Below are 105,375 nucleotides of genomic sequence, written 5' to 3'. Positions count from 1 at the left end.
AAGGGGTACAGCAGGAGCTGATAAAGGGGTATGCCAGGAGTCTCTGGGAGAGAAAGCCAGAAGTAGTTTGGATGGGTATTAGACGGAACAAAGAGGTCAGAGATCTGTGGGGTCACTGTCCCACCCCCCAGCCCCACTGCCACCTGTCTGTAGTTGAGGCAGATCCTGCTTTTCTCTTGTGACAGAGCCAGCTTGACCTCATTTTCTGCCTTCAGGGCCAGTTTGCTTTTGACACTAATTGATGGACACTCAGGACCATTAATTTTGCTTCTCGTCCCCCTCCCCCCTTCCTAATACAAATGCAAACAGCGTGGGAATCCCCTTGCAGAGGAAGCAAAGATACGGCTTTAAGAGAAAGGGAAGGGAGGAAAAGGGCACTGACTCAGATTCTCCTACCATTGGCTGCCGGAGGGGATCCCACCTCAGGGATTGGCCCTGACAGAGTCCGCCTCCTCTTGTGATTGGCTCGACCGGGGCGATATAAGGCGGCCGTGCCAGCCTCCTTTTCATTTGGAGGGAGGCGAGCATCCCGGCTGCGTTTTTGTGCCGAGACGCACCTGGCGCAACCCTCTCCTCTCTGACTCTGAGTCCACGTCCCGCGGAGGCTACAGCCATGAAGGAGAGACGGGCCCCCCAGCCAGTCGTGGCCAGATGTAAGCTCGTTCTGGTGGGGGACGTGCAGTGCGGGAAGACGGCGATGTTACAGGTGTTAGCGAAGGACTGCTATCCCGAGGTGAGCGGCCCGCCCGCCGGCCAGCTTTTCTCCTTGCCTGCCCGTCTTCCTGTGGCTAGATTCCCACCTGCCGGGGGTGAGGGAGACCTAGCCACCCCCCCCCCCCAGCTTACCGCACGCCACCCTGCCCCATCCTCAGCAGCCCGGCTGGAGGACCGCCCTGCCTCAGCCTCCCCTGAGACCTGTTCCACTTCTGCCGCCCCGCTGGCTCCTCCTCACCTCTTCACCCATAGGCCCCGATCAGATACCCTCCTCCCTCCCTTTATCCCGGGGTCTACTCTCGGGAGAGGGAACTGGGGGCATCTGAGAGTCTGGGGTTTCTTCTTGACGTAATACCTGCCGGTCTCCTCATTCCCTCAGAGGTTCTGCGAGCCCATCTCCAGGCGGGCTTCTGCTGCCCTGCTGGTCTGACAGGCTTGTGGGAGAAGATAAAGAGCTAGCATTTCCTTGGGGCTCTAAAATCCGGAGACATACAAGTCTGGAGAGGAGAGAAATCTGTATGTTTGCCTCTCTGACCATCTAGGATTGGGGTGGGGGAGCGGGAAAGGAGGGGGCTTGTCCCCCATTGGAAGTCATTCAGATTTCTTTTTTCCATGGAGCAAAGTGCCTGTGCCTCGACACTGCCCTCCTCCCTGTCCCATGTGTCCCTCCTGCCGCAAGTAACCCCCTCCCCTCCCTTTCCTTCCCCTGCCCCTCATCTCCTGCCACTTTAGTATCTCATAGGATGAGTGGCTTCCTGTGTAGCCAGCACCAAACAGAGGGTTATGAAAGTAGGGGAGCCCAGGGTGTGACGAGCTCTTCTCTTTTCACAGACATATGTGCCCACTGTGTTTGAGAATTACACGGCCTGCTTGGAGACAGAGGAACAAAGGGTGGAGCTCAGTCTCTGGGACACCTCAGGTAAGACTGCTGGCCCCAGATGCCCCCTTCCCACCCCCACTGGTCTGTTACAGTTGCTGTCTTTAAGAAACTGTTTCCCTCTTTGCTGGGGAGGACTGTGTATGATGCTGGCTGGGAAGCTGACAGAAGGGGACCTGAAGATTCCCTTGGTTGGCATGTCCAGGGGTGCAGAGTGAATGAGCCCCAGAAGCCACTTCTCTGGGTCTAGCTCCTTCCTTCAGAGGGCTGGAATGGTGAGGTGAATGGACCCATGAATATAACTGGGGGGCAGTCAGGCGGGGCTTCTCCATTTCCAGCCCCTGCCCTCCGTGTCCTCCCACCCCCGCCTTTCTGCCCCATAGTCAAGCCAGATAAGAGGCAGGAGTCCGTGCTGCTGGAGGCAGTGGTGGTTGAGGCGGTGAGACAAGCCTGCTTTGGGGAAATACTGCTCCTGACTCAGTTTTCTCTCCTGCTTTCCGTCTTGGGCCACTGCTGTCTGCCTGCCGCAGCTCGGTTCCACTTGTCATACTGCTGCGGCTCAGGGATGAAGCGATGCATCATCGATGTTTTGGAGGGTGGGGGAGATGGCTTTAATGTGGGGCACAGTCTCGTTGTAGATAGTGTAGGGAGGGGGGTGGCTGTGACAGTCACCCCCTCCACCTCCACCCTACCATACTGGGCTGAGGTAGAAGATGCTGGGTCTTTCTGGAATGTAGAAAGCAATATTTTTCCTCTAGACCCTAAACCCTCAGTGCTAGGCTGTCCATTGCTTTGATTTTGATCCCTTCCCATTATCTCTTTTACCCCAGTTCTTTTTTAATAGACTGGGCTCCGAGTCATAATTAAGGACTAAAAGCCCAGAGTAACAGAAAGAAAATAAAATCCACCCTCCAAAAATGCACATTCAGGCTGAGTTCAAAGAGGATCTGTGTAAATCACTAGGGGTTTCCTGTTACATATAATAAATATGCCATCCTATTCCTCTAAGAGCTGTTGTTGTTCCCATGGTCTAATTTTTGAGGTCTGAAAAGATTGGGGGTAGGGGGGTAGATAAACAGAAAATGAGCCTTCCCCTTGCTTCCCCCCTCCCCCAAACAAAGCAAAACAGAAATTCTTCCACCTGGTATGCTTTCCTCTGATGCAGTTCCAGGGGTTGGGAGGCAGGGTTCTGGTTATCCTGGACTGTGCTATGCTGGCTGGATCCGACTGGAATGCAGCTCGGCTGCAGAATGTATGGGGTATCGGCTGCCCTACCCTGCCCACCTCCTGAGTCTTCCCAGAATCTTACTGCAGCTCATCTCTTTTTACTACCACTGCCCCAGAGTGCCCCCGCCCCACCCCCACGTCAGAATGCAGCCCTTGAATCCCAGTCCAGATAATGGAAAGTCAGCAAAGTGGTGTCTGTTCCTGGTGTCGCATCCCCACCCCCCAATTTCCGAAGGGATGCAGCCTATCAGTCATCCTCCAACTCCTTCTTTCAAATTAGGTGCCCACAAGGAAGGAAGAAGTGATGGCGGTGTCTGGGATGGGGCTTCCCAAAATCGGGGCCAGGGTTGAGCCTGTTCCCATTATTCACTTGCTGGTCTTAGGGGAGGGGGATTGCCTGGAGCCAGAATGGAGGCCTCCTCCCCTCCCCTCCCCCTTCCCCAGTGCTGCAGTGCTCCCTTTGCTCAGTGCTGGTGAGCTAAGACCCCACCTCCGACAGGGGATGGGGGCGGATTGCTGAAGGAGCAGATAGTTATTGCAACTCTTCTTTACTCTTTCTTTCTTTCCTTTTTTTTTTTTTTTTTTACAACCAAACCCCCACCCCAGCTTGGATTCCCCCCAGTTTCCATGGCGATTGCGGTGCAGGGAGAGGGGCTGCTTGCTATTCTGAGCACGGATTGTCTGGGTTCCAAATCTGCTACTGTTCCTTCCCCAGGGCGGGGGACAGGCTGAGCCCCTAGCGTTCTCCCATGCTGGGCCACCTGGGTCTGCAGCGCCCACTGCCCTCCCGGTGAAGGACCCTTCCTTGAGCCTCCAGATCCCTAGCTATGGGTGCTGCTCTCTTTGAAACTGCCTCCCTGAGATCTTGGGGGGATAGGGGCTGCAGTTTTTCACAGGCAGAAAGAATAAGGCACTGAATCCATGCTGTTCCTCCTCCCCTTTCAGCCTTCTAGAGTTCTGACCCCATGGCAAAGAAGCTAGGCAGCCAGTTATGTAACAGGCAGGTTTGTTTCTTCATTGGAGAGACCCTGGAGCAGAAGCAGGGAGCAGAGGTTGGGCAGCAGGCAGACTCTAGAAAAGACACCTGACCCAAGCGTAGTCTCTCTGCAGGGGTGGGAGCATCCCCCTCTGGGACTCATAAAACTGGCAGACCTGAAATTAAGCCCACGGTAGGAGACAGGGCCAGAATATAGTCTGTGCCCCTGCTTTTGTTTCCCCTTTTCCCTTTTTAAAGACTAAGGAAGATGATTTTTCTGTACTGCTTTCTGGCAGGTGTTCAGGTCCCAACATTTTAAGCTGCAGCCTATTCCCAGGGGACGTGGGTGGAGCCAGCTAACCTAGGGGTCAAGAACAGGATTCCCAGGGCTCATCGGGCTTAGGAAGGGCAAATGCTACAGCTCACCATCAGCTCTTTCTCCCACATACCAGGATCTCCCTACTATGACAACGTCCGTCCACTCTGCTACAGTGACTCGGACGCGGTGTTACTATGCTTTGATATCAGCCGCCCGGAGACAGTGGATAGTGCACTCAAGAAGGTGAGTGCAATTGGGCAGCCTCCAGCTCAGCTGGAAAATAGAAAGGAATCTCGGGAACCTTGCTGTCCAGTCCCCCTTCTGTAGCAGGAAGAAACTGAGGCCAGGGAAGGAAGTGATTTGCTGGAGACTGTACCCTTAGCTCCAGCTCTGGGACTAGAACCCAGACTCCCTCCCTCTCTGCCCCCTGCCCTTGCCATAGCCCGTACTGCTCTGCCAGAGGCCCAGCAAGGGAGGGTGGTGTTGAAGACGCTGAAAGTGAAGGATTGAGAGTCAGGACCTTTCCATGACGGAGTTTGAGGCTTAGATAGGGGGTATTTGCAGGGAGCTTCTGTTGCCTTTGATCCCAAGCCCACCAAGATGGGGCAAGCCATGCAGGTAGGAAATGCCTGGTCTGGGGGGCAAAGTCTGCCCATCCCAAAGAATCTCCCACCCTGTGGAAATAGTTTTCCAGAAGACTTTGGGATTATTATCTCCTTTCCTTGCGAAGAGACTGGTTGGCTTCCTCCCTGTTGCTCCTGGCTTTCTGGACCTGTGAAGCCCTTTCACTGAGTGGAGGGAGCAGAGCTACACCACACATGCTTGGTAGAGAGTGGGAGGAGATTTTGCCCCCCTGCTTCCTTTGGTGAACTGGGCTGTTGAATGGGGGCCAGGCTCTCAGGGTCAGCACTCCTGTGGCCCCAGAGTCCTCACCGGCAGGAAGATGATGTAATTAGTGCATTGGTGATGCTCTGTGACTCAGGGAGGGCTGGGCTGGTGATATGCTGGATGGCGTGTCTGATGTTGCCCGCTGGGCTTCTCCAGGTAGCTGTCAGCCACTGACTGTTCTTCCTTCTTCCCTCCCCACCTCCCCTCTCACATGGCTCTTCAGTGGAGAACGGAAATCTTAGATTATTGTCCTAGCACCCGTGTTTTGCTTATTGGCTGCAAGACAGACCTGCGAACAGACCTGAGCACACTGATGGAGCTGTCCCACCAGAAACAGGCACCTATCTCCTATGAGCAGGTGTGTGTGTGTGCGTGCGCGTACATGTACACATGCATGTGTTGGGGTGGGATGGGGTGCGGAAGGCTACAGACAAAGGACTTGAAATGTGGCCCTTGCTCAAGCTCTTACTTTGGCAAGGGAGGGCTGGTGTTCTGGGGAGCCATCTCTAATCAGCACACCAGTCATCTTGCTAGAGGTGGTAGGCAACTCTTTAACCCCGATTCATTCCATAGGTTGGCCGATGAGCCATTCCTGTGTGCGCTAGTCTTTTTCAGATTGTTTTTTGCTGACTGCCTGCCTTAGAATCACCAGATGTGCTTGTTAGAATTCCTGACTCCATACCTATCAAGTCACTCTAGGAGAAAGATACAGAAATTGCGTTTCTCATGAAATTCCTGTGTAATTTCTTTCACACGTGGGAGCGTAAGGCTCATTTCTTTTAAACCAGTGGTTCCTGTTAAGAGTCATCTGGGGAGCTCTTAAAAATATGAATGCCTACCCACAGAAATTCTGATTTGCTTGGTCTGGCATCAGGATTGTTCTAGAAGCGTTACAGGTGATAGTGAGGTGCACTTAGGCTTCCCCTTCAGAATATCATCAGCAGAGGGTGGTGGTGGGAGACTGGCCCTTGTCTCATCTGGAGGAGCCTGGGGGAGTACCATTAAGACAGAAGGCAGTGTCTCGGAGCCATCTGGGACAATAGCCTTGATGACCTCACCCCCTCCACAGGGCTGTGCAATAGCCAAGCAGCTGGGTGCAGAAATCTACCTGGAAGGCTCAGCTTTCACCTCAGAAAAGAGTATCCACAGCATCTTCCGGACGGCGTCCATGGTGTGTCTGAACAAGCCCAGCCCGGTGCCCCCAAAGAGCCCTGTCCGAAGCCTCTCCAAGCGACTGCTTCACCTCCCCAGTCGTTCCGAACTCATCTCGTCTACCTTCAAGAAGGAAAAGGCCAAAAGCTGTTCCATTATGTGAAGTGGGGGTTGGAGAAGGGAGGCAACCTCCCACTTCCTCCCTTGGGTTGCAGAGGCACGGGGGAGAGGGAGGATGGGACAATTTAGGACACTGGACATGCGTTTTTCAGATGGCCACGGTGAGGGCTTGGAAGGAGACAGGAACAGGACAAGGAAAGAGCCAGGCCCGGCTTGAGGACCTGACACAGAAAGAACCATCACACCCCAAGCCAGGCACTAGGTTGTGGTGGGGGTGGCTGCCCCAGTGTCCCCCCTGCTCCAGAGGAAGGAAAGGTGTGGGGGTGTGGGGGGCATGCTGGCCTCATGGGCTTGGGGGCCTTTAGGAGCCTCACCTTCAGCATCATGCCTCTTCCACACAGCGCTTCCATGTGGGCCAGGGGACGGGAGGGGTCCCCGAGCCCTTCCCTTCCCCTCTGAGGAAGCCGCACAGGAGTGGAGTGGGGAAGCCAAGAGGTGGCTCCCTTGGGAGCTGAGCCCTGGTGCTTCACAACTGAAAACCAGAAGGGCAGGAGCTGGTCAGAGCCAATGAGAAGGAAACCTCATCTTTGCATAGCCCATGCCTCATGGAGAGGTGACATCATACATTCATATGCTTCTCACCTAAGTCCCCAGGGTCCAAGGGAGAAGCCCCAGACCCCCTTCTCTTGCAGTGTGGGGGTGGTGGTGCTGCAGGGGGCAGGGCTGGGTGGGGGTCACCAGACTTCTTCTGCCCTTAGGGCAGTACAGCTGGCATTTGTTTTATAGACTCTTGTCTTTGGAATCGGGGGGAGGGGGGAGTGTTTCAATCTGTTCTATGTTCCGTGTTTAAAGAAGAAAAACCTATTTATTAATGAAAAATATAACACATACAAAGCAGTTGGCTCTGTTTTCTTCGTTTCTTTCTCCGTTCTCCTTGTTTGTTCTTTGCTCACAAGGAAGAAGCTATCCTGGGGTCCTTTCTGTGGGTCGCAGAGTGGCCGCCTCTACTGTTCCCCGGCGTCTCCAACAAGGGTTTCCCTTTCCTCCTCCTCGCTGTCTCACCCAAACCCTGCCCAAGTCCAATAAGCCAGGAAAGAGCTCTTTAGCCCCAGGTGGGGTTTCTCAACCTAGGAACGAATGACATTTTAGTCTAGGTCATGCCTTTGATGCTGGGGCCTGTCTTGTGCATTGGAGGATGTTTAGCATCATCCCTGGTCTCCACCTGCTAGATGTCAGTAGCAACCCTCTGCACCCCCCCCCCCATCACAATGTCTCCAAATACTGTTAAATATCCTCTGGGGGCAATATCAGTCCTGGTTGAGAAACACTGCCTTAGAGAATCTAGAGGAGAGAGACAAGCTTTGGTGAAATCCTCAGTAGACGATCCAAGTCACTGAAATTCCAACCCCTGCAGAACATGGGACGGACTGAAGCCATGGTTCAGGGGCAGTTCCTATGGTTCCAGTTTCCTACGAGTTGAAGGAGTGGTAACGTCTTTTGCTTTCTTGACCTCCCGGTTCCATTGCCTGTTGATGGCAGCTCAGGAGCCTTAACATCCCTTCCTTTCAGTTGCTTACAGCTCTTTTTTCCAAGTTTCACAGTGCGCTGGAAATAGTTACTATGTATTGAGCTCCTACTACATGCCCAGCACTGCTGAGAGCTTTACCTGGATTATCACACACAACTTTATAAATGATAATAGCTAACATTTGTTAAATGTTTATTATGGGTCAAGGGCACTTACGAGTTCTTTCTGTTAATTCTGTGCTAACCCTACGGTGTACTATCTACCTCCTTTTACTGATAAGGAAACTGAAGTTCAGAGAAGTTAGTTAATATGTCCAAGGTCACACGGTTAGAAAGTGATAGAACCCAGATACAAATCCAGCAGCTGGATTCCAGAATGTGCACTTTTTAAAAAAACTGTTATAATAGTCTGTGAGGCAAGAAATACTCCTATTTTATAAAAGAGGAAAGAGAAAAGTCAGAGATGCTGTATAACTTGCACAAGATCGTACTGCTAGTAAGTAATGGAGTCAGGATTCCGACTGGGTCTCAATGTTAACTATACTCCCATGGGCTCTATATTGTTAGCTGTGTTGTACCTAAACAGGAGATTCTACATATGGGCCAAACTCCAAACTCCCATCTCCAAAGACGCGTGTATGAAAGAACTACCAGGGGGACCTGGATAGCTCAGTGGGTTAAAGCTTCTGCCTTTAGCTCAGGTCATGATCTCAGAGTCCTGGGATCGAGCCCCACATCGGGCTCTCTGCTCAGCAGGGAGCCTGCTTCCCCTTCTCTCTCTCTACCTGCCTCTCCGCCTACATGAGATCTCTGTCAAATAAATAAATAAAATCTTAAAAAAAAAAAACAAACTACCAGGGTAGGTAGGACAAAGCATGTGAGTATCCTTGAAGCACAATGCTTACATGTGTCATGAGAAAGCTATGCACAAACACTAGGGGAACTCTGCCACTATGAACTTGAACAAACCTCACCACCTTTCCAGTTTCTCAGCTTACTTATCTGTAAAGAGTAGTACTAGCCTGGAAACGGGAAGAGCATGGATTCCAAAACGAAATGAACTTGGAGTTGAACCCTGGCTTCATTCTTGTAACTATGTTGCCGCTGAAGGCATAATTCAACAGTAAAATGATGTTAATACCCACATCATACTGTTACGAGAAATAAGTAAGCTAAATAATAAAAGTGTCCAGCATAGAGCTGGGCACCTCGAAGATTTCTCAGTAAATACTACAGCTGCCGCTCTTAAGGTCTACACCTTCAGTCTGATCGTTCAAGTTCCATTCTATGAGTGAAGAGCCCTCCAGTGTTCACTGCATGAGTTACATCGAGTAGATCTCAGATATCCTTTCCCCTCAGATCTTCCTCTGGGGTAAAAGTGGGCAAGTCAATGGCAGTAGAGTTCTAAGAGCCAAAGCCTGTCTCTCCCAGGGTTACTTTGGGCCATTGTGTGTGGTGTTTCAGGGGTTTAGGATTATTTAGGATTATTTGAGGCTCTATTTGAAGAGAACTGAACATACATTTAGAGAGAAAAGCCAGACCTACAGCCCCATGGTATTGAAACCAAAATGCTGATGATGGGAAAATGGGAAGGGAGAGGACATTAGACACCTCCCTGTATCTATCTAAACCATCCCAGAAGTTGCAAGGTTTGGCTTCTTTGGGGCCAGTGGGGCTGGTGAACTATGAACCATAAGACCAAAGAGAAACTACAATTTGGGATAGAGAAAACTCCGTGGATGACTTAAGAGGGGGGACTAGGAGGAAAAAAGAAGCAAACCTAGGAAGGTGGTCCAACAACTGGGTAGATTCCAAAGGGCAAGAAAATAAGGAAGCCAGGATCCTACTTGGAAAGTCGAGAAAACAGGTGCCACAGCCCAGGTGATACCATCCTTCTGGGAGGGCTCTGCAATCCACGTATGGGTTCATCTGGAGTTGGCATAATAACTAGGGGTTGTTCCTGCCTGGCCAACGTTGTTAAAACGTCCTCTTGAACTGGGGATAGTCCCACACGATGAATTGTCCCATCCTCATTGTGAAACACTAGGTTACTCCTGTAACCTAACCTTTATTTTGTCTACCCGTAAAATGGGGCTAATCTACCTCACCTTTTTTTTTTTTGTTGTTGTTGTTGTTGTAAAAACGCTCTTCCACACACGGTACACTATTTGTTGTTACTGTAGTTGTTAGTGAAGATTAAGCGCTATTGATAGCTCAGGAAGCCCTTAAATTCCGTCGTCGTAAGCCACAGGTCTGGGAGGACCAGCGCATTCCAAGGAAAACTGCGCGGAGAGAGAATCCTTGGCTGGAAGCAAACCCAAAGGTAACTCTCACTCCCGCAGAGTCAGATGTTTGGAGAACCACATTGCCCAGCAGACCCCTCGGCCCGGGACCGGCCCTCGCGCGGTGCATTGTGGTATTAGTAGTTCTCAGGCCCCCGATGTTGGCCCACGCTGCCTTACACCGGGAACTCGCCTTCCCAGCTTGCCTCGCGGCCGGGGAACGCATCTCGGCGACCAGGAAACGGGAAAGATGGCGACTGCTCGGAGACGTTGAGGCCGCGTTGGGCGGTTCAGACTCAGAGTGGTGAGTCCCGAGCGATGGAGGCGGTCCCCACGAGCTTGCAGAGAGGGCGAGAGTGGGGGCACGGCGGTGGCCCCTGCCTCCGGGACGAGGCGGGGAAGAACGCTTCAGGGTAGAGGCACGAGCCAGGAGAGCTCTGGCGGGCTGGAGCGAAGGGGCGCGGGCCCCAGGGCGGAGTGTTGGCTTCTGGGGACACAGGCCAGGTCCCTGGACGAAGTTAACGGGCCAGACTCTTGCCCATGAGCACACAGCACCTGTGATACCCTCCATTCGAGCTTATTCCTTCATGTTTCGAGTAGCCCTTGCTCCAGCCAAACTGGGACTTTGGCTTTTCTCCCAGAATCAGTCATGCTTTCCCGCCTCTGCGCTTCCTGTATTATTCTGTTGCTGGGAATGACTTTTCCGCACCCTCAATTACACGTCTTCAAATTCTACCTATACTTAAATGCTCAAGAGCCACTTCCTCCACAGATCTTTCCAAATCCTCTTTTGCAAATGAAAAGAAACTTGAATTTCTATAATACTTCATCTGAGCCTTTATCTTGGTAAGTGCCTCATACCCTCTATTGTTCTGTAACCTACCTTTGGACAGGATCTTCCTGATTTCCTTTTGTAACTCACCACAATATCTAGCACGGTGCCTTGCATATAGTAGATACTTGATAAATATTTAATTGGATGAGAAAGAGGATCTGCCCCTACCCTACAAGAACTGAGGAACTCAGAGACCTGGAGGTTTGCAAGGAAGGTTGCTGGGAAGTGATGATCAGGGTAAGCCTGGTTATCAGGCCCCTGTGATAAGTATAACCTATAATAAGAGTTGTCCATATTTATTTTTTCCTTATTACCACTTCTCATTCTCTTCTAAACCCACTCCACTCAGGCTTCTATTTTTCTCCAGGCTGTCAAAACAGCTCTTGTCCAGGTCACCAACCATCTCCATTTTTCCAACTGCAATGGTGACTCCTCTATATCCTAGTCTTTTTTCACTTGGAAAAGTTGCCACTCCCTCCTTGAAACACACTTTTGGCATCTATGGTGTACTTTTTCCCCCACTTTCTTACTGGCTGCTGCTTCTTCCCAGTCTTTTTCTCTGGCTCCTCCTTTGCCTGACCTCTAAATGTTACAGTGTTCCACAGTTTAATCCTGGTTTTCTTCTATTTCATTCTTAACTATACTGCCTACCTAGGTAATATGATTTAGTGTCCCATGGCTTAAAAAGCCATCTATATATTGATAACTCAAATTTTTGTCTCCAGGTTCTCCTGAGTTCTAGAATTGCATTTTCAAAATGAAACTTTTGGTTTCTTCCTAAGTCTGTTCCTTCTCCTGTCATTTCTGGTCACTAATGGCACCATGAACCATTGGTCAAATCTTAAATTTGGAGTTATCTTTGTATTTCCTCTTTCCCTTTTTCCCTTCATCAGTTAAGTCCTGTGAGCTTGGCCAACAAGTTTATCCTGAAGCTCTCTACTTCTTTCCATCTCCATTGCCACTTTCTTAGAAGAAGCTACTGTTATCTCTTGCCCGGACTATAAATGGCATTCTCAGTGGTCCTTTTTCTACTCTTGCCTCCCTATTCTATATTTTCTTGCAAGTCACCAGATTCTTTAAAAATGTAAAATTAGATCACATCACTTCCTGTTTAACACCCTTTAAGGTTCCTGTTGCTGTTAGGTTGAAATCCACTTTCCTTTCCCCTGGTCTAAAACACATTTCCATGATCTGACTCCTGACTATCTCCCTGAACTCAGATTGAATCAGTCTTCAGTACCCCCCAACCCCTCCAGTCACTGTCACTCAGCCACACAAGTCTTTTTTTAATTGGCAAACATGCTGAGCTAGTTCTTGCCCCAGTGTCTTAGTACTTGCTGTCCCTTCTACCCAACAAGATCTTTTCCCTGATCTTCGCAGTCTCTTTACCATCATTCAAGTCTCAGCTTACATGTCATCTAAAAAATTCTTTCTTGAGCCCTCTCTCATTCTTGCCCTTCCCCGTCATATCCATCCTGTTTTATCCTGTTTATTAGTTCTCATTACTATTTGAAATTCTCTTACTCTGCTTGTTATCTGCTTCATTGGAATTTAAGCATTATGAGATCAGAGACTTTTTACTGCCATATCTCCAGTAGGTAGAACAATTTCTGGCACCTACCAGGTAGTCAGTGAATATTTGTTGAAAGAGCGAGTGACGTTGAGGATGCTTTATAGAGAAGATAACCTTTTTTCTGGATTGTTCTCTTAGGGTTCTAAATAGAAGGAGATAGAAGTATAACTGCATGATGTATTAATACAGAACATTGAGTCATTTCTTAGACAGTTGTGAGGCAAGATGTGTTGTCTTCACCTTTTGAAAGTGCTACTTGTTCATTTATCTTTTCTTTACACATTACCCTTTCTTAAAGATATATGGCAGCATATTACATGAGGAAAGGAGATCAGAAGCGAACTAAACTATTTGGGCATAAAATAATTTCTGAGAAATGTATTCTGAGTCTTAGGGATGATGGTGATGGTGATGGAGTAGAGGTAGATTCAGACTTAGTGTTATTTTAGCTCCTGGCTGAAGCAGATTTTGTAGTCTGAAGGACAGTTGACAGTGCAACATGGTGTTCAGTGTCCTGCAGGCAGGAGGGGACAGAACAAATTCCTGCACAGAACAAATTCATGGGACAGGGTAGTGGTCAAGGCTGTGAGAATCTGAGTAGGGAGTGCCAGTCAGGCCATCTGTGACCTTTACTTTTTGGTACCTTTCCTTTTTTCTTTCTATTCTGAAATAATTACAGATTCACAGTGAGTTGCAAAAAAAAAAAAAAAAAAGTGCATAGAGGTTCTGTGTGCCCTCCACAAAGTTTTTCCCATTACATAATGAAAAGTACATTTCTTTTGATCTGGGTGAAAGTGGGTTTGTTTCTCCACTTAAATTTAGGTTTTCTTTGAGGTCCTGGTTATAATCCCAAATCTTAAACTTTTTTTTCCCCTCTTTTGAGCTTTCTTTGTGAACTCAAGAGAACTTACCTACCTGAGCTTTCATTTCCTCACCTATTAAGTAGGCATTCTTAGGATGCTTGGGTGGCTCAGCTGTTAAGCATCTGTCTTGGGCTCAGGTCATGATGTCAGGGTCCTGGGATCGAGTCCTGCATTGGGCTCCTTACTCAGTGGAGAACCTGCTTCTCCCTCTCCCTCTGCCTGCCGCTCCTCTTGCTTGTGTTCTTTCTCTCTCTCTCTCTCTCTCTTTCTCTGTCAAATAAATAATAAATAAAATCTTTTAAAAAAAAGTAGGCTTTCCAGTATATCTACCTCATAGGGTCATTTTGAGATTAAGTAGATTATATATAAACAGTTTAGAGCGGTACCTAATACATCATAAGTATTCCTCTTATCCATGACAGATGGCAGGAGAGCTAGCTGATAAGAAGGACCGGGATGCATCACCTTCCAAGGAGGAAAGGAAGCGATCTCGGACTCCTGACAGAGAGCGAGATAGAGACCGGGACAGGAAATCTTCCCCATCTAAAGACAGGAAGCGGCATCGTTCAAGGGATAGGCGTCGGGGAGGCAGCCGTTCTCGCTCGCGTTCCCGTTCCAAGTCTACAGAAAGGTAAAGTAACTTTGCATGTCTTATATGGGAAGGGAGAGTACATTTCAAACTTCCTCATTCTTGGTTCCTCTCATGCTTTCATATATTTCTCTACAGTCTCTACAGTCTTTCACATATTTCTTATATTTCTCTACAGTCTACACCTAGTAGCCCAGTAGCTCTTTTTTTTAAAGATCTTATTTATTTATTTGACAGACAGATCACAAGTAGGCAGAGAGGCAGGCAGAGAGAGGGGCAGGGAAGCAGGCTTCCTGCCGAGCAGAGAGCCTGATGCGGGGCTCAATCCCAGGACCCCAGGATCATGACCTGAGCTAAAGGCAGAGGCTCTAACCCACTGAGCCACCCAGGCGTCCCAACCCAGTGGCTCTTAAAAATTAAGAGGTATTTATAAATAAACTTCTTTGGAAAATAGCCACGCTCTTTCCTTTACATATTATCTATAGCTGTTTTCATGCTAAGCAAAACTGAATAGTTGTGATAGAGACTTTATGGTCCACAAGGTCTAAAATATGTATTGTATGGTCCCTTACAGAAAAAGTTTGCTGGGGCGCCTGGGTGGCTCAGTGGGTGATCTCAGGGTCCTGGGATGGAGCTCTGCCATCGGGCTCTCTGCTCAGCAGGGAGCCTGCCTCTCTGCCTACTTGTAATCTGTCTGTCAAAAAAAAAAATTTGCTGATCCCCACTTCAGATTGGTTTAAATTACTTTGGGGGGTGCCTGGGTGGCTCAGTGGGTTAAAGCCTCTGCCTTCGTCTCAGGTCATGATCCTGGGGTCCTGAGATCGAGCCCTGCATCCGGCTCTCTGCTTGGCGGGCAGCCTGCTTCTCTGCCTACTTGTGATCTGTCAAATAAATAAATAAAATCTTTAAAAATAAATTACTTTGGTAAATAGGACTGTACTGTATCAAGTAAAAACATCCCCAAATAAAATAATGTGGGTTAAAAGAAAAGAAAAATTAAGAGGGAACTTGTAAGATGAAGGTCCAGATGATCAAGGATAGTCCCTCTCTTTGCATAGGCCATGGCCCATTGTTGCCATTAATGCTTAGTACAGCTCTGATCGAGAAGACTTTTCTTTTCTTTTCTTTCTTTCTTTCTTTCTTTTTTTTTTTTTTAAGATTTCATTTATTTGACAGAGAGAGAGACAGTGAGAGAGGGGACACAAGCAAGGGGAGTGGGAGAGGGAGAAACAGGCTTCCCACTGAACAGGGAGCCCGATGCAGGGCTCAGCCCCACGACCCCGAGATCATGACCTGAGCCAAAGGAAGATGCCTAATGACTGAGCCACCCAGGCGCCCCTAGAAGACTTTCACAGAATTCCCTTATAGCTTCCCCTGGACACATATACCCCAATTTGTAAAACATTACTTTGTAGAGAAAAGAGCATGAGAACCTCTTTAGTGCTGCAGTGAAGCTGGATACTCTGCTAATACTACATGATTTCTTAAATTTGTTGTCTTTAGAGAGCGAAGGCATAAAGAACGAGAACGGGATAAAGAGCGTGATCGGAATAAGAAGGACCGAGACCGGGACAAGGATGGGCACAGACGGGACAAGGACCGTAAGCGATCCAGGTAGCTGAGAGAATGGGAGTGGGCTTTAGGAAAATGGTCCCATCTCTTACCGTCTGCCTCTAAGCTGGCTCGGTGTCATAGGAAAGTAAATAGTTCTTAGCGGCTCCTACTGGCAGTGATTGCAGAGCTGTCTTTTTTAGAAGGCGTGTATCCTTAGATGCTATAACCAGTTTCTTGGGTCACAGTCATCTAGGGTCTACTTGTTCTTAAAGGTTAGAAATTAAATTAGTTTGGGAGGGTTACCAGCCTGTAAAACATTCTCTTAGCTCAGTTGGACCATTTGGGTTTCTACCCAAGATAGACAACATGTATCTGTTGGGATAGCTTAATGCCCCAGTATCTTGATCTCTTTCCCCTGGAAACTTTGTATGCAAAGTTTTTATTAGGCTCTGAGTGTGTAGGTTAGAATTCAGGGCAAAGGATGTAATTCCATAACAAATAAGGGGGTTGTTTAAGATCTCTTATAGATTGGGCTTGTAGCAGTTGTGGGGGAAGGATCACGGGGACTGCTAGGAAGGGAGAATGGGGACACAGAGCAGGTACAGAGCAGTATCTGGGAAAGGTACATGGGTTGGGGGGACCTTGTAGACTAAATTCATTCTGTATATAAAGTTAAGTAGGATGTTTTTTTTCAATGTGCACCTGCTATTTGGAAGAGGTGTTTTTGCCCTTGGTACTGAAGACCCACTTGTGAGAAGAGATTAGTTTGGGAAAAGGAGAATCAGATAGAATAGGGCCAAGACAGGGCCATCATGAGGTTTCAGAACAGGCAGTGACCATGCCTGTGAAGGAAGCTTCAGGGTGTGATGGATGGTGAAGGGCCAGTCTTGTGGAGTCATGGAAAAACTTCCATCCTTTCCAGGGCTCAGCCTGACCCTCATTGAGGGGGCGGGGTTAAGAGAGTGATATGGACCTTTCCTGTTCCTTTTCCTTAAAGCTTATCTCCTGGCCGAGGAAAAGATTTTAAATCTCGGAAAGATAGAGACTCTAAGAAGGATGAAGAGGATGAACACGGTGATAAGAAGCCTAAGGTAAAGGAGAGGAAAGATTTCTCTCATCTTCCTCTTCAGTTCAAATTCTCCGTTACCACTCTCCAAAGGGAGAGAGCCTTTATTGACTGAAGTCCTGTGTTTTATCTTCAGGCACAGCCATTATCCCTGGAGGAACTTCTGGCCAAGAAAAAGGCTGAGGAAGAAGCTGAGGCTAAGGTGAGAATGTGGGGGTCTCTATGATTGGCAGGGCTGCGCTTACAGAACATTGCAGACTGAGGGACAGAAGAAACAACATAAATAAATTTTCTCTCTGTTCTGGAGGCTAGAAGCTGAGATGCATGTCTGTAGGGTTGTTTCTTCTGCGACCTCTCTCCTTGGCTTATAGGTGGTTGTCTTCTCTGTTCTCACATATCTTCCCTCTGTGTGGGCGTGCCCCCCACTGTCTCCGTGTGTCTAAATTTTCTCTTAAAAGGACACCCGTCAGTTGGTTTAGAGTCCACCAGAAGAGCCTCATTTTACCTTAAACACGTCTTTAAAGGCTCTGTCTCTAAATACAGTCATACTCTGAGGTCCTGGGCATTAGGGCTTTGACACACAAATTTTGAGGGGGACATAGTTCAGGCCATAGCGGGGTCCTCGACCTATCCATGTTTTCCTTACCTGGTGTAATGCCTGAGCAAATACTGTCGGGCTCCCTGCCATCTCCTCATCAGTGGTGCGATTATATCCCACTTCTGTGTCCTTTATATACAGTTCCAATCTGTTTTGTAGCCCAAGTTCCTCTCGAAAGCAGAACGAGAGGCTGAAGCCCTAAAGCGACGGCAGCAGGAGGTGGAAGAGCGGCAGAGGATGCTCGAGGAAGAGCGGAAGAAAAGGAAACAGTTCCAAGACTTGGGCAGGAAAATGTTGGGTTCGTTTTCCTCCCCTGTGTAGCCCCCATGCAGGGTAGGATTGGGATGGGATTGTCGTGTCACTCAGTCAAGTCACTCAGGAGGGCGGGAAACCAGTTGGTCTGGAATTTGGAAGAGGGAGGGGTGGGGGAGTTGATGAGAAGACTGTGTTAGAGCTTGTGTCCTAGAGCTGCCCCTTCTCATTAGCTGTCCGCTTCCTCTCTGCGCCCTCTCTTTTCTTGCACTGAGCTCTTCTGCAACTTTGCTTTCCTTGGTCTGCAGAAGACCCTCAGGAACGGGAGCGTCGGGAACGCAGGGAGAGGATGGAGCGGGAGACCAATGGAAATGAGGATGAGGAAGGGCGGCAGAAGATCCGGGAGGAGAAGGATAAGAGCAAGGAGCTACATGCCATTAAGGTGCAGGCCTTGGTTCTGTGTTCAGTTCCCCCACCCACCAGGGAAATTTGGCTTGGCTCTCAAGCCCTTCTGATCTCCACATGTGAGCCTGGCTGGGCCTTGAGCTTCGCTTTTTGTCCCTGGGACGCAGGAGCGTTATCTGGGCGGCATCAAGAAGCGGCGCCGCACGCGGCATCTCAATGACCGCAAGTTTGTCTTTGAGTGGGATGCCTCTGAGGACACGTCCATTGACTACAACCCCCTGTGAGTGGCTCTGGGCCTGAGTGCTAAGTCTTGTAAATTAGTCTTTTCAGCTGGTCCTGGAGAGAACTGGTGGCTACAGATAGAGAAGTAAGATTTGGGGCCGGGGATGTTGGCTGGTGTATAGGCAGCCAGCTCTCTGGGTGAGGAAAGACCCTGGCTGGGAAGGTTGGACAGATCAGGATGTACTGGTAGTCCGCCCTTCCCTGCCACTGTCACGCTTCTGCTTTTCTCCCTCCGCCTCCACCTCAGGTACAAGGAGCGGCACCAGGTGCAGTTGCTGGGGCGCGGCTTCATCGCAGGCATCGACCTGAAGCAGCAGAAGCGAGAGCAGTCGCGTTTCTATGGAGATCTCATGGAGAAGAGGCGGACGCTGGAAGAAAAGGAGCAGGAGGAGTGAGCGGCGCGGCTGGGGGTGGTTGGCCAGAGCCCAGCGCCTGCAAAAAGGAGCTGCAGGGTACTGATCCCACTTGCCCCTCACGTCCCACTCCAGGGCCAGACTCCGTAAGCTTCGTAAGAAGGAAGCCAAGCAACGCTGGGATGATCGGCACTGGTCCCAGAAGAAGTTAGATGAGATGACGGACAGGGACTGGCGGATCTTCAGAGAGGACTATAGCATCACCACCAAAGGTGGCAAGATCCCCAATCCCATCCGGTCCTGGAAGGACTCTTCTCTGCCCCCACATATCTTGGAGGTCATCGATAAGTGTGGCTACAAGGTAAGGAGGGGCTGATTGGCTCAGAAGACCTGACATGTTCCTACATTTTAGGGGAAATAGGCTTCATTTGGGAACAGAGAGCTTTGTTCCTTTGCTCCTCTGTTTGGTGCCTTCTGTGTCAGGGAGCACTCAGGTAACCCTGTCTGTCCCTTTCTGGTGGAAGTATTGGTCTCTGGTGACCATGTTTCCCCTCCCTGTGTGCTGGTATCCTCCTCCTCTGCTGGCACACGGGCCCACTTCTGTCAGCAGTAGTCCAGGACTCAGAGCTCCATCTGTACCCATCCCTCTCTCTGGGTCCCTGCAGGAACCAACACCTATCCAGCGTCAGGCAATCCCCATTGGGCTGCAGAATCGTGACATCATTGGTGTAGCTGAGACCGGCAGTGGCAAGACAGCAGCCTTTCTCATCCCGTTGCTGGTCTGGATCACCACTCTGCCCAAAATTGACAGGTGGGGTCAGCAGGCACCCTTTGGGGTGGGTTTGGCTGGGTGGGAAAGGTCACAGTGGCAAATGAGCGTTTGGTTTTCTTTCTTTCTTTCTCTTTTTTAAATAAGTTTTATGTATGTATGTATGTATTTGTTGTTTAAAAGATTTTATTTATTTGTGTGTGAATGGGGATTGGCAGGCAGAGGGAGAAACAGGCTCCCCGTTGAGAAAAAAGCGTGATGTGGGACTCAATCCCAGGACCCTGGGATCATGACCCAAGCCAAAGGCAGACTTCTTAACCAACAGAGCTACCCAGGTGTCCCTGTATTTATTTTTTATTTTATCTACTTATTTTTTTAAAGATTTTATTTGTTTATTTGACGGCGAGAGAGGGAACACAAGCAGGGGGAGTGGGAGAGGGAGAAGCAGATTCCCTGCTGAGCAGGGAGCCCGATGCGGGGCTCCATCCCAGGACCCTAGAATCACGACCTGATCCGAAGGCAGACACTTGATGACTGAGCCACCCAGGCGCCCCTTAATCTTTTTTTTTTTTTAAGATTTTATTTATTTATTTGACAGACAGAAATCACAGGTAGGCGGAGAGACAGGCAGAGAGAGAGGAGGAAGCAGGCTCCCCGCCGAGCAGAGAGCCTGATGCGGGGCTTGATCCCAGGACTCTGAGATCATGACCTGAGCTGAAGGCAGAGGCTTTAACCCACTGGGCCACCCAGGCGCCCCCCCCCCTTATTCATTTTTAACTAATGTTTGTTTATTTTAACACGGGGCTTGAACTCACATGGGGCATGAACTCATAACCCTGAGATCAAGACCTGAGCTGAAATCAAGGGTTGGATGCCTAACTGACCAAGCCACCCAGGTGCCCCTATTTTTTTTTTTTTTAAGATTTTATTTATTTATTTGACAAACAGAGATCACAAGTAGGCAGAGAGGCAGGCAGAGAGAGAGAGAGAGAGGAGGAAGCAGGCTCCCTGCAGAGCAGAGAGCTTGATGCGGGGCTTGATCCCAGGACCCTGGGATCATGACCCAAGCCGAAGGCAGAGGCTTAACCCACTGAACCACCCAGGCGCCCTAGTGCCCCTATTTTTAAGTAATCTCTGCACCTAGGGGTCAAACTCATGACCCGGCAGTCAGTAGTCACATGCTCTTCCAACTGAGTCAGTCTGGTGCCCCTGTTTGGTTTCTTTCTTTTAAGTCTATAATCAGAAGCCACCTTCTTTGGTCTGGGTCAGATATTAGGGAATGATTGGATCACAGTATCAAAGAAATATATGATTTGGTTGGCCAGGACCATTCCCTGAAGAACTTGACTGTCCTGAAGTCTCTGATTTTTTTTTTTCTTTTTTTTTTTTGGTGGGCAGCAAAGCAAAGTTTATTGAGCAATAGTAAAATGATAGTTCAAAGCTCCCAAAGAGGGAGGGGACCCAAGAGGGTTGACCTGGAGTCTCTGATTTTTAAGTGAGATCTTTGCATCCTTTTCCCACCACCCTCCCCATCTCCATAGCTACCCTTAAGAATGACTTTGTCTTGCTTCTGTTTGTGGTTGGATGAGAACCAAAGCTCACGGAACTGTGGGATGCCCCATTTACCACAGGATCGAAGAGTCAGACCAGGGCCCTTACGCCATCATTCTGGCCCCCACTCGTGAGTTGGCTCAGCAGATTGAGGAAGAGACCATCAAGTTTGGGAAGCCACTGGGCATCCGCACTGTGGCTGTCATTGGCGGCATCTCCAGAGAAGACCAGGGCTTCAGGCTGCGCATGGGCTGTGAGGTTTGTTCACCTAACTGCAGCCAGCCCGCTGTGGGAAGGCTCTTCATTTGAGGGCTGTGTTTCTAGTTTCTGCCACGGAGGTACAGTAAACTGAAGAAAAAGATTGGCTTGTATGTTTGATAGGTTGAGTACCTCCACTGTGCAGGGGAAGCTGGGGCTCAGGTCAGTAACTTTCCCAGAGTCACAGCTGGCAGTGAGCAGAGCAGAGGTTCGTATCTGAAGCTCGTATCTGTGTTCTTACTCTGCCATAGACCATGTCTTCTCAGGGTGGGGGAAGAGAGCTTTTTATAAGAACTCTGATGCAGGAATTGAGTCTTTCACAGACTTTTTGCCATAATCCCTTTTTGTAATCCTCTCCATAGTTGCCTTTAGTTCTTCTTTGTCTAAGAAAGTTCCTTCTGATTTTGCCTCTTCTGTCTAACTTCTGGAGATTATTCAGGGACCCCATTCATTCCTAAAAAAAAAAAAAATCCAAGGTGGCAACAAGTGATTTTGTGCCAGTTCTTAGGAACCTTTGTTGCCAATCCTAACTGGAGGTCAGGGTCCAAGTTCCTTAGCATGGGAGGTCTATTGCCCGAGTGGGGGATGGTTCACAGGAGGGAGAAGAAAGAGGTGCATCCTGTGGCTACATGTGTCTCCACTGTGCCCTCCAGATTGTGATTGCTACCCCAGGACGTCTGATTGACGTGCTGGAGAACCGTTACCTTGTGCTGAGCCGCTGTACTTACGTGGTTCTGGACGAGGCCGACCGGATGATTGACATGGGCTTTGAACCAGACGTCCAGAAGATCCTGGAGCACATGCCTGTCAGCAACCAGAAGCCGGACACAGATGAGGCTGAGGACCCGGAGAAGATGTTGGCCAACTTTGAGTCAGGAAAACACAAGTACCGCCAAGTAAGGCTGCTTCCCTAGCTGGGAAATCAGGGCACAGTGCCAAACCTGCTCTGAGGCCTTTCGTGCCCCGGGTGGGCCCAGAGTACAGCTGCCAGCATGCCAATCCTCTGGAAGTCCTAGCAGTGGAGCCATTGGCTGTGCCCTAGAAAATGATTCCAAGGCCTCATGCTGGTCCCTACCAGGGGTGCCAGCAAATGCTCTCAGCCCTTCCTGCCATTGTAGGATGTAAAGGACCTTGGTGAACGGGTGCTGAGGGAAGAAGGGGGGAGGCAGAGGACACAATCTCTTCTGGTGGGACTTGTCAGAGCTTACTCCGTGGCTCATTTAGGTTCATTAGCCCAGGCTCCGCTGCCTGTGGCAATGGGGGAGATGTGGCAGTGTCTGCCCAGGCCCAGGGCTGAGCTTCCTGTTTTCGTAGACAGTCATGTTCACGGCCACCATGCCCCCGGCGGTGGAGCGTCTGGCCCGGAGCTATCTTCGGCGACCAGCTGTGGTATACATTGGTTCTGCGGGCAAGCCCCATGAACGTGTGGAACAGAAGGTCTTCCTCATGTCAGAGTCAGAAAAGAGGTACGGGGGCAGCTGAACCAGCAAGAACATGATGAAGAAGGGGCTTTTTTCAGTATGAGGGTTGGAGGATGAATGTTCTGCTGTGTTAAAGAGCTGCTGTTTTCTTGTTGGGGGTGCCATGGGCTCAAAGGTTATGGGATTGGTCCTGGTAGACCACGGTGACCGTCTATTGGAAGCATGCTTCTCATTTTTCTCCTCTTCCTCTTTTCCCCAGGAAAAAGCTGCTGGCAATCTTGGAACAGGGCTTTGATCCACCCATTATCATTTTTGTCAACCAGAAGAAGGGCTGTGATGTTTTGGCGAAATCCCTGGAGAAGATGGGGGTGTGTCTGGCAGGGGAGAATCGAGTGGGCTTTCTCAAAATAGAGGGCCTCTTCAGTTCTATCCCATTATTAACCTCTTTAATATACAAGTCAGGGCCTGAGGGAAGAGGCGGCTTGATGGGGATGAGGAACTGGGTTTCTTGCTGTGATTGCCTGTCCAGATCAGCAGTGCCAGCCAGAGCTGCCTTGGGTCTTCCTCCAAGGGGGCTGAGCCAGGGATAGGTTCTGACATGCACATTGTGGCCAGATCTGAGGCTTTGGAATGGTGGATCAGAGTTCTTTGTGTTGATACATGTTTGGGAAAGGCGGTGGTGTGAACAGGAGGGAGATGGGGTGACCGGTGTCCTTTAGTCCTGTTTTGGTGTTCGAAGGGGAGGGTGAGTCCTCTCCACTCAACACTTGGGACTTCCTTAGGTGTCTTGGTCTCGGCTTGCCACCCTCATCTCAGCCTCATTCTTTCTTTGATGACTTCCCTTCTCTCTGGCTCCACATGTCGTGACCCCCAGCTGCTTTACCTTTGACCTTTGTCTGCCCTGGCCACACCACATCCTGTTCTCTCCCTTCCCTTTCTCCAGCTTGCCTGTCCTCTTGCTTTCAGTTGCACTCATCCTCTCTCCTTTTTCCTTCCCCTTCTACCCTGCTGCTCTGCAGCCCTCCCTCGGTGTCTACAAAGAAGTCTTTACCCCTGTAACTTCTTTGTCTTTCCATGACCCTGCTGCTCTTCCTCACCTCACCATTCTCCCAACAGTACAATGCGTGCACGCTACACGGCGGGAAAGGCCAGGAGCAGCGAGAGTTTGCACTGTCCAACCTCAAGGCTGGGGCCAAGGACATTTTGGTGGCTACAGACGTGGCGGGTCGTGGTATCGACATCCAAGATGTATCTATGGTTGTCAACTATGATATGGCCAAAAACATTGAAGGTACGTGCAGGGGAATGCAGCTTCCATTCAGGTAAAGGGTGGGTACTTGTTGGGTGCTCATTCCTCCCAGCTCTGAGTCTAGGATTGCTTGTCCCACTGAGACGAGCTCTGCTCCTGTCTCCCGTGGGTGTGTTGTCTTCGTACGAGGGACAGAGTCCCGGGCTGTGGGGAAGCATGGCTGGGGGCTGCTCTCTGGCTGGGCGTGGCAGGATGATCACCATCAGTAGTGGTGGGGAGAGCGCAGTGGCTGCTGCAGGGTCAGGTGGCTCGAGCGGTATCTACTGCCCTCAGAGGTGGACTGGGGTGGGTGATGGCTGTCGAAGTGAGGCCTGGTATCCTCAGTGGCATTCCTCCCCCTCTCCAGATTACATCCACCGCATTGGCCGCACGGGACGAGCTGGCAAGAGTGGTGTGGCCATCACCTTCCTCACCAAAGAGGACTCTGCTGTCTTCTATGAGCTGAAGCAAGCCATCTTGGAGAGCCCGGTGTCCTCCTGCCCCCCGGAGCTAGCCAACCACCCAGATGCCCAGCACAAGCCAGGCACCATCCTCACCAAGAAGCGCCGGGAAGAGACTATCTTTGCCTGACACAGCACACTTCCCGTCAGTTTCAGGGCATGTTCTGGAGCCTGTTCCTCAGGACCCTTGAATCTTTCTTTCCAGGTCCTCACTCTCACGGGGCCTTAGGGAACAATCAGACTCCTTGGCCGCTACCTCTGGTTTGCAGGCCTGAGTATGGGGCTGCAGTGGGAGAGGAGCCTGCTGCAGGGGTGGGGAGAACAAAGTACCCCGGGTTCTGGCCCAGCTCTGCCCCTCCAGAGGCCTTCAGGATTGCACTGGGCCTTCCAGCTCTTGCCGCCATGGGGGCGGCCGGTTGGTGTTGCCTCAAACTGAACGAAAGCCTGGCTGCCTGGCCTCACCTCTTTGGCACGGACCTGACTGCGGAAGGGGCATCTGGGTCGCTGCCCAGGCTGACCCCGGGGGGCCTGGCACGGTGAGGGTGAAGGACCTTGGACTCTGTCACTTTGGCAGCCGTTTGTCCTTTTGGATTATAAAACAAACCAGTTGAGAGCCTTGTTTCGAGCTGTGCACGGCCCCTGTGCCAAGGGGTACTGGGTGCTCTAGACACCCCTCTCCCAGGGAATTTTTTTAGTAGATGTGGGGACAGGGTGAGCCGGCTGTGCCCATCTTGAAGTCACTGAGTGAAATTTCTGTTTTTTATTCTCTGAGAAGATGAGTTTGTATGTTCTGAGAATAAATACATGAAGACGAAGGCTATGTCCCATTCTGGCCACACTCCGTCTCCTGGGTTCTCCCTGCTGCCACAGAAGATGGCAGGATGGCCTTGGGCTCACTGGGTTGACTTGGGAGATGAGAGAAAATTGCATCCGGAGAAGAGACCAGGGCCTCAGCTCATAGTCTGAATTGACAGGAGGCCACTTGAGGGGAGACAGAAGAAACACGGCAGGATCAGAATGTGGCTACCCTGCCGGCTCTGGCCTCACTTCACACGTAGCTCTGACCACCCAGGCACCCACTGGGGAGCATTGTGCAAGGGTGGGCATGGGGTGCAGCCATGAAACTTGGGCACCTGAGGGACAGTTGTCACCTGTTGTAGTGCCTCTGACACCCAGTCTTCACAGAACCTTTGCTCATGGCTCCCTCATGGCCCAGCCTGCTGCTCACAGGAGGGGTGGAAATAGGGGACCCGGGGCATTACAGAGTCTGGGGGAGAGGGCTGCAGAGCTGGGCAAGTATGTGGAGTTCAAGTTACAACTCGTGGGCCTTTTGGACCTGAGGCAGGGACATTGTAAGGCTATGACTAAGCCTCTTCTCTCCCACCTCCCCGGACAGGTCCCTTCTGTGCTGCCGAGTGCTTTCCTTCCAGTACCTGGGTGTTGGGGGGTTGCCTGGGAGCATGGGGTTCCCTGCCAGCTCCAGCCTTGTTCCCTTCCCACTCAGTGGCTCCTTTGTGAGAGAAAAGGCCCAGGAGACTTGTTTATCTCCTCCGACGAACCCGGCCATGTGAGCCAGCGGACAGAACAGGAGCCCACCAGACTGTGCATGGTGTTTATTAGTGATGACAGTGAGGTGGGGGTCTTGTGGAACATGCTCTGTAGGTCACACACTAGAGCCATAAGGCAAGGGTAGTCGGGTAGACAGGGCCTCTGGGGGCTGTCCACTGTGTCCCTCTCTCCCCACCTAACCCTAACTTAACAAGCAGCAGCTATGAATCAGCAAATAAAGTTGGGCCCATATTCCCCAGGGGGCATGAGGGCCAAGAACAGAAAGGACAGGATGCAAGAGCAAAAGAATGAGGGGGACACGGAGGCCCCCGAAGCTGTTCCATACATCCTCCGCTATACACGCCCTCCCTTCCCAAAGCCTCAACCCAGCTTGGCTCCTGCCCGCCACCCGTTGGGCTTGACCATGCTCCGGTCTCTGGTGCTGGCAGATGTCAAGAAGCTTTCCTGGCAGGTGAAGAGATCTGCTGGGGAGCCACTGGCCCCAGCCTTGCCTGCCTGCTGCTCTGGCCTCGTGTGTGGGTGCCCCACTCCAGCTGATGGACAGGAGTGTCACCTTGTTGGGCTCTGATTGTCTTGTTTCTAATGTGTGGTAGTGAGGTGAGTGGAGGACCTCGAACCCCAAAGCACAACCCCTGAGTCCCTTGACCATTAGGACTCGTGCCTGCTCAGGGACCTTGTTTCTGCCGCATGCCATGCTGTCCACACCCCCACCCTCTTGTCCCTTGGAGGGGGCATCCCTTCCCTGAGTCTGGTGGGAAGGCCCCTGTGAAGGGGATCCTGGCCTGAGGGCACTGCCCAGTGGGGCAGCTTCTTGTGCAGGAGAGGAAGATGCCAGGGGTGCAGCACACATAGCTAGTACCTGGAATGGGAGCCTAGGGGGGTCACTGTGCCCAGGAGGTAAGGGGGCTCCCTGCTTCTCCCAGAACCTTGGGACCACAAGCAGCCCTGGAGCTGGGGCTGGGCAGGGGGTTGTGGGGGCTGAACCTACTGCCAGCCTACTGCCAGTCTACCTCCAACCTGCCTGGAGTGGGCCCCCCAGCTAGCTATGCCTGCGCCCGCCAGGGGAGGGCAGTGGGAGGCGGTCAGTAGCTATCCTTGGGCCAGGGCCGGTTGCGCTGCCAGTTCCGGTCATTGTGGTTGTGCTCCGAGTCCTGGGCAAGGAGCCGGTCTTGGGGGTCATGCCCGTTAGCACTAGGCAGCCCCGAGGTGTGTTGGCGGTGCGGCTGGTACAGGTCCTGGTAGGCGTCGGCATAGTCCTCCTCCAGGTGGCGGGAGCTGCGCTGTGAAGAACCTGTCCAGGCTTGGCGGGAGCTCTCACTGGCCTCATCTGAAGGCATCAAGCTGTCCCTCTCCAGGGGTGAGTGCTCTTCGCCGCGCTCCCCCAGCAGCTGCTGGTTCTGGGGGCAACACAACAGCTCTAAGTAGATGGGGTCAACCTCACCTAGGCTCCCCCGACCTCTAGCAGGGTGGGGGTGGGGAGTCTCCCCCCATCAACCCTCAGTTCCCGGATATAGGAAATGGTCCAAGGAAGGAGAAGCAGCTTCCACTTGAGACACGGAAAACCAGCTTTGGACTCCTGCAGAATTCAGGCTCTGCCTTCAAGACAGACTAAGAGAAGGAGTATGTTTCTTCCAAGCTCAGAACAGTGACCTCAGATTACCCATCTCCTTGATTTCTTCCCTCTCATCAGGAAGTTCCTTTGCCCATCTGCCCCAGCTCTGTACAGCAGAGCTGAGTTCTCTGATCCTTCGGCCCTCGAGCTGGAGGCCAAGGACGGTTCTCTGGGCCAGGAGGGGGCAGTGCTTTGGCTGGCTTAGCCTGAACACCTGTGCCCACTGGAAATGGGTACCTGAAGTCCGGGGATGGCACTAGGAGGGCCTAGAAGCCCAGGGCCAGGAGCTGGGTGGTGGGTGGCCCTCCAGTAGACCTCTAGGTACTCCGCCAGATGCTCACAGGCGTCCTCCAGCTGGTTCTCATCCAGAATCACATCAAAAGACTCCTGGGAAGGAGAGGGAAAGCAGTGAGCTTGGCTTCCTCTCAGTAGCAGCCCCCCACCCATCTCCAGCACTTCCCTGGTCCTGGAGAAGCAGGAGTGGGCGCAGCAGTCGCCGGCACAGGCACTCACCGGTGGGCACTGGACCAGCTTATCGTAAGCCATCATCTGTACGGTCAGGTGCTTCATCTGTGACTTGCCCCGGGAGCGGATGAGGCGCTGGAGGACCTAAGGTTGGAATGGGCAGAGCTGGGCCCAGTCCTGGGGCCTGTCTCCCCACTTGGGATACGGTATCGGAAGCAGGTGAGGGCCATCAGGAGGGGGCAGCAGGGGAAGGGAATGCAGGAGCCCTGGGGCAGGGACCAGGTATAGCTGCGCAGCATGGCAGCTGGGCAGCCCCGTGGGCCTCCACTGCAGCCACCACTGATGTACCTTTGGGGAGGACACTTTGACAAAGACGATGATGGGGGCCAGTGAGGTCTTGGCCAGCTGCGCCGGGTGGTTGATGGTGTCGGCATCCAGCACTACCAGCTGCAGGGATTTGGCCAGCTCAAATATGCGCTCGATCTCGCTCTGGACTTCCGCTGTGGAGGGGGCAAGCAAGCTGAAACGCTCACCTTGGGCCCACACCTACGTTTTCCTCCAGCGGGGCCGCAGGCTCTCTGGGATGGTAGATGGGAAGGAATGGGAGGGACAGGGTATTCCTCAAGGCCCCAGGCAGGCATAGAAACAGGGAACCGGGCTGACTGGGGTGGTTCTTGCCAGTCCTGGGGCAGGCAGAGAGGCTGGGCAAGACTGCGAGGTGCCAGGGAAGAGAAAGGTAGGAGGAAGGGTCTCAGGAATGCTTGAGCGGGCCGAGAAGCAGGAGACTGGGGCTTCTCACCAATGGTGGAGCGGGCGGAGGAGCGCTCGATGATGGTCCTCTTGCCCGGATTGTTGAGCACGGACCGCTTTGCCAGTGAGAGGTCCGCTGTGACGCGGGTGATAGAGATCCTGGGGTGGGGGGTGGAGAATCACAGCCCACCTCTAAATTTCAAGCCTCAGGCCTCTCCTTACCCAGGTCCCACTAACTTTCTCTTTAGAGGAGATCTTGCTACAGGCACCTGGAAGGAGATGCCACCTGAGGCCAGAGCAGCTCACCTGCCATCAAACCTATGTTTGAGGAAGTCGAAGAGAGCCTTCTGCATCATGTCTGTGACCTGGGTGGGAGGGGTGAGGGGAAAGGCATGTGACTGACTGGGAGCCCTCTCAAAGAGAGGCAGCATCCCTAGGAATGGCCCTAGAGCCTGCCCCCCTCCACACACAGAACTGATGAAGAGAGAACACCCATTCCCACCATCCCTCAGGCCTTCCCGTGGCAGGCTGGGTAGAGGCAACTCTTTGGCGACAGGGACCTTCTCTCACCTCATAACCTTTCAGAGAGGGTCCCACCAACACCACAGGCCGCATGGAGGGTACTACATCATACGGGGGAACGTGTTCTGCCTGCAGAATTGACCTGAGGTCAAGCAGGGCCGTGGCCCTCTCGCCTGTCCTATGCCTCCCTGGTTCAGGGCAGATTTGGAAATTCTGGGCTCCCTCCCTTCTCTGCTCTCCTGACCTTCCAACAGCGACTTCCCAAAAACCTGTCCCCACAGCCATAAGTCATGAGCTCCCCACCACCCCAGCCCAGATCCCTTCCTTGACTCACCTGCTTTTGCTTCTGCTTGGCTTTTTGGAAAAGGAAATAAAAGATTAAAGTTGGTGAAGGGGGAATGGCCCTCGGGGCACGGTATTCCCTTCCCCAGGGGAGACACTCGGTTTCTCTGAGCTCTTTTGGTCCCTCCACCAACCCCTTCCCACACAGCTCACCTGGGAACTGCTCCCTCTCCCCCCTGTGTCTTAGTCACCCACCTACCCAAGATGAGTGGGTCAGGGGGAGGCTACCTAGAGATGGAGGAGGGGAGCGTCGGTTGCCAATGTCACTCAGGCTGGAGGGGTTCCCAGATCTCCTGAGAGAAGAGAGGCCAATAAGTATGCATGTTCTACATGTTACTTAATAGTTGTATACATTTCCTTACATCTTAGCGAGGAAGGGATGTGCGTCATGCATATCTGCACATGTGTCAGCTTCAGGATACAAGGAGTTTATGTTCATAGAGTCACAAACCCTGCTCTCACCTGGCCTTCTGCTCCTGCTTGAGCCGGATGCTCTCCAGGCGCTGGGGGCTGGGGATGAAGGCGATGTCCCCACCCTCTTTCACTAGCCTCCCGATCCACCAGTCATTGCTGTACTTCTGGGGGAAGGGGTGGTGAGAGGAGGCACCCAGGCCTCAGTCCTGGCTCTTCAGTGTGAAGGAGCCAGGGAGGCATTCAGAGAGCTGGTCTGAGGAAGGCAGCATGAAGGGAGGGGGGCAGGAGAAGGTACCAGAGGGAAGGGCAACCAGGTTTGAGCCACCCAAGATTTCAGTGGGAGGCATCCCTGACGTCACAGAGGACCTAAGAGGCAACTCATCTAACTGCTTGCTTTACAGTCGGAGATGGAGGCCCAAGCCGGGTCTCAGAAGGATGGAGGCCCCGGGGATTGGGTTTTAGATATGAAGGGTATACAGGTGTGTGTTCTGGGTAAGAACTGAAGAGTCTGGGGAGTTGTTTATGGATTGAGACTGAAGTAAGAGGCATGGGAGCTAGGACAAGAAGAGCGGGGGTATTAGGTGGCTTCTCTCTGGGATTGGAGTTGATCACCTCTTTAATGTGCAGAAAATCTTTGGCCTCAAAGTTGACTCCAGAGCCCTGGACTGGGCACTCCTCGTCCAGCACGCCACAGTAGCTGACATTGGTCCTCACAGCAAACGCCACAGGTTTGTGCTAGGGAATTGGGCCATCACTGCAAGTGAGGGGGGCTTCACAGCACCCCTTCTAACATCAGTGCCCCACCAGTACAGGGAGGAGGCCCCAAGAGAACGCCCATGACACTCACACATGCGCACTCATGAGTATCCTGTTCACTGACCCCTGGGGACCGAGGGATGAGCCCAAGTTTCCACCCAGCCTGGCCTGGCCGCCCACCCGAGTTGATACCTTGGCCCTTTCAAGCTGCTGCTGAGCCTGGCTCTCCACTTCCCGCCGGGCACTCTCCCGGTCCTCCTCCAGGGAGACGTCTGAGTCCAGAGATGGGCGGCTGGTATAGGAGTCGGCTGAACCCTGGCATGGGGGAGAGGCTGTGACCCCTGGGCTCAGGTGTGACGGGCACTATAGGTACCCTCTAAGCCCTACAGCAGGGCCTCCACTAAGCCTAGCCGGTCCATGTCCACACGGGTGGCTGGGCTGCAGTGGTCCCCTCCATCTCCCCATGAAAGGGCCCAGTGCCTCTGGGCTGCAGGAAAGCCAGCCCTATCCATATGTGCTAAGATCTGGGCCCCTCCCCCCAAAGCCTATTAATACTGCAGCCTTGAATAGAGCTTTCACTTTCCTCTTTCCTCCCTTTCCTCCCCTCTACCCTGGCCTCTGGGGCAGAGTGAAGGGAGATGTGCTGAAGATGATATATCGGAGATGATTCTGAATCTAAAAGACCCAGCCTTCTTGCTCACATCAGCCTGCAAAGCAGCCTGGACCTTATCCCTTTAAAATGCGTGGCATGGGTACAGTCAGCCGGGAACAGTCGAGAGACTCTGGTTGGCATGGCACTGGTCCTGAGTGTCAGGATAGAGCCATCCACCCCCTCAGAGCTCATCTCCCCCAGTGCCCACTCTTCCAGGGTGAAGAGGAGGACACAGAGCTGCCAACTCCTGGAAGTCACTTCCTCTCTACTCTCCCTGCCCCCACTCTCTTTCCTCTCACACCTGCTGGGGCAACTGGCCAGGTGTGGGCAGAAAACAAGACACAGACTGAGAAGGCAACACAAAGCTGTCTCCCTGGGCCCCAGTGAGGCTCGGCCACGCCTACCATCTGGCCTACATCTCCCCAGCCCTTCCCCAAGGGGATATAAGCCCTAGAGGAAGTACCTGTAAGTGCTAAGCAACCCAGCTGAGGACCCTGGGGATGTCAGGACAGGGTCTCTGGTAAGTTGAGCCAGGAGAGTCTCTGAGCCCTGCCCATTGGAAGGGTCTTTGGGCAAGGGGTACATCTGGAGGGTTGCAGAGCTCAATATGAGGGAGGCCCCAAGGGAGATGCACAAATGAGCAAGGGAAGCTGGACCTCAGGACAGGAGGATAGAAGTCAGGGTGGCTGGGATTTCCCCCCCAGTCTAGAGCCAAGGGAATCTTTTGGTTTCTATCTCTTGTTTTCTACCTCTTTCTACCTGTTGTTTTCTACGTCTTTATGATCAGAAGCCTGACGTGGTACTTCCATCAGTTCTGAGGTGCAGGTGGCAGAGAGAAGATAGGGCCCTAGATAAGGGGTCCATGTGGGAATGTGTGTGGGGTGGGATGGGGAGGGGTTTTAGAATGTACTCAGACTGGGGAACATTCCTTCAAGACCACCATGCATGACCACTTCCAGAAGGCCACGGAAGCCAAACTCTCAGCGGGGGAGACAAACACACATATAGCCATGCCCTCCGCCCCAGCCCCACAATCGGCAAGAAGTGGTCAGCTTGCTATCGGCCCTGAGCCTCAGCTAAAGACAACGTCTGTGTTAGATGGAAGGCATGAAGATAGCACAATGGAGAAAAAGCTTTCATTTTACGGAGGACTAGAGTCGGCCTGCTCTTCCCCATCTCTCGAGAACAAAATAAGGCTGGATAAGAGCAGCTGAGCCCTGGGGAAGAAGCTTTGCACTGTCACTGGAGTGGGGGGACCTCTTTGCGGGGGTCTTAGCCCTAAGAGACAGCTGACTAAGGTGAACAGGGGCCAGTGGGAAGAGAGGCAAGGGACAAGGCAGGATAACCGCTCACTTAGATGAGTATACATCAGATGCAGGCTTACGCCAGAAGAGGAGTCTGACCTTTACCCTCTGCCCCACAGTCTCTTGGCCTAATTTCATCATCTTAATGTCCCTGCCTGGGCCATCTGGGTCACCTGGCCTCTCACCTCAGGATGGGAAGGACAGGATCTCCCCCTTAATGTTTAATGAGTTGTGCTCAGCCTGGAACCCGTCTCCATGATTCCCGAGTCCTCAGAGCTCCCTCATCTCTCCTGCGCGGGTACCACCAGGGAGGCCGGGGCCGCCTTGCCAAGTGTGCTCGGGGGTCTTGTTGCCCTCACCCCCTGTTAGGCCCAAACAGCCAGAGGCTCAGTACTTCTGGAGCTTCCAGGAGTTGGCACAGTGCCCTGGTGTTGCCCCCCTTGCCTGGTGAGTGTGTGGGCAGGCTGCCGCTCCACTCTTGCCTGGCACGGGGGAAGGAGAGGAGGGAGATGAGCCGGTGGATTTATTTAGAGCCTGATCTCCCTCCTACTGCTTCAAAGGGGGCCTCAGGGAGAGCAAGGAGCCAGGCAAGAGAAAGGGAAGTGGGGGAAGGGTGATCCGGGAACCAGCAAGGGGTGCTGAGCCAGCGAGGGGGCAAGAGGCCTGCCCCAACACCAGCCACATGTCAGTCTTTACCTCGCAATAGCCCTTGCCATCTCACCAGGGCTGGGAAGGAACCTTCTAGGGCCCTCCAGCCCCTCGGAGAGGTTCAACTGCAAGCTCACCTTGGCACCCTGGGCCATGCCAGCTGTCCCTTCAACTGTCAGAAAGAGGTGTCCACCAGAGCCTTGCAAGTCATCTGCTCTAGCTGCAATGTAATTAGCCCCAGAGGCCCAGTGGGGAAATTGGGCCCAGCAGGAGCCCAGTCCCAGAAAAGGACTGATAGCTGTCTACTCTGAACCCTATAACTCCTGTATCCTGGACTTGGCAGCAAGAGATGGAAGAAAATGCAAACACTGCTCTTTTGACCCTCCACCCTTCTCAGGGACCTCTTCCAAGCCATCCAGGGGTCCTCTCCATAGGAGGCCTTCATGCAGGAGCTTTGAGGGAAGGGACCACAAAGCTGTTCCCCATCCTTGCCCCATCCTTCCAGGCACTCTCCCTGCTCCCTGAGCTCCGGGAATCACTGCCTAATGAGCTGATTTGTCTCAGTGGGTCAGGAGATAAAAGCAAAGAGGAGAATTAAATATTTATCAGTTGCCTAGTTCTCTGAGCAAAGAGCTTCCTCTCCATTCCCAGGCCCTCAGCCCCTCTGGCCTCACCCCCAGGCCCTCCATGCTGAGCAGAAGCTCATGAAGCCCACTGCTCTGAGGAGGCCTCAGCAGGAGGTGTGGAATGGATGGGGCTCAGTCAGCTGGCCCACCCATGTGCTGGTGCCTAGTTTCCAGCCTGGGAGAGAAGCTGGGCTCCACGCAGGGTGAGGAAACAAGGCAATGCTCAGGGATGGGAGCAGAAGGGAATAACGGAGGTGCTCAAGTTTATGACCCTTCTGAGTCTGGGACCTGACTCTTGGATGTTCTCCTAGGCTCTCTAAATTTGTCCTTCCCTTGAAGCATAGGAGGTCTGAATGGTCCTGCCCCAAGAGAGCCCCACCTTCTCCTATAGCTTCTGTGTTCTGACCCCCGTCAATCCTCCTTTGGGAACTTGAGACACTGCGTGTGCCCTCTCTACAGCCTCTGTGCTCTCAGCCTCCAGCCCTTCCTCCCTCTACCCTGCAGTCCTGGGCTCTGGACACCTGCTTGAGCCTCTCCCCCACACTACCCCCATCTCGCACACACCCTATATACCCCTTGGTCTAGAATTGAGGTCCCGAGAAGCCGCGGGCACGAAAACCCCTGTCCCCACTTTCCAGGAGCGCCCCCCAACCCCTGCACGCCCTGCCCCTCCACTGAGGCGTTTGTCAAAGTCCTGAACTGGGGAAGGGTCCAAGGGAGAAGACGAGTCACCCCAACGTCCCCACCCCCACCCTCACCGTGGGCACTCACCGCCTCCGAGTCCTCAAACCCGGGCACGTAGGAGTCGTCATACATGGGGGAGTCCGGGTGGGGGGGGAAGCGCGCGGCGCCGGGGGCGGGGGCAGCCCGGAGGCAGGGGCGAGGACAGCGGGCCGCGCCCGAGAGATGCCGCCGAGCCCCGCAGCCCTGCGGGCGGCGGCGGAGAGCGAGAGAGCGCGAAGGAGAGAGCGAGCCGCGAAGACCAGCTGCTCGGAGCTCAAATCAACGCTCCCCCCACCCCACCCCCCCAAACCCTGCCGGTCCCACCCCGAGCGCGGCTGAGGAATCTGGCGCCGGCTCCTACAACAATAGTGCCCGCCCACCTGACCCCCCTCCCCGGCAGCTGGCGAGGGCGGCGGCGGGGGGCGCCGGCCACCCGGGGAGCCCGAGACCGGGCCGGGAGAGCGTGGCCGGCCGCAGCCAGGGAGAAGGTGGGTCCCCAAGCACCTATGGGGCACAGGGGCGGCGGGGAGGAAGGGGAGGAGAGACTGCGGGCGGGGCGGATCCGGGCTCAGAGGAGGCGGGGCGAGGAGAGATGCGGAGACAGAGACGCTCAGCAACCCAGGAAATACTCCGCCGGGAAACAAAGGGCTGGAGCGGGGGAGGGGAGGGGGCGCGGAGATGGTACCCAAGCCGAGAAAGCGGAGGGCGCAGATTGCGGGGAGGCTGGAGGCAGAGAAAGGAGGGGTCGAGGCAGAGGGAGAAAGGCGGGGGGAGACAGGAAATTGGGGAGACTGGGGGAGATCGGAGAGGCGGGGCGGGGGCGGGGGGACCGGCGGTCAATGGGGGAGGGGCCAGGTGAGAGGGCGGCAGGTCTGGGCCCAGGCAGTCCAGAGACTCGGAAAGCAAACCCCCGCAGTGGTCCCGGGGAGGAGTGGGTTTGGCGACCCCTGGCCAATGCCGTGAAAGTAGCCCCTACCCCAACAGGTGCTTGCCCCCCTCAGGGCTGGGATCCTGCAGCAAAGGGCCCTGTCGCCCAACCGGTGCAAGGGGGTTAGTTTTGGGTCCGGCCGCCCCACACCTGTTGCGCGAGCGGATTCCATCCTAGTATGGTCAGGATGGGGGTTCCCTTCCTCACTTCCTTGCCAAGGACTGAGCCAGGCGGTGCCAAGGCATCCGTGGGAACTGGGGGAGGGAGGGGCTGTTTTAGGTGAGCCTAAGGGGAGGAGGAAAGAAACCGGAGGGTGGAGGTAGGGGGACTGTCAGGGCTGGGACAGAAGGTGGGATCCTGGCCACATGGGGTCAGGACGCGGTGGGGTGGGGGGCAAGACGACGGAATCACTAGTGTAAGGCCTCTTTAGAGAAGGGATGGAGCTAGGGTCGCCGGTATCCGGGTTGGAGCCACAGTGCCACTCTGTACCAGTCAGTCTCCTTCCCAGGAGCACCAAGCTGTGAGGTGAGAGACAGAGCCCCCGCCCTCATCTTGAGTAAACTTCCCCATAGATCCACCCATTTGAGCTTCCTCCTTTCTTCTACCTCCTGAGCAACACTGTTCCTTCGAATTTGGGTTACCTAACTGCCGCTCTTTCGGACACGACCACTCCCTTCTGGGGATGTGAGATAGAAAGGGGGTTACACTGGGAGCCCTTTGAGCTCAGTCCTTCTCCAGTCCCAGTTTCTCACACCCAGGAGGGTGAATTGGGATCTGCTCCTCGCTTTACCTTCCTGAGCTATAGGGGAGTCAGAAGATGGAAACTGACAGGGTCTGATGAGGTCTAGCGGGGGAAGCACTGTGCTCAGGGGAGAGGAAGACCACCCAACCCAACTGGCTGCCCCATTTATGTCCCTTGCTCATGTTCCATTGCCAAGAAAGAAGGAGAGAAGGGGCCTCATCTTAAGACTATCTTTAGTCTGCCTTTAGTCTGTCTACCCCTGTGAGTGGTGCAGCCCAGCTCTGCTTAGCTTCTTCCTCCGTCTGGATTTGGCAGACAACTTTGTTGGAGCCCTATGGCCTGGCAAGAACTGATGGGGGGTGGGGGGGGAACCCGGCTGTCTCAGTTTCCTCTGCAGAGTCCAGCACCCTTTGGGGGTGGTTATACATTGGGTTCTTTGGCAGTGCCGGTTCCCAGACACTGTTCTTTTCACTTTCGTGCCCTCTTCCAGTTCCTCAGAATTCCTCAGATCCTCCTCTTTTATTCTCTGTCTCTTCAGTTCCTTCTGTTTTTCCAGAAGGGCAGAAAGGAGGCATGAAAGAATAGGGCCTTCCAGGCGCTCTCTCTACTGGACGAGGATTCCAATGAAGACAGCTGCTGAGACATCTGCTTCCCTTCCTGTCCCCTGAATCTACTCTCTCCTGGTCTCTCCTTTCGGGACTCTTTCTGCCACCAGGGAGTCCCGGGGGTTATGGTAACACAGCAGATCTGCCATCAGCTTCACTCCTTCCTCACACATCTTGTCTTCATCCCCATCTGGGACAGTGGTGTCTAAGTCGGTTTCTGAGGAGCGAGTTGCCATGCCAACTGCCCCGGGGGGATACGATTTCAAGTTTTTCATACCTGGACTCATCCCTTGGGTCTTGCAGGAGCTTCAGAGCTGCTCTCTTTCCTCATCTCTGAGTTGCTACTCAATGCCCCCTTCCATTTCTCACCTCACCCACACCTGCCTGCTCCTGTTCTCATGCCATGCCATCTTCCTATCCTGAAACAAGACATGCGCCTGTCAGCATCCATGGGGCCCTAACCCCTTTTCTTTTCTGTGGCTGAGCATAAGGGGCGAGGGAGATGGCACAAAAAGGATTCGAGGAGAGGATTCCTGCTCTCTTCGTTCTAGGAGAGAGCTGTTAGCTTGGCAGCTAACAGCTTGGCAGTAGCCAAGGCATGGACGCAGGACATTGGAGGGTGGGGGACAGGCAATCAGGGAAGCCTGGATAACCAGCCAGGTTTGAGAGCTGGACTTCTTGAGAGCCTCCAGAAGACATTCTAGCTTCTTCTATAAGTGCACCAGGAAGCTGGACAGATCCTAATCCTTCTGCATTGAGTGGGGAAACTGAGTCAGGAGCTAGTACCTCTGGGAAGTCCTTCTCCCCAGCAGTCTTTAAGATCCAGACCAAGCCAAACCCCTAGCATTCTAGCTGTTAGGCTGCCCTCAGGGAGCCTGGAGAGGGGCACCAGGGGGGCTCGGTGGATCCCTCTTATCTCCATCCTCTCATCTAGCCCCTTTTCTGGCTCCCCAGGCAGTCTTCCTCTCCCGTCCCAATCCCAGCTCTGGTTGCTCCCTCCTTTACTGCACGCCTCTTCCACCCTTAGCCTCACCTCCTCGACCTTCCTCGCTCTCCATCACTGCAGTCTCCCCCAAATGAAGGCCCTCTTCCTAGCTTGGAGTGGGGTTCTCCTCCCACCCACTGGGGAGAGGGCCCCCGCGTTTACCTCATTCAGCAGGAAGGTAGCACTGGAGTCAGAAAAAGACATAGACCGGGCTAGCGGCCTTTCCCCCTCCCCCGGGCCAGGGGCTCCGAGGCTGGAGCAGGACCCGGCCGCCGCTCTGCACAGTGGCTCCCGCCTGCACGCCTGGCCTCGCCCCACGCTCGCCTGGCTCGCCGCCGGCTCGCGTCCCTCTCTCTCGGTTCCCTCCTCCTTCCCCCCACTCCTTCCCTCCCTCTCCCTCCCCTCCTCGCCGCCTCTGTCACTCTCCCTCTCCCGTTGCCTTTCAGTCCTGCTCTCTCCATATCCATCTCTTCTTCCTCTCCGCGGCCCGCGTTCTCCGTTTATCTTCGTGCCTCTCACTGTCCTTCTACCCCCCCCCCATCTCTCCTCCCTTCTCCGCCTCCTCCTTCCTCCTCAAGCCCCCCCCTCCAAAGGTAGGGGCTCAGGAGCTCCCGCCTGCCGCAGGCAGAAGGGCGGGAGTCGCTCCGGGTTCGCCCGGATTCCGGAGGTCTGGGCGGAAGGTTCTAGTCCCACCCGACCCCGGCTCCGTGCCCTCGAGGAAGCCAAGCGCCCGCGCTCCACCCCGACCTCAGCAAGGGAAAGGAGCGCAGGGAGGAATGTCCGAGTGCGGCTCGCTGGCCCCCGCAGCAAGGCGCCCCCTCCGCGTTCAGGGGAAGCCACGGGCTGCCACCCGTCCCCGACCCTGTGTCTCCAGAGCGCCCGGGAGTCTCTCGATCTCCCTTCTCTGCCGGGTTGTGGCGCCCCGGGACTCAGCCCCCGAAGGCGCGGGGCGAGGCGAGGCGGCTCCTCCCGGGCTGGCTGCAGCGCCCCCTAGGCTCACTCGCCCGGTGGCCGCACACGCCCTCCAGGTGGCGGCACCCGGGGGGGGTCCAGTCTGTTGCGCGGCTGGGGACCCACGCTGCCAGCAGGAGGCGCTGCGCTAGCGGGAGCGGAGGGGGCGCAGCCCGCAGCCAGACCCCCCCACCTAAGTCTAGGACGAACCCCTCTCCTTCTCTTTCCAGGAACTGCGGTCCCAACTGATCGGACCCCCAGGGTGGAACTCCAGGCTGCAGCCTATCTCCACCCCCGTAGGATTCCTTTGAGACACTTGGCTTCTCTGGGGCCTTAAACAGCTCCTACCTCCATATTGGTCTCCAGGGGCGCCCCCGCTGAGCCCAGCAGCTTCCCGGCCAGGCCTGGGATGCTGGGAGTCCAGAGTCGCGGGACCGCTGCTCCGGTCAGTACCCCCTCCGCCCCCTTGGGCGGGCACGTCAAACAGGACAAGCCCAAGTTCTGGCGGGGGAAGGGGGGAGCGGGGGTGTAGCCCCAGCCGCCTCTCTTCCTGCACCCTTCTAAGCGGATCAGCCTCTCATTGGTCCCTCCACACCCCCAACACCCCCAGGCTGGACTCTTGTGTATACCAAAGACCGTGACTAAAGGGGAGGGGGCGGCCGAATCCCTCGCGGAGACAGACACGCCCTGATGCTGAGTGACAGGAGTTCCTAACTTCCCCTTGCACCACCTAAAACTCTGCCCCTTAAGATCAAGGGCACTCCACCAGCCCTCCTCAGCCCTTCTTTTGCATTCCTTTCCCTGGGAGGGGCAGGGTGGGGGCAGTCCTGGAACCCCTCCCCAATCCTTCCATCCCCTGGGGATCTTGGAAGACTTCTCTCCTTCTCAGCTCAGCTGACCCTCCACTTGCCCCCATTCCAGAAAGAGCTAAATCAGGGAGAAGCAATTCTCCTCTCTCCACCCCTAGCTCCTCCTCAGGCTGGACTTAACCTGGAAAGTGCTGTTCGAGGGCACCTCCTCCCCTCCCTCCGTGGTCTAGTCCAGGGGGGTCCAAGGATCTCCTACCCACCACCCACCCTCAAGTTACTCAGCTTTAACTATTCAGAGGAGACAAAGAGGTCGTGTGTGTTATTAAAATGTGCATGGAGGGTGTTTTTTTTTTTAATAGGTTTTGTTTTTTTGGCTTTAATAGATGGAGCAGAGCTTTGCTTTTCACTTGGCAATAAGACCTGGAGGGAGAGAGAGTCCCCCCACACACACACACCCCTGCTGACCACAGCTAATGGACTAGCTCCTCTGAGCCTGGGGCAGCTTAAGTTTCCATATGGGAAAGGGGGGTGGTGGGAGTGCCAGCCAAGGCAAGCATTGTCCCTGGCTTTCCCGGTCCCCCCCCCCACTCTCTCAGAACCAACTGCCTAGAACACCATCTCTCTCTCCACCCCTTATTTTAAAATAGAAATATCAATGACTTCTCTCTGAGCCTATCAGAGGGACTCTGAGGTGACTCGGGCCGACTGTGCACTCTTCACTCTTTCTTATTTTCACTCCAGCTGCTGGACCACACCCCTCTCCCTTCTGACACAGAGAAAAGGTAGGAACCTCAGAACTAGAGCTGGGAGCCCAGTCTGCAGGCCCCGGAACTGTCCCATCCCCTCTGTGTGAGATGACTTGCAGGGTTGTCCCTCTCGGGTGCAGTGCAGGCCTCACACCCTCTTGCTCCCCGCTCTGCCTGCTTTGGGTCCCCCATCTCTGGTTCTGACCTCGCAGTATCTGGCACCTTGCTAAAGGGAGACCCCAGACTGGACACACTTCTGGGAGCCACGCCTTAGCTGGGCCCTTCAGGTCCTCAGCTCCCAGGTACAGGCCCCCAGGGCTTCACACACAGCCTTTAACCCATCTCTCTGGGGTTAGCTCACCATATTCTGTGACCTCCCAGACTCCCAGGGCCTTGGGACCTCGGCATATCTGGCTGGGCCTCTGCTCACATTTCTGGCTAGTTTTTGTGCAGATACATTCTCTTTATATCTATTCTATTGAGACCAAAAAGGGTCTTCCCAACTCTTCTGAGAAAGCTCCATGGGGGTAGCTGCCACAGGGAATCCCCAGTTGCCAATTCTGCCTACCACTCTGGGGAAGTTCCTCCAACAGCCCACCTCGATCCCTTCTGCTGCAACCTCTTTTCTTCTCTCCCCAGCCACCACCTCTAGGCCCATGGTGATATTTGATGCGTCTAGGCACTTCTCGTCTCCATCCCCTGACGCAGCATTTGCTATAAATATGTCTGAAGGGTTTCTTGCTGACAGTGCCCAGCAAGACTGCACCTTCCTTCCCACACCAGGCCTCTCTGGAGAGACTGGTCTCTTAGTTATGGCTTGGAGACCCAACCCTTGCCAGCTCTGGCACAGGCAGTGTGACTGCTCTGTTTATTTGGGGTTTCCTTCTTGTACCCAGGAAGGAGGGGAAGTGAGAGGGCTGAGGAGCGTGGCTCTCGTTCTCTTGCTACCCAGAGTCTGGCTCAGCCTGGCACCTGGCACGCGCTTGGTACATGTTGGTTTTAGTTTTAGATCTCAGTTACCCTCCAAATCCACTGCGTGTGATTGGTGTTTCCCGTTCCCCAGGATGAGCAGGAGTGGGGAAGGAGGCTAGGACAGGAGAAGAACTGCAGGGCTGTGGCAGGTGGAGGAAGGGGCATTAGCAGCAGGATCCCTAGGGTAGCCTGGGGAAGGGAGCCTGGCCTAGACCTCCCTTGCTTTCTCTCCTTCTCTTGCCAAAACCCTCAATACTTTAGGACTCTGAATCACAGTGCACCCCAAGGGGCCAGTTCAAATCCTTCCTTCACTCCCACATGTTTATGAGCTTTGTAAACATCAGAGGTTAGCCATGGAAGCTGGGGTTGAGAAGAGATGGGTGGGAGTGGGAATCCCTGGGAGGCGGTCTGAAATGTTTGACTCAGATTTCTGGCCTAAATGGTCAGAGCTCTTTGCTGGGAGAGTTCCCCAAGCAGGGGCAGCTGAAACATCCCAGGGCTTTCGAAAGTCTGGGACAAAAGGGACATGGGCATCCCTTAGGAGGAGGGTCTGCCAACAAGAGGCTGAAGATGGCCTTGAGAAGGCTCAGAAGGTACCCTTCTGCTTACTCTCACTAGCCCTCTGCCCCGTGCGACTGCCACCCCTCTCAATTTACAGATCCCAGTGGGGTACCCATTGCAAGCTCAGAATGAGGACATGGAATGAATTATTGAAGAGAGCATAATGTTAACCGCTCATAGCTGCTGCCCCTTGGGTCCCCCATCTCTTCTCTCTGCTGCTCACTGCTTCTTCACCAGCTCCAAGGGGCAAGAGAGATGGAGGTATGAAGGAGAGGCGGGAACTGGGTAGAGAAGAGGAGGTACAGCCTCGAGCTCTGGGGAGAAGCCTCCTGGGGAGGAGGGAAGACAGCTGGCAAACAGTTGTGGCCCTTCCTCAGGAATCCAGAGGGCAGAGGGAGTCGACAGCTGCCCTGGAGCCAGATTGGGCAGTGAGATTGGAAGGCAGTTGACCCCAGCGACTGCCGACGCACATCTGGCTAACACAGAGCCAGAAGGAGTCTGGATCCTTCTTTGACCTGGAGTCAGCACCAGGAAGGGTATTAGGTCATTCGGGGATGCTCTCTGCAGAGCCCTCCCTCCCTCCCTGGGAAATGACATCCTGCTGAGAATGGAGAGTGCAGAGCTGCTGGGAGCAGTGCTGTGCCAGTGCTGGGAACACAGGGACTGTGCAGCTAGGCTCAGGAGTCCTGGGTAGGCTGGCTGGCTGGCTGTGGTGCAAAGAACACAGGGCTTGGAGACTGAAAACCAGAGGGCACGTTCTAATTCTGTCACTTAGTAGTTGTGGGCAAGCCGCTTAGTATCTCAGAAACAGAGTTGTGGCGGTGTTGTTTTTTTACCTTTACAAAGGGCAAAGGACAATGCTTGCTTAAGGAGAGGTTCTGTGAGAATTCGACAGGAATGATTGTATTTCATAAAATGGAAATCGCTACGGAAATGTTAGTTGTTATTCTTGGGTGAGCTTGTCATGTGCAAGGAAGCAGCAGGCGGTGGACAGAACCCGCACTGTGACCAGCTCTTAGTCTTTCCACGTCTGGGGCCAAATGACTTTCGAAAGGCCACATTCAGTCCATGGTTGATGGAGCGTCAGACCCAGATCTTTGAGATTCTACCTCCTGGGTTCTTTCCATTACCCTGTGTGGGCTGGATCCTTGGCTCCACGCTGACCTTCCATGTGCTCAGCCCTGGAGATTTCTCCTCAAAAGTCCCCCACACCCGGATGCCATAGTGATTAGTACTTCATTCCTCTGTAATTTGTGTGGCCACACCCCTCTCTCCTTTAGGAATAATTCAGCAAGTACGTCTCTTGGCTGCCCCCGCCCTCCTCCTCCTCTGCAGCCCCCCCACCTCTCTGCCCTCCCCACCTCCTCTGCCTCCTACTCCCCCCCCCCAACCCCCGCCCCTGCCAGACAGCATGAATAATATTATGGAGTATTTGGAATGCCCTTTAAAAAATAGCCTTTTATTATTACAGAAGGAGTACTTATGTATTGTAGAAAATTAAAAGTACAGATAAAGAACATGACAAAATAAATCCAAACAGCATTCCCAGCACCCAGAAAATAACACTATTAATACTTTTTGTGTAATCCTTTCAGATTTTTTCCTTAACTTTTTTTTTTAAAGGGTAAGCATCTTTTTTTTTTTTAAGATTTTATTTATTATTTATTTGACAGACAGAGATCACAAGTAGGCAGAGAGGCAGGCAGAGAGAGAGAGGAGGAAGCAGGCTCCCTGCTGAGCAGAGAGCCCGATGGGAGACTTGATCCCAGGATTCTGGGATCATGACCTGAGCTGAAGGCAGAGGCTTTAACCCACTGAGCCACCCAGGCGCCCCTTTCCTTAACTTTTTAAAAAAAAATTGACAGCTAACAATTGTATAAAAAGCATAAGTTTTAAATGTATAACTCAATGATCTTTTTTTTTTTTTTTTTTTTTTTGGCCTGTGTATCTCTATATCTGTGTCAAGGTTTATGACATTCCCCAGCCCAGGGGCTTTCCTCCCGCCCTATCAGCCCCCAGCGGCAAAGGCTGTTCAGTCTCTTATCAGGAGTTGCCTGTTCCTGAATTTCAAAGAAAAAGGATCATACAGTGTGTACTTTTTTGTATCTGGAGGCTTTCCCATGACATTATATTCTTGAGATTGTTGCATTTTTCAGCAGTTCACTCTCTTTTAATCTGTGTAGTAGTCCATTGTTAGATTATATCATTATTTATTTATCCATTCTCCTCTGGGACATTTAGGATGACTCCAATTTTGTCTGCAATGAATAAAATTGCTATGGATGTTCTTGAACATGTGTTTTTGGTTGATATATGAATTCATTGCTTTGGACATATATACATAGAGATGGAATTGCTGGATTGTAGGGTAAGCTGTATCTTGCAGATGTTTACTGAGCCACCCCCCCACCACTAGATAATTAAAATCTTTTTTTTTAAGATTTTATTTATTTATTTGACAGAGATTACAAGTAGGCAGAGAGGCAGGCAGAGAGAGAGGAGGAAGCAGGCTCCCTGCTGAGCAGAGAGCCCAATGCGGGCTAGATCCCAGGATTCTGAGATCATGACCTGAGGCTTTAAACCACTGAGCCACCCAGGTGCCCCATAATTAAAATCTTAAAAAAAAAAATCCTCCACCAGTGTAGTACATTTATTAAAATTGACAGAGTCTGATTTTGATGCATTACTAGCATCCTAAGTATACATCTCTGCTAGGGTTCACTCTTGGTGTTGGATGTTCTATGGGTTTTGACAAATGTGTAATGACATCTATCATTATAATATCATACAGACTAGTTTCACTGTCCTAAAATCCCTCTGTGTTCAGCCTCCCCCAACCTTTGGTGACCACTGAGCTGTTTTATAGTTTCCATAGTTCTCCTTCTTCCAGAATGTCATAGTTAATTCATATAAGACATAACTAGATTCTGCAACACACTTTTTGTGATATATAGTTAGTTGTCTTATTCATTTGTCTTACTATCTGCTTCCCAGAAGGAGAATGCAAATGGCCTGAGGGAAGGACACTTGTCTGTCCTCTCAACTTACCCTGGTTCCTGGTCCCTATAACCATGCCTGCTACCTAGTAGGCGTTAATGAGTATTTGTTGAAAGGAAGAATATGTCTTAAGATTTGTCCATGACACATTCTAATTGATTGGAATGCAGGTCTTCTTGACTTCACAGCCCCAACTGATGAGTTCATTCTACCACACTGGGATGGAGAAAGGTGGTTGTGTGGTGAGACAGAGAAGGGAAAAGGCAGGAAGAGTGAAGGGAAGAGAGATGGAAGGTAGGAAAAAATAAATTTTCGACAAAACACTTTGGCCAAGGGGGCAGCTCAGAAAGGCTCTCTTTTCCCCCAAGGGGAGCATAATCCCTTTGTCCTGGTTCTTCTCAACATAGTTGAGAGGCTTACATTTGCTTGAAGCAAACAAACTTTACCTAATATTAAGGAAGAACAAAAAGAAAATAAACAATGACAGTGCATGAACTGTAGAACAGTCCAGGATAGACTCGAGTATAAACTTTCCATTCCCACTGCAGCTAGCTTCATCCCTGAGCTCCCAGATCTGGACTCTCTGCATATCTTGCTACCCAATTCCAAAGGGCTTTCTACAATTTTTCAGTCCCCTTGAATGCCTACCTTCCTGGTTTCCCTGCTTCCCAGCTCCCAGTCTGTTTGCCTTGGTGGGTGGGTGGGCACACTAAGATGCCCTAAGCATGAAAAAGATTATGACAATCCTTGTGCAGTGAAAAACAATTCAACAAACAATTCAACTGTAAAAAAATGTTAAATCTAACAAAATTCTGGAAATTTCCATGACAAATCTCATGTTTAGAGGAAAATGACAAGTATCAAATTCTTTCTTTTTTTTAAGATTTTATTTATTTATTTGAGAGAGAGAGAGAGAGAGAGAACACAAGCATGGAGAGGGGCAGAGGGAGAGGGACAAGCAGAATCCTTGATGAGCACGGAGCTTGACGTGGAGGCTCCATCCCAAGACCCCGAGATCATGACCTGAGCTAAAGTCAAGAACTGGCTGCTTAACCAACTGAGCCAAGCCCATGCCCCTCAAATTATTTTTCAATTAATATTTTTCAGTGCATCTGCTCGGCAGGTACCTAGTGTTCAATGTGTGTATTGAGTAAATATTCACTGTTGCACACCCCCTAACACCCACCTGAAATTTAAAGGAACTACGGTGCATTGTCTCTTTCCTCAGAAGTATTTTCCTGCTGGCATTAAAACTCTGAACTGACATCTGGCGTTTCCCCCAAATTTTATTTTTTTAAAAAGATTTTATTTATTTATTTGACAGAGAGCGAGACATCGAGAGAATGAACACAAGCAGGGGGTGTGGGAGAGGGAGAAGCAGGCTTCCTGCTGAGCAGGGAGCCCGATGCCAGGACCCTGGGATCATGACCTGAGCTGAAGGCAGATGCTTAATGACTGAGCCACTCAGGCGCCTCCCCCTGCCCCACCACATTGTTATCTTGAAAAAATTTTTAACCTTTCTGTAGGTTTAAAGTTGCAAGAGTAATCCAGTTTTGCCTAGACTCATGGGTTGTTAGCACTTCCCCATATCTGTTAGGTGTTTTTCCTAAACTGTTTGAGAGCTGATTGCAGACATCAACTTCTTTCCTAAATACTACATCATGGGCTTACCAAGAACAGACATTTCTACATAACCACAAAATGTTATCATGCTCAGGAAATTGAACATTGTTACAATGTTATCTAATATTATAGTCCTTTTCAAATTTTCCCATTTGTCCCAACAATGTCCTGACAACTTAAAAAAAAAAAAAAATCTGGGATCCAGATTAGTTATGTCTCTCTAGTTTCCCTAAAACTGTAGGGGTGCCTGGGTGGCTCAGTGGCTCAGTGGGTTAAGCTTCTGCCTTTAGTTCAGGAGATGATCTCAGGGTCCTGGGATAGAGCCCCACATGAGGCTCTCTGCTCAGCAGGGGGTCTGCTTCCCCTCCTTCCCCCTCGCCTGCCCCTCTGCCTGCTTGTGATCTCTCTCTCTCTGTTAAATAAGTAAATAAAATCTTTAAAAACAAAACAAAACAAAACTGTAACAGTTTCCCAGCTGGGTTTTTCTTCTCTAATACTGATATTTTTGAATAGGACAGGCCAACTGTTTTAGAAATATACCTCAATTTGATTCTTTGTGGTCAGATTCAGTTTAAACGTTTTTGGTAAGAATACTAGTGTCCTTCCCAGTGCATCCCACTGGGGGCGTATGATGTCCGTTTGTCCCAATTTTGATGATGTTAAATTTGATCACTGGGTTAAAGTGGTGTGCATGGCATTTTTCTTAATCACGGAGGATGTCACCTTAGAGAGGAGGAGAGAAAGAAGGGGAACTGAAAGGAGGAAGAAGAGGAGACTGGAGAAGAGACCTAAAAGGGAAAGGCCACTGTTGTCCATCATTTTCCCAGGGCCGAGGCTATAGGAAGTGAGCAGGGGCTCCCACTCCCTGCTGCAGAGGCTGTGAGCCACGGATCCAGCCTGAGTCAAGCTGAGCATCTTCCTCCCCTCCCTTCCCTTCCTCTGAGACCACGTCCTGAGCTAAGGACTGAGATCCACTGAGTCAAAACCAAATCAAAAGAGGATACTTGTCCCGAGTGTCTGCCTTACACGTCTGTGTGACGGTCCTGGCAACCAGCAGGGTGATAATTGATTTCTGCAAGCTCGTTCTATGCCCTGGGTTTTCTCCAGGATCCTTTTTCTTCCTGATCTGAAGGATCAGGCACAATGCAGAAAGGGATGTCCCATAGGCTAAATACCACTTTTTTTTTTATTGACGACAATATCTATTGACAATATCAGTGACAACTTTCTCCACTCCACATTCTTTCGTCCAGGATTGATGGAAGAAATTTAGTGAGTTTGTATCTATCTGTGAGTGTACATTCACAGCCCTAACACAGGAGCCCTCTGGGGCTTGTGAGATGAGAACATTTGATACTGGTTCAATAGTATTCCTTTAAAAACTGTATTATTAAATATATTCTCACCTCTTACATACATATATAAATCTGGCTTCCTGGACCATTTCTGGCACAAGCTGAAGCAACTTTTTCCATGGTAACTGCTCAGTCAGGGAGATTGGGAAACAAAGGGAGAATGACCTTCTGACTCTCTCTGTACTACTCTAAAACTTTTTAAGGAAAAGAGTGGGCATTATGATATTCTATCTCCAAATACTTCAGGGGTCTTTCTCAAAAAGAACATTTTCTTACAGCACCAAAATAATATTATCTCCCCAACACAGTTAAAAATAATTTCGTCAAATATCTAGTACACCTCTAAGTTTCTCTGTTTGTAAAGGGGGAATTTGAATTAAATTTTTAAAGATATTATTTATTTATTTGACAGGCAGAGGTCACAAGTAGGCAGAGAGGCAGGCAGAGAGAGAGAGAGGAGGAAGCAGTCTCCCTGCTGAGCCGGGAAACCGATGCAGGACTCGATCCCAGGACCCTGGGATCATGACCTGAGCTGAAGGCGGAGACTTAACCCCCTGAGTCACCCAGGCGCCCTTGAATTAATTTGAAAAGCCCTCGCGAAGGAAGTAGGATTTTGAACAAGGTCTTAAAAGATAACAGCTCCCTCATTGTGGTGGGACAACTCCAAGATGGCCCCCGAATGATCCTTCTCTTCTGGTATTCATGCCCTTGGGTAATCTCCCATCTTGTGTGTGGGTTGGCCTGGTGATTTGCTTCTAGTCTATAGAACACAGCAAAAGTGTTGGGATAACACTTTTGTGATTAGGTTATCAGAAATTATGGCTTCCATCTCGTTAGCAGACTCTCTCCTTTGCTGGCTTTGGTGAAGCAAGCTGTCATGTCGGAGCAGCCCAGGCCCCCCATCCAACGACCTGAAGGAACTGAGTCCTATCAGCAACCACGAGAACTGGAGTTGGATTCTTTCTCATTCGAGCCTCAGATGAGACTGTGGTCCCAGCTGATGTTTCGTGTCTTTGTGAGATCCTGAAATCAAAAGCTCCCAGCTAAGACATGTCCCTACTCCTGATCTACAGAAACTATGAGATAGTAAGTGTGTGTTGTTTTAAGATTCCAAATGTATGGTAATGTGTTATGTAGTAATAAGTTAACTAATACACACTTTTAATAAAACAGCCTTGCACGTGGAATTCATTTTATCATCCCTTTTTACTGAGGAGGAAACCAAGGCTCCGAGAACATTTTCCAATGTACCAGTCATCTCCTTGGTTGCAAAAACAGAAACAGACTCCAACTAATGTTTGCAGAAATGACATTTATTAGAAGGGCAGGGAATCACTTGCTCACGGAATTGATGGAAAGGCCAGAGTACTAGCCAGGCTTTAAAAGCAGGCAGGAACAGAGGGAAATTAGGCATCAGGAACTGTGGAAGGGTCTGGTTTTGGAGGCTTTTGCCACTGTCATTGGAGGCACAGCTGCCGAGAGCAGAATAAATTTGTAAACTGCTCTAGCTTCTTCACGTCACCAGCTCCAGACTCAAAGTCCTTAGTGGAGTGCCTGATCGCCTGATCGCCTGAGCTTGGGTCAGCTTTGCATATGTTGGTACTTGGGATCAGCTCCCAGTCAGTGCTCAAAAATAGTTCAGGGGGCTGCCTGGGTGGTTCAGTGGATTAAGCCTCTGCCTTCAGCTCAGGTCATGATCCCAGGGTCCTGGGATGGAGCTCTCTGCTCAGCAGGGAACCTGGTCCCCACCCCCCTTTACCTCTCTGCCTACCTGTGATCCCTCTCTTTCCCTCTGTCAAATAAATAAATAAAATCTTTAAAAAAAAATAGTTCTGGGTGCTTTTGGGTGGCTCAGTGGGTTGAGCCTCTGCCTTCGGCTCCAGTGAAGCAAGCTGTCATGTCCCAGGTCCCGGGACTGAGCCCTGTGTTGGGCTCTCTGCTCAGTGGGGAGTCTGCTTCCCTCTCTCTCTCTGCCTGTCTCTCTGCCTGCTTGTGATCTCTGTTTGTCAAATAAATAAACAAAATCTTAAAAAAAAATAGTTTATTCAGTTTATAAACAAAAGACAAATCTGGCCCTAGGTGGAGGACGGGTTCATGCCCCTAAGGCTCAGTTCATAACCCTTTGCTTTAATGCAATGACGTTAGCAGCATTTCCCAGGATTTCCGAATTTCCCATACTGCCCTCCCCCGCCCCCCCACCCCCTCCCCAGCAGGAAGCCAGAGAAGATCAAGCAGTGAAAAACTGGGAAGAGTAACTATGGGTTGCAATGTCAGAAACCTGCCACCAGAGGGCACACGAGGCTCAGAAATCTACTAAGGGAGCAAGAGGTTTTGGGGGCTGCAGAATTATGTGGAAAGGTGGAGAAGGCTGAGGAAGTCAGCCTTGACTAGGGCTCTCTGCAGGCTGGGCCTTGAGGACCCAGAGAAGAAGGAGCAGTGGTGTGGGCGCCAACAGATTTCTGTTGTTCTCGTGGCCCTGGCTGCACCCTCTCCTTACAGTTGGGGCTTTGGTCTCCCCTGGTCTTTGCTCTGAGATCTCAGGAGAACCTTTGGACTCATTTTTATGGCATCAATTCTCCAACTGTAAACACTCCCCCCACCCCACGAGCCCCAGCTCAACAATGGAGTAGAGTGCAGGGGTGGGGTTGAGGGGTGTGCCTCTGGCCCTGAAAATGGGGCAGGGTTGGGATGGGCAGTGGCTTTCCCAACCTAGAGCTTTCTGTGTCAATAGGGCAGGAAGAGGTAATTTGTCTTCTCCTCTGGACTGTAACTTTCATTTCCTAGCACCATGCCTGGAATATGGTAGCTGCTCAATGAATATTTGTTGGTTGTTGACAATTATTTGGTATGAATAAACCATGCAGAGGGAACCAAGGCAGGCTCGAGGGTACTCCAACTCCAAAACATTTTTTTTTTTAAAGATTTTATTTATTTATTTGACAGAGAGAGATTACAAGTAGGCAGAGAGGCAGGCAGAGAGAGAGAGGAGGAAGTAGGCTCCCTGCCGAGCAGAGAGCCCGATGCGGGACTCGATCCCAGGACCCTGAGATCATGACCTGAGCCGAAGGCAGCGGCTTAACCCACTGAGCCATCCAGGCGCCCATCCAAAACATTTTCTGAGTCCTTCTTCTCAACAGCCCACAGTTGCCATCCTTATCCAAGCCACTGCTCTTTCTCCCTGTACCACTGTGATTGCTTCTTAAGTAGGTTCCTTTGCATCTCTTGATCCCTCGATTTATTCTGTACCCATCAGCCAATGATCTTTTAAAACTGTAAATCTGGGGCACCTGGGTGGCTCAGTGGGTTAAGCCGCTGCCTTCGGCTCTCAGGTCATGATCACAGGGTCCTGAGATCGAGTCCCGCATCGGGCTCTCTGCTCAGCAGGGAGCCTGCTTCCCTCTCTCTCTCTCTGCCTGCCTCTCCGTCTACTTGTGATTTCTATCAAATAAATAAATAAATAAATCTTTAAAAAAAAAAAAAAAACTGTAAATTGGATCATGCCACTTCCCAGCTTAACATCTTCCAAAGGCTTCTCATTACACTTTGAATGAAATCCAAACTCCTTACCCTGGCCTGTGAACTGCTATACTAGCTAGGGCATGCCTCCCTCTTTGACCTCATCTTGTACTCTCTTCTTCCAACACACTGGCCTTCAGCCTCACTGACTTTCTTCCTGTTTCTTGGGCACAGTGAGTTTGCTATTGCCTTAGGACTTTTTGCATGAGTTTTCCCCTCTGCCTGGAATGCTCTTCACCCAGATTCTTCGCATGGCTGATTCCTTGTCATTCAGGTCTCTGGGTGAACGTCTCGTCCTCAGAGAGGCCACTGACCATCCAGCTGAGGCTTCTCCTTCAGTCACTTCCTACCCATCCCCATTTCTTCCTAATTGCCATCATGGCACTTATCCTCGTCAACTAACTTTTCATCTGTTCCTTTGTTTCTTGACTCCTCCCATTAGAAGGCAACCCCATGAGGACTGAGAGCCAGTCTGCTTACTGTATCTGTAGAGCCTATTAATAGAACGGGACCTGGCCATAGTAGGCACTCGGTAAATATTTGTGCAAGGAATGTTTGAATGAATGAATGATGGGGAGCTAGGGAATGGGCAAGGGACATCTGTATCTCTCTGGAGTCTACAGGCAATCATTTCGTTCTTTTGGGTGGTCGTGGTTGTGGGACTCATGGTGGCCAAGGCCTCCTCTGACCCTGAGACCTAGAGGAAGCCCGAGTCTTTGGGGTGCTGGTGGAAGCAGCAGTCGGGCTAGGGGGTCGTGAGGCAGGCAGGGTAAATTTGCCGAATTGAATGAATGTGGGTGGTATTTTCTTTAAGATTTTATTTATTTATTTATTTATTTATTTATTTATTTGAGAGAGAGAGGGAGAGCGCAAGAGAGGAAACACAAGCAAGGGGAGTGGGAGAGGGAGAAGCAGGCTTCCTGCTGAGCAGGGAGCCCAAGACCCTGGGATCATGACCTGAGCTGAAGGCAGCTGCTTAACAGCTGAGCCACCCAGGCGCCCTAATGTGGGTTTTTACACATCTTTCTTACTTTTGGGAAAAGGCGATGAGTGGAAATCTGATCTTTAAGACAGAGAAATCCTTGAATGGTTATTTGCACTGTAAAAGGAATCGGGCTTTGTGAAAGGGAATAGCTCAGCTCTTTCCCAAATAGCTCGGGGAAGGCTCAGGGGACTCGAGCCTAGCCCATCCATTGGTTTGGTTACAGGGTGTTTTCAACACTGGATATTTATAGAATGTTGTTCAGATACACTTATGGCTATATGAAACTTGCATTTACATGTAATACACTCTCCTTGTAGGAATTTCTTCTTCCTGAAAATGAAAGGCTGTGACGACATCATGGTGACTGTGGTCTGTATAGGAAAAACCAAGGTCATTGAGACCAAGCTAGATGGGGAGAAATAGAAATAGTCCATGCCAGGTGCCCATCAACACAGGGTGGTCCTTTCTGAATATTTTACTTATTGTCATGGTTCTTAAGCTAGGCTCAGCGAGGCTGGTGTTCCCCAAGTTGGATCAAGGTGTTCTGTCCTGGAAATTCAGTAATAGCCATCTTGTCCTACTTCAAAGAAAAAAAAATTGGTAGCATTTTCTCACTGTTAAGGTTTTTCCAATTTTTTTCTCCCTCAATCGCTGGTGCCTGGGATTCTAGACTCTGTCAGATCTAGCAGAGCACAAGTTGGGTAGTTATTTTAATATGTTATTATTTCATCGTGTGTTGCTAAAAGTATCATTTCTTCCAGGGGCTTGAAGTAAGTCTGAGAACCACTGTCTCAAAGTCTCCATTATTGGACCCCACTGTGCCTTCATTTTTCCCATGTCTAAGGTGAGCGTGATAATAATAGCATCGGGCAGCTTTATGAGGATTGATGAGTTATTTTATGGCAAAGGCTTTGAAGAGAACTTGGCACCTAGTAAATGCTGTGGGTGCTTGCTGTTAAAATTACGAAAAGGATAGCAGCTGAATTAGATCATTTTTATGACCCCTTCCTGCTCTGATGTCTTGTAAGTTAAAGAATTCAATAATTGAGTGTTTCCCATATGCCTAGGACTAGCTCATGTTTCCTATCTATGGACTAAGAGCCTGGAATCATTTTTAAGGACCAGAAAGTCTATCGACCTATAAGAGAGCCTATGTATAAGGTGCTGATGTTGAGGAGCAAAAAAAAGTGGGGGGGCAGGGCTGATGGTGACTCTGTCCTCCAGCAACCAGCAGTGGAATTCAGGCGGCCAGATGAACACACCAGCCACACACAGGACGGTAGAGGCCTGCAGGGCTGAGTGGACCCAGAGATGGATCCAGATTAGCACATTTCTTCAGCTTACTTGGTTGGTGTCCAAGTTTGTTTGCATTCCAAAATAAAAAGAAGGACAAAGGCTTCCATTCCAAAATATAAAAATTTACAATGCACATAGATGCATACAAATTTCAGAATTTCTTTTTTTTTCTTAAGATTTTATTTATTTATTTGAGAGAGAGATAGAGAGAGATTGAGAGAACGAGTGGGAGGAGGGTCAGGGGGAGAGGCAGACTCCCCAAGGAGCAGGACTGGATCTCAGGACCTGGGATCATGACGTGAGCAGAAGGCAGATGCTTAAGGGATGGAGCCACCCAGGTGCCCTCCTTCCCTTTTTTTAAAGACAAATTTCAAAATTTCATAATTTATTTTTTCTCAATTGTTTTTTGTATTTTAGTATGTGGCCCGTGAATATGTTATTCGTAGAGGTAAATGGCAGATACTGGCTTCAGGTTGGAGAGGAAATTTTTAAAAAAGATTATATTTATTTATTTGGGAGACAGAGAGAGAGCTAGAGAGCACAAGTGGTAGAGGAGAAGCAGGCTGCCCACAGAGCAGGGAGCCCAACGCGACCCATCCCAGGACCCTGGGATCATGACCAAAGATGAAGGCAGCTAATAAACCGACTTAACCACACAGGAGCCCCAGGAGAGGAAATGTGGATAGGGGTGAAAACACTGGCTACTTGAAGCGAGAAGTCAGGTGAAGAGGCCCCAAAGGCTAAATAATAGGCCAGGTTGGGATAACAGAGAATCATACATGGCAGAATAATCAGACCCTTTCTCATTTCCCATTTTCGAACATTTTTCTATCTGAGCCTTAAAATCTTGTGAGAAAGATGAGGCAGATAATTTTATCCCTATTTAATTTTTAAAAATATTTTATATTAATTTTATTTTAGTAGAGTCTTTTAAAATTCCCATTTTAGGAGCACCTGGCTGGCTCAGTGGGTAGGGAGTGCCACTCTTGATCTCAGGATTGTGGGATCAAGACCCACTTTGGGTGCAGAGATTAGTTAAAAATAAAATTTTAAAGGGGCGCCTTGGTGGCTCAGTCGTTGAGCAGCCGACTTGATTTGGGCTCAAGTCATGATCTCAGGGTCCTGGGATAGAGCCCAGCGTGGGATCCCCACACTGGAGTAGGCTGGAGGTTTCTCTCTCCCTCTGCAAACTGCCCCCCTCATGCACATGTGCTTTCTCTCAAATAAACATATCTTTTTTAAAAAGTTCTTGTTTTCTAGATTTTATTTATTTATTTGAGAGAGTGAGAGAGAAAGAGAGAGAGAGAGACAGCGCGAGCACAAGTTGGGGTGGGGGTGTTAGGGGAGGAACAGGGAGAGAGGGAGAAGCAGATTCCCTGCTGAGCTGGGAGCGCAGGTCGGCTGGATCCAGGGCCTCCAGGATCATGCCGTGAGCTGAAGGCAGACCCTTAAAGGACTGAGCCACCCAGATGACCCTTAAAAAAAATCTTAAAAAACCCCCAAATTCCCATTTTATAGATGAGGTTCCAAGAGAGGAATGATTTACCCAAGTAATAGTTTGTAGTTATATATGGCTGATAAATGATGGAAATGGATTTTCCTAATTCCTCCCCTCTCTTGCCTCAAGCTCTGTCCTGGGTTTAGGAATCCAAGCGGAGATTTGGCATGGACAAGAGTTGGACTTCGAAGGACTAAGATGTCGAAGGCGCCAAGGCGTGAGCTGAAGTGGGACCTTGGCGCGGGAGAGGCTGCCAAAAGAAGGGCGAGCTACAGCTGTGACTGAGGGAACCGCTGGTCAGGCCTCCAAGGGAAACCAGGCAGGCTGCCCTCTTCGCAGCTCTGGGGCAATGGCATTCATTCCAAAGTCAGGCTCACCTACATTCTGGGAATTAACCCTCTTCCCCTTTCTGGCTATACCACGTTTCAAACCCTTAAGGGTTAAAGCCGCTCCCACGTGATTTTCCCATCGCCCAGGTAACTTGGGTCGCTGCTTTGTGCGAAAAAACATGGGAAATAAATAAAAGCCCCAAACAATTTTTCAGTATGTGCACCTAGCCATGCACCCCCTCATTCACCCCCACCCTCCACAGGGAAGCACAGGGTAAAAGGTGCCCGGGGGAGGGGCTCTGCACAGCGGCTGGTCGGCGGGAGGGCTGCCCAGAGGGGCCAGTGGGGGGGGGGGACGCGGAATGGGGGGCAGCGCCCCTTCCTTCAGTCCCCTTCTTGGGCTCCGGGTGCAGCAGGTTCGCTGGGGCCCGTGCCCCAGAGAGTTGGGGGAGGAGGAAACAAGTGGCGTGTGGGGAAGCAGGCCGCACACACCTGGCGCCCGGTGGAATGAAATCTTAATTAATTATTAAACTGAGTTCCCGCGGGAGGGAGCGGGGCCGTGGCGGCTGGGCGGGAATGGTAGGGTGGGGGTGGGGGGCAGGGAGGAAGGGAGGAGGAGTGAGGAGTGGGCGCTGGGCGCCGCTTCGGCCCCGGGGGACCCCGGCCGGAAGGAAGCCGACCCTCCGTGCTGCGGGCGGCGACTAGTCGCCGGGAGACAGAGTGCGTTGTCCCGCGCGCCCGGGGACCCCTGGGTGAGGGTGGGCGGAGAACGCCGCAGGGGGCAGCAGCGGGGTGGAGGGAAGGGGCAGCGGGAGGGACGGCCCCTTCCCTCGGGGTCTTGATCCTTAAACAGAAGCCGCTTGTTTTCCCAGGACTGAGGGAGGGAGCGGCGGGAGAGAGGAGGGGGCGCGCGGAGGGAGGGGCGCTGCTCGGGCTCCCAGACCCCAGCCCGGCTCGTCGGATGGGTAGTGGGCCCCTACGCGGGGCTCGGAGGCGGAGGGGGAGGGGGCGCCCAGACAATAGGAGCTTGTGCCTTTAAGGCGGGGAGTCCGGGAGCCGGCGGGGAGGGGACTTCTGGATCCGGGGTAGAGGGCGGCTGCGCTGGCCAGCTAGGAGGGGGCGCGGGCCGGGCAGACTGCGGACGGCGGGAGGGACGGCCGGGACGCGCGGGCACAGAGCAGGACCGCGGGACGGCCGGCGGGCCGGCCGGAGCCCGCGGGGGCTGCGGGGCGGGGGCCCGGGGGAGGCGCGGAGCCCGGCCGGCAGGTGAGCCCGCGCGGAGCAGGGGTCTGGGGCGGGGGAAGAGTGGCGGCGATGGGGTGTTGGGGTCTCGGGGTGGGGGGGGCGTGAGGACTCCCGCGCGGCGCCCGAGAGTTTTTTGTTGGGGTACGGAAGCGCGCGATGGGGAGGCTCTATAGTGTTTGGAGGGGAGCCTGAGGCCGTTGGGGCTGGAGAGAGAAATCAGGGAGGGGATGGGGAGCTCCTGTCTCCCACCCTTCACTCCCTTCCTCCAACCGAATTGAGTGCCCAGCTGGCTGGGACCCCGGCGAAGGCTTGGGCTGGGGGAGGGGCTGGCTGAGGTTTTTGCAGCGGGGCTCTGGGGTGAGCCTCTGAGTTTGCGGTAGAGTGTGATTGTGTTTAGGGGAGGGGGGCAGTCTGGGAAGAGGGATGCCCTATGCCTGCAGGAGTTGCCTCCACTCTCCTAACCTCAGACCTTGAAATGAAAAGGGTGGTGTCAGGGCCTGCTGCAGGGGTCCAGGGGAGAGTCGACTTGATTCTTAGCAGGGCCAGACTGAAAACCTAGACGTGGAAGCAGGGGGTGGGGACTCTCTCCCCATACCCTCCCCTTACCAGAAAACCCCTAGGAGGTGGAAAAACCTCTGGGGGTTGTGGAAGTGGGAGCCTTCTGCAGTCTTCAGGGAGACCAAGGATTGGGGAAGGGAGAAGGCAGTCCTGGACCTCCAGATACAGGCCCTGGGGGAGGCTCCTCTACATCTGGAAAGGCCTGGAATGGAGGCCCACTTCCCAGCATGGTGGGCGGTGCTGGCACTGAAGGGCCCTGCTTGGGCAGGGCCTTCTACCATGAACTATCTGAAGTCGTTTTTAAATTCCCAGGAGCCTCCTTCTGCCAAGGAGGGCAGGGGCAGGGACAGACCGAGGTGGCCAGGAAGAGGGTTTGGGAAAAGCAGTGGGCAGAGCTATCCTTGGGGCTGGGCCTTGGCCTGCCTCAGACTCTGGGTCTCAGGCTGGAGAATCAGGGTTGGGAGGGACTTGAGGTCTGGGAGGCACTGGGCCTCCCAACTGCCAAGCTGAATGGATATGGCTGTGGCTGTGGGAGCCAGTAGTGTCTGGAACAGCAGATCTGTGAGAGAGAGCAAGGGAGCAGGACCCGGGGTGTGTGTGGGGGGGAAGGTCAGAGGCACAGGCTCAGGAACCTGCCTCTAGGGAAGAGGGAGGTGGTCTGTGGTTTATAGTGATGCGTTGTTTGTGGACAGTGAGGGTTGGGGGACCATATAGGGAAGTTCTGTGGCTTTGAACAGTGCCCTCCCCCTGTTCCTTGTCATACCAACCTAGTCTGGTGTTCCAGGAGTGCTGGGATCCTGGTGAGTTCTTCAAGGTGGGCAATGCCCGGAGTGGAGCCTCAGGTGGGATGGTTGCAGTTAGTTGGATAATTAGATGACTCCGAAGCTATCCCCTTGGGGGGTTAGAGTGTTCTGGGGACAGTCATGCATTCTCCTGGACAGTGTCTGCCCCTTCCCCTGTGGGTAAGAGCCAGATGCTAGGACGTGCTTCCAGGAGGCTGGGAACACAGCCAGAAACAGGTCCTTTGGGAACAGAGGTCTGGGCCATTGCAGGGGGTGGGAGGGTTGCTGTGTGTGGTAAATACAGGGCAGGGGACTGGCGAGCACGAGGAGGCTGAATTAAGTAAAAAGTCATGGTGGGAAGCCTGCTCACTCTGGGCTCTGTCTCTAGCAGCTCTGGGGACTGACAGCTGAGGACAAGAGGGACCAATAGAACTAGGTGTCCAACTGGCTGGGGAGATGTGTAGATGACTTTCCTGTCTTTCTATTTTTTGGACAGTGGTAGAATTTGGGTTCAAAGTCGTGGAGAGTGGGGGAAAAGAACTCATTTACAGAGTATGTACGATGTGACAAAATACTCTTGGATTCTTTCCTCACAGACATTACTTTTCCCATTTTACAGATGATGAAATTGATGCAGGGAGGTAGTAACATGTTCAAGGCTGTGCAGCTAGCACGTAGTTACTCTCAGGTTTGAAGCCTGGTCTTGCTCCAAAAATCAAGCTTCTAAAGAAGTATTTTGAAGAGCCAGGCCTCCTTTGGTTATCCATTCCAAACGCCAACCTGACCCAAAGTCTTGCATTTCTGACCTGTCCCTCCAGAAGGTGCTGTTGGTGGTGTGGCGGGGTTGAAGGGCATGCCACTCTGTGGGCTGTGGGAGAAGGGATGCTGAGAGAAGTTGGCTGAGGGTGAACTAGGGTTGGTTCTAGTTCTAGTTTTAGGGTGAACTAGAAGTTGGCTGAGGGTGAACTAGGGTGAACTGCACACTTTCCAGCGTGCAGAGAGGTCCCTAGTCTGCCTTCTCTTTTGTGGGCCTCTGGGGAATCAGACAAGCACCACTTGTCTGCCCCCCCACCCTGCCCCATGTCCCCTAGTGAGTACAAATGTCAAGGCTGCTAGCTCTGAAGGTTTCAGTACAGGGAGCCCCAGGGTGCCTTGTGGGCATGGAGGAAGATGTCTGTGCTCTCATCCTCTTTCTCTGAAGCTGGGTTTAGCTAGGAGGTGCACTGCGGGTGCTGTCCTGGAGTCTTCCCCATCGTGGTTCAAGGCGCTACCCTCCAGGAGACCTGCCTGAGACCTGGGGCTGATTCAGTGGCCCAGGATCTCCGTAACTTGGGCCAGCCACACAAAGCTGTTAGGCACCTTGTTTTCCTTTCCTGTCAAATCTGTGCCCCAGGTGGCCACTGATGTATCTTCACGGGGTTTTGGTGAAGATCAGGTGGAATTAGGCATGTGAGAGGACCTCGAAAAGTTTAAAGAACAGAGAAAAGCATCGTCCAGCCAGCCGTTCTAGGAACACTTATATAGATTCAACCAGGTGCAGCAGCTGTGGCTGAGAGCAAAACGGGCCCAAATCCCTGCCTTCATGGAGCTGACATTCCAGTGAGGAGAGACAATGAGCAAATAAGGAAAATAAATGGAATGGCAGTTGCTGATAAGAGCTATGGAGAAAAATAAAGCATAAAGCTGGGAGGAGAGATAGGGAGCTCCAGGAAAGGGGGTTGCTATTTTAATAGCACGGTCAGGGAAAGACCGATAAGGGGACATTTGAGCTATGACCTGGACGAGCTCTTGTATCGGACAGAGGACATGGTGCGCACAGTAGTCCCAGGCCAGCCATGCGCGGTGTGTTGGGGAACAGCAAGGAGGCTCATAGGAGGAAGGTGGAGAGTCACAGGGTTACAACTCTGTGTATTTATTTCATATTAGTTGCTCAGTGCCATTGAACTTGCTTTCTTCTCTTTTCTTTTCTTTATTTTAGAGAGAGAGAGTGTGTGCTGGGGTGGGGAGGGAGAGAGAGAGAGGGGGAGGGTGAGGAAAAGGGAGAGAATCCCAAGCAGAGTCCCCACTGAGGCTGGAGCTGACTTGGGGCTCGATCTTACTACCCTGTGATCACGATCCGAGCTGAAACCAAGAATCAGATGCTTAACTGACCGAGCCACCCAGAGGCCCCCACTTAAGCTTTCTTTTTGTCTTTTCGATGTATTTCTTGGGGCTTTAGCAGGAGTCGGGCTCAGTACTTGGTGCTGGGGATAAAGTGTGGAGCGAAATAGTAGTGATCTGGATCCTCATGAAGTTTATAGTCAGAGGGGTGGGGACACACGTTGAACAAGGGGCCATTTCAGTATAATTGTGATAAGTACTATGGAGGAAACACAGAGGGTAAACAGGGCAAAACGCAGTCTGGGTGGGGGAGCCGGAACATCTTCCCTGAGGAAGTTCCTTCTAAGCCTTGAACCGAGGAAGAAGTAGAATTTGGCCTGATCCAGTGTGTGTGGTGCGAGTGTGACGGGGACCGATGTGGAAAGAGATTCCCTTTTGTATAGAGGTCACCGGTTGGCAGCTCACAGGCTGAATTCATTCCATAGACGTGATTTATTTGGCTTGCAGCGTTGAAAAATGTGAATTACTTGCCAACCTTTTCAAAATCAGGAGCTGTCATGTTTAAATGTACACTTTTTTCCAGCTTCTGTTGAAAATGAGAAGCTCGGGCTCCACCGGGATGCCGGTGGCAGCTCTCTGCTAATGTGGGGGTGCTGTATGCCCCTGCCATGCGGGGTGGGGGGCACCCCGTAGTTCCTCTGGCATCTCCTGAGCCGGACGTGCCTTTGCTCATTGACACAGGTGTTTGAATTTGTCACCTCCCACGAATCAGTGCTTTTTAGGGAAGAGGTGATTGTTTAAGTGTAGTGCTTGGTGGGGTGGGGGGGTGTCAGGCAGATCTGGGTTCGAATCTCAGTTCTGACACCTCTGTGGCTCCTTGATCTTGGGCCAGTTCCCTCCCTCCATCTGTGTCCAGTTTCCTGGCCTGTTGAAGGGGGCCACCATCGTCTTCCTCCCGGATTTTACGTGAGTGATGTGGCATCTGAAGGACTTAGCTTGGCAGTGGAAGTGCTCGGTTTGTGATAGTTGCGGCTGTGGTAGGGCGTGATGGTGGTGTTAACACCAACTCCATCCTTTCTCTCAGCAGCATGTCGTGGTTTAGTGGCCTCCTGGTCCCCAAAGTGGATGAACGGAAAACAGCCTGGGGTGAGCGCAATGGGCAGAAGCGTCCGCGCCGTGGGACCCGGACAGGGGGCTTCTGCACGCCCCGCTACATGAGCTGCCTCCGGGAGGCCCAGCCCCCCAGTCCCAGCCCTGCTGCTCCCCCGCGGTGCCCCTGGCAGGACGAGGCCTTCATCCGGAGGGGTGGCCCGGGCAAGGGCACTGAGCTGGGGCTGCGGGCGGTGGCCCTGGGCTTTGAGGACACAGAGGCGACGGCAGCAGTGGGGGCAGCTGATGCGGTGCCCGACGGGAGCCCCAGGCGTCGGTGGTCGTGCTGGCGGCGTCTGGCCCAGGTGTTCCAGTCGAAGCAGTTCCGCTCGGCCAAGCTGGAGCGCCTGTACCAGCGGTACTTCTTCCAGATGAACCAGAGCAGCCTGACACTGCTGATGGCCGTGCTGGTGCTGCTCACAGCCGTGCTGCTGGCCTTCCACGCGGCGCCTGCCCCCCCGCAGCCTGCCTATGTGGCCCTGCTGGCCTGCGCCGCCACCCTCTTCGTGGCGCTCATGGTGGTGTGCAACCGGCACAGCTTCCGCCAGGACTCCATGTGGGTGGTGAGCTACGTGGTGCTGGGCATCCTGGCAGCTGTGCAGGTGGGGGGCGCCCTGGCGGCTGACCCCCGCAGCCCCTCTGTGGGCCTCTGGTGCCCCGTGTTTTTCGTCTACATCACCTACACGCTCCTGCCCATCCGCATGCGGGCGGCTGTCTTCAGTGGCCTGGGCCTCTCCACCCTGCATCTGATCTTGGCTTGGCAACTCAACCGCGGGGACGCCTTCCTCTGGAAGCAGGTGGGTGGTCCGGGAGGTGGGCCTTGGGGCACCCGGCCGGGAATGCCAAGGGGTCTGGTGATTCAGGGTGGGTGGGGTGTGGGTCACAGGTGTCCAAGGGGAGGGGCGCATGACAGGAGGCCGAGTTTCAGGGGCCGGCTCCCTCTGGGATCTGGAGCGGAGGGAGAGCTCCCCAGACAGACGCTGTCCCTAGTGTGCAGCTCTTTAGCTGGAGGCCCTTGAAATAGCGGAGCCCGAAGATGGGAGGGAGCACCTGATGCGGGAAGGTGACGTTTGATGCCAGGGCCTGGGTCGGGCCCAGAGGGCAGTGTTGGCGACTTCAGGCCTTGGCATCTCTGGCCCCAAGTTGATCCCTGAGACTCAGGCCCTGGTGCTGTCCCTGAAAAGCAGCTCCAGGTGGTGACCTGGAGGGATCAAGCAGGGTTCTGATAGAGTTGGCAAGGGAGGAGTTGCTTCTCTTCTGGACTGAGGCCATCTCTGAGAGGACAGGGAGGGTGATGAGTGGGATCAGTTTTCTCTGGCGCTGGGCATGGTTTAAGTGGAGTTGGGCCGTGGAGAAGAGGGACATCGGGTTCAGGTCTCCCCACCATCCCTCTGAGCACCAGGGCTCTGGCAGTCCTGTCTTGAAGTTCTCTGCCCATGCCAGCTACTGTATCTGGGTTCTCAGTGGGGCGTGGGGTGGGGCCTGCCAGCACGATGTTGAGAGAGAAATCAAGGCTTGGCTGCAGGCAGACCTGCTTTGTCCAATGGACTGACTTCTTCTCCGTGAGGTCTTAGACAACGAGCCTCGCTTCTCCCAGCCTTTATTTCCCCGTCTGTAAAACTGGGATAAAAATAGTAGTTACCTCATGGTGGCGCTGTTAGGGCCCCACCCTCTCCCAGAGCAGAGTAGAACCCGCCAGGGCAGGGTTCTTACCTGGGGTAGGAAAGTGTGGGAGTGCTGTAGGGGATGGTACCCAGGGAAGGGCCTTCCCAGAAATCCCTTTCAGAGAGACAAGAGCATGCGGAGTCTGCCATCTGGGGTCCTCCCTGTGATGAGGGAGCCTCAGAGCCCAGGACATGGTGCCTAGCTGATCCTTCAGGGCATAGCCCAACCAACATACCTCGTGACCCCTGATTTTGAGGGTGCTGTCCTCAGTCTTGCACAGGTTTGGAGGGAGTCCCACCTCTGCCTTGCCTAGGGCTTGTGGCCTATAGCCCACCCTAGCCCCACCCACAAAGAGGAAGTTACCTGGGGCTCCCAGGGTGAGAAGCTGGGTGCTCTGGCGTGAAGCCCTTCTCCGCCCAGCTTGTGCTCCGGAACAGAATGTACCTTTTTAAAAGTAACTTTATAGCCCATTTGTTTGTGGAGCACGCACCCACAGGGCAGTCTGACCTCTTAAAGGGCCCGGGTCTTTCTGCCTGTGCTAGCCCCCCGTTTGTCACCAGGGTAACTAGCACCCTGGGCTTTGGAGTTGGACTACCCTGCTGGGGAAGGAGGAGCTTGGAGGTGGTGCCTCCCTTCCCTCCCCACCTTCTCTCTGTCTGGCAGGGGGTGGGTGAGTGTCTCTTCTCTGCTCTTAGCTGGCACGGTGCCCCGGCCCAGGCACAGGGCCTGATCGGGTAGGCACAGCCCCATGGGGACCAGGACTCTGTCAGCCTCCTGCCTCCCCAGGGGCTCCCAGTTGCAGCCTGACCCAATAGGCCTTAGCAGGCACGTTCTTAGGGTGAGCAGGGAGAGTCAGCCTCCCCCGTGCCTGTTCTCAGAGCCAGGATAGCCCATACACCTTCTCTGAAGTGAGAAGGATTGATTCCCTGTGTCCAGTGGCCCATGCGTGTCTGGATGGCGTGGAGCCGTGGCCTCCTTTCTAGGCTCCTCGTGCAGCCCCTTTCCAGATCCAGCCCTGCTTACGCTCATGGGAAGAAATCTTCGCTCTCCTCTGACCCCTCGTTCAGACACACTGAGCAGTTTCACCCAGTGACCCCGGCCCCGCTTGGAGTCTCCCAGGGTGCCCTGGCATCCCTTTTTTCTCACAGTTGCATAGGGGTCTGCATACAGATCTATTTTGGTCTCTTGTCCCCCTTCCCCTTCCCTTCCCTGTGACTCACTTTTTCCTCTTGGGCTCCTGGGGCCAGGAAGGGAAGTTGCCTAGTTAACCCCCCTCCTTCTCCCCTACTGGGGGCTATTCTTAGAAACCCCTAAGGGAGATAGTGTGCCCCCCTCTTCACCCCTGCTGCTGGGAGGGAGACCTTGGGAGCTGGACTGGGAAGGAAAGCTAGGCGGCCAGTCCTAGAGGGTCAGAGCAAGAAATGCTTAGAGGTTTGCTGAACTTACCCCTCTGTTTTACCTAAGAAAAATGAAAGCTCCCAGAGATTAAGTGACCTGCCCAAGTTTGCAGGACTAGTTCTGGTTCTGGGCAAAGCCCAGAATTCCTGGCTTCCAGTTGGTGCTCTTTCCCTCCCTTCTCCCCAAACCAGAGCCCTGCCCCAGCCAACTCTGGGGTGGAGCCACAAGTGCCGGGTTAACCCATGAATTCCCAGAAACACTTATGCCAGTTTTCCTTAAATTTGCTCTTTGGTGAGAGCTACTGATGCTGAGGAGGGCTGACCATCCTGAGATTGGGCTCCTAAGGCATCAAGAATTGGGGGTACCGGGGCACGGTGGCAACCCTTCCCAGGTGGAACATCGTTAGTAGAACTGATGATTCCCAAGCCTGGGCTCTGAGGCTGGGCGGCAAGAGTTTGCATGAGTGGGTGGGTAGGAATCTTGGAAATCAAGAGTGTACCATGCAGTAAGGTTTGGACACAGGCTTTGGAGACTAACTGTCTTGGATTCAAGTCCCACACCAGCTACTATTAGCTGTGTGATCTTGGACAAGTTACTTAGCTTCTCTGTGCTGGAATGCCTTACCTTCCAAAATGAGGTACTGTTGTATGTTTCATAGAGTTAGGAGAAATCCATTAGGTACTGTATATGAGGCAGCTGTGGAAGTCAGGATGACTGGTACCTGGGTGGCTCAGTCATTAAGCCTCTGCCTTCACCTCAGGTTGTGATCCCAGGGTCCTGGGATCAAGCCCTGAATCTGGCTCGCTGCTCAGCGGGAAGCTTGCTTCTACCTCTCCCACTCCCCCTGCTTGTGTGCCCTTTCTCACTGTGTCTCTTTCTGTCAAATAAATAAATAAAACCTTAAAAAAAAAAGTCAAGAATATTAGACAGCCAACAGATTAGCTCCAATAATAGTAATAATAATAATAATTATATCAAGTTATGTCAGAGCAGGGAGGGATCTTAGACATCTTCTTATTGTCCCCTCTCCAGGTTCTAGATGAGGATACAGAGGCCCAGAGAGATGAGATGACTTGTCCTGGGCATTCATAGTGGGGTAGAGTGCTCAAGTCTCCTGGGTGTTGTCCTGTGAGGAGAACCACGTGCAGAAAGAGCTGCATTTGTTCTTTGTCGGAGTTGATGGTGGGGCAGGAAATTGTAGTCTACTAGACACCGGCCCTGTGACCCCCCCTTGCCCTGGGTGGTACTTCTGCTGCCAGGAGTTGTGCAAAGGTCCCATTTCTAGCCGTACAGTGATCCAGGAAGGGGGCTGGAATCCTGTGGGAGAAGGGGGAAATGTGTCACAGGGGTTGGGACAGGGACAGACAGGGCACAGGATCCTGGTTTCCTCCCTGAGGGAACACATCCCCAGAGAGCCTGGTAGGTTGCTCCTGTGCGTTGTGGGGGTGGGGTGGTCACCATCTGCCTCCACCGCCCTCTCGCAGCTGGGCGCCAACATGCTGCTGTTCCTCTGCACCAATGTCATTGGCATCTGCACACACTACCCGGCGGAGGTGTCTCAGCGCCAGGCCTTTCAGGAGACCCGAGGTTATATCCAGGCCCGGCTGCACCTGCAGCACGAGAACCGGCAGCAGGTGGGGCTGCTCTCACTGTCTGAGGCCTTTCTGCTCCCCACCCCCACAGACTGGGTCCGCTGCCCCGCTCCATGCCGCGGAATGAGTGGGGATGGTTCCCCTGATGGTGTGTCACACAGGCCCTGGATGCTGGGGTTCCTGTGCTGCCTGAACGAGGGGTGAGGGGACGGGTAGATGGGAGCACCAGTGAAGGATGAGACATATGTCTGCTGTAGGTTTTCCTGGTGGGGGGCGATCCAGAAGGGAATCTCAGGTTTCCAGAGGGCTTTGGGAGGGCTCTGGGGCGGTGGAGGCATCAGGAGGGATCACAGCATGAGGCCGAGAAGGTAGTGGTACCCTGTTGACACCACTGGTCTAGGAACGGCTGCTGCTGTCCGTGTTGCCCCAGCATGTTGCCATGGAGATGAAAGAAGATATCAACACAAAGAAAGAAGACATGATGTTCCACAAGATCTACATCCAGAAGCATGACAATGTCAGGTAGGGTGGGGGTGGGAGGAGACTGAGTGGGATGGGGGTCCTGGGAGTCTTTGAGGGCCAGGTGGTCCTTCTATCTTCTGCCACTGTCCACAGCATCCTGTTTGCGGACATTGAAGGCTTCACCAGCCTGGCGTCCCAGTGCACCGCACAGGAGCTGGTCATGACCCTGAACGAGCTCTTTGCCCGGTTTGACAAGCTGGCTGCGGTGAGGGGGTTGGGGGTGGGGGGTGGGGCGAGCCTAGCCTTACTGGGGCAGCCTGATGCGGAGGGGACAGATGGTGACTCAGTGAGGGTGTTGGGTGGGCAAGAGAGTGAGCGACTCTCCCCAACTCTCCCCTTTAGGAAAATCACTGCCTGAGGATCAAGATCTTAGGGGACTGTTACTACTGTGTGTCGGGGCTGCCGGAGGCCCGGGCAGACCATGCCCACTGCTGTGTGGAGATGGGGGTGGACATGATCGAGGCCATCTCGTAAGCAGCGTTCCTCCCAGGCTTAGCTCCTGTCGTCTACTATGTCCTCAGGACTTTTTCTCAGTTGTGGCTATTGGAGCTCTGTCCCCAGGGAGGGGACTGGATCCTTCTTCAGCCTGTGCAGCTTAGATCCCAGCCAGCTGGGCAGGCTGGGGGAGCCAGCGTGAGGGGATCTGGGCCGGTGTGAATGCTGGCTGAGCAGGTCTGAGGGGAGAATGGTGACTCCTCTCTTCCTAGCTCAGTTCCACGGGATGCTGCAGGGCCACAGCTGGTGAACACGGTTCTCATTTGTCCCCGAGACCCAGGCAGCCTTGTGCTCACATCCAGCCAAAGGCTGTAGTCCTGTGCCCTGCGTCTGTGTCTGTCCCTGTCTGGCTTTGAGGGGAGTAAAGGGCCCGAGCTCTGGAGCGGGGTGGTGGGGGAATGGGGGGGGGCACAACGACTGTGCCAGGAGCTGAAGCGGAGCCGCCTCCTCCCAGGCTGGTGCGCGAGGTGACAGGTGTGAACGTGAACATGCGCGTGGGCATCCACAGCGGGCGTGTGCACTGTGGTGTCCTCGGCCTGCGGAAATGGCAGTTCGACGTGTGGTCCAACGACGTGACGCTGGCCAACCACATGGAGGCGGGGGGCCGGGCCGGGTGAGTATGGGGGCTGGGTGGTGAGGGGCGGGAGCAAGGTGGCCAAGCCCCCGTCTCACCCTCCTGTCCCTTCCCAGCCGTATCCACATCACCCGGGCCACGCTGCAGTACCTGAATGGGGACTACGAGGTGGAGCCAGGCCGTGGTGGTGAGCGGAACGCATACCTCAAAGAGCAGCACATCGAGACCTTCCTCATCCTGGGAGCCAGCCAGAAACGGGTCAGGCCAGGGGGTGGGCAGGCAGGGAGGAGGGTAGATGTGCGGAGCAGACAGACCTCTGCTCTGGGCCCTTTCTCCGATCATGTACCCGGCTGCCTTCACAGAAAGAGGAGAAGGCCATGCTGGCCAAGCTGCAGCGGACGCGGGCCAACTCCATGGAAGGGCTGGTGCCACGCTGGGCGCCTGACCGCGCCTTCTCCCGGACCAAGGACTCCAAGGCTTTCCGTCAGATGGTGGGCGGCTGCAGCACTAGGACTCGAGGCCTCATTTTCCTGACGCCCCGCTTCCTCTTCTGTTTTCCTTGTTATGGTTCATACATCTTCATGTATGACGTCTGGTATTGGTGGCAGGAGGGATGACTTCATACCCGGGTCCCAAGGCCCCTAAAGTATGGGGGGTGGGGATTCCCCGAGCACACTGCTGAGGATGGGGAAGGGATGGCGAGGGCGAAGGTGGTCCGCTCTTCACCTCATTTGCACACTTTGTTCCTTTATCCAGGGCATTGATGATTCCAGCAAGGACAAGTAAGTCAGGGTTATTGAGGAAGGAGGGAGGAAGCGAAGGGGAGAAGGCGCTTACACCCTGGGACAGGGCTGTGGGGAGCCGAGACCCCCTCTTTCCTGGACCTTAGCTGTGTCGTGTGGGAGCAGGGGCCACACACCCGCTCACTCTATTCTTGGGTGCTGCCCATGCCCGTCCCTTCTCGCTGCCCCTCATGGGGCAATGCTCATGCTCCTGGTGAGGCTCTGTGGTCTGCCCTCAGCCGGGGTGCCCAAGATGCCCTGAACCCCGAGGATGAAGTAGATGAGTTCCTGGGCCGCGCCATCGATGCCCGCAGCATCGACCAGCTACGGAAGGACCATGTGCGCCGCTTCCTGCTCACTTTCCAGAGAGAGGATCTTGAAAAGAAGGTTTGGGGGATTTGAGGACAGAGGGACAAGGGCTGGGTGAGGAGGGGACGTCCAGGCAGGGAAGGCCGAGCACAACTGAGGGAACAGGAGAGTTGTTTTGGAAATGGGGCGTGGGACGCCACAGGGCACAGGAGGGATTCCTCTCAACCGGGCCCCACTGCTCCCCCTCCCTGAGGCCCCTGGTAGTGCCCTGCTGCCCCCAGGACAGAGCCCAGCACCCAGCTCAGCCTCCTCTCCCTCAGTACTCGCGGAAGGTGGACCCCCGCTTCGGAGCCTACGTGGCCTGTGCGCTGTTGGTCTTCTGCTTCATCTGCTTTATCCAGCTCCTCGTCTTCCCACAGTGAGAGCCCTGCCCCTCCTCACTCGGCTTCTCCTCCCTCCACCACTTCCCAGAACTTTCCTAAATACCCATGCAAGCTCGCGGTCCCTGGAGCCCCCACCCTGCCTGTCTGGGGAGTGGGACAAGGACGCCCAGGTATTCTGGAGTAACATTGTTCCCGGCCTCCTTCTGCCGCAGCTCCACCGTGATGCTTGGCATCTATGCCGGTATCTTCCTGCTGTTGCTGATCACTGTGCTGACCTGTGCCGTGTCCTCCTGTGGCTCTGTACATCAGGGGTTCTTCCAGGGCTGGTTGGGGAGGGCTGGCTGGGCTGGGGTGGTGAGGAGTCCTGCGGGAAGTGGGAGGAGAAGGCCAGGCCTGCCCCTGGGCCCTATCCCTGGTTGGCCTTACTCCTTGGCTGACACGGTCTCTAACTCTCCGCCCTTTGCCCGTCTGCAGCTCTTCCCCAAGGCCCTGCGCCGTCTTTCCCGCAGCATTGTCCGCTCTCGGGCACACAGCACTGTGGTTGGCATCTTTTCAGTCTTGCTTGTGTTCACCTCTGCCATCGCCAACATGGTAAAGGTCCAGTGGAAACTCTGTTACCCTGCGTCTGTGCCGAGCACTGCTCTGGGCTCTGGGGGTAGGCAGAGGGAGAAGACCCACATCCTGCCCTCTGAGAGGTTAACTCCAGTCCTTCTCTCCTTGTTTTCTGTACCTCCTATCACCCCTCTATGAGAACTTTGACCTCCAGGGTATAAAGCACTGGGACATGGCCCCTGTAACTGCTCCCCTCCGTGCTTTCCCCCAACTTTTGCAGTTCACCTGCAACCACACCCCCATACGAAACTGTGCAGCCCGGATGCTGAATGTGACACCTGCTGACATCACCACCTGTCACCTGCAGCAGCTCAATTACTCTCTGGGCCTGGACACTCCCCTGTGTGAGGGCACCGCACCCACTTGCAGCTTCCCTGAGGTGTCCAAGCCGTGCTCTGGCGGGATGGGGTGGGGGGTGGGCCTGATCAGTGCTAGTGATTGACTCCTCTGCATCAGGCCTGGTGATGGGCACTGGGGGCCCAGATCTCACCAGAGTCACTCCTGGGGTAGCAGCCAGGGACCTCAGTGCGGTGTAGGGTGGGGTGCGGAGGCTGAAGGAGCTTTGGGTGTGAGGTTGTGGAGGGGAGCACAGGGCTCTTTCTGCATGGGGTCGGGGTGCCGTGGCTTCTTACTTCATCCAACACCGTCTCTGCCGTTGCCCCCTCAGTACTTCATTGGGAACATGCTGCTGAGTCTCTTGGCCAGCTCTGTCTTCCTGCACATCAGCAGCATTGGAAAGCTGGCCATGGTCTTTGTCCTGGGGCTCATCTATTTGGTGCTGCTTCTGCTGGGCCCCCCAGCCACCATCTTTGACAACTACGACTTGCTGCTTGGTGTCCATGGCTTGTGAGTTTATCCTCAGCCCCTTCAGTCCCCTAAGAGCTTCCTGACCCTTCTGGTCACTCTGGTGCCCAGGCCTCTTTGGCCTTGGAAGGCTGCCACTCACCCCTTCACCTATGGGGGAAAAGGAGGCCGTGGAGGAGCTCCCAACGTATGACTCCACAGTCACCCCAAGGAAACTCCAGTCCTGGGAAGTCCCTGTATCTTTAGGCCAGACATTTGAAAAAAATTCCCTATCTCATTTGCATGGTTCCTTTGTACGCATTTTCTTAACCACCTGTAGGTCACACAGCTGCTTGATGGCAGAGCCCTGGCTGGAACCAGAACTTCTGACTCTTACTTAGGGACACCACACTGGCTTTTTCTCTGCAAACCCCATCCCTTGTGATGTGGGGCCATAGCTTGGTGTGCTGGGAAAAGCCTCTGGAGTCACTTGGGTTTGAATCCCACTCTGCCGCTCATTAGCTGTGTGACCTTGGACGGGTGAGTTAACGTCTATGAGCCTCAGTTTCCTCATCTGTAAAATGGCAGTAGTGCCTGCATCACAGGTAATTGTAGAAGTGATGGCAACTCAACATTTGTTGAAGCTTTACTGCACGCCAGTGCCATGCTGGGCCTTTTGTGCATATTATTTAGATCACGTCCCTCTTTTACTGATGAGAAAACAGGCCTAGACTTAAGCCGGTTGTTCTGGGTCACAGGGCAGGGAAGTAGAGGAGCTAGGAGTGGAACCTTCTCTTAACCTCTGCTCTTAATGAGTTCCTGTAGGCCAAAGTCCTGACCCTGTGCTTGATTTTGTGCTCTGAGTCTCCCCTCCCCTCTGCCCTCCACCCAGCAGCCCAAGAGGAACCCATGACTTTGTTTCTTGTATCTTCCCGCCAGGGCTTCTTCCAATGAGACTTTCGATGGGCCGGACTGGTGAGTGAGGGCTCTGGGGCAGGGAAGGGTAGGGCTGCTGGGCCTCTTTCAAACACCTAGCTCGCCTCTGCTCCCCCTCAGCCCAGCTGCCGGGAGGGTGGCGCTCAAGTACATGACCCCCGTGATTCTGCTGGTGTTTGCGCTGGCTCTGTATCTGCATGCCCAGCAGGTGGAATCGACTGCCCGGCTGGACTTCCTCTGGAAACTGCAGGTGGCCGAGGGGGCTTCTGGGAGACGGGGAGGGTCCTGAGGACAGAATCTGGGCTGAGCCAGAAATGCAGCTCGTTAGCTGGCTGAGGCTCGGGCTGCCCAAGCCTGCTCTGGCTCCAAGCCTTCCCCGCGCCCATCCCCTAACCCCAGTCTTATCCCCTCCCTGCTCCTTTCACCCCTTCACCTGTTCTTTAGGTCTCACCCGTCCATGCCTTCTTCTCCCCGATTCCCTCTGATGGCCAACTCCAAGCCTTGGCCGCTATACCCACCCCTCGTGAATGTTGGGCAGTGGGTGATGGGTGTGGTGTCCACAGGCAACAGGGGAGAAGGAGGAGATGGAGGAACTGCAGGCATACAACCGGAGGCTGCTGCATAACATTCTGCCCAAGGACGTGGCTGCCCACTTCCTGGCCCGGGAGCGTCGGAACGATGAGCTCTACTACCAGTCGTGTGAATGTGTGGCCGTCATGTTTGCCTCCATTGCCAACTTTTCTGAGTTCTATGTGGAACTGGAGGCAAACAATGAGGGTGTCGAGTGCCTGCGGCTGCTCAATGAGATCATTGCTGACTTTGATGAGGTACTTGTCTGGTTGGCTGCTGCTGGTGGAGCAGCTGGGGGGACTAGGGGAGTAGGGAGAACTTTGGACGGGAAGGCCAGGATTGGAGGGGTGGCTGAGGGAGAAGGGAGTTTTGACGGGACCCAGAGATGTTGGGGTCAAGGTAAAGGTAGGTACAGTGGAGACAAGGCTGAAGACCCACCAAGGTGTCTGAGGCGGCAAAGTCGTCGCCCTCATTGGGGCAGGGTTGTCACTGCTGGGAAGCAAAGACCTGAGGATCTGTGGAGAGAACAGGCTAGGTACCAGGTGGATGTTACTGAAGGAGGAGGCAGTAATCTATGGGCAGAACCCCACGAGCCCGAGGAAGCAAGACGGGCCCCCAAATAGAGAAAATGGAAGCAAGCCTGAGGGGGTGTCCTGAATATCCAGGTCAGGAAGGGGCCATTCCTGACTGTTCAGGGGCCAAGGAACTTTTTCACCTGGTGCTCAGTGGTGCTCAATTCCCCATAAAGTGACAGTCAGTCACATAAAGCGCCTGATGGCTAATAGCCCTTCTGGAGTTCTGGATTCTGCGAGGGAGCTCGTGCAGCTGAGCCAAGCTGTGAGCACCAGTCCTGGCCAGGGGTTCTGTGGACTGCCTGGTGAAGAGGGCTGCGCTCCTGGCGCCTCTGTCCTGCCTTGAGAACAATAGCTGGAAGGCGGGGACTCCCTCCCTCAAAGGAGGGAAGCTGCTGAAACAGGGCAGGGAGAGGAGGCTAAGGCCCGGCAGGAGTGAGCGTGGGGCAGGGTGCATGTGCTTGGCCGCTCTGCCACCCATTGTGGCCTCCCTGTGCCATGCAGATCATCAGCGAGGAGCGCTTCCGGCAGCTGGAGAAGATCAAGACGATTGGGAGCACCTACATGGCAGCCTCAGGACTGAACGCCAGCACCTACGATCAGGCCGGCCGCTCCCACATCACTGCCCTGGCAGACTATGCCATGCGGCTCATGGAGCAGATGAAACACATCAACGAGCACTCCTTCAACAATTTCCAGATGAAGATTGGTGAGATGGCCTGATTGCCTGGCAGCTCGTCCTAGGGCTGTGTCTGGGGGAGGCCGAGGAAGTGGGCAAGGGACTCATGGCATCCCGGATGCCCCGTCAGGAATCCTCTGGGATGTCCTTTTCTCCCACCTCCTGTCTCGTCTCATGTTTAGAATGGAGATCGTTTGTTAAGGGCCTACTGTGTGCTAGGTACTATCCTAGACATTTTAATCTTCATGTTATCATCCCCTTTGACAGAGCCTTTGGCAGCTAGAACCTGGTACAAGTCTGAGACTAAAACGCATATTAAATAACTTGACCAAGGTCAAACAGCTGGGAGGGGACTACCCTGGGTTTCAAAACCAGGTTTATTTAAGCTCCAGTACCTGTGCCCTTCCCTATGGCCAGTCTTGTAAGAGGCACTTCCTCTCACCTGAGCTGGGAGCTGGTGGGCAGGAGGAGCAGCTAACAGCATCACTCTGGTTTGAATTCTGGCTGTTCCACTTACTGGCTTATTTAGCACATTGCATCCTAAGGCTGGCTGTAAAAGGGGGATGATACATACCATTTAGGGCTGTTGAGGGGATGAAATAATGGCATGCAAAATGCTTCTCAGAGGGGTTGGCGCAGAGCGAGCATTCAGTGGATTTAGTTACTGTTAACGGCAATAACTGTCTCAACTCAGGGGAGCTCTTGGGACATGCCCAGCTCTGCCATTCTTTACAACTGGAACGCTTGTCGCTTTGTCCCTTTTTTCTCTCAGTCCTTCTAAAGGTTCCACGAGATGGGAGGATTCCCTGGGCTGACCCTGGAATGTCCATTAGTCTCAGTTTTTTGCTGCTGTTCCCATCGCAGGGCTGAACATGGGCCCAGTTGTGGCAGGCGTCATTGGGGCTCGGAAGCCGCAGTATGACATCTGGGGGAACACAGTGAATGTCTCTAGCCGTATGGACAGCACGGGTGTCCCTGACCGAATCCAGGTGAGGGGGATGTGAGCAGAGGCTAGGAAGGGTATGGGTCCAGAGGGCTTCTACAGGTCCCTCTCTAAGGTCAGCGAGGACAGGGGTAGGGTGGTAGTGTTCTGTGGTTGGGGTGGGGTTTGGGGGGGTGGGGACTAGCATGATTAGAGAACCCCTGGACCCCTGCAAATGTAGCAGGAAGGATCCCAGGCTAAATGGGTTCCCTTCCCATTCCCCAGGTGACCACGGACTTGTACCAGGTTCTAGCTGCCAAAGGCTACCAGCTGGAGTGTCGAGGGGTGGTCAAGGTGAAGGGCAAGGGGGAGATGACCACCTACTTCCTCAATGGGGGCCCCCCCAGTTAGCAGGGTCCAGCTACCAATTCAACTGTCAGGACCAAGGTGGGCATCTGAGTGGACTCTGTGCTCACTGGGAGGAGCTGTGGCAGGGGGCACCAGGCCTCCAGACCCTGCTGACCACAAAAGGGAACAACACCCCAGTAGGCTGTGCTTGGACCACACTTGCTAGTCTGCCCTCAGGCTGGTGAACAAGGGATACCAAGAGGATTATGCAAGTGACTTTACTTTTCTAATTGGGATAGGACTGTTGCCTCTTCCTTCCTTTCTTGGGAGCAGGGGAGGCAGCAGCTACAGAGGCAGCAGGAGCCCTCCTGCCTGAGGGATTAAAATGGCAGCTTGCCAAGCCTGTCCTTCCCCTGTCTGTCTGGGCAACAGACTCAGGGCTGGGCCCTTCTTTTCCCTCTTTTTCCTGGGAATATTTTGTACAAAGACTGGGGCAGGCATGAGAAGTGCCTATTCCATGCTTGCCTCTGCTATGCCTGCATCCCCAGCACTGGCCTTGGGTACCCCAACCCAGTAAGGTCTCCCTTCTAGGCACAGGGCGGAGGAGGGAGATGCTCTGGGGACCCAGCTCTGTCCGTATTTCAGGGGAATGTCTCCATTTGCCAAATCCTAGTCCCATGATCTGTCCCCAAAGGGGAACAAAGGGACTTTTGACAGCTCAGATTTAGCCCCGGTTCCTGCACAGCTCCAGGGAAAGGGGCATCTGGCCTCATTGGTACTGTGAAAACGCCCAGCCAGAGAGCGAGCATATGTGTGGGGATTCAGAAGATCAGGAGTTGAAAGTTCACCTGCAGGTGCCAAAAAGAGCAGGCCAGCCAGGGAGTGGGGTGGTACCAGACTCTTGTTCTCAGGGCCCCCCTGGGGTCATGATCAGGTACCTCTGCCCCGGTGCTCTCTTGCTGTCTGCTGGCAAGGGGGCACAGAGCATCTCTACCCATTCTGTTGCCAAATAGAAAAGGATCAGGGCATGGAGGAGGATGACCCTGATCGCAAACCTGTCCTCCCAAGTCTCTGGCCCTGGGGAGGGCCTGTGTGTCTGTGTAATGCGTGTGCATGTCGGCCTTTGTGTGTGTATCTGTTTCCCAGGTCTGTGTGTGTCCTTGTGCTCCTCCTTAGCTCTCCACCTGGGGTTACCTCTCTCCTGTGGGCCTCTGTCTTCTGGGAATAAGGCAGGGTTTCTGATTTCAAGGGATGAAGAGAGATGCCTAGGTTGCACAGGAGTGGCTTGGGGTGTGGTAGCAAGAGGAAGGTGCCCCTGGGGAGAGCAGTCCTTTTTGTGCCAAATCCCTAAGTGCCATTTGGGGGCCGCATGTGCAGCACGACTGTCTCCCAGCCTCAGGCAGGGACCCAAGCGCCTGCTTGAGCCTCAGTGCTCCCTGCACTTGAACTGTCTGGGGTTTGGTGGGCAGAGGCTCAGGAATTTCCTGGGTTCCCCAGCTGGGGGTATACTTTGGGACAGAGGTAGCATGGGGTCTCTCTGAGGACCCAGATACTGGTACTAGGGGGTGGGGCAAGGGAACCTGAAACTTGGCGTTCCACAGCCTTCCATCTCAGTCTAGCATGTTCCTGGCTTCCCAGTCCCCATGAAGCCTGTAAGGGCTAGGAGGAGGATTGGAAGGTCGGACTCTAGATTCCCTTCCTATATCTGCCTGCCTTTTACTCCTTTCCCTGCAACCTCCTTGCCTCAGGCCTGAATTAGTTGGTGCCTTGGTTTCTCTGTCCGTACCAATTTAAGCCAGAGCCATTAGCCTGCATTTGAAGATCATTTTGTCTGGGAGGTGGTGAGAGAGACGGAGGAGAGAGGGTCCCAGAGTCACTGGGTTTGGGGAATGGAAGGGGTAGGGAGTACCTTTGCCCTTCCTCGTGCCCTTTCAGACTCCCGCTCCTTGCAGAGACCTGGTTTCGGCTCAAATTGCCTCCCTGAGGGATCTTCATGTATCTACCAAATGGGCCATCAGGCACTTCATTAGCCATGGCAGGAGGAGGGCGCAAGACTAGTTGGTCTGGACGGAAAATCAGCTTCCTTTCCCTAGCCATATCCCTGGATAGGAAAGGACTGCTTGGAGCCCTGGGGTGGGGTGAGGATGTAAGGAGACCAGAGTAGGAAGACCTCAGTCTTCGGTGACTTGTCTTTGCTTCTTGCCAAGTGGGAGGGTCCTGTCCACACCCTGACTCCCCATACCACAGTGCCAGCCATGCCCTTCTCCTGGGCTACCATCGTCCCCTTTCTCACCAGATGTTGGAGAAGTCAGTGGATGGGAGGCCCATGGACTTTGGTTTTATAATGTAACCACTGTGGGGGGGGGAGGGTGGTGTATCATGTATTTCCGTGAAATATTTAATATATTTAAATATCAATAAAATCAAATTCTTTGTAAAATTCTTAGCTCTCTGAAGATGTTCTGGGCCCTGGGTTGGGTCAGAAGTGGCAGAGCTGGGTAGAGGAGGCAGCCTCCTGCCGGAGGGCTCTGTGAGCCTTTTCCTCAGTGGATAGAGGGCTTCTTCTGGTTTTCTCGCTGCCAAGGTGAAGTTGCAGTCTTCAGAGAGCATGACTACTCTGGGCCCTTCAGCATCATGAGGACCAATGTGTGTCTTCCCAGACTTGTTATTCTGACACCTGCCATTCGTGAGGTCAAGACCTTTTTGGTGGTCTTTTCTGTATCCTGGCCCCTCCCAAACACCAGCTTCGGATTCGCATACATCTGATCTCACAGGAATTTGGGCATGAGAATGACTTCCCTCTGCACACGAGTGTGCACACAAGTGACTTCTGGTCCAATTTGTTTACTCTGTTTTTGTGATCCCCTCCTCCCATTAGTCAGTCAGTGGAACCAGGACACCTTCTCCCACATTCTCTTTCTTTGCCCTGCTTCCACAGTTCATCTTGCCCTTCTGTAAACACATCCTGCTCAATATAGACTGAAGTTTCTGTCACTAAGAACAGCGTGATCCATGAACCTGGAAAAGAGAGAGAGGGTCTCAGACCCGGCCAGGTCAGGCTGGTCTGTGTGGTGGCGTCCTTAAACATCACTTAAGACTGCCTCAGGGCAGAAAGGGCAGGGGCAGTGATAAGGAAGTATGGCTACTGGAATGACTGGTGGTTGGAGGGTGGGAGGCAGCCATGAAGGGAGCAGAGGCATCCCCGGACTTCCCTAGGAAAGCTATAGACACTTATCTTGTGCTTGCCCCAAAAGGCACAGCCACAAGGTGAAACACAAAGATACAAACAGATCTTTAACTCCTTTGAATGCCGGATTCGGGGGCCACCTCCCTGGTAAGACCCAAACTTTGTCTTCTACTCCTGAGAAGAGCTAAGACAGTCTCTAAGGATTTCAGTGAAGGGAGGGAGGACTTCCCTTAGTCTCCTCACCCTCATCCATCCCAGCCTAACCTGGTCATTGGGCTTTTGATGAGGCAGTGGCGGGGGCTTCGGATCCATGGCATGGTTTCCTCTGGGCACACACCTGCATCATGGGACCGCCAGAAGCTGAAGTTCTGAGCATCAGTCAAGGGGACTCTGAAGACCTGATTGGGGACTAAATGGTTGGGGAAGGACAGGTTATCCAGTATCTTCAAGTTCTTTCTCCCTTTAGTGCCTCCCAGCAGCATAAGCCCAACCAAACAACTGGGCCTGACCAGGTGCTGAGAAGTCCTGGGACTCTGGCCACCACACCCAGCTTCACTTCCGGATTCCAGCATCTCACACCCTTTGTGGTCAGTTGAATCAATCTTGGTTCTTCCTGCTTCTACTAAGCCTATCTCCCAGAGAGCTTCCCCAAGTGAAGCTAGTAAGATGGTAGAAAAGCAGGTGGTCAGCTCACTTGGGAAATGTGCAAGATGGGTCTACTCTACTGGCTTCCCCTACTCCCTACCCCCAGGCTTAATCATCCTCTTTCCCTTTCCCCTTCTCTGAAAAAATACCTTCCCTTGCTCATTCCGGTAATTCTCTGAAACTAAGCAATGATACCACCTCATCTGTAAATACTGCTAGTAGATTCATTTATCCAGTGCCTATCATGTTCTAAATGTATTCGGTGTTCTTAAGATTTTAAAATAGTATCAGACTTACCTACAGCCCAATTGTTCTTTACAAACTCAGGCATATCTATTCTGCCCCTAGCATGGTGCCCACTCCAAGATATTTTCATGTCTTTAATTTTTTTAAGTCTTTATTTGAGAGTGTGTGCGCGTGCACGAGAGAGAGAGAGAGAGAGAGAGAGAGAGAGAGAGAAGTGGGGGAGGGGCAGAGGCAGAACCAGGCTTTCCACCGAGCAGGGAGCCGGATCAGGGCTAGATCCCAGGAGCCTAATCCTAGGAGCCCCAGATCATGACCTGAGCCAAAGGCAGAAGTTTAACTGACGGAGCCCCCCAGGCTCAATACTTACATGTCTTTAACAACACCTTCTTTACAGCTTCGTGGTACCTTGTGTGGCTATTCTGATGCACGGAACAATTCCCATCTTCTGGGATAATAGGGGGAAGCCTAGTGGGCACCAGTTCCTTCTGGTCTGAAACAAGAGCAGACTTGTTATAAGTAGTTAGCAAATGGGGCTATTTCATTTTCTGAGTCTCTAGTCTCCTTGCCAGCCAGGCACAAGGCAGGGATCTCTCCTAGCCATTCAGATCTGATCTTAGGATCTCAGATGTAAAATTACAATGCCTGTGTCAGGAAGGAGTGGGGGAGGGAGAACCCAGTGATCATGAGACCTCCCTCACCATTCCCTTGCTCCTCTCCGACTCCTGGGTTTTGAGTGGCCTCCTACCGGAACCAGGATATTGACAGATACTTAGGGTTAGTGCCGGTAAAAAGGTCCTTTATCTGGATGGATACTCATTCCCTGGAATTGGCATATTTGCAGAACTTTAATTGGTCTAATAGGGGAAGTTATGTTTTAGCTAAGTCTTGGAGGATAAGGAGGAGTCCGTGGGACATAGTGGTATCAGGAAGAGCATTTCAGGCAGCAGGATAGCAAGTGTGTAGAAGATAGAAGCTGTAGAGAGGTTTCAGCTTGCTATTGAGTTGGAGCCTGACTAGTGGGAGGCAAAGTGGAAAGGGGCTTGAAAAGTTTAGTATAGAGTAAGTTAAGCTACAGTAGAGCAGAGCAGTGTAGACCTAGCATTCTTCTTCTTCTTCTTTTTTTTTTTTTGAGATTTTATTTATTTGAGAGAGAGAATGAATGGGGAGAGGGGCAGAGGGAAAGGAAGCAGCAGACTCCCCACTGTGCAGGGTGCCCAATGCAGGACTTGGTCCCAGGACCCGGAGCCAGAGGCAGACACTTAACTGACTGAGCCATCCGGGTGCCCCTAGACCTAGCATTCTTATGGGGATTTGGGTATCTCCGCCGAAGCAGAACTGGAATCTCACTATGGAGGCTGAAAAGACCAAGCTTCCTTACCCAGATTGGAATGTTTATATTCTCCCTAAATTTATATATTGAAAACCCAGTTCCCAAGGTGACAGTATTTGGAAGTAGGGCTCTTTGGGAGTGATTAGGTCACAGGGTAGAGCCCTTATGAATGAAATTAGTGTCCTTATAAAAGAGGCCTCAGAGAGCTCTGTGCCCCTCCCACGCACAATGAGAAGTCTGCAACCTGAAAGAGGGCGCTCACTGGACCACCCTGGCTCACTGATGTCAGACTCCCTGCCTCCAGAACTGCGAGAAATAAACCTTTGTTGTTTACAAGCTACCCAGTCTATGGCATTCTGTGACAGCAGCCCAGATGGACTAAAACACCAGGCTCCCTTGCAGCGAGGGCATGGCCAAAGACTTTTGGCTAGGCCAAACCCGCCTGCTTCAGATTCTGAATCAAAGTGGAAGGTTGCAAAGAAGCAGGGGCTATATAGAGTCTTTTTCTACTAATGGGAAGTTGTAGCAGTGAGGCTGCATTTTATTTCTAGCAGCACATTCAGAGCCTGGGGTCCTTGGCAGCAACAGTGCCTACCACGGTACGGAACACAGCAGTGTCTACGCCCAACCAAGTCTGCTGCAGGATTCTGGTTACTGTCCACCAAACTTGCTTCTCTGTTCCTCTTACAGCTTTTATGTACTTCCCAATATTCTTTAAAAAAGAAAACTAATTGTAAGATTGACATATAAGTAGTTGTATTTAATACGTATAGCTTAATGAATTTGGAGGTAAGTGAAACCACCTCCACAATCTGTGGAGAAACTGTGAAACCACCACCACAATCTAGGTCATAAACATCTGTCCCCTCCAAAAATTTCCTCCCGCCGTCTTTATTATTATTATTTATTTTGTGATAAGGACATTTAACAGAAGATCTGTGCTCTTGGGAATTTTTAAGTATATAATGCAGTATTAACTATAGGTTCTCTAATGTACAACAGATCTCTAGGATTTATTCATCTTATGTAACTGAGACTTTGTACCCTTTGACTACTGCCCCTCCATGTCTTCCTCCCCATGAACCTCTCGCAGCCACCATTCTATTCTCTGCTTCTACAAGTGTGATTACTTGAGATTCTTCATATAAAAGGTGACATAGTATTTGTCTGTCCTTGTCTTCCTTATTTCACTTACCATGTCTTCCAGGTTCACCATGTTGATGCAAATGGAAGGAATTCCTTCTTAATTTTAAGGCTGAATAATGTTCCATGGTGTGTGTGTGTGTGTGTATACCCCATTTCTATATCCATGTGTGCATGGATGGATATTTATGTTGCTTCCATGTCTTGGCTACTGTGAAAAATGCTGCAATGAACACGGAAGTGCAGAGATCTCTTTGAGATCGTAATTTCAATTCCTTTGGATATATATCCAGAAATAGGATTTACTTTTACTTTTTTGAGGAACCTCCATAGTGTTTTCCATAGTGGCTGCACCAGTGTACGTTCCCATCAATAGAGTACAAAGGTTCCCCATTTTCTCCACATCCTCACCAACATGTTATCTTTTTTTTTTTTTAAACAATAGCCACTTTTACAGGTGTGAGGTGGTATCTCACTGTGGTTCTAATTTCCCTGAAGGTTAGTGATGTTGAGTATCTTTTAATTGTCTGTTGACCATACATGTGTCTTCTTTGAAGAAACGTCTACTCAGATCTTATGCCAATTTTTAATCCGTTTTTTTTTCTTTTGAGTTAGAAGAGTTTCTCATGTATTTTGGATATTAGTCCTTTATCAAATATATGGTTTGCAACTATTTTCTCCCATTTGGTAGGCTGCCTTTTCATTTCATTTCCTTTGCCTCACAGAGTCGTTTACTTTGATGTTATCCCACCAATATTCTTTCAATAAATTCATGTTCTGCTTCAGCAGGCTAGATTTGACTTGTATCTCAGAATCCTGAGCTTGTCAGGAATTGGACCAAAGTTTGCCATTCTCCGGAAATTGTTTCGATCACAGACTCACCTCTGGTGGAGAACAGGGATGCCTCTCTTCTGGAGTATTTCCCCAGCTCCTGCTTTTCCCTTCTTTCTGGCTTGATCCCACCCATTCTTTTCTGTCCCTCCTTCCCCACTTTTGCACCCCATTCTTCGAGAATGATCCTGCCAGAGTGGAGCACTGTTTGAAACCCCTCCTTTGACAGCTGAAGATTTGGACAGGTACCAGAAGTTCTGGAAGCCTGAACTGAATCAGGGGGCTGATCTGTACTTCGTCACAGGTTACAGCAATGAGGGGCCAATTCCCAGAAGCAGTGTCATTTGACTTTGGGCAAGGTGGGGGGTGCCAGAATGTGTGTGGCCAAGTAGATACGTTCTGAGGAGAAAGAGTAAGAGCATATTCCTTGTGGGCAATGGGACCTTGACTGCGAGTAATGACTGGTCTGGGTGCAGGTAATTGTACGAGCTCTTTATCTGGTCCTGAGGCCTCAGACTGATAGTCTGTGAGGGTACAGTTGGGTGATGTTCTCTATTATCTCAGTCTCTAAGTGGTAGGCTCCCAGCTTTCCATATAAATGGTTACTGTGTACTAGGAGGTGTGCTGGGCAGTGTCACCCATTTGGATGCCTTCCTCCTGAATCAAGCACCAGTTGGCACACTCTTCGGGTTGATTTTTGGCAAGCTAGAAGATATTTTTGGTAACCCATAGTTTCTCCCAGCTGCCAAGTTTTGGAAGCCACTTGGGGTGAAGGGTGGTGAACTGTAGGGAAGAATCATGCCACAGCTACTGTGAGTGGGCATGTTCTGGGTAAGGGGAGGCAATGAGTTCTTGATAAGCAAACTACACTGTGGCAAGGTAGATGAACTCATTATTTTGTGGGTAGAGAAAGTAAGAGAGGTTCTCCATCCACCCAGTCAGTACCATGCTCCACATAGTTTTCAGTGGTAAGTAGATACTAAGGGCCCTGACAGTTTCTTCCAGAACTGGGCCATAAATTGGGAGTTGCCATAAGACCACATCTACTACTTTGGATGTACTATGAAGGACATTGGGGTGGTGCAGAAGTACTTGGGTAGATCTTCCACTCAATTTAACGTCACAGATTTGTCAATACTACAGGCTTCCTAGGACCACTGGGGCACTCACAAAATCATCCTTATCCACTAATGTGCCTGTTGCCTCTGGTTAGTTGTAAGTGGGACTAACAGGCCTCGATGTTTTCAGGTTGAAGAATTTTTGGAATGGGTCTACCTCAATGGCTCCCAAATTCTGACTTCTGTGTTAGAATACTTGCCTGGCTGTTCCAAATGCCTAGTACATAATGGTGATAATATCTAACACACATTACTTGCAAGCTGGTGTGGCTGCAAGCAGAGTGTTACCGCCCTGACTAGAAATTCGCATAAGATCAGTTTGAGAGAAAATGCAGTATTGTACATAAAAAATGACTCCTATCTAGGATTTCCTATTAGATGTTGGGCATCAATCCCTTGAAGTTGGCTGGAGCAATAACATAGAGTGAAATTTGCTGAAATGTGCTTGGAAGCCTATCTTGCATTTATTGTCTTTCCTGACACAAGGAAATTGTCAGTGCATTGGGAGGAAGTGGACATGAGCATGAGCCCAGGGAACTAGGGCACATTTTATATATTGGCGCAGTTCCTTTACCTCCATGTCCAAAAGTACCTTCCTCAAAGTGGTGTACGTGTTCAGGATTCTGAACACAGGAAGTAGATGGGGCATGGGATAACAGAGAATTTCGTGTTGGCTGTAGACTGCTGATGTACAAGGGGCTACCTGGATCTTCTAGAGATGGTAATGATAAACCAAGCTAACAGTGAATGCATTCAGCACAGCTACAAAAGGTAGGTACTAGGGCCTGGGTGGCTCAGTGGGTTAAAGCCTCTGCTTTCGGCTCAGGTCATGATCCCAGGGTCCTGGGGTCGAGCCCTGCATCAGGGCATCAGGCGCCTCTGCTCCACGGGGACCCTGCTTCCTCCACTCTCTCTGTCTCCCTCTCTGGCTACTTGTGATCTCTGTCTGTCAAATAAATAAATAAAATCTTTTTGTAAAAAAAGGTAGGTACTATTGTTATCTTATTTTACAAATAGGGAAACAGAGTCCCAGAGTTTAGTGATTTGCCCAAGTTCACTAAACTAGCATATGACAGATACATGAATTTAACTCAAGCAGTTTGGCTCCAGAACCCATGGTCTTAACCACCACCCTAACCTGTTCTTGAAATCATCTAATCAGGGCTTCCAAGCAAGACGAAGGACTATGGGAAAACATAAACTGATAGAACTTAGCCTCTTGCTAGAATCTCTTGTGTGCAACTCCTTGGGGGTCCTGTCAAAGGGGTCTGCTCACCCTAGAAGCAACCTCGAATTGGGTGGGGCACATGATACCCATTACCTTGTTCCAGATGCAGATCCCTGCCTCAAGCTCCACTGAAATGTGGAGTGTCTCTTCCTATGTCCAGCACTGGTGCAACAGAGAGGACTGAACCCGGTGGGCCACTCTGCAATAGACTGGACCACTCCCAATAGGGAAAACCAGTGAGGAAAGTCTGAGCCTCCATGAAAAAGTGGCCTATTTGCTGCTATACAGACGTAGTCACCCATCTTGGAGGTGCCCACACCTTAGACTTTGGCAGATTGAAGCTATGAGTATCTTGAGTGTCTTCTCTAGTTTCAAGCAGATAGGGATGATGGTCTGTAGCAGCTACAAGACATATGGGTTGTTTACAAGATACAGTTCCTTTTTTTTTTTTAAAGATTTTATTTATTTGACAGAGAGAGAGACAGAGAGAGCAAATACACACACAAGCTGGGGGAGTGGGAGTGGGAGAAGCAGACTCCCTGTCGAGCAAGGAGCCGGGCACAGGAATTGATCCCAGGACCCTGGGATCATGACCTGAACAAAAGGCAGCCATTTAATTGACTGAGCCACCCAGGCACTCCAGAGTCCATGTCTATAACTTCAGAAGGTTTACCCGTTTGGAAAATTAGAGGGGCTTAGGGGCTTTGGCCATTTCATTCTGCGCCGAATTGTGCCATTCCTGCTCATGTTTGAAAAGCCAGAACTACAGTGCCCTCTGCTGGAGCCTAAGAATGGCATCCTCAGCTGTTTCCTAACAGGTGATCACCAAACAGGCCGTTGGAAGAGATCAGAAAACCTAGAAGACTAAGCAAAGAACATTCCAGTCAGAGTGGGGAAAACCATCTATTATATCTTCTGAGAGGATCCAGAAAATGAGAAGGCAAATGAGACATGCTCAACGTTTACCGCATTACCATATACTTGAGACTTAGTCTTTCTTCGAAGAGATTCATTTAGAACTGCAAGAGCAACTCAGTGAGTTCCTGGGAAGAGGAATGACAAAAGCAGCAATGGAGGAAGATGAGCGGAGCTTGGACGTCATTGTGTCTGTGGCTAGAGGGCTGTTGCTAGAGAGTCTGGCAGGGAAACATCATTTGTTTCAAGACAAAAACAAGCATATCTTTTCCTATCACCACCATCAACTTGCCTCTGAGACACTTATCAGTGGGAAATGTCCCAAGTGTGTAGATTTGTGTTATGACGAGGTTTACCCTCACCTAGGGTTTCCATGTAACAGGGGAAGGGAATTGTCTCAGCAAAGGGCCAAATAAGAGTTAATTAGTCTGAAATCAAGACCACAAAAATGTGGACCAAGAGGACTGTCTAGGTATGAAGCTTAGACTGGAAAGCAGAGTTCAAAGCAGGTGGCGAGATAGAGTCTGCAAAGGAAAGGACAGACATCGGGCCAAGTTCCTCAGGGCAGGACAGAGAAGAGAACCTTAGACATTCAAGAGACCAGGGCATAAGGTGAACAAACTCTGGAAGCTGGACTGAACCTGTGGGGCTCATGAATGTTACTATCAGGAAAGATGAGTCTGGGAGGGGAGGAATCTATGATTGGTGGATATGCGAGTTCTGGTCACTGGTCAGGGGTGTTCTTCTGTGGATAGCTATAACTGGATGAAAAATCCTTTGAAGTCAGTCAGCCAGTATTTGTTGTTTCTCAAGGACATTTATTTGTTAAAAATATTGCTCTCCAGGTATCCTATCCTGGCCAGTATGTCTTAAGAAGACAGTATGACTTTTCAGTCATAAGAAAGGCATATATTCCACATGTATATAGTAACTTATACGTTATGGTCTATAACTTTTCATGCAATTATCTATTGTACAGTTTTATGTGCTAAGTCTTAGGTGCATTACATACATGATTTCATTTAATCTCTACAACAAACCTATAAGGCATTATTATCTCCATTTACGGGCAAGGAAACTGTGGCACTCTGAATTAGCTTAGTGTGGGTTAACCCCCTGAATCTGAACAACTTTGGGTACCTGATAAACCTGAGTTTATGAAGTCAAGGATAGACCAAAGTATGCTCTCCACACTGTTTCCCTCATTTTTTTTTTCTATTTTGGTTCTTTATCATAGAAGGAAAAAAAAGGAAGGAGGCAGAGACTTGTAGAATATTTGGTTACATGTGTTGACTCACCTCCATGAGTTTTCATTATGATGATAATAAGGAAAGCTTGAGTGGGCCCCTTTGAGTAGAAAGTTAATATACTCATGCCTACTAGGAGGAAAAAAACCCCTATCTTTCTTCAAAGAAAAATTGTGCATGATTTAAAATATCATTATCGTAAGTGTTAAGAGTGAAAAAGTGTTAATATTAATAGGTTCATTTTTATGGTTGCTGTTAAAGCCCTAGCTTGAAGGGTAAGGTTAAGATTGTGGCTAATCTGAGCATGGAGAATAGGCTGAAGTGCCTTGAGGCCGGTTGAGTGAATGTGTTGACAAGGTGAAATCAGCCAGAGAATCGTTCTGAAGACAAGGTGTGGATTACAAATCAGAGTCCTGAAAGATCGTTTGGATTGTGGAACTAAGGGTGAGCAGAATTAGGAACTGTGGGTTCCTTGAATTAATGGATTTAGCCATTGGGATTAGGAAGACTGGGTCAAGCAAGGTGGATATGTTAGGAGCCGAACAGAATGCTGTATTTTACTCGTACTCTTCCTGCCCCCTCCTGGTTAATTTCACAAACCAGTTCTGAAACAGAAATGGATGAGGCAAGCTCCCCATAATAGTAATAGTGGCCCACAGGCCCAAACCTCTCCTAGCTAACCATATATTGCAAGCAACCTCAGCAGTAGCAGGAGTCAGAACAATCTGAGCTCTGTAGTACCTTTCTGTTAATCTGCTGAACAAGATGAGAGCTAAGAGCTTAGCAACCTGGTAAGTGAGTATGAGCACTGGTGACCAGATAGTAGTAGTTTCAGTGGAGTGCCTGGGGCAGCAGCCTGACAGGCATGAGTTCAAGAGACTGGGAGGAGACGAAATGGAGACAACAACTTTGTCTTTTGAGGGATTTTTCTGTATAGAGGGCAGGGAAATAGGAAATGTAGGGCTTTGTTTAAGATGAAAGTAATTGTAGCATGCATGTATGCAGATAGGAATGGTCAGAAATGGAAAAATTGATGGGAGAGAGTACAAATAATATTGAAGTAGTGTCCTTGATTAGGCAAAAAGATGGGATCTGATGCAGAGGTGGAGCAGTTGGCTTCAATACGTGTGTGGACTGTTCATTCACTTAATTAGACATGTGGGCACAGATACAGATAGATGGGTAGATATGGTTTGTAAGAGGATATAGAAATAATCTTCTAATTTCATTTCATAATGAAAACTATGAAGTAGAAAGCAAGTTGGGGCACCTGGGTGGCTCACTTGGTGAAGTGTCTGCTTTGGGCTCAGGTCATGATTCAGGAATCCTGGGATGGAGCCCCAGGAAGCCTTGGGCTCCCTGCTCAGTGAAGAGTCGGCTTCTCCCACTTCTGCTGCCCCTCCTGGTGCTGCTCTCTCTCTGGCTCAGTCTCTCAAACAAATAAAATCTTAAAAAAAAAAAAGAGCATGTCATTACCTGGAAGTGAGGATTGAGAACACTGGAGGTCTGAGGAAAGAGAAGGTATGAGGAGACCTCCTGGAAAGTGAAAGAATGCATGGAACTAGGAAATGTCTGACTTCTGGGCAGCCATAAAGGCCCACCTGAGTTTAGTGATCATTAGTGAGGCTTGTCAGCATGGTTGTTTTTCTCTACTTGATGAGTGCAAACTCCAACTTTCTAGAAGTTGTGGTTTAATAAGGGTGGGAAGGGGGAGAGAATGGAGAAAGAAATGGAAACAATAGTTTAAATGTCAAGGGGGGGCGGTCCTCCCTTTCTTCTTTTTTCTTCCCAGATAGAAAATATTACAGCACATTTGTATACTGATGGAAATGATTCAGGAGGAGGAAAATCTGAGGGAGAAGGGCATAATTTCAGAAGCAAAATCCTTGAGTAGGTGAGAAGGGATCAGATCCAGTGCACAAATGGAGTCATTTTATTCACTGCACCAGAGGGAAGTTATAGATGCAGTGGAATGTTAGATGTGATCATGGAAAGTCTCTTCTGATTGCTTCTAATTTCTTAGTGAAATAAGAAGCAAGGAAGTTATTAGCTCAGAGTGAGGACAGGAGAGGGGTTTTAGAGACTCAGAGAGAGATGTGAAATAATTGCCTTGAGTAGACGAGTGACCAGAGAACTATAATAGGATCGTCAGGCAGTCCTGAGTGCCCACCTGAGATTTGTGGTTATGGTACTAATTATTCTAAGATGACTAAATGTCATCTTTGGCTCTCTCTAAATGTAGAGAGCCAAATTAATGAATCTTTGTCTTGATAGGTTACCTTGGAGCTCAACACTCCCAACTTCCTGAAGTTTCATAGCCTTATACTGAGCTCCTAGAGTCAGTCTTTGTGCCCCAGACCCTGGCCGTGTGGGCCTAGACGTCAGCTTTGGGGCAGCACAAAAGTCTTCAAGGAAATAGAATATAATTACTATTGAATGGAATTTTAGGTAGAAATATGAATGACATGTTGAAGCCAAACTTGGCAGAGGGCAACCACATTGTCTGAATGTCTTTTTGGAAAGGGTAGTAGTATCAGAAATACTGTTCCAAGTTTCCTTTCGTTATGAGGACAAGAACAATGGACAGAATGCACAGATACTTCAGGATGTACATGATCAAAATGGCTTTTCAGAAGTGGGAAATGGGTTTCAGCCTTCTGGCTGGGATGCAGCGAAAGCAGTCTCTGATCAAAGTGGGGATTGCAGGTGCTTTGCCACAGTTTTGGCATTGAGTTGCATCTAGATTTTAAAATTTGCTATGAAGATAAAGCTCTAGCCTCAGCTCTATGCATGGCTGGGTCATTCTCATTCTCCAGGGTGTAGCTCAAACATTACCTCCAGGATTACGCTGTTTTAAGTGGGCCTTACCTACTCTCCATTTTGGGATCTGCAAATTCACTTGCCTGTAAGAGCCAGGCAGATGATGTTTATGAGTAAAGCAAACTCAGTAAGAAACACCATCTAAAGGGAAAGCTGCTATTTCGCTGTTTGTGGTTATGTGAGAATTTAGGGCCAGTGTGACCAGGTCTAATCTTTCTAAGGGGTCACACATGTGGTTTTTTTTTTTTAAATATTTTATTTATTTATTTAAGAGAGAGACAATGAGAGAGAACATGAGCGAGGAGAAAGTCAGAGGGAGAGGCAGACTCCTCATGGAGCTGGGAGCCTGATATGGGACTCGATCCTGGGACACCAGGATCATGACCTGAGCCGAAGGCAGTCGTCCAACCAACTGAGCCACCCAGGTGCCCCACACATGTGGGTTTTATATAAAATCTCCTAATATTTATTCATTCATGCATTATTTATTTATTTATTTATTTGAGAGAGAGAGAGAGAGCGAGCACGAGAGGGGAGAAGTTAGAGGGAGAAGCAGTCTCCCTGCTGAGCACCAGGGATTCCAGGATCATGACCAGAGCCGAAGGCAGTTGCTTAACCAACTGAGCCATGCAGGTGCCCCCAAATCTCCTAATTTTTGAACACTGCAGGCTGAGTATGGCCCTTTGCTCAACAGCTTATAACTTCTGATCTATTGCATTGCCCTCCCCATATTTCCTTCCCAGTACTTGCTATAATCTGTGATTCCTGTTTGTTTACTGATTTACTGTCTGTTAGTCACTGTTGTATTTCCAGAGCTTGACACAGCACTTTACATAGTCAGTTCCTAATAAATAAATGTATGATGTTGGATAAAAAGGGGAATCTGGATTGGTACCTTACTTCAGAGGTTTTTATATATTCTGAGTATTATTATATATATGAATTATATACATGAGGATATGTGTATATATATATATATATGTATTCATATATACACATACCCTTAGATGGTTAATATTTTCTTTCAGTCTCTTTCTTGCCTTTTAACTTTATAATGTCTTTTGTTATACAATTTACAATTTTTTATTTAGTACAAATTGTCAATCTTTTTAGGCTTCCTGGTTTTATGTCCTATGAAGAAAGTTTTCCAAAACCACCCTAAGATTGTAAAAATATTGTTTCCCTCTAATATTTCTATAGTTTTGTTTTATATATTTACCCCTTTAATCCATCTGCAACTTATTTTTATGTATGATGTGAAGTGGGAGGTCCTTATGATTTTATTCTTAATTTACAAAGTTTTTTCTTTTAAGATTTTATTTATTTATTTGTCAGAGGGAGAGGGAGAGAGAAAGAGCACAAGCAGGAGGAGTGCCAGGCAGAGGGAGAAGCAGGCTTTGCTGCTGAGCAAGGAGCCTGATATGGAACTGATACCAGGACCTTGAGATCATGACCTGAGCTGAAGACAGACGCTCAACTGACTGAGCCACCCAGGTGTCCCTACAAAGTGGTTTTTTTGTTTGTTAGTTTTTAAATAGCATGTGCAAGGGAGCCTGGATGGCTCAGTCTGTTGAGTGTCTGACTCTTGATTTTGGCTCAGGTCCTCATGCCCCTTCCACCCCACAGCTTGTGTGCTCTCTCTTAAAAAAACCCAAAACACCCAAATACCTTTCTAGTTTTTAATGAGGTAATGTGACATAGGTATTATGTATTATATTAATCTCTTCCAATATTAAGTCATCGTATTTCTGGAATAAGTCCTACTTGATGGTAGATGATTATCTTTAATATATTCTTGAATTTGATCTGATAGTGGGATTTGTCCATTTATACTTACATTAGTTTATGGGTTCCTCTTTTGTACTATATTCTATAGTATGTTTTATGTTACTTTATCAGTTTTGTGTTAGTATTACAGAATTATTTTCATTATTTTTTGTGCTTTTAAAACTGGAATAATGTTGGGGTGCCTGGATGGCTCAGTCCTTAAGCATCTGCCTTGGGCTCAGGTCATGATCCCAGGGTCCTGGGATTGAACCCCACATAGGGCTTCCTGTTCAGCAGGAAGCGTGCTTCTCTCTCTTCTACTCCCTCTGCTTGTGTTTCCTCTCTAGCTGTGTTTCTCTCTGTCAAATAAATAAAATATTAAAAAAAAAGGAATGATGTATTAACATTGTCTCAAAATTTTGAAAAAATTCCCTATGAATATTGCACACAAAGCCTTTTCCCCAAGCAACTGTTTAGTAAATTTTTCTCTTGTGATAATTGATTTAACATGGGTTTACACTTTATTTTTTTAAAAGATCTATTTATTTTAGAGAGTAGGGGAGGAGAGAGAGAATCTCAAACAGATTCCCTGGTGAGTGCAGAGCCCAGCATGGGGCTTGAGGTGGGGGGCTTGATCTCATGACCCTTAGGTTCATGACCTGAGACAAAATCAAGAGTCAGGAGCTTAAGTGACTGAGCCAACTAGGCGTCTCATACGTATTTATTTTAAATGTCTTATAATCCAAACATTTACCAAAAAAAAAAAAAAAGACCCCACAAACTTTTCATTTTATTCATAGTGTTCTTTGAAGCACAAAGTCTGTATATGAAATTCAATTTATCTATCTTTCTGTCACTTAGGCTTTTGGTGTCATATCTTACAAACCACTTCCTAATGTAAGGTCATGAAGATTTTTCTTGTAACAGTTTTAAACAGCTTTAGCTGTTTATGTCTATTTATGTCTATGATCCATTTTAAGTTAACTTTTGTACATGCTGTGATGTGGGGTCAAATTTCATTCTTTTGCATGTGAATTTTCAGTTTTTGTAGCACCATTTGTTGAAAAAACAATTCTCTTCCTATTAGATTGTCTTGGCATTTTTTTTAAAAATTTATTTATTTGTTGGACAGAGAGCCCAAGCAGGGGGAGTGGCAGGCAGAGGCAGAGGGAGAAGTAGGCTCTCAGTCAAGCAAGGAGCCCTATGCAAGACTTGAGCCCCCAAGGCATTCCTGTTTAAAGTCTATTGACCATAAGTATAAGGGTTTATTTCTAGACTCTCAATTCTATTCCAATGACCTGTCTATATATGTCAATTTTTAAAAAAAGATTTTATTTATTTATGTGACAGAGAGAAACACAGCGAGAGATGGAACACAAGCAGGGGGAGAGGGAGGAGGGAGAAGTAGGCTTCCCACTGAACAGGAAGCCTGATGCCGGGCTAGATCCCAGGACTCTGGGATCATGAGCTGAGCCGAAGGCAGATGCTTAACCAATGAGCCACCCAGGCGCCCCTATATATGTCAATTCTTATGCTAGTACCACACTGTCTTGATTACTGTAGCTTTGTAGAAAATATGAAATTGGGAAGTGTATCCTCCAACACTGTTATTTTTCAAGATTGTTTTTTTAACAGAATACAATTCTGAAAATTTTTTTTTTTTTTAAGATTTTATTTACTTATTTGACAGCGAGAGAGAGCACAAGTAGGCAGAGGGAGAGGGAGAAGCAGGCTCTCTGCTAAGCAGGGAGCCAGATGCGGAGCTCCATCCCAGGACCCTGGGATCATGACCTGAGGTGAAGGAAGCTGCTTAACTGACTGAGCCACCCAGACGCTCCTTTTGTTTTGTTTTGTTTTTATTTTTTTATTTTTTATTTTTTTGTTTTGTTTTGTTTTTAAAGACTTTATTTATGTTTTTATTCTGGGTCCTGTGCATTTCCTGAAATTCAGGAAATCTTGTCAATTTTTGCCAGGAACCATTACATTTGGATGATAGGTCAGCACAAAGAATTCTAAGACTCTAAATTTCATCTGGATAGGGTTCTCAAATTTATCCCTCTCCAAATCCTAACTCACACACTGAATTTGAAAACATTCAGGAATCTCCAACTTGGTCCAGGACAAGGTTATCTAAGTTTCTCTCTCTCTCTCTTTTTTTTTTTTTTTAAAGATTTTATTTATTTATTTGACAGAGAGAGATCACAAGTAGGCAGAGAGGCAGGCAGAGAGAGAGAGAGAGGAGGAAGCAGGCTCCCTGCTGAGCAGAGAGCCCGATGCGGGACTCGATCCCAGGACCCTGAGATCATGACCTGAGCCGAAGGCAGCGGCTTAACCCACTGAGCCACCCAGGCGCCCTATCTAAATTTCTCTTAGTAATTACTTCTTTAAGATGCTTTAATTAAAAAAAAGATGCTTTAATTTCTTGATGAATTTTAGAACATTAAATGTGAACAGCTCAATATTATAAATAGTAGAAGCTCCACTGAATAAGCTTGCTAGGTTAATTAATGTTCATTTCCTCTGAAAAACATTAAAAGATGCCTGCAACATTCCAGCTGCAGCTGAGAGCTACTCTTCAGCATATCTGCATACTTCTTTTTTTTTTTAAGATTTTATTTATTTATTTGACAGACAGAGATCACAAGCAGGCAGAGGGGCAGCAAAGAGAGAGAGAGGAGGAAGCAGGCTCCCCGCTGAGCAGAGAGCCCGATGCGGGGCTCGATCCCAGGACCCTGAGATCATGACCTGAGCCGAAGGCAGCGGCTTAACCCACTGAGCCACCCAGGCGCCCCTATCTGCATACTTCTGTTCTTACAAATTAAACTGCATGGTTACCAAGAGTCAGCAGAGTCCCCCCCCCATCATTTATACTGGGTTACTCTCTAATTACAATTTTAGAAAAGAAATTTTAGAAAAGAAATATTAAGCTAATAGATTAGTGTTAAAAAAGAGCAGTGAGGAGGGTGGGAGGTTGGGGTATCAGGTGGTATGCTGAGTGAAATAAGTCAAGCAGAGAGAGTCAATTATCATATGGTTTCACTTATTTGTGGAGCATAACAAATAGCATGGAGGACAAGGGGCGTTAGAGAGGAGTAGGGAATTTGGGTAAATTGGAAGGGGAGGTGAACAATGAGAGACTATGGACTCTGAAAAACAATCTGAGGGGTTTGAAGTGGTGGGGGGGGGTGGGAGGGTGGGGTACCAGGTGGTGGGTATTATAGAGGGCATGGCTTGCATGGAGCACTGGGTGTGGTGAAAAAATAATGAATAATGTTTTTCTGAAAATAAATAAATTGAAAAATAAATAAATAAATAAATAAATAAATAAATAAAATCTTTTTAAAAAATTAATTAAAAAAAAAAAAAGAGCAGTGAGGTGCACCTGGGTGGCTCAGTCATTAAGCATCTGTCTTCCACTCAGGTCATGATCCCAGGGTCCCCGGAGGGAGCCCACATTGGGCTGCCTGTTCAGCAGGGAGCCTGCTTCTCTCTCTGCCACTCCCCCTGCCTGTGTTCCCTCTCTTGCTGTGTCTCTCTCTGGCAAATAAATAAATAAATTGTTAAAAAAAAAAAAAAAAGAGCAGTGAATTGTATAAAAACTAAGTTGAATGTTTTAGAAAAACTCAAAATGTAACAAATTACTGTAAACCTTGAGTTAAAATAGATCTGAGTTAGAAAGTTAGCATTTTGCAGCTGTCGAAGAAATAATATCACTCAGAACCATCAATAGATACTAAAACTAGTGGGTAAAAATTTGATGAAAAATAGGGTATTTGCATTTTTTCAAGTATCTTCCTGGAAATGATTACAAATTACAAAACAAAAATAGTAACTTGACAAATTGCAACACAAAAATAACAACTTGACAGTGGAGAAAATTGGCAAACACCACCTTAATCCAAAGCCCCATGTTAATATCACCAGTAATGGACAAGTTGATATTATGAGCCTCCTGATGGGACCTACTGAAGACATAATGCTGCTTATTCCTGCCAAAAATATTTATACCCAATCTGATTATGAGCAACATCAGACAAACCCATATTACAGAAAATTCTACAAAATGTTTTGTATGTACTATTAAAAAATGTCCATGTCATTAAACACATAGGAACACAGGAATTTTTCCAGATTAAAGCAGACTAAAGAGACATGCCAACTAATGCAATGCTGATCCTTAATCAGATCCTGGAAGGAAAAGTTTTGCTCTAAAGGACGTTAATGGCAAAATTGTAATGTAGACTATAGATAATTAGATAATAGTGTTGAATCACTATTAAAATTTGCTGAGTTTTATACCTATATTGTGGGTTGTTATCTAAGAAAATGTTCTTTTTAAAATTTTTAAATTAACATATAATGTATTATTAGCCCCAGGGGTATAGGTCTGTGAATCGCCAGATTTATACACTTCATAGCACATACCTTCCCCAATGTCCATAACCCCACCACCCTCTCCCTCCCCCTTCCCCCTGACAACCCTCAGTTTGTTTTGTGAGATTGAGAGTCTCTTATGGGTTGTGTCCCTCCCGTTCCCATCTTGTTTCATTTATTCTTTTCCTACCCCCCAAACCCCCATGTTGCCTCTCAACTTCCTCATATCAGGGTGATCATATGATAATTGTCTTTCTTTGATTGACTTATTTCATTAAGCATAATACCCTCTAGTTCCATCCACGTTGTCACAAATGGCAAGATTTCATTTCTTTTGATGGCTGCATAGTATTCCATTATATATATATATATATATATATATATATATATATATATATATTCCACATCTTCATTATCCATTCATCTGTTGGTGGACATCTAGGTTCTTTCCATAGTTCGGCTATTGTGGACATTGCTGCTATAAACATTTGGGTGCATGTGCCCCTTCGGATCACTACATTTGTATCTTTAGGGTAAATACCCAGTAGTGCAATTGCTGGGTCTTAGGGTAGCTCTGTTTTCAACTTTTTGAGGAACCTCCATGCTATTTTCCAGAGTGGTTGCACCAGCTTGCATTCCCACCAACAGTGTATGAGGGTTCCCCTTTCTCCACATTCTCGCCAACATCTGTCATTTCCTGACTTGTTAATTTTAGCCATTATGACTGGTGTGAGGTGGTATCTCATTGTGGTTTTGATTTGTATTTCCCTGATGCCAAGTGATGTGGAGCATTTTTTCATGTGTCTGTTGGCCATCTGGATGTCTTCTTTGCAGAAATGTCTGTTCATGTCCTCTGCCCATTTCTTGATTGGATTATTTGTTCTTTGGGTGTTGATTTTGATAAGTTCTTTATAGATTTTGGATACTAGCCCTTTATCTGATATGTATTTTGCAAATATCTTCTCCCATTTTGTCAGTTGTCTTTTGGTTTTGTTAACTGTTACCTTTGCTGTGCAGAAGATTTTGATCTTGATGAAGTCCCAATAGTTCATTTATGCTCTTGCTTCCCTTGCCTTTGGTGATGTTCCTAGAAAGAAGTTACTGTGGCTGAGGTCGAAGAGGTTGCTGCCTGTGTTCTCCTCAGGGATTTTGATGGATTCCTTTCTCACATTGAGGTCCTTCATCCATTTTGAGTCTATTTTCATGTGTGGTGTAAGGAAATGGTCCATAAGAAAATGTTCTTATTCTAAAGAAATACAAGCTGAATTATTTGGGAGTAAAGGGATATAATATGAACAATTTATTCTCAACTAGATGAGAAATATATCTGTTGAAATATATCTGTTGATATATTTTTATTATATATATATAAATTATATATTTGGAGAGAGAATGAGAGAGTGAGGGAAAGTAAATGTGGCTAAATACAATTGGCTAATTTAGATATACAGTGTAGGGAATTTATTTGTACTAATCTTACATCTTTTCTATAATTTTGAAATTATATCATCAAATAAAGGTTTTAAAAAATGACAGAACATGTGAGTTTCCTTCTTCTCCCAAATTTGCTAAAATGACACAAAAATAACAACAATGGCATTAACCTTCAAGGGCAAAGAGAGGGAGAGCAAGGATACAAGAGCAGATGATACATTTCAGGAGAAATATATTTTGGAAAACAGAAAGTGGACAGAGGGGTAGTAATTAACCTTTCAGAATGGAAAAAGTTCTAACTTAAGTTTCTGCAGTGGAGGAGAGAACTGGAATTGGGCTAATTCATCTGAGAGGTCCAAACCTTATAATGTAACAGGTACCACAGAAGGCATGAGTAAAGAATAGGTCTGAGAACAGGAAGGTAAATACTGAAACTCTGTCTACAGAACATGTAGCACACGTAGCAATCCCATTTCTGGTTATATATCCAAAGGAAATGAAAACAAGATCTCAGAGCATTATCTTCACTCTCATTTTCATTCCAGCATTATTCATAATAGCCAAGATGTAGAAACTTAAGTGTCTGTTAGTGGATTAATGAATAAAGGAGACATGGTATATATACACAGTGAAAATTACTTAGCTAAAGAAAGAAGGAAATCCCGCCATTTGCAAAACAGGATGGATCCTGAAGGCATTATGCTAAGGCAAGTAAGTTGGACAAAGACAGACAAATACTGTTTGATCTCATATGCGGAATCCAACAAAGCTGTGAACTCACAGAAACAGAGTAGAATGGTGGTTACTAAGGATTGTGGGATGGGGGAAATGAAGAAATGTTGGTCAAAAGGTACCAATTTCCAGTATAAGATGAGTAAGTTCTGGGGATCTAATGTACAGCACAATGATTATAGTTAATAACACTGTTTTATATATTTGAAAGGTGCTAAAAAAGGAGATCTTAAATGTTCTTAGCACAAAAAAGGTAAAAAAAAAAGAAAAGCGTAATTATGTGATGAGATGGAGGTATTAGCTAATACTATGGTGTTAATCATTTTATAATATATATCAAATCAACATGTTATACACCTTAAATTTACACAATGTTATCTGTCAATTACATCTCAATAAAACTGAAAAAAAAAGTATTTCTTTGGAGGCACTGAATCAAACAGGCACTGCACCCCTAGTCAGGATTCACTGTGAGGGATGGCATATGGTGCAAGACTACAAATCTGATGATTTTAGTATATGTGCTGCCGAAGCGAGCACTACAAATCTGATGATTAAGTGAAAATTGAGATCCTTAAAAGTGTGACTCTCAATACCACCTTCTCTTGTCCTGGTCATAGTATGCAAGCAGACAAGCATCTAACCAATCCCCAGAGAAACAATTATAGGATCCTTCCCCGGAAAAATTGTAGATATCCAGAGGAAAGCTCCCAGTGATGCCCACAAGGGACTACTACACACACAGCTTTTAGTTCCTCACTCTTAAATTATAATGGAGAGCCAAGGATCACCAGTTGTTTGACAATAGTCATCCTGAGGAGGAGACCAAAATAAACTCCTAGGAAAAAGAGCACAAAGGAGACAGAGCTAATCCAGGGAACAGAACTTCAAATAAAGTACAATATTCATGAAGAAAAGAGAAAAGGTGTAGACAAGAAAAAAGTTTTGGACAAGAAAAGCCAGAGGACCAAAAATGGCCCTTGGAACTTAAGTAACCAAAATAAAATGTTCTGATACAAAGGTGTGGTGTTTTTCACATATATCTACAACTTCTTAGATATTTCTTGAAGAAAGAGAGCTTATTTCCCCTTCCTTTGAGTGTGGGCTTCATTTAGTGACTCTCTTTAAACAAACAGAATAAGGTGGAAGTGATAGTCACTTCTGAGACTAGGTCATAAAAAGGCATTGTGGCTTCCTTCTCTCTTGGATCATCTGCTCTGAAGTTAGTTAACATGTGAGAACACTGAAGCAGCTTATGGAGAGGCCCATGTGGTGTGAAACAGGTGTCTTTTCAACAGTCAGAGAAGAACGGAGGCCTCCAGCCATCAGATGACTGAAACTCCTGCTAACATCCTGTTTTCAACCACATAAGAAACCCTGAGCCAGAACTACCTAGCTAAGCTGTTCCTTGGATTCTTGATTCACAGAAACTGTGAGGTAATAAATGTATTTTTAAACCTTTGTTTTAAGATACTTTGTTACACAGCAATAGATAATTAACCCAGAAAATCTGAAGATACAGTTGGGCAATCTCCCAAAGAATGCCTTTTTAAAAACCCAAAGAAAATAAAGAGAAATATTAGTTAATTTAGAGGATCATCTCAGGCTTTGTAGCTGACAAAACAGAAGTTTTTTTTTTTTTTTTTTTTTAAGATTTTATTATTTGCCAGAGAGAGAAAGAGACAGCAACAGAAAGAGCAGAAGCAGAGGGGGCAGCAGGTAGAGGGAGAAGCAGGCTCCCTGCTGAGGAAGGAGCCTGAGGTGGGACTTGATCCCAGGACCCTGACATCATGACCTGAACAGAAGGCAGATGCTTAACCGACTGAGCCACACAGGTGTCCCTAAAACAGAAATTCCAAAAAGACAAGAGAATAAATTAATAAACATTAAAGGAAATTTCTCAGAAATGAAGAGCACAAATTTCCAGATTGAAAAACTTCATGCAGTATCTATTGCAATATATGAAAAAAGACCTACAGCAAATTCCATCATTAAGAAATTTCAGAACATCAAGGAACAACAAAAAACTAGAAGCTTCCAGAGAGAAATAAGTCACATATGAAAGAATTCAACTGAAAGCTGGAGGACAATAAAGACATACCTTCAAAATTCTCAGAAAATGAGAATTTTCAACTTAGAATTTCACATCTGGAAAAACTGACAATCAAGTTTGAGGGTAGAGTAAAACCATTTTGACTTAAAAAATATATCTCCTCTACATTCTTAAAAAGTTATTCAAGGATATATTCCAAGAAAGGGAGGGAGTAAACCAAGAAAGAAAACATGATGCCAGGAAATAGGAAATAAAACCTTGGAGAGAGGCAAAAGCAAATTCTATGGACAAGAGCTATTCTCCAGGCTTAGAGAGTGAACAGTCTAGACGGAGTAGGTGAGTGGCAGTTAGGAACAAAAATAGAATGAACTTATTGTTTTGAGGGATTGAAAAAAATATATTGAGCATTTGACAGAGCTGTTGAAACATTTGGGGAAAAAAGTAATAATAAATATATCAAGGGGTAATTGGGTGGCTCAGTTGGTTGAGCAACTGCCTTCCCCCCGGGGTTATGGTCCCGGAGTCCCAGGATCAAGACCCGCATCAGGCTCCCAGCTCCCTCTGACCTTCTCCCCTCTAATGCTGTCTCTCACACAGGATCTCTCTCTCTCAAATAATAAATATATCAAGAACCAAGCAAATGAAAAATGGTGGCAATTCCTAACTCTAGGGGTAAGCAAAAGGTTGAACAAAAGTTATCATAATGACATTATTTGGCCTAGCAGTGAACAATTTTTAAAAAGGATTTTATCTATTTATTTTAGAGAGAGAGGCAGAGAATCTCAAGCAGAGTCCACATTGAACGTGGAGCCCAATACTGGGCTTGATCTCATGACCCTGAGATCATGACCTGAGCTAAAACGAAGAGTCAGAAACTTAACTGACTGAGCTACCCAGGTGCCTCATCAGTGAACAGTTTTTAGCACTACAAGACTTGATTTTAACTTTTATTCATATAACTTATATTCATGTTTTATTGCTACATCACAGACTTAGTGGCTTGGAACATTATTACCTCACAGTTTTGTTAAGTCAGAATTCTGGGAAGGTTTGATTGGGTCCTCTGCTCAGTCTCCTAGCTGAAATTAAGGTATTGGTCTGGGTGGGGGTCTTATGTGGAGGGTCTAAAAAGAAGAATCTATTTTCAGGCTTATTCAGGTTGTTGGCAGAATTCCATTTCTTCCAGTTATAGGGCTGAGCCCTTGTTGGCTGTCAGCCAGGCCACTCAAGCTCCTAAATGCCACCCACATTCTTTGGCATGTGGCCCCCTCCATCTTCAAAGCCAGCAATGATGTGTTAAATTCCACTCATGCTTCCAATCTCTGAATTCTTCTTTTGGGCTAGCTGGAGAAAACACTGCTTTTAAAGGGCTTATGTGATTAGATTAGGCCCACTCAGATAATCTCCCTTTCTCCATATAAAGTAACAATCAAGGAGCGTGGTATCCATAATATTCAGAGGTTCCACATACAACCAAAGATGGAGGGGATCATATAGAGGCAAAGTTCACTGTAGGTCATTCTTAGAATTTTGCCTACCACAAACCTAAAACTGTGATATGACTATATCAGGGTACTATGATATGATAGGACTAAAATCAGGGTGGGAGAGGAGAAGCACAGGGTATGGCATAAGAAAACTAAATTCTTTAGGGCACCTGGGTAGCTCAGTTGGTTAAGTGTCTGCCTTTGGCTCAGGTCATGATGGGATTGAGCTCAGGAAGGCAATATATAATGGCCAAAAATGGATAAATCATTACATATCATATTAGCATTTTCCTTAGAAGTAGGAAGGTTAAGTACCAAAGAAACAACTATAAAGTTGAAAATTTGTCTCTGTACAGTGGAGGTGAAAGGACGGGGGTAGAGGACTCGTTTTCCTTATAAGCTCTTAAGCATTATTACATTTAATATTGCTTTGAAAAGGAATTACAAAAATTACTCTTTTTTAAAGATTTATTTATTTTAGAGAGAGAGAAAAAGCGTGTACACATGTCCAGGAAAGAGGCAGAGGAGGAGGGAAAGGGAGAAGCGGACTCTGTGCTGAGCACAGAGCCCAATGTGGGGCTCGATCCCATGACCCTGAGACCACCACCTGAGCCAAAACCAAGAGTCAGATGCTTAGCCAACTGAGCCACCCACGTGCCCCAAGAATTACATAGAAAACTTTAAATTTTTCTGATTAAACATGAGGAAGATAACTAAAAGTTTTGAAAAATACAAAAATCATAAAATAAAATAAGTTTGCTTTGCAAATGGTTGACTCCACTTTAAACAGACCCAAATGGAAATTATACATGATTGACTATGGGGGCAAACAAGGCCATGGCACTCATCAACAGACACATTTTCAAAGATGTGGAATTGGCACCATATCAAAAAAACTGGCGAATCTACAGTTACATGCATTAAGTGAAACTAAAATGTATAAGGTATGTATCTTTTCTTGATTTCCCAATTTACAATATAATCTTTGACCAACTATTTGTCTAAGAGTCTACAGTCCCACTGACTCTTGAACAACATAGTTTTGAACTTCATGAGACACAGAAAATTTGAAGATACAGTTGGGCAATCTCCCAAAGAATGCCTTTTTGTTTTTTAAAATAAAAACAAAATTTTAAAATAAAACAAAACTTTTTTTTTTTTCAGAGGGAGAGAGGGAGAAGCAGGCTCCCCACTGAGCAAGGAGTCCGATGTGGGACTCCTTGCCATGACCCTGGGATCCTGACCTGAGCAAAGGCAGACACTTAGCTGACAGAGCCACTGAGGTGTCCCTACATGGATGTTTTTAATACACTACAACAAAAGAAAATTAAACATTATAAACGTAATTTCTCTTAGGATTTTCAAAAATTTTTTTTAAGATTTTATTTCAGAGAGGGAGGGAGTCAGAGCATGAATGGTGGGGAGAGGCAGAGGAAGAGGGAGAAGCAGAATTGCTGCTGAGTGGGGAGCCTGACACAGGGCTCAATCCCAGGATCCAGAAATTATGACCTGAATTGAAGTCAGCTACTTAACTGACTGAGCCACCTAGGTGCCTGCTCTAAATATTTCCTTAATAACATTCTCTTTTCTCCACCTTTACTGTAAGAACACAATATATAATAAATATACAAAATAGGTATTAATTGGACAACCTATGCTCTCGTTAAAACTTCTGGTCAACAGGTTGTTAGTAGTTAAGTTTTGGGAAATCAAAAGTTATATGCAGATTCTTGATTTTGTCAGGGGGTGTCAGTGCCCCAACCCCTGCATTGTTCAAGGGTCAACTGTAATTATATTCAACTTGCACTATATAGCACTTACTAATTTATCTGAACTTGCTAGCTTGTTATATATTAGCAGGTTTATACCAGGGATCTGTAGTTGGTAGTCTCAAGTTCATGGGTATTGATTAGGTTAGCCACACTCCAGGGTCAGATGGACCATATTTAGTTCAAGATGCCTCCTGGAAAGATGGAATCAGGTACTAGTTGCCTTGTCAAACGGTGGTTTCACTAAATTCTTGTCCCAGAAGTGAAACTTCCTAGTTTTCTATGGAGCAATAAGATGTGGATAAACTTCTACCCCTGGTTTCACCAACAACTCCAGCAAAGGTTGAGTTTTAAGGACTGAAAACATCAAACTATTGTTTTGATATCTGCATGCAGCAGACCATGTAATAATGACTCTGTGATGTGTGTGCATACGTGTGTATGAGAGAGACTAAAAGAGAGGAGGAGGAACCCACCCAGGTCTTTGCCCCATGCTTGCAGAATACCACTCTAAGGCTAGAGAATTTTAACTTTCTAGGGAAGTTGTCCAGGAGTATGAGAGAAGGTTACAAAGCACTGACTCCATGGAAGAGTTCCCAAGTCAACAACTCTGCTCATTAGCTGAGCAAAAAGTTACCACTCATTCAGCTCCAGTGAATGGTGGGCTCCTGGGAATCTTGAGAACCACCTATTAGGGAATAGTGAACAACTTCACATAAAGCCCACCTGACATTCAAATTCAGGGTTTAGGAGTTAACAGATTTTCCGAGAAAGGCTGATCATCAATCACTTGTATAGTGGCCCACTCACAGCAAAGATCTGTGTCATTTTTTCCCATTACTGTTTAAAAATGAGCACAAGCAATATGTGTTTGAAAATTTGGAGTCAAATTCCGGCTCTATTACTGATCTTGTGTAAAGTAAGTTAACCTGTTTGAGCCTCAGTTTCTTTATTGGTAAAAAGGGACTAGTAATACCTACCTCACAGACATGTTGAGAGAATGAAATGGAATCATGCATGTGGAATGTTCAGCACAATGCCTGGCATACAGTACCTACTAAATAGATAGCTTCATATTATTAAGTTTTTTGAACCAAAAAATTTTTGGATTTTTATTTATTTATTTATTTATTTATTTATTTTTTAAAAGATTTTATTTATTTATTTGACAGAGAGAAATCACAAGTAGATGGAGAGGCAGGCAGAGAGAGAGAGGGAAGCAGGCTCCCTGCCGAGCAGAGAGCCCGATGCGGGACTCGATCCCAGAACCCTGAGATCATGACCTGAGCCGAAGGCAGCGGCTTAACCCACTGAGCCACCCAGGCGCCCCAAAATTTTGGATTTTTAAATAGAAGTTAGCAAGTGGACCTCCTCTGTCTAAATCTTGAGGTAAGCAGAGAGTATAAAATTGACAGGGGAGGAGGAACAATGTAGGGATGACAAATTTGATGTCTAGGGGGAACAATATAGGGGTGATAAATTTGATGTCTTCCTTCTAACCTTACATCTTAGGCCAATTGTTTGGCCAAACCTCCAGTTTCTAATAGTCTGCCAGTGGCATGAAAAAAATTGGGCAAGCAGATGATAACAGGATACTTTCCTATTACCCCCATAGTTTTATTTAAAAAAAAAATATGTACATGCAAGTGAGTATAAGGGGGGAGGGGCAGAGAATCTCAAGCAGACTCTTTGCTGAGCACAGAGCCCAATATGGGGCTTGATCTCAAGACCCTGAGATCATGACCTGAGCTGAAATCAGGAGTTGGGTGCTCAACCTTCTAAGCCACCCAGGTGCCCCTATTACCCCATAGTTTTGTAAAGCCAAGTCTTTCTCTCTGCCTAGCCTATGGCAAAATTAATTAGAAATGAAACTCAGACCTCTTTGGATTGGTACACGGTTTTGTTTACTAGTTTAGGTAGCAAACTGGGTAGGAAAAACCCATGCTTGGTGCTTAGTTCTCTCATAGTGAGAAGTCCCATTTAGTAGGGGCAGGCAGGGTTGGAGCAGCCAGCAGAGGCCTAGTCTTGGAATAAGGAAGATTTATGGAATAGGCCAGGTTTGTTTCTCTGAGAGGAGGTGAAGAGCTCCTTATTTGGAGACAATAGCAGCCCATGGCATAATGCTGGGATGGGTGGAGACCAGCGGGGGAGGGAAGGGGTGGGGCTATTAAGGGATTTCTAGGGTCCACCAGTGGGACCCTTTGTACAAACCTTACCTGAAAGCTGCATATGTAAAAAAGCTGCTTTGTTGTCATTAGAAAAAGGATATATTGTACCTAATAGAGTTTTATACTAGTCTCTCTCAATCTTTGTGTTTTATACTTACAAGTCACCCCCTACCTTCACCCCAATAAAACCTTGCTTTAGTATCTGCCAACACTTAATTTCCTTCACTTATGTTCTCCATTCTGTCTGAAATACCCTTTCTCCTCCATTTCTGGGAAAAAAAAATTTCTGTGCTTTCAAACAATTTATCTTTTATTTTACTTTACTTTATTTGTCAGAGAGAGAGCACAAGCGGGGGAGCGGCAGGCAGAGCAGGCAGGGGGAAAAGCAGGCTCCCTGTTGAGCAGAGAGCCTGATGTGGGACTC

At 49.9% G+C, this 105,375-nt stretch overlaps 5 protein-coding genes and 1 long non-coding RNA gene across 9 annotated transcripts; 4 read left to right on the top strand and 2 right to left on the bottom strand.

Moving 5' to 3' along the window:
• Positions 1–515: 515 nt before the first annotated feature.
• On the top strand, positions 516–7,170 carry RND1 (Rho family GTPase 1). The gene is made up of 5 exons (XM_044227940.1): positions 516–733; positions 1,546–1,633; positions 4,247–4,356; positions 5,225–5,359; positions 6,071–7,170. Exons 1-5 carry the CDS (start codon positions 614–616, stop codon positions 6,314–6,316), a joined length of 699 nt encoding a protein of 232 aa, XP_044083875.1. The 5' UTR covers positions 516–613; the 3' UTR covers positions 6,317–7,170.
• A 3,114-nt stretch (positions 7,171–10,284) lies between these two features.
• DDX23 (DEAD-box helicase 23) lies at positions 10,285–25,015 on the top strand. Its single transcript, XM_044227096.1, has 17 exons — positions 10,285–10,386; positions 13,776–13,984; positions 15,446–15,556; positions 16,494–16,587; positions 16,699–16,764; positions 17,320–17,458; positions 17,721–17,854; positions 17,985–18,097; positions 18,347–18,490; positions 18,588–18,813; positions 19,118–19,263; positions 20,853–21,030; positions 21,684–21,926; positions 22,345–22,496; positions 22,711–22,819; positions 23,568–23,742; positions 24,107–25,015. The coding sequence occupies exons 2-17, from the start codon at positions 13,776–13,778 to the stop codon at positions 24,328–24,330; spliced, it is 2,463 nt and encodes an 820-aa protein (XP_044083031.1). The 5' UTR covers positions 10,285–10,386; the 3' UTR covers positions 24,331–25,015.
• Positions 25,016–25,798: 783 nt separating this feature from the next.
• Positions 25,799–39,219, bottom strand: CACNB3 (calcium voltage-gated channel auxiliary subunit beta 3). 3 transcript variants are annotated; one of them, XM_044226448.1, is made up of 13 exons: positions 39,143–39,219; positions 30,823–30,945; positions 30,487–30,609; positions 29,923–30,038; positions 29,689–29,753; positions 29,453–29,472; positions 29,167–29,247; positions 28,903–28,961; positions 28,646–28,755; positions 28,195–28,346; positions 27,895–27,990; positions 27,619–27,768; positions 25,799–27,166 (listed from the first exon to the last, which is right to left on the bottom strand). In XM_044226448.1, exons 1-13 carry the CDS (start codon positions 39,146–39,148, stop codon positions 26,852–26,854), a joined length of 1,416 nt encoding a protein of 471 aa, XP_044082383.1. In that variant the 5' UTR covers positions 39,149–39,219; the 3' UTR covers positions 25,799–26,851. The 3 variants fall into 3 exon arrangements, with proteins under 3 accessions (XP_044082383.1, XP_044082382.1, XP_044082381.1); XM_044226447.1 differs by lacking the exon at positions 39,143–39,219 and adding an exon at positions 38,266–38,325; XM_044226446.1 differs by lacking the exon at positions 39,143–39,219 and adding an exon at positions 34,632–34,822.
• A 9,485-nt stretch (positions 39,220–48,704) lies between these two features.
• Positions 48,705–55,666, top strand: LOC122891069. Its single transcript, XR_006381247.1, has 3 exons — positions 48,705–48,943; positions 53,120–53,202; positions 55,282–55,666. It is a non-coding gene; the product is annotated as an uncharacterized LOC122891069 (long non-coding RNA).
• Positions 55,667–56,693: 1,027 nt separating this feature from the next.
• ADCY6 (adenylate cyclase 6) lies at positions 56,694–77,228 on the top strand. 2 transcript variants are annotated; one of them, XM_044228881.1, is made up of 22 exons: positions 56,694–56,747; positions 61,254–62,112; positions 65,863–66,012; positions 66,371–66,492; positions 66,586–66,697; positions 66,835–66,962; positions 67,442–67,600; positions 67,678–67,819; positions 67,924–68,052; positions 68,318–68,343; positions 68,583–68,730; positions 68,973–69,070; positions 69,248–69,335; positions 69,510–69,626; positions 69,868–70,026; positions 70,315–70,493; positions 71,370–71,405; positions 71,487–71,616; positions 71,930–72,193; positions 73,013–73,217; positions 74,052–74,176; positions 74,395–77,228. In XM_044228881.1, the coding sequence occupies exons 2-22, from the start codon at positions 61,255–61,257 to the stop codon at positions 74,518–74,520; spliced, it is 3,501 nt and encodes a 1,166-aa protein (XP_044084816.1). In that variant the 5' UTR covers positions 56,694–56,747; position 61,254; the 3' UTR covers positions 74,521–77,228. The 2 variants fall into 2 exon arrangements, with proteins under 2 accessions (XP_044084816.1, XP_044084815.1); XM_044228880.1 differs by lacking the exon at positions 56,694–56,747 and adding an exon at positions 60,201–61,132.
• Positions 77,228–81,081, bottom strand: TEX49 (testis expressed 49). Its single transcript, XM_044226380.1, has 4 exons — positions 81,061–81,081; positions 78,903–79,068; positions 77,909–78,053; positions 77,228–77,475 (listed from the first exon to the last, which is right to left on the bottom strand). Exons 1-4 carry the CDS (start codon positions 81,079–81,081, stop codon positions 77,427–77,429), a joined length of 381 nt encoding a protein of 126 aa, XP_044082315.1. The 3' UTR covers positions 77,228–77,426.
• Between the last annotated feature and the right edge of the window lie 24,294 nt (positions 81,082–105,375).

Source organism: Neovison vison, chromosome 12 (assembly GCF_020171115.1).
Source record: "Neovison vison isolate M4711 chromosome 12, ASM_NN_V1, whole genome shotgun sequence".
In the NCBI taxonomy this organism is placed as follows: Eukaryota; Metazoa; Chordata; class Mammalia; order Carnivora; family Mustelidae; genus Neogale; species Neogale vison.
The sequence above is the reverse complement of the archived record's forward strand: the minus strand, read 5'-3'. Positions and strand labels throughout refer to the sequence as shown.

Bases quoted from the DNA above. Each gene is read 5' to 3' on its own strand.
- RND1 (XM_044227940.1), top strand. From the start codon at position 614: ATGAAGGAGAGACGGGCCCCCCAGCCAGTCGTGGCCAGATGTAAGCTC. The intron at 734-1,545 runs GTGAGCGGCCCG...CTCTTTTCACAG, and splicing joins CGAAGGACTGCTATCCCGAG to ACATATGTGCCCACTGTGTT. The intron at 1,634-4,246 runs GTAAGACTGCTG...CCCACATACCAG, and splicing joins CAGTCTCTGGGACACCTCAG to GATCTCCCTACTATGACAAC.
- DDX23 (XM_044227096.1), top strand. From the start codon at position 13,776: ATGGCAGGAGAGCTAGCTGATAAGAAGGACCGGGATGCATCACCTTCC. The intron at 18,098-18,346 runs GTGAGTGGCTCT...CCTCCACCTCAG, and splicing joins TCCATTGACTACAACCCCCT to GTACAAGGAGCGGCACCAGG. The intron at 22,497-22,710 runs GTACGGGGGCAG...TCTTTTCCCCAG, and splicing joins ATGTCAGAGTCAGAAAAGAG to GAAAAAGCTGCTGGCAATCT.
- CACNB3 (XM_044226447.1), bottom strand. From the start codon at position 38,310: ATGGATATGGAGAGAGCAGGACTGAAAGGCAACGGGAGAGGGAGA. The intron at 29,473-29,688 runs GTAGCCTCCCCC...TTTTCCAAAAAG, and splicing joins CTCCCCTCCTCCATCTCTAG to CCAAGCAGAAGCAAAAGCAG. The intron at 28,962-29,166 runs GTGAGAGAAGGT...CCTCCCACCCAG, and splicing joins CCTCTCTGAAAGGTTATGAG to GTCACAGACATGATGCAGAA.
- ADCY6 (XM_044228881.1), top strand. From the start codon at position 61,255: ATGTCGTGGTTTAGTGGCCTCCTGGTCCCCAAAGTGGATGAACGGAAA. The intron at 68,344-68,582 runs GTAAGTCAGGGT...GTCTGCCCTCAG, and splicing joins GATGATTCCAGCAAGGACAA to CCGGGGTGCCCAAGATGCCC. The intron at 74,177-74,394 runs GTGAGGGGGATG...CCCATTCCCCAG, and splicing joins GTGTCCCTGACCGAATCCAG to GTGACCACGGACTTGTACCA.
- TEX49 (XM_044226380.1), bottom strand. From the start codon at position 81,081: ATGGTGAACCTGGAAGACATG. The intron at 79,069-81,060 runs GTAAGTGAAATA...AAAATGAAATAG, and splicing joins TGGTGAACCTGGAAGACATG to CCCCATTTGCTAACTACTTA. The intron at 78,054-78,902 runs GTAAGTATTGAG...CCAACCATTTAG, and splicing joins GAAGGTGTTGTTAAAGACAT to TCCCCAATCAGGTCTTCAGA.